Below are 122,391 nucleotides of genomic sequence, written 5' to 3'. Positions count from 1 at the left end.
CATACAGATCAGAGTTATCATCCAGTCATCTGCAGACATGAGCTTCCTGGTTAATGGTACAGTTTAGGTACCTGGTAGTGCAGCAGTTCTAATGGTTCCTCCACAGGTTGACAGGAACATCCTTGTTAGTCCACTAGTTTCTCAGATCAAGCACCCTGTGGACACTTGAGATTCACTATTTTTTGTGTTTGTACTGTTCATAATACACACAAATCTGCAATGTATGTTGTGTTTAACTGAAAATGCACCTTATGAGGTGCACTGAGCATGCGTGTTGTGTAAGGCGTCACACATTTTTTTGCAGCCAGACCCATGGTGGTGGCAGTGGGAGGGAGACAAAGACAGATGGACTGTGTGTGTGTGTGTGTGTGTGTGTGTGTGTGTGTGTGTGTGTGTGTGTGTGCATCCATGCATGTGTGAGCGTGTCCGTATGTGTGAAGACGTGTGTTTTCGAATCATAGTGTGCTTTTGTCAACATGTGTGTGTATGTGCGCCACAACACAGATGTTGCAGGAATACTGCTCTTGCTCTCGCTGCTTACCCCCTTCATTAAGGAGGCAGTAGTGCAGCCTGGCAGATGTTATACTGAGGAGGTGGGGAAGGGGGGCTTGAGTTTATTCCAGGTGAAAAATTTCCTGGGAAAAACAGAGAGTAGGAGAATTACTACATTTGTCGGAAGCTTAGTTGTCCAACAGAAAAAAACAAAACAAAAGAAAAGCCAGCAGAATCCAGCAGAATACAACAGAATACGATGCCCCATAATCTGCTACAATAGAAAATTATCATTCGCTCTGCTCTTTGTCTCCCCTTTCCATACAGTTCCATAGGCGTAACATGTTATGGATGTAATCTCTAAGAGGATTCTCTCTGCTTGGTATCATGGTACATGTTAATTTCAGCTCTTTATGTTCCTTATTGAAACAGACCCATCTCCCAGGCCTGCCAGCGAGCCAGCCAACCAGCCAGGCAACCGTCATCAATTCACCCCTAATCTCTCCCCCAGTCCTTTTACAGCTAATCCATTGTGTTGGTCATTGTCATCTGATCATGTGTGACCCTGGCTGCTTTATAGCTGATGCAGGGCAGCGTAGCACTGACTTTTGACGTCCATCTACAGCCAGATATGGGTGGTTGGATTCAAACTTGCCTCCATATGAATTGATTTAGGTTTGTAACTTTGCTTGATTATGAGATTTCCTGATTTCAAGACATGTCTAAAAACACTCTAATTTTGAGGGTGACAGGCCAGGGTTTGGGTAGGATATAGGTTGCACACAGAGACAAAGCATAATTACATACTTGTCATGCCAGCAGTCACCACTACTCTTTCACAGAATAAAATCCAGGAAGACATAATCTCCTAAAAAAAAGGTTGACCTCATAGTGAATTACATATTTAGTGAGTCCAGAATTTGATGTAATTTAAAAGGTATATGAATATTGGCACTGGATGAAAAAAGCAGATCCTTATATATTCCTTGGTATGGCATCCTCAAATTTTACTGTATAATGAACAAAAAACAAGTAAATGCAACTACTTGTGTACATCTATCGAATACACGTTAAGGTTCAATTTTGATCACTGCACACTGAGATGAACTAAGCACAAGAAATCCATCAGAGCTTTATGTGAACCTCAAGGCAGCTTAGCAAATGTGACGTGACACCCAGTGATGCTGCAATCATTCCTGGATCACTCATGAAACTTACAGCCATAGCAATCCCACCCACACCCCATCATCTGCCTGTTTGCCTCCCTCTGAGCTCACCCCATGACTTTTTTCGCTTGTGAGGACACTCCTCGCCCTAGCTAGGGAAAAAAAAAAAAAAGAGAGAGAGAGAGCAATCACGAATGGTGCACATCATGTCTTCATTATCCTTCAAAACTTCCACTGCGGCCTCCGCCATCAGAGGACCCCCTCGTTTTCCCGCCCTTCTCCTCATCCACGCCGCACTCTTCCCTCACCCCCTGCCAGGCCCCTGGTCGATCTGTCTATCTGCCCCTGCACTGACTCCTCATTAACACATGAATGTAGACAGGGAAGGGCCTGCTAAGGCTTGGACGCCAACAGAAGGCAGCAGATTTGCAATTCAAACCTCTGACCGACCCTCTCCCACCCCCACCCCAGCCTCCCAGCCCTGTATACTGGGACTGGAGCTGTCACCAGTATGATTGAGGATGTATGTGAGGAGGGAGAGAGGGGATAGAGAGAGACAGATGTGCATTCACACACTCCTGTCATGCCTCCGCACACTTTAATATTGACATACACAATGCAAATGCATGCACTTGCACAAGGCATGTGTGGGAGAGGGCTGTATATACTAATGACTTTTCAATATAATGATTTTCTCAAATAAAGTTAAGGTCCAAGGGAATACCAGTTCGTAAATGGGGGCACCAGCACAAAGCTTATAGTTGCACTCCATCAAAACAAGTTCAAGTCTGTCTTAAAAATTATAATTACAGTCCTTATACTGCAGCAGTTAGACAGAATCACACAACAATACAATTCAAAAACTGTTCATTTAGCGCTCTGCTGCTCGAATCCTTACAAAGACCAAGAAAGCTGCACGTCTCTTCACTGGCCTTCGGTTTGTCAGAGAATAGAGTTTAAAGTCCTGCTGCTTGTCTATAAATCTGTATACGACCCTATACCAAAAAACACCTTCTCTGCCTCTCAGGTAATCCGCTAAAGGGCTGCTAACTGTTCCCAGAGTGCAAATTAGCCATGCAGAAGCAGCGTCTAGTTCCTGTACACAACAGAGCTAAAACAAACAACCAGAGGATATCAGCACCAACTCTGACCACCTTTAAATCCAGGTTGAAAATGTGTCTGAGCTGCCTTTGATCAAACCTTAAATACTCATCACAATCCAGCTTATTCTTCTATTGTGTATTTATATCTAAAAGGTTTATTTCTTTTAATTTGCATTTAAATGTTTTTATGGTGTTTTTCTTTCCATTTTATGTTTTTGATGCATATGTAAATTGCTTTGAAGTGCTTTTGTATATGCAATGTGCAATACAAATATACTTGCCTTGCCTTGGGATAAAGGAGCTGGTGTTGCAGTGTTCACAGAAGCACAACTAAACAAGTGTGCAGAACAGACCAATGTACAGAATGCTTACATGTTCAAGTTAAAGAACATGAGTGTACAAATGAAAGTGAAAAAACAGGAAGCATTATCAATACAAATTCAAATTAAATATCTGAAGAAAAGGTGACTCTTTTAGGTGAATGTGCTCTGAAACTCCTGAGCTCCTCATATTGAGGGCAAATATTTCAGGATGGGATTTAACACATAAAATCAAATCAAAGCAATGGAAAACCAAAAAGCCAAGTTTAAAAAAAATGTTGTCTTTTTTCATTATAAATCATTACACATAAATTGAAAACCTTGTACAATATGCCCTTGCAATACTGTACTTGACTTCATTATGGCCACGTCAAAAAATGATATTTTAATCTGAATACAAGAAGGGAGAAATAAAGAGAGAGAGAGAGAGAGAGAGAGAGAGAGAGAGAGAGAGAGAGAGAGAGAAGAAAGAAGAAGAGAGAAGTAAGAAAGAAAGAAAGAAAGAAAGAACGAAAGAAAGATTGGGTATTTAAATCAAATACAATTTGATTTGCATCTACAAAATACATCTCATTCAAAAATAATTCAGAGTTCGCATCCAGTTTGCCGACCACATCGACTCTCCCCTCACCCAGTCGAGCAACGAATCCAAGTACGTCACTTCCGCCTTCCACTCTACTACTTCCTGCATGTGCCGACAATATGGCAGCGCCCTTAGCGATTCACCTGGAGTTTGGGTAGGCGAAATTAAGACCCTTTGTGATAGTTTAGTCAGCCCGCTTTAATGTTCTGTCAGCAGTTATGCGGAAACAAAATGCTGGGCGACCCTTGTTTTATGTTATTGTTGTATCGTTTTTCTTCTTTTACTTAAAAAAGACCTCAAGTCAGTGTGACAGCTAGCTACCTGCTAGTTTTGAGTTTGTTTATGAAGTGTCCATCACCGTGTGGTCGCTTCTTTTTAGTAATTTGATAGGGAGAGAGAGGGATTGTGTGTTAAAACGAAAAAACGAGCAGAGATAGGGAAACCGAACTGAACATGACAGAAATGAGCACTATTGACAGCTGGCTGACTTTTAACATCTTCTACATTCTGACCAGGCTGCACTGTGCAACCTTTAATCATTTAAAACTGTAGGATTAGTTTCACACTCCTCCATGACACGCACAGAGACCGTCCCTCTCTGGACCTGCTCGTCCTCGGACTGATAACCTTCCCGTGTTCCTCCTGCAGCTCAGCCCGATGTGCAAAGTCTGCCGGGCAAAACACTCATGGACTGTTACGGAACATGATCAATGAGTTGCAAAACAAAAAGAAAACAACTTCCCATCGATACGACAGACCTTAGACCTGGGTTTAAGACAGACTAGCGTCACAGACATGAGGGCGTGAGACCTGACATGGCTGCTATGAGAACTGACGTGAGACTTCTCTCCTAAAAGAGTTTGAGACTTGACAGCAAACAAGTTTCAGCATAAAGTTTTTATTTGGTAAAATCCCTTAACAGTAAAACAATAAGTATGACAGTAATAGACAGCAGTGCATGGGTGGGGGTAATTATACAGTCCTTTCCATTGTATGTATTTTATATTAAGAAAAAAAGATTTTATGGGTCCCATAAACCCTATAGTTTCATAGAAATTAGCTGTTTTGTTAGAGTAATTCATAAAAAAAAACATACATTTCTCTAAAAGCAAGCATGCAATCTGGGAGATGAACTTTGAAGTAATGAATTCATATTTCCTCTTTGTCAGGTTTTCCAGTCATTCAGAAACTGCTCAACAGCTGATCATAGATCAGATCATAAACTGTGACTGTAAAAAAAACGAAAAATTGCCGACCTCTTATACTCTCTTTATTTGCAATGTTTTCAGACATTCACTGAGCACAGCTTATACAAACAAAGCGCAGCAGTACCAGTAACTATAATTACTACCAATTTACCTTTGATGCTTTCCAGTAAACTCCCCCCACAAAACCTTGGGGAATTACAGACCTTTAAATTAAAGCGTTACCTAACTTTCTGCAGCATCAGTTAATAAATTAATGCATAAGATAACCAGACAGGAATGTCAGTTTTTGGCCAATCAAGTGAATTAAATACCCAACAAAGGTACTCAATCCCAGTGATGCAAAAATACAGTATTGTCAAACTGCTGCCCTGCTCAAGGATTTGCCCCTGCTTTCCTCTCATGTGACACAGCAGTTAGGTCGTAATATTTGGGGAGCAGCAGCTTGTACATCTGAACCTTTTCAGCTGACACTGAGACACACATAATATAGAAAACCTTTCCTCTCTGTGCGCTCAGACTGTCTCAGGCTCACAGTCATGGAAATCAGGGGTCAGTGGGTTTTATATATTTAATCGTTCAACCTGTTTAGGCCCCTTAAATGTATGTGTGTTGTTTAAATGCTATATCTGTAAAGTTGTTTTCATCTTGATGGCGGGACCACAAGAGTTTATGGTCCAATTCTGACTTCTCTTTCTGTTGTCTTGATGCTCCTAATGAGAGTTAGTTAACACCAGTATTAAACTGCCACCATGTTTTCATTTTCCAGTATTCTCGGCCCAGCTAGACTTCATGTCTAGCTCCATGTCAGGTTAACAGACAATTTTGTGTGAGAAAACACCACATTGTGCTCTTGTTTTTATAAACTTGAAACATGCTTTTATTGGAAGTAGTTAATTACATTGTGGATTGGCATAGCAGAAGAGCCAGTTTTGACAGAACCCTCACAAGTATCTAAAGGCCACAACACACACACTTTATTGATCTATCTGACACTTGTTTTGTCTAGTGGCGGAGCAGAGCTGCTTTTTAATGGTGTGAAGGAACATCATGTGACTCTTCCAAGCCAATCTCAGCCCTGTGAGTATCACCTGTCTGTGCATGTCATATTTAGAGCCTCATTGTTTAACAGTGATGTCCTCAAGGACCTGTCCAGTGTTTCTGCAAGCTTCAGTATGTTTACTGCAACTCACACAGACTGGATTTGTACACTGTGTGTATCATGGATCTCTGCTGCCAGATGACAGCTTTTTACCGCACAAGACTTTATATTTAACTTTAAAATCATGTTCCCAACATTCATAATTGCCTACTTGTTTTTAGCTGCATTACCATATGATGGAAATGTTAATTTAACTAAATTAAAACTAGATATGAGCTTCAGTGTGATGGATTACATATATTAGGTTTGCAGCCTCGCTATTTGACTGCACTGAAATAAATGGAAACCAATGGTAGGAAGGAAAAATGTTCATAGAAATATAACAGAGGGTGGGTTGTGGAGAAGGGGAAGAGTTCTTCACTCTGTGGATCATGTGTATTCACTGTGTTAATGATGCTTTGCTTTACCTGATCAACAGTGATGGATACTGTGCGCAATTCTTTGGTTTCTTCACGGTTGAGAGTTTGTGATCACGTACACCTCTGAAGCTTTTTGTTGCACGTTGTCAGAATTCTTAATTACAGAATGGTTTGCAAATGATTGGCAGTCATCTCAAGATAAATTGTATAAAAATGCAAAACCATTGGTATTGTCCGGATTTCACATAATTCCTGCTGTTATCTCAAAGCAACAGACATTTTTTTAGATCATACTGGCCATACTTTTCATTTATTAAACCTTTATTTAGCCAGGAAGTCTTTTCAGGCACACTTTCTCCTTTACAAGAAAGACCTGACATCATACTTGTCCATAGAACTTGACAAAAAATGTAGTATTTTAAAAACACACTTGCATTATGTTAAAATGTTTACTGCTAGATATATCTGTACTGATATTCACTCTGGGACATTTGAGTGGTGAGTTTTGAGGTTTTTGTTGACACTATGATACTACAGGATACATCATACTACAGGAAAATCTGGCATCTAGGATAGTCAATTTTCAATATGGGTGCAAGCTTTATTATTAACCCTTCAGCTGCATTTAAAACAAATGTAAATCAGCACATGACTAAGTTTGCTTTTGCTCTTCTCTATCATGACATGCTCCTGTAAGCCTTTGTCCTCCCATCTTTATAACATCTGTGTGGCTGCCTGTTCTGCTTCTAAACTGCCTCTTTTACTTGTAAAAGCTGCCCACTGGTAAAGCCGATGTACGTGTGTACATGAATGGGGGTAGTAAAGGGGGTAAAAGGGAAGTGAATGGGTTTTTTTCTGTGGGTTGCTGCAGTGCAGTAGGGCAACAGAGACTGAAGTCTGTTTTGTGTGTGTGTGTGTGTCTTAGCTGATTTCGACTGACTTGTCGGGCGTGTTCTCATTTCTGAATGCATAAAAACTTTTCCACCTCAGGATTTAAATCGATTAGATCTTATTTTGGTTAGAGATTCAGTTTTCCTCCAATGTGGGTCACTAACTCAGCATGGGGGAGGAGGAGTCGAGGGAAAACCTTCCTGCAGCCACATTTAACTTCCCAAACCCACCTCAGGACCCGGGTCATTGAGAAAATAAGGAGAGGAAAAGTGAAGGCTGTGAATGACCATTGCCCAGAGGTTAAAATGCCTGGTGCTTTTATATACGTGTGTGTGTGTGTGTGTGTGTGTGTGTGTGTGTGTGTGTGTGTGTGTGTGTGTGTGTGTGTGTGTGTGTGTCTGTGTGTGAGTGTTAGTGTGTCTTTGGTATGTGACTAAACAAAGCATGTTCATCCATGGCGCTGACGTTACCACGACAACAAAAAGACAAAAGTTGACCAGAACAGGGAATGTCAGCCAGATATGACCTTGCTGCACCAGTCGACCTGTGTGTGTGTGTGTGTGTGTGTGTGTGTGTCTGTGTCTGTGTGTGTGTGTGTGTCTGTGTCTGTGTGTCTGTGTGTGTGTCTGTGTGAACTAGCCTGAGGTTTTGCCATGCGGTGCACGAAGTTGATCATTGTAACGTGGCGGCAGCACAGACGTTCTGACATAACATTTCCTGGATGTATTCGCTCATTGTGGTCTTGAGTTTGTGTGTGTGGCAGGTTTGCTGATCCTGAAAACGTTGCTCCGAACTAATTTCGCGTCACGCATCAGTGCGCGCGTGTGTGTTTGCATGAGTGTGTGTTCGTACAGAAGGGGAGCACTGAAGGCAGATATAATTGGTTCTGAATCCTTCGTATTTCTCTTTGACCCCAGCCGGTGATTGATGACCCTCGACTGAGAGACCCCACCCCCCCTCAACTCTGTCTCTCTCTCTCTCTCTCTCTCTCTCTCTATGCACACACACAACAAAACCCCCGTGGTCGAAGGATCACACAGTTTTTGCCCCTCGCATCAGCAGAAAGATGGATAGCTCATCCCCCCTCACATGACCGTCATAATTGCACAAAGACAGAAAAGCGAAGGGCGAAGAAAAAGGGGGGAAAAACTGCACGCACAAAAGAAAAGCGGGCACGGTTTTGAATCGCCGTCAAAATGGCGCCTTTTCCCTCCCCTTCCTGCATGTCTCCTTTCCACCCACGCAACGCAGCTATCCCAAGATGCTTTAGGAGCCTGTGACGCATTTTCCCTCTCTCTTGTCTGTTTGTTCCCTCATTTTCTTTTCCCCCTCTACCTGGACCGCAAAGCGTTATCAAAAACCCTCAGCCGTTTTGTCGTCCTTTCACCTAACTGCTAACTGCTAGTGCTTTATATTGTGTCTCTTTTTCATACAGTTCATTTATATAAGCCTGTCGTTTTTTACTCACACTGGATCATTTAAATTTGTGTAACCTTTTACAAGAAAGCCATTAAAAGGGCGCAGCCTGATGACTGTTTCTGTTATAAAAATCTTAACTGATGAACTTGAATTATTATCGACCTGTATATCGAGCTAGGGTATCCTATTTATTTTCTGTGTGCAACTTTAACATGTTTGCTTGTGTGTGTGTGTGTTAGGGGGAGGGAAATAAAAAAGAGAAGGCAGAAGATGTAAAGAGATGAAGGAGAGAAAGAGGGGAGGGGAGCAGTTTTTACGAGAGAATTGGAGAGAGTGTGAGAGTGCGTGAGCCGGAGAAAGAGAGTGAGCAAATGAAAAAGTAAATGGGGGGCGAGAGGATGAAAGAGCGAATAAGGGGTAATGGTGGAGAAAAATTACCAACAGTCAAAGGCAGAGAGAGAGGGCAAAGAAAGGAGTCACCACAAAGAAGGAGTTATGACTGCTGTAGTGATTAGTTCTGTTTTTAGCCCCGAAGAGGTGCAGGTCAATATTCACTGCCTAGTACTCTCTCTATGTGTGTGTGTGTGTGTGTGTGTGTGTGTGTGTGTGTGTGTGTGTGTGTGTGTGTGTGTGTGTGTGTGTGTGTGTGTGTGTATTGCAAAGGGAGGTATTTGTCTTTTTTTATACGGAGGGCCTGGAACCGTAGAAAACCAGCACTATCATTATACTACTGAGCTGGGCGACAGCACCACAATTAACCTGAACACCATTGACACAGGCTTGGGACTCTATGTGCAGTAACGCACACACACACACACACACACACACCTTTATACATCACATATCATCCACACATAACCACAGTGATTGGGCAGGTGCTTCTACAAATTCATGAATCTTTTATTGTCATAAGCTAAATGCGGCATGTAAGCCTTCTGATATTTCTTTTATACGTTTGTGTCATTTGTTTTTATGTTTTTCTTAGCTTCCATTGAATTTTTCCCTTTTTGGATGTGTATTATCTGTTGTTTTGTGGTTGATCGAGATGTGAGCGCTGTCATTTCTGCGATTTTATGGATGAACAAATTAAACCTTCAACTTTGTGAGACGGCTCTGCCACAGAAAATTAAAAAAGCATTTTTTTGTCAGACGTGTGGAGGCCAGTTGTTTTGAAATTAAAAACCCCTTGAGCCCCGGTCAGAGCCCCGGTCAGAGCCCCGGTCAGTTTGGTGAATTTTTGGAAGATTTTAGACCACAAAATGTCAAAATGTAATTAAAAATGTGATACCGCCTTCTATATCTAATAGAATAATTATTAAAAAGTACAGCAAAACCCACATTTTACTCCACTGTGAGCATGCAGCATTTTTTCTGAATGTACTTGATGTTTTAATGTGACATTAGCTCTGCGTTTGGTCCAGCTGAACCCCGCGTGGGTCGATGCCTACCTGCTTACGGCTTCGCCGCTCTCCTTACACCTGTCTCGGGATGACGCGCTGCCGTTTCCCTCATATCTGCTCCATCTGCTGCTGCTCTCTCTCTTTCTCTCACTCTCTTGTAGCGTATTTGTTCTCTCTCTCATCTGTTTATTTACTCTCTCCTTGCACATTTCTATCCCTCATCCCCTCTGTTCTTTTGCTCCTTTGTAATCTGTTCAGGGAGGCCAATACTGTTAATTTAATACTGATACTGTTTGATGTTGTTGGCGTGTGTGTGTGTGTGTGTGTGTGTGTGTGTGTGTGTGTGTGTGTGTGTGTGTGTGTTATATGGCTACCAGCAATTGCAGTGCAGCTCTCAAGTGTTATCGCGAGTCGTCATGCTCCCGTACATTAACCAGACAGCTGTGATCATACACGCTCTCCAACACACAACCAGGAAACAGTCACCAGCAAATATTAGATTTCTGTATGTTTCTGCATGTGAGTCCATGTTATACCACTATTTTCCTATTTTTAAAAGAAAACACACAGTTTAGTAAGGAAGCACACCAAGTGCTAATACGCAGACACTCGACAGCTCTTAGACCACCTTGAATTTTAATGTTAACGACCACCATAACTATAATATATTCATTATTAGTTGTTTAGCGAGGATTTATCCTAAAACCTCTTATTGTCGTCGCCTTTGTGGCTTTCTGTCAGTCGGTCTGAGTGAGGCTCAACCTTTTGTTGAGACAAGGTCAATCTGATTGTTCCAGGGGTCAGACTCGTGGAAAATTCAAGCATCGCGGATATTCAAGCTGAGGCGATTCAACATTTGACTCTCACAAAGACAACGAGAATTCCGAACTTGGATTTTCCTTCTCATTTCATTAGTCTTGAAAATAATCACTACCAGTGTAAAGCTGGAGAGAAATATAATTACATTTATAATTCAGAATTAGGAGATGCTTTTGGAAAATGTCTGTCTTAATATTTTCTTTTTTTTTTTTCCCTTTAAATTTTGAAGCTGTAGATGGTCTTTGTTTTCTAATCCGATCAGTGGCTTCAGGATTTATACAGACAAATCATACATTTTGTTTCTCTCGAACCAAGGTGAACAATGTCGCTCTTGGCCATTGACATTAGTCAACCCTCCCCCCATTTCCAGTGTCCTCTCCTCTCCCCCCCGCCAAACATACACATACACTCATAAATATACATGCACACAGACACACACACACACACATATACACAGCCTCGTCCCGCCTGGTGCTTCCGTCGCGTCACATCGACCAGGGGGCTGGAACCATGCACCTTGACCCTTAACCCCTGACCCGTGGCCTCTGTTGTCTGCCTCTGTATGGGCTTTGTGTGTGTGTGTGTGTGTGTCTATATGGGTCTTATATGTGTGTGTGTGTGTGTGTGTGTGTTTTCCAGGGGGCATGAAGCAGCTGCTGGTCTGGATCCAACGGAACCTGCTGAAGGAACGGCCCGAGCTCTTTGTCCAGGGAGACTCTGTGTGAGTGAGTGTGTGTGTGTGTGTGCACTTGACACACACTTGATCTGTGTACAACAATGCAACCTTAAAGGACGTGTTATACATCTCACCGCCACTGAAACAAAATTCTAACTGCCAAATATGACTGCCAATATGTTGAAAATGTGAAACGAAAGCAAGTTGAGGAGCTTTCTCAAGCATTTTGTCCTGCTGTTAAAACTGCTGAAATGCTGAAAAAAACAGCAGTCAAGCCTTCAGGTTATGGGTTTCAGTAAGATGATTACCTGTGTGCAAGTGTGCGTGTGCACATGTGAGCTTGTGTGTTTGTACACACATGCGTGTGTGTTTGTGTGTGTGGGTCCAGGGCTCACAGCAGTCTTATAGGACTGGCTGACTTTTACAGCTGCCTTTGTGCGGGACTATTTATAGCTCCACCTAACCAATGAATGGAGGAAAAGCTGGCCTACCTATAAACCTTATAGATTAGATGTGTGTGTTTGTGCGTACTTTATGTTGGCAGCACACACTGTTTTTGAGCAAACCATTGTCAAGGTGTTTTCTTCATTATCTTATTTAAAAAAAAAAAGCTATAAGGGCGCTGTGTGTGATTAGTTTACCATCTTTAGCTTTTTTTTTTTGTTCTTTCTCAACGAAGCTATGTTTGTGTGCGTGCAAGTGCGTTGCCACATGTTTGTGCTCACAGGTTCCACTCACATTGCCCTTTCTCATTGACGTCATAGAGCATCCACAAGGTGGAGAGAGGCTCACTTGAACACTATGAGAGGCTTTAGTGTCAGTTTCAGGCATTATCTCACCATCCACTTTACCTAAACTGTGGCTTTCAGAAAAAAAATACAGCAACATATGTGGAGAAGACTGCTGCACCCATAGGTGCCTGTTGTTACCCTCCCCCATTATCCCCATTATCCTCCTTTGTAGGGTGATGATTTTTTTTTTAGCCTTTATCTGTATGTTATTTTAGGGCCTCCATTAATTTCCGGTGACAGTTTGTCTCCCCCCACAGTCTTCCTACTCTTTTATCTGGATCTCTTTTATATATATATATACTTATATAAATGTGTGTGTATGTGTGCGTGTGTAAAACATAACAAACATCACCATTACTTTCAGTCCTTCAGAGCCAGAAAATAATTTCAGAATTTGTGATTTGAAATACAAGTCGTCTCTGTATATTTGCAGCTTCTCAGTGTACATGGCATTAGCAGCAATGAGAATAACCCCATACATAACATAACACACATAAACACACACACGCAGTCATTTATCCTTTATCCGTAAATACACCAGTGTTTGTTCCCAGACATAATACTGGCTTTATATTAATTTCAGACTGTGTCGTGTTGAGAATTTAAACACCAGACTTGATTTCCTACAGCTGCCTTTTGCTATAAAATATTTTAAAAATCTGAATTTTTTGACTGAAAAGATTTCACAAAAAAAAAAAAAAACAGCATATTTTTAAAAATTTTGCCTCGTAACTTTCAGGTGTATTTCTCAATTAAATTTTCTGTGTTTTTTAAAGCAAATTATGTTATGTTAATAAACTGTTAGACAGGCTGTGTTAGCTAACAAATGACCTCTGTGTCCCGATCCACCACCCCGTAGCGTTAGAGACTAAAGTGTAATTGATAACAATTAGCAAGAATTTAATTAGTAATAATATTTTTTTTTTTTCAAAATATGGTTTAATTGGACAGGCTTATATTCATAGAGGAAATAAAAAAAATCTCATGTCTGAGAAAGCAATACTTTATTTTCTCTTTTGTTGAGCATCATTTAAATCTTTTTTTAGCGCCTCTTTGATCGGGTTTAATTTTCATATTTCATACCCGCTTGAAAATCTGGATTTTGTCTTGACCTTTTTTTTTTATTTACATGTTTTTTTTCTGTACATCTGTGTAGGCTTTCCTGCTCTACCTGTTTACACACGTGCATGTGTGTTTGCGCCTGTGTTACCTTTGGGAAATGTGTCTGACTCAAAGCGGTGTGTTTTCCCACAGGAGACCTGGGATTCTGGTGCTTATCAATGACGCAGACTGGGAGCTAATGGTGAGCACTGGGAGCCACGTTCACTGTCAGAGAGTGTAGTCTGTGTGTGTGTGTGTGTGTCATGCTTCCAGCAGCTTTGTAAAAACATGCATTATTTCTATTCTAAGCTCTTTTAACCTATGTTGTCTGTTTTGAGGTTGCACCGTTAAATGACTTGAGATCATGTGCAGCTTTACGTCCTCGTGCATACATCCCTATTTATAAAAATGCTTGTGTGCACGTTTAAATCAGGGAGAGGAAGTCCGTTTGTGTGAGTGTGAAGCCTATATGTTCCCTCACACTGTTCATTTTCTCTGTGTCAGTTCGCGTTTCATATCATGTGGAAGCGGCTGCAAGACAAGTTTGTCCTTGGGGTCTCATATCTGAGCACATATTTACATGCACACACAGTCTGAACGCTTCAATTTGAATCCATTGATTCAATTACGGGACGCAACTCAGGATGTAAATGAAATGAAAACTTTGTCATTGATTGGACTCCGGCGGGAACATAGAGTAATACACATATTCGTATTAGCAAAGACGGACATTTCTGTTTGAATATTGAACATTTTGTGTGTTTTCTAAACCTCAGGGAGAGCTGGACTACCAACTGCAAGACCAAGACAACGTTGTGTTCATCTCTACTCTTCATGGAGGATAGAAAATGAGTTGAAGAACACAAACATATCCCTGACATCTCTGTAACAGCCTTTTTCTGCACATCCTCCCCACTCCTCACTCTTTCTCCCCCCAACATCTCAACAACACATCGCCCCATTGGACGCTGCAGACATGTCAGCCTGCACCATCACATACGAGGTGATTGATGTTGGCCCGTAGGAATGAGTAGAATTTCAGAGATGGTTACCAAGAAAAAATGTGGACAGAAATTGTTTCGACGTTTGCATGAACACCTATGGATATATATATACTTTTTTTTTATAAATCAAGCTGGACAGGTTTAAAGGGCAGTCACATGAAGCCGTGGTTGTACTGGTCAACTCACAGAAGAGTCCTACAGTCGGCGTGCAGACCTTCACCTCCCTGCAGCCTCCCCTCCAGCATGACTGAAAGACGAAATGACCTTCTCTCGGGGTCTACAATGACCTTTAGTACATGAGAGTATGAAAGAAAAGGCAACACTTTGCTTAAACCCTCCTGATTAACATTTCTAAGCAAATATATCAACATTTAATAATTTGTTCATAACACACTATGGTGTAGTTGTGAGCAGATATACAACATGTGAAGTGTTTAATCATGTATTAGTCAAAAATTAGAACTTCTCCTGTAAAGGCGTATTTTTTGTGATTACAGCGAAGTTCTTCTACTCTTATTTATTATCTGTTTGTATACCAGCTGATGAATAATTCAAAATGTCCTTACACCTGCCTAGAACCACATTGTATTGTGTTATAAGCCATTTATTAAGTGTTAGTAATGTGCTTAGAAATGCCAGGGGCTCAGAATAAGGTGTTGCCTAAGAAATGTTTTTTTCTAATGTGTTTTTATTCTTTTTAGTGCTTCTGACATTTTTCCTCACTACATGAAAAAAATAAAACTTTTTTTTACAAAATAAGTACCTGAATCTTTGTTAAATCATAATTTTCATAATTTTATATTTAAAAAATCTATGTATTATAGCAATGCATATTTTGGGCTTTTTTTCTGTGGGAATATTCTCAGTTATAAACAGGTGAAATAACAAATTAAATATATATATATTGATTTAAACTGCAATTTTTATACACTAATTTACGAAGGCTATTTTAGTTGCAATAAATAATAAATCTTAGTGTAGTAAATTCTACTGCTCCATATTAAATGTCTTCTTTGTTCTGATTTTTGTTCTCCAATATAAAAATAATTCTTTTACGAACCCCTGAACCTCATTGTGTGTTTCTGCACTTGATAATTTCCCCCTAAAGTCCAGTTTGGGATGCAGGGATCCGGACCAGCCTGAACCGCACGCAGAGGCCTTCTCAATTAGGATTTTCCATCACGCTCCGATAATTCCCAGTGATAGCTTATATCTGATCGATTTAAGAGCAGCTCTGTGATCACGCTGCAGTTTTAGGCTGATTAGGCGAGACTTGAGGGAGATTTTGCCGTCCTGCAGCCCCGCTCAGCTGGAATATTCATAAGAGGTGGGAGGGGGAGGGAGGGTGTGTGTGTGTGTGTGTGTGTGTGTGTGTGTGTGTGTGTGTGTGTGTGTGTGTGTGTGTGTGTGTGTGTGTGTGTGTGTGTGTGGTGATGGAGTGGTGGGTGGGGTGTGAGCTACAGGACCACTGCGGGAGGTCGAGGTCTAGCCTCCGGGCTGCCCTCCCCTGAGCGCCCGGGGCGACCTAAAACCTTTTCTCGGTTGCGGAGTCCGATTTGCAACGGGAAACCGAGCGATAATGGCCGCTAGAAAGGAAATGCTAATGAGGCTGCGAGGGGGTGAGAGAGGAGCTCTGTGCCAGCCAGGCCTGTGACAGGGGGGACACTTCCACACAGGGAGGAGGTGATCAAAAACACTTTCCTGCATGTGTGTCTCCAATTTCCAATTATTTTGCCCAAATATGAGGTTTCAAACTTTCTGATTTTTAAAGCGCATAATCTTGAATTAAATCTGTTGTACATTCCACATGAAACTCATCATTTGCATGCATGTCATGATTTGTACCCACACTTGATGCCCTCTCAGTTTCCTCTGCCACAGAGCTGCAATGAACAGCACAAGCGCTCGGTTCTAAATGCTGGAGGCGCTCCATCACTCCTGCAGGGCTCCGACTATTACCTGGGCCTGCAACAGGAGAGATGCTGGTTGTGATGCTGGCGGTGAAAGGGGCGACCTGGCCTCAGCGCCAGCATCTCTCTCTCACACACACACATGTATCATAACGACTCTGAGCAGTCCAGGGGACAACAGTGGGTCCATAAAAAGCGCCTGTGATCTCCAGTCTGTGCTGAATATAGTAATAAAGTAAACACTAGGCAATAAAAACAAACTACCACACTATGATTTTACATAATAGCATTGATTCTGCATTTCTTTCTAGGCTGAAAGGATTGTTTTATTTGCAGTTCGTTTTTCTAGTACGAAAAAGCAAAACTAACTTGCATCCCTGCGTTGAAAAGTAAAAACACTATCATTTTTCGATTGTGCTGACAGAAGCTCCTTCTAATCAGACGGTTTTGTGCACGCTCCCGTGTCATCTGAGACTGTTTGCTAATTAAAGCGACTCCTGCCTGCTTCCCTCTTATGCTGAATGCAACTGTTGCCAGATCTGCTCTCCATCGTGTTTTCCTGTGGCAGCCACAGGCTCCCACGGTTTCCTGCAGAGAGTCCAGTGCTGGGACTCAGTGCATGGTTAGCTGCATGGGAACAAAACACTGTAGTTAGAAATGTACAGTTCAATTTGCACAAACTAATGAAAGCTAAGCTCGCAGCCTGCATTCCCAAATGACTTAATTTGAGGCATTTTTTTTAGCATTTGTCGCCACACTCAAAATGTTGCAGGACTTAGCGCTAGAGCCAAACCACAACCTGCTGATTATTATTATTAAAAATGCAGCTCTTTATGGAACCACTTTCCTGTTAAGCAGTTGTTGACTTGTTTGCACGCAGAAAACACGTGCACACATCAATCATTTGTGTAGGGCGGACTTCAGATTTTCCACTATCTTAATGTGCGGTTGTGATTTCGAGGCTACCAATATTCTGTAAAATAAATAAAGAGGAAACAGTAGCCTAAGAGAGTCCAGCAGATCACATAGAAGCACCTCTGCAAACACGATGCACTGATCCCCCAGAATTAAGAAAGGCTGGCCTTCAGTGGTCAACAACAACACACACGTTAGCTGTGTGTGTGTGTGTGTGTGTGTGTGTGTTGAGTTGTTTTGAATTAAATAGCGAGTCTGCAACTTAGAACAAAATAAGGGCATTTAAAATATGTATATATTAAAATAAGAAAATATCTTTCATAGGTCACGTGTTTTACATATTTTTGCATTAACAATTACAAACTTCAATCTTTTTTTTTTAGTAATTTGACATAAATGAAAAGAAGTTTTTTAAAGCTATTTTAAGCAGTAAAAATCATTCATTAAAATAACAAGAATGAAGAAAGTACCAGGCTAAAAACACGTAATGGGCCATAAAGTGTCCCACGTGATTAGTCAGTGACGCTGCTGAGCTCCAGGGATTTGGCAGCATCAGTCCAATCAGACCTGCTCTGCTCTGTGCTTTTCTGTGTTCACACCTTCACATTTAGCACGCTGCCTCTGATTTTGCCTTAAAAGCATCAAATGCGCTTCAAAGCCGCGTTTTAAACAAAGCTACACGCGTGCAGAAGTGTCTTCCTGCAGGATGCACTTCAGCTTTGCCTCAATAGGCTCTAAATATGCTCTTAATGTATAAATAAATTATCAGGAATTATTTAAGAAACTGTTTTACAGCCAAATGCAGCTTTTAACGATTTTTTTATATATTTGTTCTGTCTCGTTCATTTGTATTTTTTCTCCTCGTGTCTGCGATGGTCTAGTTATTTCACTGTCTCATGCACAGCGTGCCTCTGTGCTGCATGCAGGCCTCACTCTGCGAGCACTCAACTTACTGCTTTCTACTATTTGCCAAACACAGTCAATACATCGATGCCTCCAGTCGATATTTGCCATTTAAAACAAACAGCCTTGATTAGATCTTCGACAAAGTGTAAATACCAATCGGGCCAGCCACAACGCGCAGCCCGAAAAACACATTACACGAGGCGGTAGACGGTTTCCTCCACTTTATTGGCCCGGACCCGCGTCCTGTCCTCCAGCACGCGCTAAACGTGGCTTGTGTCTTACCTGGAATGAGACAGTTACAAAACAAAACGAGGCTAAAGGCCTTTCTGTGGCCGCCTTTGTGGTTTTGGGGGGGCCTGCGTTCTTGGTGTGGCGCTTGGCCAGAGGCAGCAGTGATGAATGTGAGCCTGCAGCAACAGATGTCCATACACAATTCTTGGGGTTGAATTTGAGTTTACTCAAGAATTGCGTTTGGACAATCAGTCGCTAAAGGCTCCGCGTGTCCTCTGCCAAGACGAAGAGAGAGAAATGAAGCATTTGATTATTTAAATCACAAGCGTGCGCGGACAGTTATTGTATGGGCCCACGGCTGCACCTGCTACGGCTGCCTAAATGCCCTTTGACAGTATGAGCTGCGTCTGACACTGAAAACTGTTTGCTTTCCCCCCTTTCTCCCCCCCACAAATAGGGAGTTGCAGCACTGTGCATTATTTTTGACATTCTCACTGCTCAGCATTGCCTTTTCCTTTGAAAAAAAAGAAGAAATCAGCTTTCTCACTGAGCATCTCCAACACTGAGCTGTTGCAGCAGAAAACTAGACCTCAAGATTTTTTTTATTTTTCTTTTTAGGGCGATGAAAAATACTCAAATGCAGCCTGTAGTGCAACTTTGCCTCTAAACTATCCGAAAATGCTTGAGCACATTCCCTTTTTGATGCCAGCAAGAGGCTGATCCCCTTCTGTTGGACTGATCGCCACATGAGAAGAAATTCCATCCTTTTAAGCGATTGTTTGGTAACGCAAAGGAGCCATTGTTGCAGCCACAATCACTTTGTGACTTTTGCTGCAGTTCGAAAGCATCCTCTTTCCCACTTCCTCTCCTGGCTAAACCGCGGTCTCTCCGTGCCTTTGCACCGGTTGCTAGTTGTAAAGTTAACCCCAAGTCTGTCCGGATCTTTGGGCCCTTAAGATGGCTGAATGGCCGTTGCATCTTTAAGTAAAATGTCATCTCCTTTGGTTCACCGGAGAGTCTCACTTTCAAAGTGTCTTAAAAAAAAGAAAAGAGGGGGATGAAAAAAGACGGATATCAAAATAGCTCAAATGGACTTTCTTTCATTTTTAAAGTCCGAGGTGTGAACGCCACGAAAACGGTTCGCCATTTCTGCACCTGTGTACTGTCATCGATTTCGGGAAAGAGTGTTCGGTTCTGGTGCCTCAGGATGCATATGGCTCTCCACGGATGTTAGATCTAATAATAATTATTTTTTTTAAAAATCCCCTCCTATTTGCAGAAAGACACTTGGAGCGTGTGTGGTCTTTCCTCTGGTGTTTTATAGCTGGTGATGAAACCGATTTTTTTTTTTAAAGGAAACCCCTTAGTTCCCGTTGGTGCGTCCTTGGTTCAGTTCCCACGACGTGGATCTCTCGGATCTCTCCGCTCCGTCCAAATGCCCCCCAGCGAGCAGCGTTGGATGGTTGGCGAACAAGAGGCGGTGGAGCAGGGGAGAAGCGGGCTCCGTGCACGCCGGACAGACGCTCCTGCCTTCCCCTTCGTGCGTCCTCCCTCCCCGGGTCTCTCGGACTGACTGGCTGGCTCACTGGATGGATGCCTCTCTGCCCTCCTGGCTTTTTCTTGCGCTGCTCCGACAATAAACGCTGCGGCCGCGACGCAAGGCGAAGAGAGGAGTGGAGAAAGTCCTCGCTTGGTACTGAATTTGAATAACACCACGGGGTGATAAATGTCCATTGTACTGCTTAAGTAATGAATCTCCGCTGTCCTCTATGTCACACACACACACACACACACACACTAACACACACACACGCACACACGCCAGCAGCTGCGATGAGGGACCAGCAGCCCCTCTTAAAGACACAACAGCCCCATTTTCTACCCAGAAAGAGATTACAATCCCGACACTGTTTACTCTCTGACCGCACTGCATGACGTTTAGTGTTTGTCTTGTGCCCCCTCTCTTGTGTGAGCAAACTAGTGCAACGCTGTAACCAGGCACTTGGGCATAAAGCGGTGCCTTCAGCGCCATGTGCAGCCGTCCTGCAGCAGAAAAGGCCGGCCTACTGTAGGCCTGTGTGGCAAGTGTTGTCCGGAGTGGCAGAAAATGAGTGGCTCCTATGATGCTCATGTGACACACGACAACACAGGCCGCCTTGTCCCATATTTGAAATAGCGTCAGATCTTTATTTGTGTGGCACATTTGAGGGGAAAAAGACGCAATGAAATACCAACAAATCGTGCAAACTGTGATGATAATTTTGCACAGGCTTGGCAATGCACTGCAAATGCCCTGCCACACTTGCATTGCTGCTAATATGTTGCTCCTGTGTGACTGTTTCTATATTTATATATCTACATTTTATATGCCAAGGTTAAATAGTTTAGCCGCGAGCGCACCTTCTTAAACCATGAACACTGTGACTAATGAGATCAATTTATTTATTTTTACAAGCAGTAACACAAAAGGACCAAATGAAAGCGCTTTTCGGAGCGTTTGCTCTTTCTCATGCCCGTGTAACTGCATTTCAGGCATGCTGAAAATATCCCATCAGGAGAGTTGGCTGCTGTGTTAATGCGTAAAACGGTTTTTGTACAAAATGCCCACAAAATGTGAGCGTGGTTGAGGAGGTGAGGAGTCGAAGCGTGTCTCTCACTGGAAACTGGAATCTGGATCAAGCCCATTCTCATGTCGTGCATATCAGCACTTTCCAATGCTGCGTTTGCGCTGCAGCTTTTTGATGCTTACAAACGCCTCCTCCTCCTCTCTCTCTCTCTCTGCCTCTCTCGCCCTCTCTCTCTCTCTCTCTCTCTCTCTCTCTCTCTCTCTCCAATAAATCATCCTGTCTGATCCCGCCCTGGGCGCAGGGGGTCCTCCTCTTTAAAGCTCAATCCGTTTTTTCCCTTTTCATCCTCCTGAAGAAGCCGAGTTAACCTCTGCTGATCCACAGGGCCAGAGCCCCTCTCAGCCTCAGCCCGCCTCTCATTCATTCATCCAGTCACTCCTTCATTGCTCTTTTTTTTGAGTGGAAAGTGAAAAGCAAGCCCCTCCATCTCCACTCCTCTCTCTCTCTTTGCCTTTTCATGCCCTGACTCCTCCAGAGGCGGGAAACCCAGTGAGAAGTCAAGAGGGCCCACTTTCACTCTCACCTTGACATCGCTCACTTATGGTGGTCTGGGTTCTGGATCTGAAGAGTTTTGAAGCTCTCAGTTTATAGTGTGAGCCACAATGCAAAGAACAGTTTTTTTTACCCCGTAACCACACCGAACACATACTGTTAAGATCAGAGACACATCCCCCACAGAAGTTTGTCTTTTTCTCAAAATGTCAACAATTGATACATATGATATGTGGGGTCAATTACAGTACAAACCGTTTTTCTTTTTGTTTGTTTGTTTGTGGATGAGAAACATCTTTAAATCTGCCAATTTGTTTCGACACATGCAGCAAAATGTTAAAATAGTAGCTTTTTTTGGTGATCTGGGCCACTTGAAGTCGCATTAAAACAAGTTTGTCCCTTCAGAATGTTCCTTTAGTTCTGCATGATGCTGAATGTGAACATTGCCTGACTTTGCAGTTTAAAAAAACAATTAAAGGCTAAACAGGAACATAAGAACATTTTTAAACACTATCAACTATCTTCATTTGTTGAATTAAGGCCTTTTAGCTCAGTAGCTTTCATGTTGGCTATTAGTCTTGGTGGTGTATAGTAGGGGTGTGTGTGTGTACACACAGAAACAGTAGGGGACCGCTGCACTCTACGCAGGGGCCACTGTGCTTCCCTCCATTCACAAATCAATGTTTAACCCGCTGGCTAAAAGGCCTGGCAGGGGAGAGGGAGGCCCAGTCGGCGGGGTGGGCTATGAAACCATCCCGTTGAGAGATGGAGAGGAGAGAGAGGACAAAGGGAACAGGGGAATCCTTAAAATAAACCTCCTCTGGTGAAGGCATCTCCTCCCCGCTGCTAGGGCACGGCTATAGGGGATGGAGAGCAGAGCAGAGAGGTGAGAGAGAGGGAGGCAGCGCTGTGGCAGGGAATGTCGTTGAAATTTATAGTGAGAGGCATGTTTAGGCAAGACAGGACAAAGAGTCAAACGCACAAAGAGGTAAATTCGAAGAGGAGAGCTTCTGAACGGACTCACTGGACAAACGCAGGCCCTCCGTCCATACATCTGCCTGCTGGAGCGCTGCTAAAAAGATCATTACCAGAGCAGCGCTGATTTCATCAAGCAGTCATGATAAAGGCGTGTTCGTCTGTGTGGCAGCTTTGAATGTTTAGATAGGCAGGAAGTGTGATGCACAACCAGGGGCGTTAAAGGGGACGGACGGCAAATGCAGGAAGCCAATTGCAAAAAGGCGCTGAAGTCTTCAGTCCAGGCACACAAGAGAGACAGTTGCAGCTTTCATTATAATGTCCCACAGTGTTGCACATCCATTGACTTCTTGCATGTCATGTTCTGAGCTGTAGAGTTGCTTATGGGTGACGATGTTCTGTAGAGGCCAAACCTCACATCACCAGGTATTTTAGGATCCATTGATGGGAGACTGCTCCACGTGTTGTTGGGGGTCAGGAATTTGACCTTGTGAACCAATGAAAGCACACTTTGCCTAAGTGCACAGAGCAAGTGTCCGTTGGTGTGAGGAAAGTTGACTCATCACAGATCAGGGCTGTACTCTGTGACACTGATGAAAAGGCTGGTTTGTAAAATAGATCCTGAAGAGTCACCAGGTGGCGTAATGGCCGAGATTAAAACATTAAAAGAAGATTCTCATATAAATGCACAACTGAGTGTGTACTGCTAGTCTCTGCTCAGACCAACACACAGTCCTGCTTCTCCTCCGCCACCACCACAACCACACACACACACACACCGTCCCTCCAAGCATGCCCCTGCCTAAACATCCCCCAGAATTCTTTGACAGTGGCTGCGCTGTTGCTTGGCAACGAGGCGACGGACAGCGTCATCCAGGGAGTAGCAGAGAGGATGAGAAGCAGAGAAGTCTACACTAATCTCACCATTACTTTGTAGAGATCACGGGGGCTCAAGGGTGTTCACAAATATCCTGTAATTTGTTATTGCGTGTCAGCGTTTGCAAGACCGCAAGATGCAAAAGTAAACCCAGCTCTGAGTTGGTGTGCAAGGTTGGAAATTTCAGTTTTTAAAAGTTAAAAAAAGCTGAAACTGTAAAATCTTGCATCTGCAACCAAGATCTATGAATTGACTTAAACTGTAGCAGCATAAATGTAGATGATGAGCTGAAGAGGATGTCTGATTACTCGGAGTACAAGCGACGAAGCTGCTGGAAACCTTTTGTATCTGTTAGGAATATTCTTCTTGTGCCCTAAAAGTCTCTGGGTCTCAGAAACCATAACAGCTACAGCTCTCAGACTCTTCAGATAGTTTGGACATCTGATGCACTGACTCAAAAAAAAGTATACCAATTGCCCAGATGGTGGTTACCTTACAAGGCAGCTGGATTCACCAGATCACAAGGTCGCACGTGATCACACAAGCTGAGAATCCATCTTGCCACGACCACAGTCGTTTCAGACCAGACCAGCATCCTGTGAGGTGTCTGTGAGGATTCTGAATCATCCAGGTCGTGGTTTTCCACGGAGGGTTGAATCAAGGACAACTGGACTTGGTCCATTATTCAAACCTCCTCACGTGGCTACCTATGAAGAAGTACTTCACTGAAAGCAGCAAAGAACAGAACAGAAAAGACATTTTGGCATTTCAGCTACATCATATGGTTAGTTGATCTGATTGGTTGAAGTTAGCCAATGATAGGCAGAGGGTTCTAGACGGACTGATAAGTCGATGCAGACTGAAATGTTCTCTTATTAGAAAAACAAGTCTAAATAAAAAGCAAAAAACAAATAATTCATCCTGTATTATGACTTTTTTCAGTTCTATTTCAAAACCAAATGCAGCATGAATGAACCAAACCCAGCAGCTCAACATAGTGTAAATTTTGTCACTGAGGCACAGGCTTCATAGCCGAATCGGCAGAGTCACAGTTCTGACTCAAATAAACAGTTAACCCTGCGTTATAACCTCATGCGTCCATTTGCTGTATCGGACTCACTTTGCCCATTTCTCCTTGGGGCTGCTGTTTGAGAGCGGCTCCTCACAGATGGGGCAGAAGCACTCTTCATCATGTGATGAGTCAATGTGAGCGTTTTCTCTTTTCAGCTACCTGCTTCCTCTTTGCAGATGCTGGAAAATGCCCTTTCTTCTCTTGCTTCTCTGAGATCCCTTTGCTATGTTTTTTTTTTGTCCTCCTCTAAGGCCTCTGTCTCTAGATTTATTTCCCAGCGTTACATGCCTCACTGCCCTCAGCATTACGTCTGATGGTGTGCTGCCATTGTTGGTCTTCGTTTATAATTTCAAAGCATTTTAACAGGCATCTCTTGTCTTTCCCTATTTATTTTCTTCCTTCTGTTTGCATATTCTTCTTCTTCTAAAACAGGTTCTATCATTGTAATTTTGTTTGAATTAAAGGCTTATTATGCACCCTCCTGCGTATTTTGTGCCAGTACTGTGTAAAGCAGTATGAGCAGTATATCAACTCACACATTGCACAGCTTTAGCAGCTGGCCGAGTTGGCTTCTGCAGGGCTGCAGCTGGATAATGTTCCTCTACACTGCCCTGAGACATCTTGCCCAGTAGTGACTCTCTCTACCTCTACCCTAATATCTATCTATACAACATCTATTATAATTCAACATACCTTCTTATCATTTTTGTCATCTGGACAAATCTGGAAAAAAAAAAAGTTTTTAGGATTTTAGAGTTTGTAGTGTTTTTACATAAACGGCCATACAAAAATCTGCTCATGTGATTGTAACCAAACTTGATGCACGGGTTCAGACGCTAGGTCCAAGCTTCGCTGTACAGCCACACGGATTTGGTTGAAAAACGTTTCCATGTGTTCTACGGTGATCTTCAGTATTTAAAGTTGTGATGATTAGTGTAAAGGTGAGTGGTTTATAAGCTTAAACTCACTTTTTCATGCAGTCAAAATTTCCAAAATATCATTTAAATTTCACTGTAGGTCCTTGAGAGCTGAAAATGTTTCACTAATGTGCAACAGAAGTTTGCTCCACTGCAGCCTATGGTCAATTCAGAAGTCCTTCACTCTATTTTTTTCAAAATATGCAAAATCAACCAATTCTATATTTAAATGCTCCAAAAAGTGATACAGAAGGTAAATATCAGGTTTTTGCTTTAATTTCTACTGTATGCATATAATTTTCTTTTTTGCTCAGCGTTGGATCAAACGTTACCAAAATATTTGACAATACACTCAAAGCCAGCAGAGTGATGTGTTTTCAAGATTCTCTCACCAGCATCTTGACTGTTGTAAGTCAAACAGACAAAAACACCCCGGCCTGGCACATGTGATGTCATGTCCTGGAGTTGTGAGAAGGTGCCATGTCTCTGCAGTGGAGCAGTCAGAAAGTCTCCTTCTCTGGAGATACAAAGGTCCTGGGTTCAAATCCCCAGGTGGTGAAGACCTATATGTGTGCACGTGGTGAGTTTCTTGTCAGTTAAATAAGAAGCAAGCATTTAAATCAGGCATGTCCAAACTATTCCATAAAGGGCCGTGTGGCTGCAGGTTTTCGTTCCAACCAAGGAGGAGCACACCAGCTTAATTAGCTGAGCTCAGTCTTCAGCTGATAACTCAGTGATCCCTTGATGTTGATTGGCTGGCCTGGTGTGCTCCTCCTTGGTTGGAACGAAAACCTGCAGCCACACGGCCCTTTATGGAATAGTTTGGACATGCCTGATTTAAATGCTCACAATCTGCATGAATTCTGATGATTGTGGCTATGTTACAGGCTTTTTTCCCTGTTCAAAACCATTAGGCTACTTCACTTTACACCAGACTAAAAGGCATCATAACTGCCATCATCTTCTGTAAAATCAAGTCCCTGGTCAGGTATTTTAATATTAAAACTGAATACATTTAAAAGAATGAACTCAAAAATTAGAAATGTTTTGTTGATGATCTGTTTCATATTCATGAGAGCAGATAATGCAATCATACCTGTATCACTGACCTCATAATCTCATTATTTCAGGCACTGCCCGAGCATTTAGCCTGAGCACCAACTTCTTTGTGCTGACTAAGTGGTGTTGTGTAAAGGCTGGACTTGATGTGCACTGGTCATTTTTTTTTTTTTTTTTTTTTTTTTTTTTTACTGAGGCAATTCTGTTTAAGTGCTTGAGTCAAACAGCAGTATTGGCCACCTGGGGAAAAAATGCCCAGCCCACTGGACTGGCAGTCAATTTATCTATACTGTTCCTCGTCCTCCCCTCTTCACAATGTCCGATGTGACCAGAGACATGACGTCTGTAAGCTTTAAACATATTTACTGCTAATGCACACAAAAACGCTGTCAGCGATGTTGGATTAGTTATAAATGAGCTTAAAGAGGAAATTCTCACCAAAAATGTGTGAGTTTAAACTTAGACTTTTTACATTTTTATCAGCGTAGCTACATAGTGATTGAATGTTAATTATGTGCAGCCCAAAAACCCAAAATTGAGATGATGATGCTACTTCAGCCACCTGTGCAGTAGCCTGTTGCCACTATACTTTCAGGAAAATATCTTTTGCTGGTCTTGGAATTTTCTGAACCTGTAAATATGCAATCATTCAGTCTACAATAAAGCAAATTACCACAACTGTAGTTATTGATGAACCGATAGATTGACAGAAGAATAATTAATAACAATGCTGATCATTGACTAATTGTCATTTATCAAGAAAGAAGAAGCAAATCATTCTCTGGTTCCAGCTTCTCAAATGTGAAGATCTGTTGTTTTTCTGTTTTCTATCACTCTAAACTAAATAAAAGACCACTGGGGTTTTGGATAAATCCATTAATCAAAAACGGTCCTAATAGAGTGTCGATACACTTTGTGCAAAAAAAACCCTCGACTCCTTAAATTGTGAAAACATGACACTCCTGAGATACATGGGATGACATGGGAGGAGGCGAACAGACAGAGTGGGGCTGCTGTAGCTGCTGAGTAAGAGGGTATGTGCCACAGCTCAGACCCTGAGTGACAGGTATTGACCCGCCCAGCCAAAAGACGTCTCTGTGGGAACGCTATTGATTATTGCCACAGCAATAAAGGTCCCGGAAGCTTGTGAGAATGTCACGACTCTCTGCTGCCTGTACCAGCCCCGGTCCCAACACACAAACACAAAGACAGGGCGCACTTTGGCTCTGACGCATCCAAACCTCAGCCACTCACGCTCTCACGTTAACTCCAGCTGTCTGACTGGACGCAGACAAGATGAAGGAGTTGGTTGAGATGTGTCCACTTATCTCCGGTGGTGTCATGCAGATAGTTCGAGTGTATTTTGCTTAAAGCTTGAGATATTTGTCATTTTGATTTCTGCTGCTGCTCCAGTATGATGGAAGCGAATGGAAATTCATTTGTGTTGCTCCCACCAATGAAAGCTTACAGTTTTCTTGAATCAGTGTCTACTCAGAATAATCCACATCCATGTTGTGAGTATTTCTCTGTTGACTGTCACAGCAAGGACTGTGGATTATCCAGGATAAGTGGAGAACTGTCTCCAAAAAGACAGAGTGAATTTTCTAAATGTCATTTTTTCAGCACTTTGACGGCCACAAACAATCTCCATTGTACTGTGTAGGAGGCAGAAATCTCTCAGGTATTTCAGGGTTTGATATTTTAAAACATGCACAAATCTATTTGCAGAAAATATGTTTTTATCTGGGTGAACCAACCATTTAAGACCCACCACAAGCACACAGTCCTGAATCACTGCGGTTTTTCCACGCTTTATTTTTCTTTCCTGCAATCTGGTCAAAACAATGAACATTTTCCTTTTGTCTCTCTTTCTCTCTCTTTCCTTCACACACCCCCGCACACACAAACGCCATCTCCACCCTTGACCTCGCAGTGAAAAGTTAGCACGCCCGAGGTTGAACTCTCCCAGATCTGCCTCGGCCGCAAACGCTGGGAAAGTGGCCCCGACGTACGTGTGTGCGCGCCGACGAGTGTGTGTTTGTGTGTGTGAGTGTGGCAACACTTCGGGTGTCATGAATAGGAGAGATTTGACCCTCGACCCCCTGACCTGTCCTCACAAACGGCCCCTTTAACCCAGCTCTGCTATTGTCAGCCATGACTGCCTTCGTTTATTCACGGACCCCACCGAGAGAGTCAAAATTCATTATATACCACTTTGCTTATTATTTTCCACCCACATTTACGCCTCTACGCCTCTCCTCATTTCTTCCTTCCATCGTCCTCATTCTCCATCTCCCGCTCCCATCACTCCTCCTCTGGCTTTTTCACCGCCTCCGTCCGTCGACCTCGACTTCTGATCTTGAATTTTCACTTGAGTGCTGAGCAGATTGAGCAATAGCACTAAGCTATTTGCATCCTTAAACTCGCTGTGGCTATAGCCTTCCTCAGTTCTCAGATAAAAATGCCACAGATGAGTCAATGCCTCATCGAAACTGCCACCACATCTTTTGGAAAAAACAATCAAATTTTGTCATTTTCCACTTGAAATTAGCATTTTTTCCAAAGCTGCTCCAATATTTATTATTCAATCTTAAAAAAGTGATCTTCCTCTCAGATTTCCTTGATGGCTTAACAGTGTGCATGTGCATAAGCGCGGTCTGATTGAACATTATCGATTTACAACAATTTAGACTGTTAGTTTAGTGATATTGTGTCGAACTACTGGTGCAGGTTATGTTAACACAGATGTGACATAGAGGCATGTGACACATTCTAAAATCATCCTGACAACAGCTGTCAAAGGACTTTGTCAAACTGGGCCCCAGGGACCCCTAAAGGATCATTGAGGAGGTTCAAGGTGGTCCTGGGCTGAACACTTGTGCTGTTCTAGCATGCTGAGGAACACGGTGGGAAGTGGGGACTGGAGATGCAAGTGTATACACCACCAGTTGTGACCTCATTAGAGGGAGAGTATTAAAAAAGAGGAACGTAGGATTGACAAAATACCAGTGGCTGTTCATGTGAGTGAGTAATGGAAGCTATCTCTATAGTCCCGCTCCATCCATCCTGGGTTGGCACAGTCTTTTGCTTTGTGACTGCTGGCCTTGTTCCATCAGTAAGTGACCCAACACACATTTAATCCTCTGGCCTCATCTGTTCACAGCTTTAAAACTCACCCAACTCCTACACTCTAACCCCGGAGCACCTGTCTGCTCCTGCATCCTCTGCTCAGGTATGGATTGTCTGATGGCCACACACTGGCACTCAGCACATTAAAGAAGCATCTTTGAGCCTTTTAGATACTGAGGAAATAACCCCTTTTTTTATTTTTAGTTCTTCCTCCACAATGGACTCTGTGAGAGCACCAAAACCTACAGCTCCTCATCTCAACGGGCCACTTAAAGCTATAGAGCTGTAATAAATAAATAAAGCTGGAGTGCAAATGGAAAATGACAAATTACAAGCTGTACTTAAAATTTAAAAAGTGCTCTTGGCTGAGTACCAGAAACTTTCCGACGCTGCTGTTGAGAACTGCCATGACTCCACTCATTCAGTGATCACTCCCATTGATCATGGCTTGCCTGATCAAGCCTCCCCTGTTTACTACTTTAAACTCATTACTTAACCCTTGTATGGGAGACCACTGCAGCCCTGATGCCCTCGCTGTAGCGCCGCATTCCACCAACGCAGCCACCCAACCCCACCTTCACAAACACAGTTTTAGATCCCATTTCAAACCGTCTTTTCTTTTTTCCATTTATCTTCTTCATTGAACATAACATTGAACATAATCTCCTTTTTTTTTTTTTTGAGAAATTTCAAATTGCGTCATGAGTGTGTGAGCCCCACAGAGTGTATGAGGTAACCAATGAGCTGCAGCAGATGCAAAGAAACAGCCTCTTAGTTGTTCCTCTGGGAGCTCTGTATGGCTTTCAGCACATTAGGCCACATACAGTAATTGTAATTCACCAGGTCCTGGAAAAAAAACTTATACTTGAATGAAAAAAGCGACAACACAGAGGAAAAATACTAAAAGTACAGACGTGTTATCAGCAAAATGCGCACTTTCAGTGTGTTATGTCACGACAACAGTGTAGCTGCTTTATACTGCATGTATTTTATGTAACGCATCATATTTTTTAAGATGATCATTGGTTCTTTGCATGGTTAAGTTGCAAAGACACTGCTGACTATTGTTGCCAAATATACCTAGAGGAGTCAGCAAAAAATACATCAGAGGGGCGTAAGTTTAAAGCAGCATGAAAACACTCACGTAAATCACAAGTAACCCCAGAATAGCACTTGAGGGCTGTGCTTGTAATTAGTTAACCAGAGAAGACCATGAGGTCTTCTTCTAACAGGCGTTCGGCTTGTGTAATGGGCCTTCTCTTGGATCAAAACCGCCCTCTGCTGGTGAATCTGTGACATTGCTGCCAGAGCAAACAGAAGCTGCCTGCTGCAGCTTTTAGCCTTCATATTTCTGCATCTGACAGCTTCAGACAATGTTCCAAATTTTATTTCACAACGTTAAATAAACAGGAAATTTAATTTTAAGATGAAATGCGATTCATGTGTTGACTTGAAAGTGGTGCTAAAATGGAGAAAGGAGCTGAAGGAACAACGTCTGAACACTTGAAACTGCTTCTATAAACGCATTTCTTCATATTTCACGCACTCAGTCCGCAACATCCTGCGATAAACTGATGCTTTTCTGACTGCATGTTCAATCACAAACGTCATAGCTTCCTCTCGCACTATGTCACCGTTGTCTCCAGAGATGCGGAGAAAGAGCTACAATCTGGCCAAATCACGCCTTCATTTTTTATTTATTTTTTTTTTTTGGATAACGCTATCAGACCTCCTCTCGTGCCACAGGCCCGTGGCGGAAGTTGTAATTTAGGCCTCTCGTGACTGGATTTGGACTTGTTCTTGGAAAAAAAGCAGCCAGCTTGTACAATATGTAGGAGGGGGAGGTAGAAGATTTGGGAATGCCCTTTTTTCCCTCTTCTTAGACTGCTGACGCGTCCAGCGGCGACGTGCTGCGCCGACGCACCGTGGACTCGGATCCTCGCAGCTCCCACCATGTTATTCCACTTTCTACTTTTTGGGGCCTTGGTTTTCCAGGCTGAGGGCTACTTTTCGGAGGAGAGGTACCCGGAGGAGTCGAAAATGCAGCCTCCTACGGTGGTTGTAGCGATCATAGCCAGAAACACTGATCACTCTCTGCCGTACTACCTCGGAGCCCTGGAGAGACTCAACTACCCCAAAGATCGCATCTCTGTGTGGTGGGTTTTCCTGCATGCACTGCCGGCCTGTTTGTCGAGGGCTCTGCTTCTTTCTTTATCCGGCCACAGCAGCCGTTCAAAAGGTCAATGGCATTTAAATGAGTTTGTGCGAGCAGCGGCGTCCCACCCCTCCCCAATCCCCTCTGCTCCTTTCACCGCGCAGGCTGCCCTGCACTCCGCCACACTCATTTCCTACTGTGGCTTGCATGACATTTAATCCACTGTTTCCTCTAACTGACATGCTTTCTTACCAGTTATTTTTAAAAAAGGGTCTAAACAAATGATGGAAATCCACGAATTGAACTGCAGGGTTTTCAGCAGCGCCTCTGTGGGGAACTTCAGTAACTCTGATCTCATCTAGAAGTGATTCTGCTTGTAAATGTAAAGTTTGATTTGATGGATCTGGGCCTAAGAGGAAAGATTAGCTGTTGCTGGGTTGCCAATAATACAAAACCAGAGCTGTGATATGCATCTGACATGAGCCGTGGTAAACAATGATGTGGCAGCGTTAAAAAAAAGGGATGTTATGTACTTTGCATGAAGGTTTTCTCAGCAGTGTGTGTGTGCAGGATATGTCACAGTGTATGACATCCTATACTGTTATAGCAAAGTATTTTTTTGTCTGAAAATCCATTGGGAAATTGTTAATGGATGGAAGAACTAAACAAGTGCAAATGGAAAAACCTGAAAAATCGAAATAATTCTTCTCATTTATGCAAAAAACAATAAATCCTATAAATATCCAACATTGCAATAGAGAAGTTCTGCTAATTGATAGTTATCATCAAGATTAAATATTATTGCTAAATCTCTGACAGTTGTAAAATGTATCTTGATTGAGGGACTATACCAAGTTGCTTCCTACCAAGTAAAAGTTCACCGGAGGCGATATTCCAGCTCTGAAGTGGAAGCAAGGTTACTGTCACTGTAGAAATGACACTTTTGATTTTGCATGGTTAGTAAGTTACTAACAGGTGCCAGGAATGAGTCAGTGTGACACCCCAGTAAACAGCGCCTCTTCAAATTCAGTGATGCTCTTCAAAATGTCGATCGTCTTCTTAATTTTTAAGATTATTTGTACGTCTGTAATATTTTGTTGAAATTCATTTTCCCTCCATTGAACCAGCGTTTCAAACACGTCCGTGTCGTAAGTCTGATCTTCTCCCAGCATTTATCTTACACTCTGCTTTCTCTGTGCTCCTCAGGGCAGCCACGGATCACAACTCAGACAACACCACGGCCATTCTGAAAGAGTGGCTCACTGTCATGCAGAAGTTTTACCATTACGTTGAATGGAGGCCGATGGAGCAGCCCTCGTAAGTCCAAATATATTTAATGTGTTTTGTGCTTCTGACCTTCTCAAATCTGACCCAGGAAACATTCATATGAAGGAAAAGAAAGAAGCAAGCCTACTTTATCTCTTTTATTTTCATCAGGATCACAGTCAGACATCTCTTGTGTCATTCAGTTGGCGGAAAGCTGAATTAATCAACCGGGGGTGACCAAATACATGAACAAATGGTCCAAAACTGCACTTTTAGCACCGATCCCGCCCACTCGCTCTCACTCTTTTGGTCCGATGCACCGTGTAAGTTTATTAGCAGACCTCTCTGGCACACCTGTTAGTCATGGTGGAGCCACTGTACAGCCTACAGATAGCGCTCACTTTCACTTTGCATAATGAGGAATGATGCAGCGTGCCTCTGCTTGCCCCGAGTAACTCTGTGCGGACATCTATGTGAACTGAAGAGGCCATTAGTGGAAATGATTTGTGCATGTCAATTAGACAGTCTGACTGATCTCTGCTAATTTTACAGAATGTATTTGGGTAAAACAGTGCAGTAATAATCTGATATGTGTCTATTGCATCTCTCTGTCACAGGTCCTATGCAGGAGAGTTGGGTCCCAAGCATTGGCCCAACAGCAGATATGAGTACGTGATGAAGCTGAAGCAGGCAGCGCTCAACTTTGCCAGGAAACGCTGGGCCGATTACATCCTGGTACATAATAAAACAATCTTTCATGTGACAGCAGCGTCTGATTCAGACCAGGCCCCCGTCTCTTGATTTATCCGATGAGATTTGTTCCGTCTTTGCTGCTGTCGTTTCGTCCAAGAGAGAAAAAAAAAAAAAGTTCTGGCACCGGCTGTTGCCGGGACATGACGCCGCAGTCACTCTCCTGTTTCTCTCTCTCCTTTGTCCCCGTGTGTCTCGCTGCTTCAGTACGCTGACACAGACAACATCCTCACCAACCCAGACACGCTCAACCTGCTCATAGCGGAGAACAAGTCGGTCATCGCTCCCATGCTCGATTCTCAGGGGGCGTACTCCAACTACTGGTGCGGCATCACTCCGCAGGTGAGCATGAACTCTGAAAGCTGCGTGGAGGAGAAGTCAGTCGTTACTGTTGAGTTGTATACAAAGATGGCTAGAAAATAACCTCCTTACATCAAGTTTACTCCAGTGTATCTGATGCGTGCATGGATTCCAACTTAGAAATATATGTTTTAAAATAAATATCATTCCATTATTTCTGTGTCTACTATTTTGTCCCGACACACTCAGGGGTACTATCGGCGAACAGCAGAGTATTTCCCCACTCGCCACCGCCACAGGCTGGGCTGCTTCCCAGTGCCCATGGTCCACTCCACCATGCTGCTGGATTTGAGGAAGGAAGGCATGAAGAAGCTGGCCTTCTTCCCTCCTCACGAGGACTACTCGTGGCCCTACGACGACATCATCGTGTTCGCCTTCTCCTGCCGGGCCGCGGGTTCGTTGGCGCCCTTTTTGCGGTTGCCTTTTTGTAATCATGTCCACTTAAAACGGGGAGAAAAAGACAAGTAATTGGGCTCACTCTAATATCTCATCCATGTGAACTGATCTGTTCATTTTTGATGCTGCTCAGAGATACAGATGTACCTGTGTAACAAGGAGCGCTACGGCTACCTGAACGTCCCGGCCAAACCTCACCACACCTTGGAAGATGATGCCCTCAACTTTGTCCATGTCCACCTTGAGTCCATGAGTAAGAACACACAGAGAGATAACGGAAATGTATAAAAAGCAACAAACAGCATTTATCATGTTGTGTTGGCTCTAACTTGTGTCCCCTTGTGTCAAACAGTCGACGGTCCTCCAATGCACCCCTCACGCTACGTCCACATGTTCCCCAAACAGAGAGACCTCATGGGCTTCGATGAGGTAAGAGACGACCTGTTGATTTGCTGTTAGCTCTGTTTTAGACACACGGCCATGTCTGTGTTGATTTTTTGCTGTACCCTAACGTCTCAACTTATTGTTTATAACACAGTCTTTTGTTATATATTTACCCTGATTCTTGAATGGTATTAATCAAACATCTGGTGTTCTGCCTGTTTGTGCCTCGGCTGTCCAGGCATCTGCTTTTAATTACATTTTGAACACAAAGGGCTGTGAAATAAGGAAATGAAGGAAATCAACTTTTTTAAAGGCTTTTTTCATCAGTTTCATCAGAATATCATTACGTGGAAGGACTTTAAATGGGAGTTAATGGGACTTTAAATGGACTTTAAATGGGAGTTAATGGGATTGTCGTGCACTTAAATAACATTTGTCCTCCTCTCCACAGATATACCTGATTAATCTGCGACGGCGCCCTGATCGTAGAGAGCGGATGCTGTTCTCTCTGAATGAGCTGGAGGTTGACGTCAAGGTGGTGGACGCCGTGGATGGAAAGTGAGTACGCTCTCAGGGAATGAGTCGACGTGGTGCCAGCGCTCAGCTGGTGTGATTTCTGTGTTTCTGGTTTTCTCTGAGAAAGAGAAAAATCAGTACTGAAAAGCAGATAGTGACAGAAAAGGCAGATCTGAGAATGGTTGGTGAGTGCAGAAATGTACTGATGTTTAATTCATTCTACTGGGTTCTCAGATAGCACCCTAATGTTTGAAGCACAATCTGAATGATGGTAATTGGAAAATATCTGAACTCATGATGGAAAACAACAGAAAATGAACCCAAACACCAAAGCTGAGTTCAAGCTCCCACACATTTTTTTTTCATTTTTTTTCCTCTTATCACCAGTTACTTGTGCAACATAAAAACATTTAAACCCTTATTGTTTCTCCTGAATCATCCTCCTGATTTTTCTTTTTGCTCTTCCTCCCTCTTGCCTCCTCCCCTCCTCTTGTCTTTGCCTCTTTATTATTAGAAATGTAAGGATTTTTTTTTATCCAGCTCATGATTCGTGGCTCATTTCTTATCACGTTTTGAGTAAAGTCTTGACAGTGTGCTTTGAGGTTGTCTGTGTAGCTATGGAAATATGATATGATACGTGTGTGTGTGCTTGTGTGTGTAGTGCACTGAACAGTAGTGACATCAAGATCCTGGGTGTCGACCTCCTGCCAGGCTACTACGACCCGTTCTCTGGACGTACCCTGACCAAAGGAGAGGTGGGCTGCTTCCTCAGCCACTTCTTCATCTGGAAGGAGGTGAAAAGACACACACACACACACACACACATACATGAAAGTCTTTATTGGCATGGCTGACTAACAAACTCCGAACAGCCAAAGTGTAAAAATGACCTCCCTGAGCCAGACTAACTGTTTCCCCTGTTTCCATGTTTGATGTTTGATAAGTTTCGAGTTGAGGTTTTGCCAACTTGGAAACTGACAAAAAAAGGGTCTCTTCCATTTTTTAAATTCCTTCTCTGTATTCCTTCACCACCTCTTGGTCATTCTGAAACAAGCGTTTGTCCCTCTTCTGCTCAGATGGTGGACATGCAGATGGACAAGGTGCTGGTCTTTGAGGACGACGTTCGCTTCCAGGCCAACTTCAAACGACGTGTCCTCAGACTGATGGAGGAGGTGGAGCAGGTGGAGCTGGACTGGGACATCATGTAAGAAGGACATGTTTTATTTGGATGGTTTGTGCTTTAATAGGGGTTACGGTGAGGTTTAGTATCCTGAAAAATTCTGGTGTGTGTGTGTGTTGAGGAAGGGGGGGCAGAAGGAATGCACTGCACATCACTCACTTGTGTGTCAGCGTTTGTGCGATGGAGGTATCCAGAGGAGATTTTTCACTGAAACCCTGCTGACATGCTTACACAAAACTTAAGACCCACGTTGAAAGCATTTCTGTGTGTCAGTGAACAGAACTCAAACAATGGTTGGACACACGTGCAGAACAAATGCTGCAAAAAAAGACAGTGCCTTAAAAATGGTTTCCGACCCATTTGGCAACAAAGTAGAGCGACTCTGCAACAGATTTCAGGACCCAGATGTTTTAAATATTTCTTTGTTTCTTCTCCCTCGCCCTCTTTCCTTTCTCATTGTGGCTTTACGTTTGCTGCAGATACTTCGGCAGGAAGCAGGTGAACCCTGGAAAGGAGGAGCCGGTGGAGAACGTTCGCAATTTGGTGGTGGCCGACTACTCGTATTGGACCCTGTCCTATGCCATGTCCCTGCAGGGAGCCCAAAAGCTGCTCAACGCTGAGCCGCTGTCCAAGATGCTGCCTGTCGACGAGTTCCTGCCCATCATGTATGACAAACATCCCAAGTATGTATAACAACGCTGCAGATATGACCCTGCATTCTTTGACTTTGATGAACATTTTGATGAAATTATGTATTTTCTCAGTCATTTTCACATTCTGACACTCCTGTGATAAAACTCCTTCAGCTCTGCACAGCCTCCCTCTGCTGCCAGACCTATAAAGCTAAAACTGACCTTGTAACTGCTAAAAACATTCTTCCTTATAGTGGCCTACACTTGAATCCACGCTATATATTTTGCCTTGTTTTTTGTGGCGTGAGTAGATTGAAGAACTATAGTGAAGTCTGTGCTTTACTTCTACGAGTTTCTTTGAAAATAAGGTCAGTTTTGGCCATGATCTCTATTCTTGTCAGTTTAATGTCTTGCGCTTGTCGAGCTGAAGCTAAAAACACCACATTTCAAAGAAGGTCCTTAATCCTTCTGAACATTTTTCCTTTGATGATGTCCAGGTTTCAACATTTCTCTCTTGGATCGATCGTCTGGATTTTTGGAAATGTGGATGGCCACTTTATTTCGATGCAGTGTGGTTGTGCTGAACTTTGTAGAATTGTACCCAGAGGATGAATCCCCTATGATGACCCCCAGATTTTCCCTCTAGTATCAGCACGAGGTTCACATTTTTGTCTGTGAGTGAAATCTCTTGACAGCTACATTCAGACATTCATGTTCCCCTCAAGTTGAATTTAACCAGCTTTGGTGAACCCTTAACATTCCATTTAGCGCCACCGTCAGGTCAAAATTTTTATTTTGCCAATACTTTCCGAATTACATCCCATCAGCCTCGGCTGTATGTCATGATTAGTTCTAGTTTGCAAATGCTATAACTCTAAACTTAGACACTGAACATGGTAAAACCTGCTAAATGTTAGCATGCCATTGTTAGCATTGTTCTGTAAGCACAGCTGCGCTCGAGCACAGCCTCACAGAGCTGCTAGCATGGCTTGTTTACTGTCTTTAATTCATGCTGGCTCCACATGTGCTCCAGCCAAGGATGCCTCAAAACAGCAACAACACTTAGATCCTCCCACCAGTCCAAAAGTGCTCATCTTTGTCCTCCCACAATCCCATAACTCACTCAAGATGTTTGGTGATGTCATTCTGATTGTTCGTTTCATATAAAGGCAGTCTGACGTACACTTATTGTGTCATCTTCAAACACTTCAGTTTTGTAAAACACAAACTTCACCTAAAGTCTGTTCTTTTTTTTCATTTATTGGCAGCATCTATGCAACACCGACCCTAACATCTCTTAAATTAGCCCCAATCAAAAGACTTTCTCGTCATCCCACAGTCATGATCTAACAGAGTAACTGAGACACATAGGAGGCGCTGACTGTAAGAGATGAAACGCAGCTTGGGCTGAAGGGCCTGCAAACCAGAAGGCCTGGCAGTGTCTGTGTGCTCCATCATGTGTGGAAAACTGGCTTATAGCCAACCTACTCTCTCTATTCTCTCTCTTTCTCCCTCACCTCTGTGATTCTAATTCGATATGCTTGACTAGTCCGCTAAGAGTACACAACGACAGCACACCACACACTGGTCCTCCTGTCGCCCTTCATGCTAAGAGTAACTGAACTGTTTTGAAAATCAGCCTCTGTTTCCATCTGTTGTCACAATGTGTGCTAATGTTTGATTTCTTATGCAGTTTTTCACACTGTTAAATATTTTTTATTGTGACACGCTCAATATGTGTTAAAGTCTCAAATGAACCATATCTACATAAACTCTCTCACTCTGGTCTCTCTGCAGCGAGGACTACAAGTCCCATTTCCTCAACAGGAACTTACAAGCCTTCAGTACACGCCCCCTCCTGGTGCAGCCGTGCCACTACGCCGGTGATCCCCAGTGGGTGAGCGACACAGAGACGTCCACCCTGTGGGACGATGACTCCGTGCGCACTGACTGGAGGGGTTCCCACAAGACCCTGAAAGGGTCCGCGCCGTCGCCCGACATGCTGTCGGGTGCCTACAGAGATGAGCTTTAGTGCGGAGCGGACGTCGCCGTCCGGAGGACCTGCAGGTCAAAAGGCCACGAGGTCAGAGGGACAGACGCTGAGGAGAGGAAGCGTTCTCACACTTCACACCACTGACGTGCTCAGTGTCTTTTAAACTTTGTGGCTTTGGATTTTTCGAAGCATTTAACGTGTATATATAAGTGAACAGAAGGGACAGTGCTGATTACGGCTGTTTCTAAAGACATGTCAAACAGTGGGTGTTTTGATACGTGTACAGGTGTCTTAGCGATTCAAATGCTTGAACTTGCACATTATTCTTGAGAACAATCCATACTTTAGGTTGTTGTTTTTTTTTTTTTACTTTATTCAGACATTTTTAATATTATGAGATAAAGTTTGAATGGTTGATGTCAAGAGCATTTTTGCTTGAATGTATGCTCCTGATGGTGTGTGTGCTTGTGTTGATTCCATGTTTCTAATGCTAATTACTCAGCTTTTAGGGAGAGCGGTTGAGCACTGACTGGTGCGACAGTAGCTGCACTGGTCACAAATCCTGGAAAGTCTGGACAAAGGCCTTATATATCTATCATTTCTTGTTTTCAGTGTTGGTATACTGTTCTTTTCTCCATTTGTGCATGTCATCCATCAGGTATTTAACACAAAGCTAGACTGACCCTGACTAATATGTCCCGTGGCTTTAAAACTGATGTACCTCATGGTTGCTAGGGACAGTATGAGACTGTTTCATTGGTACCAGATTGTATTCAGGAAGTATTTTGTTTGTGAAACGAACACATTGAATGTTTGCATTTGAATAATTTAAGCTTCTTTAAAATGTTTTTTTCTCAGAATAATAGTCATGAATAAATTAACTGTAATACCATTGACTCATTAGAATACCATTTACCGCACAGCTGTCATCTAATAGTCTTATATTTATCCACAGAAATTGGATTTCAAATTCAGATTATATTTATGTTCTACTGCCACCAGGTCAGTGTTAGTGTTTTCAGAATTATCAAACTGTGTACGGAACATATATTTTTGTTCAGATAAAACCCACAAAATATATGGGCTCCAGCTAAGACATAGCTTACATTCCTCTTAAGTATTTTAAAAGGCAGTAAATCTCAAATATGTTTCATGTCATTTAAGTTTAAGGAACAGTAATCTGTTTGTATTGACAGTGCATATTCTTGGCACTATAATACTGCACAGTTATTCGAATCAGTGGACACATTTTTTATCATGTTTTATCATAAATGGTGACCAGTTTAGACATGCAGCACATCATTATGGGAGTGCTTTATCTAAAAGGGGGTCTTTGGCCCTCGTGGTGTCAAGCATTCGTCCAGCTTTGGCAGAGTGCTGCTACTTTCCTGTGCTACATCATGTGTTAAAAATTCCCCCCACACCTGTGGCATGAGTCTGTAAAAGCCATATTAAAGAACAGCCTTTAATAAACTTTTTGTGGCGTCACTGGGATCCGTAAGTCTTAGAATATGTTGACTGTTCTTCTGCACAGGTTTGCAATGCAAGTAACTGATAATTCTGATCTGAGTTCATATATTTACATTGTACCTGTTAGTGTGAGTGTTGCTTTTCCTTCACGTCTTAATTTATTCATTGAGTCTTAATGTGATTGATGGATGAGTCACATAACATGGTGTAAATAGTATTCAGATTCTATAAAACAGGATGAGAGGACAACTGTTTCCCAATCTTGCAAATATTAATACAGAATGTTTTTGCTCTTTTCCATTAATTGGATGTCATTATGCGTTTTATATTAGTTAATATAACAATAAACTTTCTAAAGGACATTATCTAAGTGTACAGCAATTTGAAAAAAATACTACCAGATGTTGCACTGAAAAAAATCCACCACAAGAGAGTGTAATAGTTTTTTTTATGCAGTAACCAGGTGAGTTAGGTGTGATACTAGTCTATGAATTCATGAAAGTTGTGGCAGTGTCCACCTCTCAGTCTTCAACCATGTCCACTTTTCAGCATTATTCTTGACCCGTCCACCAGATGTCTCCAGACCTTCTGTTTCCGTTCCTGATCCTGCCACTCGCATCCACCCTGCGGTCACCTCATTCCCCTCACCTGAACTTTCCTGCCCAACTCCACACCACATCTCATGCCAGTCATTCACATACCAGCCCAGATCCTATTTCAGTCAGTCAGTCTGTTGATTCAACTGGTTTCTTGCTTTGTGCTTTTGTTTTTGATTGCCTGTTATCTGTATGTGTACATGGCCCTGTATCACCCTGCCTGCCTACCTGCACCTGCCAGTAAGCTGTTGCTTCAGTAATCACTGAAATCACCTGCCTTCATCCATATGTATTAGGGTTCCATTCTGCATTTCCTGAGTAGCCTGAGCATGAAACACAGTTGCAGATTTCCATATTCCATTTTTCTATTTATTTTATTTTATTTTGCTGACTCCAAAAATGGACCAAATGGAAAAAACGAAGATATTTGTTACATTTATTTTTTCATTTTCATCATAATGACAGTCAGTTTTTTTTTCACTTTAATGGACCATCAAAGATTGTGTCAATCTCACTTTTCAGAAATATTTTAGTCAAAAGAGATATTGTAAAAATTTAGGGGGTCTAAAAAATTTGAATCCATTTGTGGCACTCTCTAAAGCAAAAATTGCATGCCCACCTGTTTTTACCATTGCCCAGTCAAGCCAGAAAGTAATTATTCAAGACAACAGTCTTCTTATGCACCAACAATACTCGTGTCAGGACTGAGCTTTCAAGTTCAGCTGCACTCCTATTTCCACACAAGCACTTGGCACAGACACAAGGCTGCATGCACACATTTACCCCTAGCAAACCACAGCTGTCTGCACATGCAGCGATCTATCCGGTTTATGCGACCTTATATCTCTGTGGTACATCATGTCACAGTTCAGGATGAATAAGATAATTCACAGTGTACACCTGTATGCATACAGGCTTGCTGTCAGAGGTGGAATGTAGCTACGCACTCAAGTACTGTGCTTCAGTACAATTGGGGACTTTCCATGTTATGCTGCTTCATGGTTTTACTTCCTACTTCCACTACATTTATTTGAAGTAACTTACTGGTTACTGTGTACTTTCAGATAAATAATACGACACATACATCAACTAATGACTTATTGTGTACATTTATATAGGTTTAGATATCCAGCAGTATATAAAGTAATTAAAATAAACCCAGCCTTATTGCATCAAGATTTAATTAAATAATCCAACAATATTCTGAAAAGGGCCATTCTGCATAATGTGTATTTTTACTTTTGGTACTTCAAGTATATGTTGATGGTAATAATTTTTTACTGCAAGTTTTACTAAATTAAAGGATGTGAGTACTTCCGTGGTCACTGCTTGTTCGTGCTGTCATGGCCCGATTTTATTTATCTATCTATCTATCTATCTATCTATCTATCTATCTATCTATCTATCTATCTATTTATTTTTAACATATACAAACATACACAGTACAAACAATAAACATACAATGAACACAAAACAAAAAATATATACATATATACATTGAAAGGGGTAATTATTATTAAATCATATAGTTGTTTATAATAATTTAGAATATTCTAATTTTTTATTGCTTTTTTGTCTTTCATATTTTGTAATAATTGCATATAATATCTTATTTCTATTTTAAATTCATAGAAATTTGTTTTTTTGGATGACCATTTACATTTGTGAATATAGTATTTTCCTTGTAGAATAAAAAGTTTCAACAAAAACAATTCCTTTCCCTTAATTTTTATTCATCATAAGTGAGAATTATATCTTTTTTCTTAAGTTTAATCTTGATGCCTGTCTAACATTTGAACATGACTTCAAGTTCGATCCAAAACACATGAGTATAACGACATTCAAAAAAAAGGTGACAAATCGTTTCCTCCTCCTGTTCGCAAAAGGTGCAGTGGGTATTGACAAAATAATTTAGAGATGGCCTGATTAACAGGGTAGATTGAATGCATGATATTAAAAGAAACTTCTTTAATTTTGTTCGTGACACAGTATCTGTTGCTTGACGTCCATACTGAGTTCCAGTTTATATCCATGTCCGCAAATCTCGAGTTCCACAATGGCCTAGCTACTGGGGTAATAATTTCTTGGGAAAGTTTCCTCAAATATCCATTGTTGCATCTTTTATCTGTTAAGTGTACACCCTCCAGCATTAAATTTGCCTTAAAATGTACATCCAGCTGTGGACAAACATTTCCTCTTAACAACATCAATACTCCGGCAGGGAGAGCATCAAATATTATAGCAAATTCCTTAGGTGTAACTGGAAATGCATACTCTCTTAAAAACCCAGCATAATTATACAAATAGCCATCTTCATTCAACAGCTGTGTCACAAACATAGTATTTTGATCAAACCATGTCTTAAAGAACAAAGATTTATTCTTATATTGAATATTTTGATTATTCCAAATCAGACACTTGTGTGGTGAAAAGTTATGTTTATAGACTAACATCCAAGAAAGTAAAGCTTGTTTGTGAAAATTTGCCAGATTGACCGGAAGTTTATCAACACTATAGTTACAGTTTAAAAGAAATTCAATTCCCCCGACCTTCTTGAAAATAAGCTGTGGTATAATGTACCATAATTTACTTACTCCTTGCAGATATCTCTTTAGCCAATTTATTTTGAAGATTGTGTTAGAAGTGTTGAAATCGAATTTGTTTTCCTAGGATAACGAAGGAATGACCCGCTTACAATGCCTCTGACTAGCTAGTATACGTGGCCTTCGTTGGTTAGGGTTTCAGCATGAGGAGTGATGATTGGTTATGACCAGTAGGCTAAGCCAATCGCAGGCAGAGTAGGGCGGGTCACTCCTTCGCCATCCTAGTGAAAAAAGATATTTGACACCCGTTTTTTTTTCTACGCACATGCAACAATGCGGCACTTGTAAGTCATTGCTTACCAAACGGCAAGGTTAGAACCCTACCTAAACCCGGGGTTAGGACCCCGTAAGCACATGCGCAGTACCGATCGGGCAGGGTAACATGCGCAAGCGCAGCACACGCACTTTAGCATGTGCGCGCACCACATGGATGAGGTCTGAGGAAGGCAGCAAAGTTCAAAGGTTGGTGCAGGCCTTTTTTCAGTTTCAGACGTACAGCAGAACACACACACACACACATACACACACACAACCACCATGAGTCAGAGGGAGATTGGCAGCAGCTCATTGACTCTGCTTAAGGCTGTATGAACTGGAAACGACCACCTATCACAGGAGGGACCCTAAACTCAGAGCCTTATTGGTTGTTGGCCTGGAGGTGGGGTTTCCTGAGGCCAGCTCGACGGAAGAGTAGCAGGAGGTTTTATAACGTAGAATAAATTCGTTGTTATAAAGCGTCTTCTCACCTCGCATTTCCCCCACAGAAAGATCCCATGACCATGTGTCCAAAGCCTCACACACATATACAGTCTCCGATCGTTTACTTCTGCCTGGTCGAGGTCTCTCAACAACAGCTGCTACCCTGACACCCCCCATTGCACACACACACACACACACACACACACACACACACAGAGCACAGTTTCTACAATTGAATTTAAAGAGAACACATCAGCTGCATCTCAGCTTCTCCCTGGCATTTATCCCAAATGTAAAAGAAGAAGACGAAGAAGAGAGTCAAGACACCACATATTTTATATATTTAAAATCCTGTGCAGACTTAATAGCACCATTTGGCCATTAAATCCATGCATGCAATTCAAAACAATTCCCCCTTTAAACTATTATGTATTTTTAAGGTCGTGTTAACCACTTAAAGGACCATTGCAAATTTGAGCTCTCACATTTGACCCGTTTCTGAATTCGTATGAAACGTCGGGGTATCCTTTCCCCCATCATCTAGCCATTCCTGTCTATTCGTTTCTGCTGTTATGTTGTTTCTGCTCGTCATCAGCATTCATTTGACTGAACTCGTTTCAGAGTGGGAACCAGATAGTCCTCTAGCACCGCAGCGTGCTTGCGGGCCGGGTGCGGAGGAGGGGAGGGGTCATGACAGGATTCCAGCAGCAGTTCAAGCTGGATCTCACAACACCTGACAGCCTCTGAGCCGCGGCTCCTGCACGCTTTCAAGCTCGGTCTCTCCTTGCTTTCTGTAAGTATTCGGCACTTTTTCGCCACTGGAGCTCTGCAGACTGTGCCCCCCTTCGCCTTTTTTAGATCTTGCATCGAGCTCGGTTTCCGGGACAGTCTGTAACTAAAGGGGTCTCGGTGTGCGCGTGCGTGTGGAAAGCAAACTGCTGTCAGTTACTGTGTGATGAGACTTGCAGGTTTCGGTGAAGTTGGGTTGTAGTCGGCGCTTGATGGAGCGCGTGATCACATGCAACGCTTATGCCACGTTTACTGCCTGTAGGAATTCGGGCGGTTTTTGTTTTTGGACGTGGCGTTTACGTGTTGGTGCACGCGATCTGTCCAGTGAGCATGTTCTGTTCGGCGCGTTGTTGTTCATTCTCAAATGCATAAATGCTGGAACAACTTTCGGGTACACACGAGGCGCCGGACCAGGCGGTGCCAGCTGTTGCTGCACTTATCAGCCAGTTTCTGCACACAAGTCCTCTGCTCGCCATCAAGGTATTGGAGGGTTGCTTAAGTGTGACCCACAGCGAGGATAATGTCCCCAGTCAGCTGAAGTTGTTTTTCTTGACTCTCCAAATATTTAGAGACAGGTTTGTGCAGCCTGCTGGTGTCATCCTACTGGTTTCCTCTCGTTTAATTGGGGTACAGTTCACATGCCAGCTGAATAATTATTGGTTTAATCAGCCATTTGACAGCAGTGATTTTTACCTCAAGAAACAACACTGTCATTCATTGACCATGTTAAAGTTGCAGCTTAATGTTTTTCTTTTTTTTTGTTAGTGATAATGTGACACTGTAAACCTTGATCTCAGTAGTGGAGTCTTGTTTTCTGTTTTGTTCCCTTTGGTGGGAGAAATCTAGGACGCTAATAAAAACAGCTCTTTGCTGGCTGGAACTGGTGTTATCCAGCAACATTATCTCAAACTTCCTCTTTGGCCAGACTTTGGCCAGCCTGTTTATACAATAGTGCACGGTTCCATTTGGCGTAATGGCATCCAAACTGTAGATTTGACTCTTTAATTACTATAAATAAGTGTGACATATCCTCTGCAACCAGAACAGCAGATGACATGTATAGAAGAACTGTGTGTGACCTTACTCTGAGACCTTTACTATTTTGCACAGTACAATCTACATATGCTTCTGCAGCATCACTCTGTCCCTCTGTGTCATCTGGCCGTCCACAGGGGCCATGGCCTCCCTATGGAGAGCAGTTCAGCGGGTGGCGTCAGCGGTGCGGCCTCCTCTCTCTTCCTTGTGTCGCAATACCGCTCGGACCTACAGCTCGGAGCCCACCAAGGAAAAAAGTGTTCCCTACGAGAAGACTCTCAAACAGGAAGATGGAGCCTCCTCTGGACCCACTAAAAAGTTACCCAGGTTCGTTTAACGGTGATGAATGGAGTTTTGTACTGTATTCTGTGCTGTACCTGTTGACTTCAGCTTATAAGATGATTTAGGATGAGCAACAGTGTGCACCAAGCTGGGCATGCTGAAGGTTTGTGCAATTTTCCTTTCAGTCTCAGATAGAAGAAAAGCTTCAAAGCAATAGGTCGACCTTTGAGACATTTGGGAAATGAGTTTATTTATTTCTTTACTGAGAATGTGATTAGAAGATGGACGCCACTCTCATATCTGACCGTTAGACGTGAAGCTGGAGGCATTAGCCAGTTAGCTTAACTTATAGAGCAGGCGTTTCCTGTTTAAGACCATTTCAGTTTTTATAACATCCTTCGAGGCCTATACCAAATGACTGTCCACATATCACACTGACCTTAAAGGTGATGACTGGAACTGCTTCTCTTTGGTGAGGCGAGGTGTCTGATGTCAGATTGCAGTGATGATGATGATGATGATGGTGATGCTTGCAGCTTGTTTTCCATGTTTGGGTCAGTCAGTCTTGAGCAGAACTGAATTTTGTAGGGGTTAGCGTCGAACAGAGCTGCTCTCAGTTGTAGGTTCCAAACAGAGATGCAAACTTCAGTGGATGTGTCCTCAGAATGGGAAAATCAGCAGATTATAGAACTGGAGCAGAGGGAGGTTGTTGTACCTGCTGTAGCTACAAGCTCATCGTAGCTTTGCAGCTCAGTGACTTCATGTTGTTGGTCGTCAGGCACATCAGCTGGTTCCACATTAAACGACGTAGCAAATATGTTCAGTTCCTTTTGTTTATGTTGCATATTTTGAAACCTCTCTCTGCTGCTGGAGCTTGAGGTTCAGCTCTCAGAGGTCCTTGGTAATGGTTTTCCTCCATGAATTATTCCAGACAGACTGACACTTTAAAACAGTTTTACTCTGTTGTCTGGTTTTAGCAGCTCAGCCGCAGCAACAAGGCTCACCTTCACAAGTTCTCCCTCTGAATGAGGTTTTAGCTTCTTAGCTATTAGCTCGCTCACCACAGAACTTGCCTGAATAACGGCATCTCTGTCAGGATGTGGTCTTGTGAAAGCTGCTTGTTGGGCCTCCAAACTCCACCGAAGAGCGTTCACTTTATCCAAGCACAGTTGTCCCTGCATCTCATCCAGTTAGCATGTTTGTAGCCGTGATGACGCTCAAGATGAGCCTTTTTTCAGCACTGGCAGTGCGTCCACACAAACTAATATAGGCACGCTGGCTTTCCTTCACTAAGAAAATCACATCCTTTTGAGAAATGGACATAATCATTGCCATGATGCACGTCAGGTGACATAATCGCTATGTGGATGTTGTGTTCTCACTAACTGGAAGGAAGCATTCTGGATGGATGTGTTAGAGAGTTTTTTGTTTTTCTGAGTAGCTTTGTTTTTGTATTTGCCTTCCAGGTTGGATCAAATAGGAGGGAAACAGCTTGCATGGAGTAATCCCACATAAAACCAGAAATGTCATTTTTTTACTCTCATTTTCTTTGTATGGATTAAACAAATGTGCTATTGAGCTTTATTGATGCTTTTAGATTTCGTTGCCTTGAGTCAGGCAAGGTCTTTTCCACTGTTTTCATTCTTAATGCTAAGATAAACAAATCGACTGTGGGCTGTATCTTCATAGAGAGTAGTACAGATTTATTAAATTCTTGATAAAGAAAGTAAACAATGTTAATGTTAACGATAAGGCATTGTCCCTATTCCGCTTTGAAAGTCATGTTCTCAGCTCACCTGTAGTCACCTGCCACCTGCCTCAGGTCCGCGGATGCCGTGGTGATCGGAGGAGGCAGTCTAGGCTGTCAGACCGTTTACCACCTGGCTAAAATGGGGATGTCCAACGTAGTTCTTCTGGAGAGAGACAGACTGACTGCTGGCACCACGTGGCACACTGCAGGTAACAAACCGTAAGCATGTGGGCAGGTGAGCCTCTAAAGATTCACTTCCTGACTTTGAATTAATGTTTAATTTAATTCAATGAGTAAAGAACTCCGGGTGGGTTGGTTCAGCAATAGAGCATAATCCATATTGGCACATGTACAGTACTTCTACCAAATGTTCTGTTACTTATACTGTCTAAACTAGCCACAATATTATTTTGTCTGTACATGTCTGCCTACTGTATCTTCTGTCTAACACGTTCTTCAAGTATTAATAATGCTGCGGCCCATAACATGTTAAAAGCTGTGTTGTATATTCCTGCACGTGTGCTCACACACGCATGCATTTCCGAATGTTTGCCTGTTCATTAGGCCTGCTGTGGCAGCTCCGCCCCAGTGATGTCGAGGTTGAGCTCCTAGCCCACACGAGGAATGTGATCAGCAAAGACCTGGAGGAGGAGACCGGTCTCCACACCGGCTGGATCCAAAATGGAGGACTCTTCATTGCCTCTAACAAGCAGAGGCTAGATGAGTACAAGCGCCTCATGTCGGTAAGAACCGAGATTGCTTGGTTTTTGGGCAATTGTGAGGAAAAATGTCATGTCAAAAAGTGACATCGTTATAAATGTTATCGATAATTTCATTTATCATTTTTAATAATCAATAGGATTAGTTCATCTTGCAGCATTAACTAATGTAAGAAGTCAAAATTGTTGACATGTTTGATGAAATCATGGGCGTAGGTTTAGATCATAGAAAGACTGTGGGGTGGGATAAAAGGAAAGATCATTGCACACTGACATTTATCCTTGTATTTGAAATAATTATTTTCTTGAAGTTTCCTTTCTGCCGTAAGAAACTTATATTTCAGGTTTTTGGGTTTGTATTTTGGTGTTGTTTGCACGACACATGGTGGCCTATAACCAGGGAAAAGGCTTTGTTTACCATCATTATTTGTCTTGGTGGTGCGAAGTTCACTTGTAACGTGACCTTACCAAAGCATGGTGTAAAACTGGTCCAGCCCTTAGTAAGCAGTTAACCTGTTAAGATCAAAAACCCTCAGTTAAACCCTAATTAATGATATGCTACAAGTGACTTTGACTGCACTCCTCCTGCAGCTGCTTCACAGTAAGAAAGATCATCAGGTGTGTTTTCCAGGAGGCTTTTACTGTGAAGCACATGCAGGAACTGTTGTGCAAAGTTTTGGTGTAGAATACGGATGATACGACCGATCATGTTTAAATGACAGACATGCCATCTCCCCTTTTTCTAGCTGGGTAAAGTCTATGGTATCGAGTCCCATGTCCTCTCACCTGCGGAGACCAAGGACCTGTATCCTCTGATGAACGTTGACGATCTGTATGGAACTCTGTATGTACCAAAGGATGGCACCATGGACCCAGCGGGCACCTGCACCACCCTGACCAGAGCTGCCACTGCCAGGGGAGCCATGGTAATGTGAGCCACTCCGCTGACTGGTGGTTCTCATGTTTGGGCTAGCAGTATATGCAATGTTTTATTCTACTCATATTACAGTAGATGTAATTCTGTGATTTTGTGAGTGTAATCACTCAAACAAAAATCAGTTATTCTTTGCTAGATTTGTACTTACAGTACAGCAGATAAGTTAAGCGTGCCAAAAGCTGCACTACAGCACTGCAGTTAGAAGCTCATACCATTAGCTGCATGTGATTCAAGTTTCAGTCTAGTTTTGCATGCTTTTCTGTGTGCTTTACATCGTGTTAACTGTACAGATATAGTAAATCCCGCCCATTTGAACGCTGCAAAAAGCTTCCAAAGAAATGCAAGAAATAAGTAAATAAGGTTTAGCTTTTATGTCTGGATCATTTTGGTAATTCAAAACACCTTCACTTACCTTTGGCATGTTGTTTTTAAAGAATTCTGCCTTGTTGTTTTCTACCTGCCACTCAGACTAGTTAGTTAGATTAGTGAGCTGCAGCTTCAGGGTGTCACAGCACTGTGCTGTGTAAAAATAGCACCCTTGTCTGGACAAGAAAATCCAGTGCAGATAGCATGTCATAACCATGTGTGCAGCTAAGCCTTGAATGGCAGTGAGTAAATGTACCACGCAATACCACACTTTTTAAACTCACCTAAAGCCCAAGACCTGCATTTGCACTGTATTTTGATCAGTGCGGTCATTGTGCAATTAAAAAAAGTAGGCTTAAAACATAGGTTTTAAAATGTAGGCTTACTGTACGTGTGTATGTATGTACACATTTAGAGGCCAGCCTTCTTAGTTATGAACTGCTAACTTTAGCTGCTGGACAGCAGGCTAAGCTCTGTTAAGTGGAATTCAAGTTTGGGAGACAAAAGCAAAACTTGCTTGCAACGGTTCAATATTATTTAATTTTATTGGAAAGGTGTAGGGGGGGATTTGGAGAGCTGATACACAGAGAAGCACGCACAGACAATCTCACACAGACACAGAGAGAACAAAGAAAGAAGACAAGACAAGACAAGGAATGAGGGAAAGGAACAGCAATTATTTGACTAAAACCAACGTCACAATTCCTACATTACCATTGTTTGCCGAGCAACTTGAAACCATATGCTCATTGTGTAGCAGATTGTATGCATTGTACTGTCTGTTTTGCTTTAGGGAAACACGCAAGTGAATAGAAAATCTCACAGGCTCAGCGTGCAGATATTAAATGGGTGCTAATATATTATCCATTTGATCCTCTGTACATTACATACAGAAGCAGAGGACACACAATACATACATGATCTCCATGCTGCTCGTAAATAACCCCACACTATCCTCTTTAAATCAGGTGATCGAGAACTGCCCTGTGACTGGTATCCAAGTGCGGACAGATGACTTTGGTATCAAGAAGGTGAAGGCAGTGGAGACCGCTCATGGGACAATTGAGACGCCTTGTGTGGTGAACTGCGCAGGTGAGATTCGGCTAAGCAGTCACTCCAAAGATGACAAAACTGCAGTATGTTGGTTGTATCTGACATGTAAAATAAACATTGTGCTGTGCACATTTTGTGGCACAGTGTGAAGCATTTTCGATCTAAGTTGAGATATAAGAAGGGATTACAAAGACTTAAGCCCCATAGATCACCTGGCAGCCAGGGACTGAATGGAACTGGGCCGGTACACTGCTACTTAGGAAATGGGGACAGGTGTGCAGGGCCATTTGATACATAATGCAAAATTTAGTCCAGTTTTGCAGGTGTTTTACCCAAATTGCATTTATCTGGAATTTTCTGACATCTTCTCTCTGTGTGTTGCATGCAGGTGTGTGGGCCAGCAAGCTGGGGGCGATGGCCGGAGTCAAGGTGCCTCTCATCGCGATGCATCACGCCTATGTGGTGACGGAGAGAATCGAAGGCATACAGGTGGGACCTCCATCTGTCTTATCTGAACAGCTTGACTGTGGTTCATGATGTGTTATTCTGAAAATAAAATCAACCATTGGCACGTGGTTCTGTAGGTCCAGATAGCACGCTGGCAAACGGCAGGTGTGATTTTCATATCTTATGTAATTGCTTTTAGAGTCTCATATCCTGAAAGAAAATGCTGACCTGTGCAACAAAGCTGTGTGTGAAAAGTCTTTTCTTGTTAATGCCAGATGAAGGAAGATGCTCCTGATTTATAATAGAGCTGTTTCTATTATGCGTTTCTTTCTGTGGCTCGTACAGAGCAAAGGTAGGTGAACAGAACATAATATAACCTTTGTAATACAGACCTGTATCCATGTGGTTAAATTCATTTTTGCCCAAACACAGTCGTTTCAATATGGGCTTATTTTGATTTTATAATTTGTGAGGTGCATTTTCACTAACTCTACAAAATTACTCATTGACTGTGCTCTTCACCTGCTACCATTCTCAGAACAAGGGTGATTGTTGTTTTACTATAAAGCAGCATGATCGTTCAAACAATTTGCAATCTTTCAAACAAGAGGGCAGAGCAATACTAAATAACTACAATACGTAATGATACAATGCCAATATTACCCTGTGATAATAATCGTAAGATGTCACAGTTCATTTGGAAAGCTTAAAGCCTACATTACAGTGTGCGTGATTTATAATACTACTGTAACTTAGATTTTCATTTCATTCAATTCCCCAAGGAGACCGAAATTCCTTCATCTGTCTGTATTAAGTCAGCATGACCAACAGGGGGCACTGTGGCATTGATTTCCACCACTAGACTGTGAGTGTTGGACTGCTGTGTGTGTGTGTGTGTGTGTGTGTGTGTGTGTGTGTGTGTGTGTGTGTGTGTGTGTGTAGTAGACGATGGGAGATTGATTTGTTTGTATCCTTTAACGCTCATAATCTGTGTGTTTGGTGGGAGCCCTCCGTATGCAGATGTGACACATTTCTGACATGGCTGTGTACATGATCCACTGTAGCGCTGTGATTATGGATTGTGTGTGTGTGTGTGTGTGTGTGTGTGTGTGTGTGTGTGTGTGTGTGTGTGTGTGTGCGTGCGTGCGTGCGTGCGTGCGTGCGTGCGTGCGTGCGTGCGTGCGTGCGTGCGTGCGTGTGTGTGTTAGGTATAGTTAACGTACATATGCATAACTGCGCTCATCCTCCAGAGGCCGGCGGTTTTAGGCGGGCTGTCAGAGCTTCCCTGTGCTGTGGAGTTTAAGAGCAGCTTAACCAGCATTACTGCTTCATCATGTGCACAGGCATCAGCCCACACACAAAATGACACACTGGGATGCCATCAGGAAATCTGTTCCCACCAGGGTGTGCAACTTGTCAGTTCAAACATCTCATGCTGACCACATGTCTGCGTGTGAATAGATGTGTTTTTGTCCTTGGAGGCTGCGTTTGGGTTTAAATTCAAACAGTGCCGATCGTAACTGGTGTATGTTGGTACAGCGTGTAGTGAAGTCCAGCACTCAGTATTGATTACATGGAGTGTATACTGTACTCAGCAGAGAGGAGAGAGGGACAGAGCAGTTTGGCTTTTATTATATGTAGTGCGCTGTTTTCCAAATGTCAGCTTGTTCACTGGTATTTTAGTTTTGTACCCAGAGAGCCAATTGACTTTCCAATGAAAAGCGCTCATGACAGAATGAATATAAATGACACAACATACTTAAAGTGTAACTATTTGTCCGACACTTCTACAGGAGTGTTTGCTGTGAGTTAAGGGGTTGAATGCTTCACTCTGCTGTATTTTGAAAGAAGATTTCATGGTGTGTCAGCAGCTGCTGCACTGTACATAAAGAGACGCTATGGTTCGTTAAGGTGCGTCATGGTATGTGCCACTGGTGCTGTAAAGATTTTTATGGTTGTTATGTCCCCTATTGTATATCCTGTTCTGTACATAGACCACTGTGTAAAGCACCAAAAAGCACTCAATCCCATGTAGATCTGGGCTGAGTGAAAGCTTAGCCTTTTTTAATACAAGGTAAACAGCATGGTGACTTTCTTTGAGCACATGTCCCCCGTCTTTATGATAGTCTTACTGTGGGAGTCCTTGTGATGAGACAAGTTATTCTGAAAGGAATCACCATCAGTTCGTAGATTGTCATAAAAGCAACCGACGTCTGCTTTTAGGACATATTAAGATTAAAGATTATAGATTAAAGATTATACTAAAACAGATTAAAATATGCTGCCATCAACTTGCCTTTCTTCATGTTCGTTAATGTGCAGCTGCTTGACGCTTTAAAAGCTGAACAGTTAATTGATAAATGAGAAATGTTTATGAAGACGAATCTGCCCGTCGTTTTGCAGCTACAGCACAATGTGTTTGGCCTGACTGATGTTTTAAATGTCCCCACTTTCATCTTCCCTCTGCGCAGAACATGCCAAATGTCAGGGACCACGATGCATCAGTGTACCTGCGCCTCCAGGGTGACGCCCTGTCTGTCGGCGGATATGAACACAACCCCATCTTCTGGGATGAGGTAAGCTTGAGTATGATCTCAGTCATTACCTGTCATTCTCTGTCGATGGCTTTGAGACTCTGAAACCTTAAGCCCTGACTGTCCGTGTGCCAGAGTGAGAGACATGACGCAGCGTCTGTCTTGCTTGACATAAAATCAAATTCCTCAATTAGGAAGCTGAATAAAGTTTAATCCTCTTTATGTACTTGTCATTGTCTGTCAGTTTGACCTTTATCTCTTATTCAGTGTGTTTTTCTTTCCGTTGTCATTCATTACTTGCTGCTGTGTTAGCTTGGAGGTCAAACCTTAACTCATAACAGGACTGAGAAAACTGTGTGCGCATTCACTAATCTTTCCCACAGTCGTGGAAGTATTTGCATCCTTTATTCCAGTAAAAGTAGCAAGATCATAGTATAGAATTTCTCTATTATTATAAGTAAAAGCTAAACTGATATCAGCAACATGTTCCATAAAGCGAAGATTTGGATGCGAAGATCTGCACAGACGCCCTGTGAGGCAAGTGAGGAACAAAATTCTGGCGATGAAATTCAAATTCTAACATATAAACTTTTTTTCACCTGATCTTAAGTTATTTATTTCACAGTTAATTTAAGTTAATAAGTTAATTTTCTGTTTAGTTTGGAGTTGCATTTCATGAGTAGGCATTCTGTGAAATTACCCACTGCAGGGGTTGGGATTATAATGATCATGTCCAGTCAATAATCATAGTCAATGATCAGTAAGTTGATGGTTAATCAGCTAGTTAACTCTGGACATTGTAGCCTAAATCAAGAGACCAAACCTAACCAGCGTACATGGGGATCTTCCCAATCACATTCATGATTTTGCAGAGGAACACTGACTTCATGTTGACTGACAGTTGCGATAAAGTTTCAGAGCAACAGAGAGCGTCCCGTAACCATAGTAACTCTCTGTCACTTGTGCCTGTACGGTGCAGAGGAGAGAGAGAAGAGCTGCTGACTCTCGTCTGTCCCTGCGCTTTCTGTTTCCTCTGTTCCGGCCTTTACCGGTTGTACATTTGTGTTTCGCTGCATGAGAAAATGGATGCGTGGCGTGGGAAGCTTTCGCAGGCCGAATGTGCCCCGCGAGCCGCCAGTTGACAATCATTCAGGTTGTGGTTTTAGGGAAAGTCATGCACTTGACAATAGATGAGAGCGTATCAATCCTCTCGCCCAGCTCTCGGCAAGATAGCGAATAAGAATTTTAAAGTATTAAACATTGCAAACCGTGCATATTTGTAGCTGGTGGTGCAGGTACTATAGGTTGAGCTTATAATTCACATCTGAATGGATGGCATCCACTTGCACTAAAACAGTATTTATTAGTATTGAAAACTGATATTGAACTCAGATACTGAAAATTCTTTCATGACTTCTTCCAAGGACAAGATGAAACATTGGCGCATATGAATAAGCTCTAAAGAGGTTTTTATACAACACTTGCCTTGCACGTTACCTAAAAAAGTGTTGTGTTGTCATCTATGGTGAAACTCAAGTGTCTTATTGCCTGCACACTAGATATTTCATTTCTAATAGTCAGATTGATGAGCACAATACATGCCCCAAGGGAGATAAAGCCGTGGATTTTAATGGACACATAGCTTTTCTTTTAGCACCACCCACAAAGCTCATATTTTTAGTGCCACTACTGGGGAAGTCGCTTTTATTGGAACGTTAAAACCCCAAAGCATTTGTGTAAAAGACTGACATCCTAAACGGCTGTGAAGACAAATTATTCAAACAACAGTTTGGCAACTATAAAAAGTAATCATACAGGCAGTTCTTTCATGCACAGGCTGACTCTTCAGAGGAGCTGTTGACTTTGGAGATTGATCGTTATTAAAGCCTTTGAATCGACAGGTGGTCTTGGTATTAATGGATGTGCACTTTCTTTCAATGGCTGGTTTTTAAAGCAGTTTGGTGGCAGATGTCAGTTCTTTTTCCCGTTCTGGTTCCACATTTAAATTCCTCTATTCATTTATTCCTTTAAATCTGTGCTCTTAACGATGAAATATAAATTGGACCCATCAGGCTGTTCATGCTTGCGAATGAGCCATATCAAAATTACATTTAAGTGGTAAAAACTTAAGCAAACCAAGCAGAAGCTGTATCTAGCCCCATGTAGTCTCTTATTAAAAGGCATCAGATGGGTTTTTGCAGGACACTGATAATATCTTCTTGCCTATCACACTGACTTCACAACTTTCCGTCTTTCCGCCCGCCTGCCTCTGTGCACACTCCTCAGTGGTTTTACATTTTAGAGGATTTCTTTGTGCAGAACCAGATCCTTTTGTTCTTGTTCTGCAGCTGAGCGTTGCTTTGATGTCTTGAGGCGGATGGAGGAAGAAAGAGGAGATACAGAAAGGAGAATTAGCAGGGAGACAGAGAGAATAGTGGATGCCTACTGAGTGGAGATGAGCAGGATCGATGGCTTGGGAGGAATTGAGAGAACTGTGGCGTCTAGGACAAAGAACGCTGCTCCTCAGATACTCCAGTGGAGTGTCAGTGCTCGGTAATAATGCAGAAACTCTTTGTTCACATGAAAGCAGCTACCGTCAGCTGGCACATCTCTGTAACATTCGAGTCCTAATCTAGACTGAAAGTGTCACCACTGAGGCCAATTGTAAAGCCATAGGCAGTCCTTTATCTCTCAGCACTTCTAACATCAGACTTCTAACTTTAAGAATCAATTATATTTAACATATTTGACATTTTATCGGGTCAGTCGATGCCGCCATTCAAGCCTGATATATCTGCTATGACTCAGAAAGGCAGTCACCCTTGGAGAGTAAGAGATGACTGCTTTTCTGGGGAGTCGGAATTGCGTTTTGCCATTCTACATACAGTGGCATGCAACATTTCTATTAATGTGAAAAACTAGTTCCAAAAGTTAGTGGAAGATGACCCAATTTCCAAACAGCATAAAGTTAAAGATGACACATTTCTTTAATATTTCAAGAACGATTACTTTTTCATTTCTGCCTTTTACTGTTTCAAAGTACTAAAAAAAAAGAAAGCAAAACAAAGGTTTGGGCACCCTGCACGGCCAGTACTTAGTAACACCCTCTTTGGCAACAATCACAGCTTGTAAATGTTTTTTGTACCAGCTGAGAGTATTCCAGTTCTCTCGGTTCTAGTTCTGTGAGATTCTAGTTCTGTGAGATTCTCCGTCTGTCTTTCATGCACTGCTGTTTTGAGGTCTACCCACAGATTTCTGATGATGTATAGGTGTGGGGACTGTGAGAGCCATGGCAAAACCTTCAGCTTGGTCCTCTTGAGATACTCCACTCTGGATTTGAGATGTGTTAAGGATCATTATCCTGTTGTAGAAGACATCCTCTTTTCATCTTCCGCTTTTTTGCAAACCATGTTATGTTTGTTGACCATATTCTGCTAATAATTAATTGAATCCATTTTTCCCTCCACCAGGGAAATGTTCCCAATGCCATTGGCTGCAACGCAACCATGATCAGGTGTTGCTGCACAGTAGAGTAGCACACCAACTCCTGGAGGTCTTTTGCAGTCAAACAGAGGGCGTTTGATTTACCTTTCTAGCAAACCTATGAGCATTTCTCTCTGAAAGTTTTCTTTGTCTTTCAGACATCAGCTTCCAGATCTCCACCATTCCTGTTTACTGCCATTTCTTAATTACATGAACTGAGGCAATAGCTACCTGAAAATGCTTTGCCAGCTTCTCAAAGCCTTCTCCTGCTTTGTAGACAATACCTTATTTTTGACTGACTGCCTGGCAGCTGCTGAGAGGAGCCCATAACTGCTGGTTGTTGGGACAAGATCTGAGGAGTCAGAGTTTTTATAAAGCTTTGAAATATGCATCACTTGACTTTTCCTAAGGATGCCTGTGATCAAGCCATAGCCAAAACAAGCTAATTAAGGTCAGAGACCTTGGTAAAAGTTACCCGAGAGCTCCTCTTTTCCCACCAGTCTTGCTTAAAATGTTAAAAGAATGTTTAATCTTTAACTTTACGCCTTTTGGAGACCAGTTCATCCTCTACTCACTTTACTATTCACAGTAACAGAAATTTAGAGCTGGAGTGCCCAAACTTTTTCATGCAACTGTACACGACAGATGAAATAGCTGCACAGAATGTAAGCTGGTGTGCTGGACTTTTCAATTTGAGCACCCTGAGTCAGTCAGATTAGTGTAGGACAGGAGGATTTTAAGGCAAGGCGGTCTGCACTGCTTGGCATGAGCTGTAGGAGCTAAAGGCTCCATTTTGGCCCCGCTGACAAGGAGGGAGTTACAGAAGTCCAGATGGGAGCAAATTACAGCTTGGACAGGGAACTGAGAGGGAAGGGTCTGATTTGACAGATGTTGATTCCCTGGTGAGAAAGAGTCGATTCAACAGATGCTCCAGGATTGTGTTGTGGCTGTGGCTGTGTCCTCTTTGGATACTGAATTGGTGACACTAATCTTGGGTGCCCACCTTGAAACTGTGGTGATTGTATAGATCTTGTATAGAACTTTGGTCAATAATCAATCACTAATTAGCATTTCCTCTTCTCTTCTCTTCTCTTCTCTTCTCTTCTCTTCTCTTCTCTTCTCTTCTCTTCTCTTCTCTTCTCTTCTCTCTTCTTTCTTTCAGTGGAAGATTGAGAATACCCTTGTAAGAGCATTTATGTTAAGTTTATGAAGATCGATGTGCTCTTGAAGCAGAAAAATCTGTATCAAAATTAGTTTAAAAATCTGGGATTTGTAATTTTTGTTTTTGTAAAAATGTGTAAAAACTGAAAACAATGACTCTAGAAAACATCCCAACGTGGTTAGGTCATTTTTGTGTTTTGCCAGTATAAGAAAACCGAGTCCTCACACACATTTTTCTTTACAGGAAATAAGTGAGGCATGTATTTGTGTTCATTTTCGCAGGTGTCTGATAAGTTTGCCTTCAGCCTGTTTGACCTGGACTGGGACGTATTCATGCAACATATTGAGGGTGCTATCAACAGAGTTCCCGTTCTGGAGCAGACTGGCATCAAGTCCACAGTCTGTGGACCAGGTACAAACACACACACACACACGCACACACACACACGCACACAGAGTAAAAAACAAGTTCCACTGAAGCATCAATTTTTATGAAAACCCTGCAAGCCCTTCTTGCAAATGTCTTGTAACATTATGCATTACAGCAGGGAACAAGCAACTTTCATGACACTTCTTAAATTGGACACATTCTAATTTAAAAGTGAAATGTATCCGTCTGTGAAATATCTTATGCACTGCTCCCATACTGCATTCGCTCATGAATACCTAAACTAGCAGGCTATGTGTCATGTTTGTAGAGGAGATAGTTTGATAAGCTCAAGCCTGACTTCCTGCCCAGGCAATATCATGTTGCCAAAGTGGTTGAGTGAGCTGGTGTGTGGCTGTGCTGCCTAAAAAGTTACAGTATCAGACTGGATTTTTCATCATTGCAGTGTTATGCAGCTGTTTGCAGAGTCAGAATGGATTTGTGAAGTGAGACACATGACAGCTGAAACATACATTTACACCAGTGCACATGCATACGGGTGAATGACCAAAGGAAAAGAAAAAACAGAGAAATCGAAGGAAATCCTAGAAGGAAACAGCAAAGCATGAACAGAGGAAAGTGGAATTGGAGATGTCAATAGAGATATAAAGAAGACAAAAGAAGGAGAGTGGAAATAAATGACAGAGACAAATGAAATGGAAGAAAAGGAAAACATCTTTCCAGGATGGGCAGAAAAAAAAATAGATGAAGACCAGAAGGCAAGAAAGACGGAGCTCAGGGAGAGAGGAAGCTCCGATAAAATGACAGAGATAACAAGGATTGTATCAGAGTCATGTTGTTGTTGCAGAAGCATCTCCTCGCCCATGACCCCATGTGTTGTGTTTACACGAGAATAACACCACGTTGAGGGCTTTTCACAGTGAGCTAGCTTACTGAGTCCTCACCCGTTTCCTTTGGAGAGAGCAGGACGAATCGAGCAGAAATCACCACCGTGATCCAAGTGTTCTGAGCATGTCCTCAAGAGGATAGAAAACATCCAATAGAGCACAGACAGTAGAGAGGTGCTTTGTTAATGCACGTCTTCAAAGCACTGGTTTAGAATTGAGGGCAGAATAACAATTAAACAGATCAGAAGTTGAAGATCAAGATCATATGTTATTATTATTTTTATTTTTTTTTTGTACATATTCAGCAGGTAATTGAATTTGGCCAAACATCTTCATGTGTATCATTGTGTGTGTGTGTGTGTGTGTGTGTGTGTGTGTGTGTGTCTGTGTGTGTGTCTGTGTCTGTGTGTGTATTTTTAGCCCGACTGAGTGAAGTGCATGACCTTGGGTCTCCCCTCTTTCTGTTCAGTTCCACTGGATGACTATAATACTTACATATTTATGTGCTTTCTCTCTGTTACTTTGCATCTTCAATTTACCAAGTGTTGAAACCTGGACTGACATTCATTTAAAAACCTATTTGCTGCACAGGACTTCATTAGCGTTACAGGCGACGTAAATTAGATCCATTAGAATATTCCCAGAAAGATCACATGACACAAAAGAAAAGGTTAACTGTATACCCACCTCACACAGTATTGTACAGTATCACAAAGTGATGTGAGGTTTGTATTTTCTATATAAAAAATGTGTTATTGTTAAGATGAGTGATGGGCAAAGTACTTGAAAAATACAGTTAGTTATTAGATATTACTCATTGAAAAAGTAATTACATTACTACTTTTTTAACAGCAAAAATAATCACTACATTACTTGTTGCATGCCTTTTAAACAAGTCTCCACACCCACATGCGACCACAGCTAGCCTAATGTTACTGACAGCTAGCTTAGCCCCTTGTGACCACTTGTAGTACAGAAGCTCTTGTCCTGACCCTCCCACGTCCAAAAAAACAGCTTATTCCTGAATGTTAGCTAACTAGCTAACTTTAACAAGCTGAGAGCAGACAGCATGTAAATAAGAAATAACTCCTCTCTCCACTATCAGTAAAGGCTTACCAGCTAGCCACACATTTAGCTCCTGCGCTAAGCTAGCATGTCCCAGAGCAGTTTGTCTAGTGAATGAGCTGAGACGAAATTGACATCAACCGTCCGTCAAACTGCCAGTTTAAGGCACTGAACAATCCTTTTGATGAATTTATTGTATTTATTAGCATTTATTTAACCAGGAACTCTGAAATGCATTCTTTCTTTTAAAAGGGATCGGAAGAGAGACCTAGCCAAAATGTTAGCCGAAAGTAGCTATCAACAAATAAACTAACAATCACTTATAGCACAGTAAAATAAGACACGTGATAAACATCCCTAAAGGAAATATGTCACCTCTTCAGTAAGTCTCTGTGTCTTACATTTGCTGCCACTTTTCTCTGCTGAGTTTCTCTCACTGTCTTTCAGAATCATTCACAGCAGACCATAAGCCACTGATGGGAGAAGCCCCAGAGGTCAGAGGTTTTTTCCTGGGCTGCGGCTTCAACAGTGCTGGTAAGTGCTGCGGGGACGAAAAAATCGAAAAAAAAAAAAACAGTTTGAAAAAGACTTTAAAAGAAAGAAAAGAAGTGAGGAGTACACACGCATGACAGAGTGGAAAGACATCACTAGTCAGATTGTCAGCATCATAATCTTTGCCTATAACCCATGAAACATATCTCTCACAATTGTATGCTTTCAGATATTTCATGATGTAGAGCTTTCCCTAGAGGGAACCATGAAGTGATAGAGCTGGAAAGGTCAAAGGAATCTTCAAAGAAAGCATATGGCGCAATAAACAGGAAGAAAACAAGCACGGCGAAATGGCCGAAGAGTGTTTTTCCTAGATTCTGACCTTGCCATCGCCGATCTCTGTGGACACTCTCAAGGCACAAATGAATAATGGAGTGCTTTTCATTTCAAGTCCACGGAGAACACGTGCATGCACACGAGCACACTTGCCCAACAACAACAAGCCGAGTCGCTCCATTACTTACTGACTCTGTTCGCTTACCTCTGACATTAGACAGAAGAATGCGAGTATCTCAGCAATCTGAATAACAGAGAGGAGGCGTAAAGGGTAAAGTAATCAGCATCAGCGTTGACACAGAGTCCCGAGAAAGCTTTTCTTCTGCATAAGGGCAAAAGACAACGGGGCTGAGCTGTTAAAGTTGTTACGACAAGAGCTTAGGAGGTGCAGATGGAGATGCAGGCGCTGTAATGAGTTTGCACACAGTGTTGCTAACACACATATAACAACACACTTTTTACTTCTGTTTTTTTTTTTTTGCTTCAGAAGTGTAGTTTTTCAAAGATGAATCTCTAGTTTCTTTCTTTCCTTTTTTGCTGATCCGCCAGACACTCGTTCTGTCCATCAGTCTGATCCTAGGTCAGTTAGTATCTTGTCATGGTAACGGGGCACATACGCTCCTTTCCCTCAGTTGTGGATTCCTTTTGCTGTATGTCTTATACATATTCCCTTATACAAGCCTATTCACCAGACCTGTATTGCTTATGGTTATAGAATGTGCTGAAAATATGATGTGCTTAAGCGATTAGTCTATTAACAGAAAATGAATGTGGAAAGAAAAGCAGAAAATCCAAACAAATACTGGTTCCAGTGTCTCAGATGTGAAGGTTTGCTTGCTTTCTCTGATAGAGATCATTGGAAATGTATATCCCTGACTTTGGGACTGTTGCTCAGACAAAACACGAGATGGAAAACATCACCTTGAGCTTTTGGAAATTGTGATGGGAATTTTTCACTGTTTTCAGTCAGGTGTTGATTAAATGATTAATCAAAAAATAATGGACGGATAAATAATAGAATCCTTGATGGTGTTTTCAAACAACATTGTACATTTTCGTCTACTACCAATTCCTTAAGAGTTGGCGCGCTGTGCAAAACATTAATAAAAACAGAATGCAATCATTTGCAAACAAACTGTTTACTGACAACAGTTTTCTGGAGTCTTCCTGAGCCCACGTAGTAATCTCCTTTATTCAATCACGTGTCACATAGTGGTGAAGCTCGCTCCATCCTCGCTTGTGAACGACTGAGCTTTTCCAGGATGCTCCTTTCATACCCAATCATGATACTATCACCTGTTACCAATCAACCTGTTACAAAAGTCAGTGAAGCTGATGAGGTAAAACATTAATTGTGTTTGTACACTTTTTAATTAAGTATGTGTCAAAACGAATTAGCAAATTCTCACAATCTTTTTCGTTAGTTTTACACAGTGTGGTATCAGAGTTGTCCTTCATGCAATTAAAAGTAACATTCCTATCTGAATGGAGGTGGATGAAATATTGGAGTCCACTCGTCATCTAGTCTGTGTTTCAAAGTGTCATTCTGGGTCCAAGCTCATTCAAATGACCCCAGAATCACAGATACATCACACCTGGCTTTTCCACCAGCCTTTTGGATTTTCCACCAGCCATGCACAGCAAGAATGGTCCAGGTGCTTTCCACTAGCACACACACACACACACAAGCTTAGTAATATCTACTTTCCTCATCCTTTTGTTGTCCTCCATCTGTGTCAGTTTCACTTCATCACAAAACACAGCTTTTTTGGCCCACAGCAGGGCAAGAAAAGGGGGGCAATTCAGAAACCACAGGGTCAAAGTCAACAGATTCGCATTAAGACACCCGTCAGTTCGTACTTGCAAACTTTTAAAGCCTCAAGTTTTGTTTTAGTTTTTTGAGTTCGCTTTGGTTTCCAAGCACTCAGTAAATCTGCATGCTCTTACTGTTTTATTTGTTACCCAGCAACTTTAAGTTACTTATGCCTTCTTATTCTAGTGTCAAAACCATTCATGCTGAACTCTTAACTTTGAATCCATTTATTTATTGTGTTTATGCTTCTTTAATTGCTTTAAATCGATGCACCTCTTACGCAGCTGCATCAGCATCTTGCTCGTAATCACAGTAATGGGCACCTTCCTAGGTATTATGGCCAGCTGAGGCTTTTTATCACTTAAGGTACAGAAAATTGCCTGTGTTTAAGGCGGTACACTGAGAAAACCACTGGGTTCAGTGGCATAATGCTTTTTGCGAGGATAGTCTGTGACGCAAAAAGCGATGAGAATTGACAGTTGTGCTTTGGTTGAGGATAAAGAGATAAATAGGAGAGTTGATGGAAATGGAAGCCCTGAAGAGGAGCTAGTTTGAATCTTTATAGAAAAAAGAAGAAAAGGCAACAGGCCTGAAACAAAATCGCCTCTTACTAAAGTGTTAATGTGCAGTTTAAAGATGGCGTGACCTCTAAGTCAAATATGAATGTTGCTGCAACAGTTTTTCCATTGACTGTATTTCCACAGGGAGCTTAGACTTTTAATAAATGTTGTTAAAAGAGTTCATGAATAGTCTGACAGTTTGGGAAACAGTTCTTTCTTTCTAGGGGTTAAATGAGCAGGATCGATTACAAAATCTCATGTATGCATTGATGGAGGAGTTTGATATTCTGGGAATGTGTGCTTATTTGCTGTCTTGGTAAGATTTAGATGAGAAGGGCTCTAGCACTCTCATGTCTGGATAGTAACTATGAAGCTACACCTCGAGGCCATTAACCTTAGCTTAGCATAAAGACTGTCAACGAGGGAAAAAGCTAGTGTTAAAGAGTGAGCTGTAGAGATTCTAGTAAGCTAGTAAGGATTTTGCTACTGTTGGTTGGAGATAGGCTGGCTGTTTCAAGTCTTTATGCAAAGCTGAACTAAGCTAACGATCTTCTGGCTGTAGCTTCATATTTGTAATTTTAAGTGGAGTTGTGTGCTCAAGCTGCTTCTTGGCGAACAGCAGCCTGCTCTTAGTGTCGTGCCACAGTGAGGTTGCCAGGTTCGCTACCATTTTGGAACACAGAGCAAAACCTGTGTTCACCAACCATATCTGGCAACATGGCATGGCTTGAGATGCTGCACATAAGTGCTATGCAAACAAATAGGCTGTTAGAATTAACTCAGTTAAAAGAAGAGATGCATTGTGTAAATTAACCAACTTTGAAGATCCTGAATGAAGTTTTGAACTTTGAACAGAGCCAGGCTATAGCTGGTTCTCCGGCTGCCGATCTTTATGCTAAGCTACGCTAAACAAATCCTGACTCTGGCTCCACACTTACTGTGCAGACGTTCAAATTATTCTTATTATTTTAAACCACATTAGCACTGTTTTGACCTAAATGTATTTTCACCTGCAAATCAATATGCTGGCTTCTATGGTAGAGAAGGATAAACACAAGTAAATATGCCCCCCCCCCCCTTAGAAGCATTATTTGGCATTGCTAGCACCATCACTGTAAATGTCACAGAAGTAGCAGAAGGCAAATATCTTAAAGTAATCTGAGAGCAGTGCAGAAGAGAGGAGAGGGAGTGGTAGATAACACCGCAGAAAGGAACAACTGTTCACAAAGCATAAACGAACAATAGCAGGGCGAGATAGCGATAGCGGGGAAGGAAAGGGGAAGCACAAAGGCAGAGAAGGGGTGATGATAAGATGAGTGGAAGCACGAGCATGAGGGTTCACACGCAGATACACGCTCACACATCAGTGTGTTTATCTCGGGTGACATTTATCAGCGCCACCTCGCCTTGCTGGTTGTCTCCACATTGTCTTGGAAGAAAACCATCATCCCCCTCCTCCCTCTAACTCTCTACCCCTGCCCCACTTCATCCGTGCATCCCGCCATTCAAACGTCCACCCAGGCTTGGCCCGGAGTGACGGTGCCTGCAGATGAGTGAAGTGATGAGAGATGGAGGGAGAGGGGACGCCATGAGAGGTGGAGATGGAGGGACGCAAGGACACGCTGGTCGTGCCGCTGCATAGTGATGTTGTGCTCACAATGCATGCGAGAGCGTGCATGCATGCACACAACGCACACACAATGCATGCAAATTACCAGCAACACAAGATAGGGGGTTGCTTAAAGGGAGCAGCTCATTAACCCAGCAGTTTTGGGACTGGATGGGTGAAAGGCATTGCCGGTGTTTGTTGGCGGAGTTGAAATAAACACAATGCTGCAGCCGCGGGGTGCGGCTGATGAGATCAGATTGCTCAGGGGCAGCTGTGAGCAAGGGTCAAATGATGGAACAAAGGTCAAAACAATCCTCTGTAGGTCGTATGACATATAGAGGCTGCAGCAGAGGACAAAAAACGCTCTCTCCTCCAAGTTAATGAGACATGCTCACAGTCCTCCAGACAGGCTACCAGTGAGAGAGAGGTCCTATTTTTTGTTCACCCACTTTTATTTCCCAACTGGTGCTTGTGCAACTGTAGACCCAGCAATCTCTTAGAACTGGATAAAAACTGTGTATTTATTCAGCAACTGACAGTAATCTTCAGGTATTTTTGATTCATCACTGAATCATGTACTTTAATATAAAGTGAAACATTCCCATCACAATTCCAAGGTGACGTTTTTGTTTTGTTTGACCATCAGTCTTAATACGATGGGCATTTTTCTCTTTTGGCTGATGTTTCATTGACTAAATGATTAACCAAAGACAGAAGAATGGATAGGACCCACAAATTTGGCATTGTTGCTTAATGAATGACTTCAGCAGTCGTGTTTTCCGCAATTAACTGAATGTGATTCTGTTCGTAACATTTCTTTTATCAGGCATGATGCTGGGAGGTGGTTGTGGTAGAGAGCTGGCTCACTGGATCATACATGGCCGCCCTGAGAAGGATATGTATGGCTACGACATCAGGTACATCAATGCACACAAAGTATTTGAGCGGTGGCACTTATCACAGGATGTGTCTCAGGTGTGGTGCCGCTCCACAGAGCTGAACGCTGCTTTAAGCCTCTGACTGGCATTTTGTGAAAAGGGCAGCATGAACCAGAATAATGAAGTTTTAATAAAGTTTGAATGATTGTGACTTTAAATGAGCCTTAAATCTCTTTGAATCCCTCTCCCTCCTGCCTCAGACGCTTCCATAACTCGCTGACAGACAACCAGCGCTGGATCAGAGAGAGGAGCCACGAGTCGTATGCTAAAAACTACTCGGTGGTGTTCCCCTTTGATGAGCCGCTGGCCAGCCGAAACATGAGGAAGGACCCCTTCCATCAGGTAGATGAGCGAGTTGATCTCCTGTGCAGTTGCTTAGGCAGGGTCTCGGGTAGTTCAAGGAAGTAACCCTAATGTGTGGCTTCCCGTTGCGAGTCAGTCAGACTCCTTTCAACTGTGATGAGTCATTTAATTCAAGGCACATCAGGTTTAAGTAACCTTTTTTTTTCTTCTTTTTCTTGCTCCTGTAATGTAACACTTTATAAATGATAGAAAACAAGAAGGAAAGGCGCTATGAACAGATTATTCATTCATTTTATTACATTTTATACTAAGAGACACATTTTCATATACAAATATACACTAGGATGAACAAAATGACAAGGAGACAGCCTCTATGGAGTTCCTGTTATTTTTATTTCATCTTGAATATACACCATAACACAATACACAGTGTTTGTGTGCTATTGAACAAGTATGTATGTCTGTCAAATAAAAACAGCAACATTCTCCTGTTCTGTGGCCTCTCCCTGAGATGTTACAGGGCCATATTCTTATGTTTTTTTATACATCAGATAAACATTAGGTTCAGTATAACCTTGGCTTTATTTAAACACCGTCGGTTAGGTAAGCAGGGCTTTTATTTTTCCTGCGAAAGTGTAGGCAGTGTTGTGTCTCTCTCAGGATTTAGACAGACACTCACCTTTTGGCTTGTGCATAGCTTAAGGGGAACTTTCTGGACCCATATCGACAGGGTTTCCTAACAGAGGTGAAAACAGTTCTCCTCTCATGGTCATGGGAACGTCTCCGCTGCCTTTATCTGACCAGTCATGTCTGATAGAGTCCTATATTTTTAGAGGTTGTGTGACTCACTCCTTCTACGTCTCTGATTTTTCTCCCGCTGCCATTCATTCCACGCCTTTCTCTAGCCACAGCCTTGGCACATCTGTCTCTCATGTGGTATTCTCTCTTTTTGATATCCTCCCCAACACAATTTCCTCTTCTATTCATCCTGCTATTCATATTAGCGTCTCCCTTTCTCTCTTCCTGTGCTTGCCACCGTCTTTGTTCTTCTTACAAACTGTTCTGTGCGAGAGAAAAAGCGGTGCCGCTGTTCCTTTCCCTCTATTAACCTCTGTAACCTCAGCGTCCGATTGGACAATTGACACAGTTAGAGCAAACTATGCTGCTCAAACCCCAGGTTGTTAAACAGCAGATACAGTGCACCTCAGTTGCTGATGCCGAAAATCTAATTTAAGATGCAAATAGGAATGCAGAACCTACTGGGTTATGTGCTTTCATGTGCTGTTGAAGTACTGTCGGTAGAAGTGTTTGCAAAGATATCATTTGTCAAACTCTGACCCCATCTCCTCTCAGTATGCGTGTCTCTCTGTCAGCCCTGTCTGTCTCCCCCTCTCTCCCACCTCCTGTCTTCTCTGCTCAAATTTAGAAGCAAATAGCTGATTCAAGCTCAGGCAGATAGCAGTTAGCAGTGTAACTAATCCCTAGCAGCTACATTTATTAATGCGCTCTGTGCCAACATGACTATAAATGATACACTTAGCTTCGGTCTCCGACGTCTTTCAGCTTCCTTTCTCTCCTTAGCCCGGCACAAACTCTTAATGGGCCTCGACACCATATTTTATGCATTAACGACCCACTTAGCCTCGCTTTCCTGTTCCAGACATTTACCTTTTAACTGTTGCAATTTCTGCCCCCGCTCACGCGTGCAGGCATTCTTTCAGAACAGATTACTGTCACACAAATTGCATTAGCAATGTTGTCAATGTATTTTGTAGATCATGAGCACTGCTTTCGTAGAGCTTGTTTTGTTTAGCTTCCCTGACACCTTTCATGCATAATTAACTATTCTTTTTCCAAAGGACTTTTTGAAAAGATTTTGTACTTAGAATCAGAAAAGGCATGAAGGGATGTTGATTTTAATGTTTTTCTGTGAGAGTCCTTTGTGTCCTCACAATGGATTTTTACATAATGAAGAAAAATGTGCTTGTATATTTGATTTATTACCATAAGATTTAGTCCTTTGATTTGAATAAAAGTGCAAAATGAAATTGAAAAAAACTCAACACAACAATCATGTAAAAATCAGATTTGAGAAATAATGCAAACAATGTCATTTTTCTTTTTATTGTTCTTTTTTAACACTTACACAAGGACTTAACATGCATAATCAGCTGCTAATTTGCATTTCTCCTAATTTTTCTCCTCACTTTCTATTATTGGGATTCTTTCTGAGCTATGCACATTGCAGGAAAAGCTTGGTTACTGTGATCTGTGGTGATAAGCTTCTTGCTGTAGCAACTTTCAGATGTGTTTTGGATGGGATGAAAAATCATTGTTAAATAACTTAACTAATCTGCTCCTTTATAAAAAATCCAGGTGTTTTTTGGTGGAAATCACTAAAAAGAAAGAAACAAAACAAATAAACCCCCACGAGTCTTACCTGTAGAATGCCAATAAAGCTGTCAAGCTCTATTTATTTCTCCTAGATTTTATAAGAAGACCTCTGTCTGTCTTAAGAGCATCACATCAGTGATGTATGATGATGCATGTCAAAACACCCACATGTTTTTTTTTTTTTTGGTCTTCTGACACTACATTATGACTGCATGCAGTATTATTTTCAGGCAGCTGTTTTTGATTTAGTGTCTTGTAGTGCTCTACCACACTCTCCCATGAAAACTTAATTCTTGGCCATTACAGCTTTCTCCAGCCAGAACCAAAGATTTTGCATGATAACAAGCGCAGGGTCAGGTGTTATCATGCTATGCTCAGTATAATTCCAATATAATTCATATTTCGTGCCTGCATTGAAAAGACACAAAGAGCTGCTCTCAGGTAGACAGCTTGAAGGAGAGCACAGTCCCTGTGAGACCGGGTTGGTCCAACCCTCAGCTGCAAGCCCATTAGACCCCTGCTAACCACTCGTCGAGGGCCATCACCTAGCAACTAGCTTTCCTACTGTTGCAGAGCCTGAGATGAATGTAGGGGTGGCAGAGTGGAGAAGAAAAACACTGGAAAAATCTAATTTTTCTCTTTTAAATGAGCTTCTGTTCACAATATTGGCTCTTGCTCACAATCACGACTGCACGTGTCGTGGCTAAGAGGTACTTAAGGAGCTTGATCAGCCATGGAAGCTGCCCCTGTGCAAATAATGAGACCGTCTACTTTTAGGAGGCAACACGAGATTTCAGAGCACAAACAGGCCATCTCTGACACTGCTGCTCACACGTTTTCTCCACCCCGGTAGCACGGATGGTAAATATAGCTCGGTGTGGGAAGTTTTGGCAAGAGACAGCTAACTGCCTGCTAGGAGGAGAGCATAGCAGAACATACCTACCTACTGTGGGCGACTGTCAATTTTAACAAGGAGGATGGTGAGTGTTGAAATATCTTATTTCAACGCTGGTCACGAAATCAAGAATTAACAAGTGGACTATATTTACAGAAGTTGGGTTTTAACCATTACCGCTCATCAGTTCCTCCCATGATGGATTAATTTGTACCATTTAATGTTTGCTAGTATGTTCCCTATAACAACTTTATAATGTGATAATATGTCAATATTGTAGTGAGAGCTGATTCTACTGCCCCCAAGTGGCCACAAAAGAATCATTGATGTGTTCAGTGTTGTGGATATGTAGAGCAAAGCTGCTTAATATGAGCAGAAATGAATGGCTCTACAAGTATATGAATATATGCTTTTAATTCAAACCAAAAAAATCCCAATGTCTTAATTTTGCCGTATGTTTCGGTGCAGTGACTCCACAGTAAACCACCTCAGCTGCACGTTCTCTCTCTGCACTGATTTTATGTCTTTGTTTGTGTGTGTGATTGTTTGTTTGTTTGTTTGATTGTTAGGTGCTGACGGAGCAGGGCTGTGTGTTCCAGGAGAGACATGGCTGGGAAAGACCTGGCTGGTTCAACAAAGACGGGGCCGCTCCTGTGAGACACTACACACACATATATGCTGTACACAAGCACATGCACGCTAGTGATTTATTTATATCCACATATCGACAAAAGGCGCTTGTAAAGATGCAAACAATTAAGATGCCAATTTTTTTACAAGGCTTGCTGGATGGGGACTATTGGAACAGACTGACTGCCAATAACGGACAGCACTGACAGTATCTGGACCAATGCTTTGTCCTTCTCTGTACTTGGAAATGCTCATGTATGATTAGCATCCAACTATTTGTCTGTCTTTATCATTGCAAAGGTTAAAGACTATGATTACTATGGAGCTTATGACACGAAGAAGAATGTGGACTACAAATACAACGAATTGCTGGGGAAAGAGTACACCTTTGACTTCCCTCCACATCATGATGTGGTAAGATACCAAGCGTAAAAGTGTGTTTTTCATTTGAACAATGCTGGTAAACTCCCTGTTTTTGTTTAACACCTATGGGTCACCACATGAGTGAACACTCTCTGAAGGCCCCCATGAGGAAAGGAGCATGTGTCCTCATGGGGAATAACAATCATTGACAACTGACAATGATGGGAGTACAGTCAGTGAGGTTTATGGTGCTTAAAGTGCATACCAAACTAACTCAGCAGCTCAGAGGACACACCATGTAGGGGAGAATCACCAACCTTGACGTCAAAACATCTCTATTAGCTCTCTCTTTAATTTCATAGTCGTGATGAATGCTTTCCTTCAAGGGTCTGGCTCAGAACTTGTACAGTCATCTTATCATGTTTGGCAAAGAGAGGAAGACACTTTGATTTAATGTCAGGGTGTGCATTAATTGGACGTGTTTTTTTTTTTTTTAATGCAGATTAAGAGCGAGTGCCTCTCATGTAGACACGGTGTGGCCGTGTTTGACATGTCCTACTTTGGAAAGTTCTATCTCACTGGACCAGATGCCAAGAAGGCGGCTGATTGGCTGTTCACTGCTGATGTCAACAAGAAGCCGGGTTGGTCTGCCGCAGCAAGAATACACGCACACACACACACACATGCACAGACAGATGGGAGAAAAGATTGACAGAATGAAGAGGGCAGATACATGCAAAGAGGGACTAAACAAGATGCAGCACATGAGCAAAACAGTCCACTCTTTCACAGAATCTCATAATATCACCAACACTAAATGCCAGTATGCCAGTATATACTGTGGTTTCTCAGAGGTTCTGTTGAAAGTGATGACGAGAGTCTGCAGTGCCAGATTTTTTTTTTTATTTGTAACAACAGCAAACCGACAGCTATGCCTGCTGTCTGCAGTGACAGGTGTGTGCAGATGTGAAATTGGCCAGAGCTCCAAATGCTCTGATGTTCTTTTCTCCACTTTCTTCACATGTGCTTCATCCACTGTCAGTTTTCAGTGCTGAACAGGTTATTTCGCCTCTGTGTTGACAGCGATATCCTTTCAGAAGCTGAAATCTGTCATCTGACATTTTCTGTCTGTGTGTGTGATTTGAAAATGTCCCATTTTTGGCAACTCTCAGTGGTCCCACCTCTCAGATCTGACCCTGAATGAATGAGCTGAAAGAAACACATTCACCAAATTAATGTTTGAACAAATATAAACTTATACACTCAAAATAATTGCAAATGGATAAGGCTACACATGTGAGCTTTGAACAGCAACCCCAAATGATTGCATTATATAAAAATAGGGTTATTAAGGGTTAGGATTCGGTTGCTAAGATTGTAATTCATACACAACAACTTCCTTTTTACTGTCATTAAGCAGTATTGAGGAAGTTATCAAGGGTAAACTCTTTAGCTCACAACCTTGTAGTTGCAGAATATAGTTGTGCAGCATAAGGCATTTATATCAAAGTCAAAGTCAGCTTTATTGTCAATTCTGCCGTATGTACAAGACAAACAGAGAATCGAAATTGCGTTACTCTCAACCTCTGTGACAAAACATATATTAAAAAGAAATAAATAGAAACTGTACAATCTAAACAATGACACATTAAGAGAATGTAGTAGTGCAAATGTAAATGGTAGTGCAAAAAGAAAGGTTTTTCGACTGGTGGTGATTAAAGTGTCTGTGTGTTGTTTTCCTGAGGGGAGGAGTTCACATCATGCTTTATAATGACCAATAAATAGCCAATATGCAACTAATAAGCATGCTAATAAGCAACGGTGTGTTCATATGCTGTATTATACAAAAAAATATCTATCTAATCTGTCTAATATATCTAATCTATCATTAAGAAATAATGATATGATATATGTCTATCCCTAACTATCATACAAGGGACTGCTAGGAAAGTCAGGCTATCCCAGTTTTGACCCTTCTTTTGTAGTCTGTCTGCTGTTAGACAGATTAGAAACTTGTTGTATTTGAAGTTACTACAAAACTAAATTGCTTTTTTCCAGCCTTGTAGATGCACTCTCTCTTTCTTGCTCCCACTTCTCAATATACAGCAATTACAGTGGTCACACTTGCTGTGAAAATGTTTGATGTCTCAGCAGGCTGACTTATGCTAACACATTTACACGCCCGTTTTCTTCATTAGCCGTGACAGAAACGGTAACGTCAACGGCTCATTCAAATGACAGATGACTGAGGGACAGCCACGTATTAGCATGTCACTGCAGCCATCAGCTCCTTTGACCAGTGGATGACAGAAATGTTGTCTTGTTGTCTCATGTGATTAGATACAGACTTCATTCGTTAGGGAATTATTTTGATCTTGTTCTCATTATGAATATCTTTCAGTGATGTTCACAGCAGTCAGCTTCAGTGGGGTTCATATTTCAGGCGTTTCCGTGGTGACTCTTTTCTGAAACGACAAGGTCCACATGTCGTCAGGGCGAGTGCGTTCCCTGGAGGCAGAGGTTGATAATGATTGCCCCTTAAAACAACAAAGTTGCGAAAAAAGTACACCTGAATTTATTAAAAATGCATTCTCATCCACACACACTCACACAAAAGCTAACTGGATTACTCACAAAGACTCAGTTATGAACAGAAGACTGACCTCAGATTCAGGTTCATTTTTTATTCTCAGATTTCCATCGGCTCTGTTCCAAGACGCTGCACACTTTAAATTGACCTACAAAGCCTGCCACGAGAATTAATTCTTAATGCGTGTGTTTGTGTGCGTTTCAGGCTCCACTGTGTACACCTGCATGCTGAATAAGAGAGGAGGGGCGGAGGCTGACCTGACAGTGAGCAGGCTGGAGCCTGGTGCTGCCAACCTGCCCCTGGCACCACAGTCCAATGGTGAGAAGCAGAGAGAGTGTGTTGTTTCTCATAATTATCTGCTGTACTCTTATATCCGGCTTTCTCGGTTATTCTTCTGTCTGTCATTCTATCACTGTTTTATTTATTTCTATCTGTGTTTTATCAGTTGCCGGATATAGCTGTCATTCTGTTCGGTATCTTATTTTGGATTTATTGTTGTTTTGCTCTGTTCCATTTATTGCTCTGTCTCCAAGTCTGTCTACCAGTACTGTATATCTATTGTATTGTTATTCTTCTGTTCATTCTGTTGCCGTCCTTTATCGTTGTCAATTCAGTATATCATTGTCGTTTTGTCCCTTTAAGATCTATCTTTCAGCTTATGTCACTCCATCCTGCTGCTCTACTGTATCCATCTATTGTTGTGTTTGCTATTAAGTCATTTTAGCCACTTCTCTTTGTATGTCTTCACCGCCAGTGTTTTTTAATCATTTTCAGTATGCCATAGAACCCAAAACCTGAGGGGAACCACAGGAAGTTTGCTCTAAAACAGCTGAAGTTTTCCAGAAATGTAAATCAAAAAGAGATGCCATCCAGAAAGCCACAGAAATAAAAAATAAAAGCAGTGGCGTTGTCAGGGATACATGTAACAGCAGCGTCTCCGGTTTGAGTCAAGATGGGGCGGGGGACCTCACTGCGTCACCCCCAGGGTACACCCACAGAAGAGACTAGTTTATTTATTTAAAAAGTACCATCTTAGATGGGAAGCAGCAATTAAATGCCATGATGTGTAAAAATTACTGGTGCTTGAGTAACTTTGCATTCTTGACACGCCAACTCATTTTGCCAAAATGTCATCCATTTAAAACGTATGAGTACAAATAACCTGTGTCCTTCTGTCTTTTGTTGTGTCAATTTATGTCCCTTTGTCCCTTCTTGTCTTTCTGCTTAAAAGATTTCTGTTAGTTGTATTTGATGTTCCCTCTGTGATTGTTTCTGCCATGCTCCCCTTAATCACTCCTTATTCCTTTCCTTTGCTCCAGGTGACGCTTACTACCTGGCCATCGGAGGCGGTGTAGCAGAACACAACTGGAACCACATTAGAACAGTTCTTCATGACCAAGGCTTCCACTGCCAGCTGACAGACCACTCTGAGGACATGGGGATGATCAGCATCCAGGGACCCAAGAGGTGGGGATAGAAAGGAAGGGGGGGAGGGGGGGGGGGGGGACTGTTGTGATTTATATATCCAGGTGAGAAAAGAACAAAAGGAGTGAGTAAGGGCAAAGAACGGTGGAGAGGAAAAAAGAAGAAGGTAATAATTGGTCTGAAGACGGGTTATGATTCACGTGGTGGACACAGGAGGTGGGGAAACTGAAAAGACGAGCCGTTGGATCGATAAGGGCAGAGCTGTAATAGAGCCTATTCTCAAGACTTGGCCGTAGGCATCAGGTGAGTGAGCGCAGGGACGGAGGTGGATTGAAAGCAGGAAACAGGAGCAAAGAGGTTCAAGGGCAATTCTGCAGTTTAATGTAGCCATCGGCTGTGTCACGATGCCAGGAAGTAAATTCTAATCTATTTTTCATCTGAGTGAGTGTTAGCAGTTCTGATGTCTATCTCAACAACAGTTTGCTTGTTGAGTTAGAGGTCCATGGGTTTAAAAGCCTCATTCATAGGAGGATAAGTCCAGCAAGAGCAACTGGATTCACATCTTAATGGACGTGGATATGATTCTAAATGAATGTATGGTCGAATGTATTCAACCACTGAATGGATGAAAGGTCTTTTTTGTTTTTATCCCTCATTAGCGATCTTTGGCCGAATGCAGACGCCGGCTACACAGAGACACTTCAACCAACAGACAGTTTAATTTGATGCTGTTGCCCTCATTCAATGTTTATTTAGCATCGATCCTCCTACTTTTCCTTTCACACAACGATTGGATCAATGGAAATTTGGTTCAGACGTTCACGTTCTCCTCAGAATGAATTGTAGCAAATTTCATGACCCAAATTTCTATGCTTTGGTTAATGAACAAATATCTGCAAAACTAGGGAGATTCCCATCAGGTTCAGCTTTAGTTTGGTATTTTTGTGTCATAACGTTAAATTTCTTGTAATTACTGTATAATTCTCATTGGATTAATACAGATGTGTGAAGTCATGGGTGTTTAATTTGAGGTCTCTCAACCACAAACTCTGCTCTTCTTATTCTCAAAGCTCAAACATGATATTAGAGACTAGATTGTCACATTAAATCACTGTAATAAATAATACATTTCCTTTAGAATCACACAACGACTCCCCAGTGTGAACTTTGACTGATGTCAAAAAGTCTGTTCAGCATATATACGGGCTTTATATTAGAACTCATTGGGTCTAATGAAAAAAATTCTATGCTTTTGCAGGAATCTAAAGTTGCAAGGTTTATGTGTGAAAGTCGTATATGTATAGCTTTTAGCTGATTTGTGTCTGTTGCTGGAACTGGTTCAGGTCAAGCAGGTTTGATCCTACAAGTTTAGGTTCTGGAGAGGGCGAGATGTGTGCTCTTTAAAAATGCATAACTACTGTTGGTAAACCCATGTAATCAATCATCTGGTGGTTTTGTGATTGGTGGGTTGTGAAAATGTCACAGTATTTCTTATGTACCCTCATCCATCAGATCACCAATTGATTTCTTCATATGTTGCAGAGAACAGGGGATGTAGTCTTCTTGCTTCCTACAGCTTTCGTTTGTTCTTCACTCACAGAGCAAGCCGGGCCACCTTTACCTCTTCCACATCTCATTCCCTGAACTCGTCATCTATGTTTTCTTCCCCTCTGACCTCCCCTCCTCCCCACCTCACCGTCCTCCGTCTTTGTTCTTCCTTCTCACCAGCAGCAGGGTTAGGCCACCCTGTGTGGGCTGTGTCGATTTCTTCTCCTTGAGGCTTCTCTCATCTTCTGTTCTTCCAAGTTTCTTGTCTTTCTCTGTCTCTGTTAGATCGTATCCAGCTCTTTCTCACTCCCCGGTCCTCCCTTTTTGCTCAGTCTCTTATTGTCAGTGTTCTCTCCCCCCCTTTTCACGTTTTCTATCCCTCTTGCTTTTTTTGCTTACGTCAAACTGAACATCAGTGCGTCACTAGCGGCAAAAGCCCCATATATGTGTTTGATTATATATACATGCAACCACACAATAGGCTGTTGATTATGCAGCTCATTGACTTTTCTTAAGCATCCAATGCATTCAGCTTGAGAGTGTGTTTGCATCAGTGGATGCTTCTGTGTGTGTCAATAATATTAGCATCTGCATTGCCTCTGCCTGCACTGTTATGATCCTCAGCTCCTCTTCATTGTTTCTGCCACATATGAAGAACTGCAGCAAATCGACCCTCTGATGTTTGGGTTTTGTTTTCTTACGCCGCAAATTGATCTTTTTAAAGCTTGAGGAGAGGGAAAATTACAGCGTTTATGGAAATGCGTTTGTCTCCGTTTTCTCTCCCCAGAAATGTCTCATTGCAATTCTCCGGAGAGGGGGAGTCTGTAAACTTGCAGCTTTTCTCTCGCACAGCTTGGCAGCGTGCTGTTAAGTTTGAAACTGGTGCTCTGTCGTTTGCTTTGTAATTATGAACCTCATTTATAATATATGAAATGATGTGATATCCTGTAACTGTGTGTGTGTGTGTGTGTGCATTCTCTGATCCGCAGCTGAGAGCCATGGCTAAGTGGCAAGTCAGAGAAACAAATTGGTGGTTGCAAGACTCCCTCATCACACACACACACACACACAAACTGATTATATATAGCTAATTGGCCTTGCTCTTGGGCTCTTGAGCCCGGTAAACAAATGCTTAAGGCAGGACAGAAACTGGGGAACAGAACTGAAGGAAATATCGTCATCATTTGCGTGCAAGCCTACACATATGCATATGCACGAAATGTTTTATTCACTTAAGACTACATCCGTATGCATACGTTTCTTCATCCAACACTGACAGCATGGATTGCGTTTTAGAGAAAAGCACACCCACACAGATGCACAAACATGTAGCGTACACACAAACGCAACCTGAACCCTTCCCCAAATATCTTCATATCTGGCTTCCTGCCATGCTGCTGCAAAAATATCCTCCAGAAAAGGCCTCTACCTGCCCACTCACAAACATACAAGCAGCAAAGTGAGCTAAACTTAGTCCTTTTTTTTCTGTTGACTCATCTTTATGTAATATTGATTTTAGCGTGTGTGAGTGTGTGTTTGTGGGTAAAGGAGCAATTTCTACAGCAAACATGACAAATCCTGCTGTAGTTTAAGAGATTGCAATTAAAGAATGATAATTTGAGTGTTTAAAAGCAGACAGCTTCAGTGTCTTTCACCACCATGAACTGCACAGGTGCAGTGCAAAGTATGCTCACCGACTCCCTGTATTTATGGTGTTTGTGTTTCCACTATGTGCAGTCGAGAGGTACTTCAGGAGGTGCTGGACACAGACCTGAGCAACGAAGCTTTCCCCTTCTCTACCCACAAAGTTGTCAATGCGGCAGGGCATCAGGTAAGACCGCACGCATGCAGTCCACTCACACTCGGGGCTTCAGCTCATTTCTACAGTAATTGGATGTGGTTCATTTGTCAGCTTGAAAATCACCCCGTCAGTGATACTTGAATAAAAAAAAAAATGCAGGTAATTAAAAAAAATCTATGCAAATCACAAGCAGAAGAGTGAAACCAGTTTATTATTTTAAAGGTTCAGTCAACAGAGATTGTAGATTGAAGACTGTCCATATGTTTTGTTTTTCTCTACATTCTTACTAGTTCTTCCCCTGAGGTCGAACAGCTCAAAGTTTATGTCGCTGTTGTTTACAAGCACTGAGGAAATCATACGATTATACTTCTTGTTGCTCAAAGTATTGCTGTGGGGTAATGTAGCTCCAGTCTCTCGGGTTGACCTCTACACTGTTACTGGCCTCGGATCAAAAAGAGCATGTTGTACCGGCACACGCAGCGACACATATGTCCACCCACACACACACGCACACACACACACACTCCTCCTCTGTCTTAGTTGCTCTTGCATGAATTATGCAACGCTCCGGTGATTGCAGTCAGCATCTTCTCACAGCTCTGCAGTAGTGTTTGTGCGTGCGTGTGTGTGTTGCTTGTGCTGCGTTCCAGCTGGTTGCCGGCCTCGTCTGGGTGACATTTTAATGGCTGCACTGCTGCGAGAACAGAGCTCTCTCTATCTCTCTCTCTCTGCCCTCTGCTGCCCTCGTAGCTCATTAGACTCCCTCCCTCTCTCTCCTCCGAACTCGCCAGTTGAAGCGAGTATGCTGGCATGCGCGTTAGGTCATATGAATTCATGTTTATATGCATTTTTGTTCTCGTGTTTGCACTGTGTGTGGTTGTGTGTTTGATGCTTGCCTGGTAAATGTATGAGTGACGGCGTGCATGAGGCATGCATGTGTTTCTGTGTTTGAGTTTGTCGCCTGTGTATCTGGTGGAGTGTGTGTTGTGCATAAGCGCAGTCCTACATGTTCTGTCCTCCCTCGAGTCTCGTGGTGTACATATGGGGCCCAGGGTGATCCCTGGCTGGCCAGATGGCCTGGCTGCCACAGCACCCACTGGGGAAACTGTTGGAGAGAGTTTTCTCTCCTCATTTTTCACTCCCTTCAATATTTTCTCTCTTGCTTACTTTCCTTTTCCCTTTAGCTTTTCTCCTTTTGATATTAAATATAAATATTGTATATTTTTCGCATCCTCAGCATTCTGTTATTTGTCAACCTGGGTATTATTCTCACATTGTTTTGTTGTTCTCACATTGTGACTATAATAGCCTAACAGATACAGGGGAAAATCTAAATTCAATTGGAATCATCTTAAACCCTTTAAGTTTGATTTAAATTAAAAAAAAGAAAGTAGTTACATGGAAATCTCTGTAGTTGTTGTTGCAAGCTGCATTGCAGATCTGCTTCTTTTCTGCCATTTTAATGTGCACACACCGGTTTCTTTACATCACAGTGAGGCTGCAGCATGCTTGCATGCACCCTAGAGATGTAGGAGAAAACACAGGATGACAATTTGTGTCCTCAAGTTTATGAATTGCAAAAATAAAATGATAAGATACACGTGGTGCAGTTTTCTTGGATCGCCACTATAAGACAAACAGGTTCTAGCTTTGAGTAGTTGTTCCACAGCTAGTGAGCAGTTCACTACAGCAGCTACAGGGACTCCCTGGGGACTACTTTCTGTGTTTATTCGCAGTTGAATACACACATTTTGGGGATTATATTTGTTGCATTGAGTTTTGTTTTTGGAAGGCTGCAAAGGGCTTACACTCTTTGCCCCATTCAGCACTGTTCTTTCAGCATTTTGTCATGTTTTCATAACCAATATTCACAATGGATGAAATTATGAGAATAAGTGCAAATATAGTAATAATAATTACACGACACAGCGTTTTGTTAATGCCTGAAATACACAATCAAACAGTGGCTAGCATAACCATGAGAGCTCACATAAAACCAATAAACCAACGAAACACCATTGAAATTATTACATTATACACGCATACAGACGAGGCTAGCGCGGCTAATCCAAAGCTAGCATGCTAGTCAAATAACTTGGTTAGAAATCGCATTTAACAAGTCACTAAACCAACAGAGTAAACTGAAATGTTCAGAGGCACATCACGTCTCAGCATACATCACCGTGTGTTGTTTATTCATTTAATATCACGAATATTTAGAATGAGGGAGATTTAACTGCAACACAAGCCCAGCAGAGCAGCGTGAAATGACGCCCCCAGGTAAACAAACTCTATATGCCATAGCAACACATATAGGAACTATTAACAAGTGGGAAGTTCATCAATATATAAAAAAAAATACAAATTTTAGATGAAAAAAAAGAAAAATAGAAATAAAATTATCTTTGTTCCATGTGCACCTTATCTTATCCCTGCATCTATTCTATTCCAAGTCCTTTCTGTTTTCTGTGCCTGTGTGTGAGAGAGCACAAACAGAATCATGGCAGCTTGGTCCTCTACACGCCTCTCTCCATCTCTTATCCCCTCTCTGGTCCAGGTGCGAGCTATGCGTCTGTCATTTGTCGGAGAGCTCGGCTGGGAGCTGCACATTCCCAAAGACTCCTGCCTTCCGGTCTACCATGCTGTCATGGCTGCTGGCGCAAAGCACGACATCATCAACTCAGGCTACAGGGCTATCGACTCACTCAGCATAGAGAAAGGTAACTTTCAATAAGAGGTCATAAATAACTAACCCTAAACATATAAATCCAGCTCATGTAAAGATTTACTGGAATTTATGCCAGGTCCACACATACACGGGTATCTCTTACAACAAGATCTTACCTCCTACCGTCCATGCCAGAAGTATTTAAAATAAATCTTTGTCCTGATGAGGATGCAAAAACTTAAAAAACACCAACAGGCGGCAATATCACACTAAGCATAAAGTCATGTTGGCCAATCAGAAGCCTGAAAAAAGCTATTCCCAGTAGGCTACCTGCACCTGGAGGTCTGATCCTACTTTGGCAAAGGCCTGACCCGCCTTTGCAAAGAAGATAACGGTGCCCATTCTGTCGTCACAAGCCAAAAAATGTGTTTTCCCTCTCTGCGCGTTAACACTGCAAACTGAGCATCATGATATGTTCACCTTTGGGGTGAAAGCTCTGTTTTTAGTGACCTAAAACTGCATTTGTATGTGGACAAAAGGACAAAACCCATAGAAAAAGCTACATTTTGAAATATATGTATGTGTGGACGAGGCATCAGCCTGGAAATATAACAATTGTCTCTGATCTTGTGGGTTTGTTATGTGGTTGCTTCCTTCCATTGTTAATACTAAAATATTGATTAGTGCAGCCTTAACTTTGCAGCAAGCTGTAACTTTAGCACTGCATAGACTACCTTGAAGCCTGAACTACATGTTGATCAAAATAAACGTCTCACAGTTGTTTTGCTCACATGTCCATCTTTCTTTCGGTGCTTCTCATAGCCAATGACTTTTTTTTTCTCCCTCTCTTTATCAGGGTACAGACATTGGCACGCTGACCTTCGCCCAGATGACACGCCCTTGGAGGCGGGCCTGGCCTTCACCTGCAAAATGAAGAGTTCGATCCCGTTCCAGGGCCGCGATAGGCTGGAGAAACAGAAGGAGGAGGGGCTGAGGAGGCGCATCATCTGTCTCACCATTGACGAGTCAGTGAAAAAGGCTGTGATTATGTTCTAGTCAGAAAGAAATGAATGAACAATCAACAAATTGTCTTCAGGACAAAAGACTACTGTTGTGAAGCCACTTTGATTTCTTCCACAAATAGATTCAAACCTATAACCTAAAATAATTTAGAGAATGGACTTACTCAGACAACAGAAGCCTTAATAATTATGTGTTTACCAAATGTGCAGTGAGTAAATGTACTGATTTAAAAAGAGCAAATACAGGCCCTAACTGAAACATTTTCTTTCTTTCTGTTATAATCTGAAGTCAAATACTTTGAATGTTTTATATGCTGTCAGACAAAAATCAAAGATGTAATTACACCAACTTGTGGTTTGGTTATGATTAATGTTTCATCTTCAGCTGGAGAGTTACATCCTCAGATGAGTTTTACAAACCATACAGTGCGTGTATCAAACCAGTTTGTCAGACTCAAAAATGCATGACGTGACCCTGTTTAATTGTCGGACATGCAAACACACAACAACAGCACTTCGACATCATTAAAGCATTGCTTTAGACATGTTATTGAAGTGCACATATTGCGTTTGAGCCTGGCAGCCATGATTCGTGTGAAGGTGTGCAATTGTGCACGTGTTTGCATATACAGGTGAATCTTGAGTGCACAGGAGGAGGTCGGCTAAAGTCTAATGAGTTTACACTCAGCAGACCTCTGTACTGTACATGTTACTGCGCACATGAACAGACTTCATTAATTCTGTTCTGGGTTCACCACCAACTTGGATTGAAAAAAATGATTTTGCAAGTGTGTGAAATAAACAGGGCGTGTGTGGTGGGGTGACTCCCTCCTCTCTCCCTCTCTCTACCTACCAGGAAAGTGCCGATGTTCGGTCTGGAGGCCATTTTCCGTAACGGCGTTCCCATTGGTCACCTGCGGCGTTCTGACTACGGCTTCTTTATCGACAAAACCATCGGCTATGGATACATCCGCAACCCTGATGGAGGAGTGGTAAAGGCCACACAACACCTACACATATACCTACACACTGTATCGCTATCATGACCCTCTTTTATTGCTTTGTGCGTAATACGTTCAGTTATTTTTTCTGGACTGGTTGTAATTTTGTTCCATATTCAAGGTAATTTTTCTTCAAATCAAGGCAACGTTTTGCCCGCATGGTGATGTTAATCCCAAGATTAAGACAGATTCCTGCACCAAGCATTAAGAAAACATCTTGATTCTGCAAAATTCTTGAAACAGATTGCAAGCAGATGAAAGTGTTTTTATGATCTTTTCATTTGAAGACTAAATAACAGAGGAGTTTGATATTATCTTGCATATGGCACACCCTATCTCAATTTTCCTAATGTTTGGAATGATTGCACAGACCAGAAAAACAAAGTGCTTTGTGTTTGAGCTGGTGGGTGCGTCAGTCTCCTTTTCGTACGTACTTTAGGTATCATCTCTCTGTCAGGCCCCACCACTCACTTCACACTGAATAATACGTTTTATTGGCCAGCATAGAGTTTTTTGTGTTTCTCTCTCCTGATAATAATACAGACACACACTGAAGAACAGATGGAACATCAAACAGGAGGATGGAAGCAGCAAGAGAGGCACACAGAGTTATTGGTTGAAATGGCGTATTCAAAGGCAAAGAGAGTTTTTCAGATTCTGAAAAACAGAACAATCCTTCTGTGATTTGTTGAGTATTTAGATGTGTATCTGTGAATGTGTGCCCAATAGACACACATGCTGTGTGGGTTTGTGTGTGACATGTCTGCCTTTGTGTTTGTGTGCTCATTGGGTTAATATCCTTCCCCGAGTCGTGACCGGCAAAACAAAGCGGATTGACCCTTTGCTTTGTCGAGCACTCCGGTTTGGAAATGCACTCAAATGTGGACACGCACACACACACACACGGGCTCTAGTCCCCTGTCACTCAGTATTACAGAGCACATCCCCTACAATCACATCACTGGCTTCAGTGTGTGTGAGTGAGAAGTGTCTCCTCTCCTTTCTTTTCCTTCCTTCCCTCCCTTTTTCTATATTTCTCTAGTTTTTCCACAGCATGCGCTGATTGCATATTCACATAACACCTTCCACTCTGTCCCTCATGTTGCCCTTTACATATTTCACCCATTTCACTGCCTCGAGGTTTAGTGGAAACTTAAAATGCATCCTCCAGTTTCATTCGCTGTCAGACACAGCGCTGTGTATGCATCAGTGGTTTTTGTACTCAGTGATTTCTGGAAGAATAAGTGGTTATACAGTTAAGCTTGTGTGTACTGCGCCACCAAGTAATGATGGGCAAAATTGTAAATACAGCAGTTATAACTTCTTTAACTCCAGGTGAAGTAGAATGTGTGGGCATGAGGGAATTTCAATCAGGTTCATCATATATGATTGGATCACTCAAAAGTGGGCGTGGCTTACCATTGGCCTGCACCTCCCTCACTCGTGTTGTTCAGTCAGGAGGTGGAGTAAATTGAATACGTCAGACCTCAGCCACTAATTTCTGCTAACTCACCTCCAAACGCAGACCTCCTGTTATGACATTGCTCTGCTAGCTATAACCGCCAATGAGCGAACAATCAAGTGCCATTTCAAATAATGACCGGGTTCGCTAGTGAAGATGAGTCGTCAAAGATCTTGGCATGTTTTGAAGGAAGAGAAAAGAGACATTTTGATGTGGGGAAAAAAAATATTCAGCATTTCTTGAACATTTAACACAGACAGGATTAGAACTTGCCTTTTTTATGTCCCCGGGTCTTTAAGCTTGGACGGCTTAATCTGAAATTGTGAAATAAAAGTGAACTGTTTACTCCATTAAAAGTGTTTATGTGTTTAGGTTTGTAAGAAAGCCAGTGCTAAGTGTGAATAATATTATTCTTCACAAAGTGTGCTTTGCAAGTCTTGCGACACCTCCGAGCAGGAAGGCGCATCAGACATAAATGTCTGCAGTGGGTGCTGTTAATGAAATGTAACTGATTTCTTTGAAAAAAAGAAAAAGCACACTGATATTTCATCACGCTGTACCTGACTGAAGCTGGGGATCCATCTTTAGTCAGGTACAGCGTGAAGAATGAACTTCATTTCACTCCAGAGAAATCTGGTATCATTTTGCTTTATCTTAATAGAATACAGTGATAGAGGCAGCATGCTGCAGGGCTGCTTTTAAAAAATCAGGCACAAGAGGCTTGTGAGGGAACAGTGAACACAGACAAATTCAGCTCAATTATGGACCATTTTGTTGGTTGATGTCAGTGTGTGTAATGCTCATCCATTCACACTGAGAGGAGGGCATCGGCGCCGTTCCTGGTGTACCTTTTGCTGTAATGTCACACGGCTGCAGATGTTTCGTGCCGGAGTAAAGGCAGCTCTGTCCCTGGATGAGGTTGCTGGTTAGAGCCTTTGGCCACAGTACTGTTCCCTCTCAAGCCTTCAGCGTGGAAGTAGTAGAAACTAAGTGGTGATGAGAGTGAGCTCTGTCTGTGTGAAAGAGGAGGATGGAAGAGGGAGTCAGTGAGAGAAAGTTAGCTCTGTGGGTTACAAGGGAGCTGACATTGACTCATGAGTGAATGAATTGCTTTCGGTGTTTTATCCTCCTGCGCCGTTCTCTCCTGTCAGGTAAAAGTGCCCTGAAAATGTCCGTTCCGGAGAGCTGCGCCGGTTGGGAACACAGTTTTTGCAAATAGTGTGGATTTAATTGGTCATCTCATTTTCACTCTGTTTTAATCGCCGTCATCTCCTCGTCTGGCGAACATTTAAATTCCCTCCCCTCTCTCCTTCCCCTGTTTATCCGCCTCTGTCACTTTCTTATGTTCACACCATCTCTCTCTTCCTGTCTCCATCAGGTGAGTGCCGATTTCATAAAGAGCGGCGAGTTTACCCTGGAGAGGATGGGAGTGACGTACAAGGCCAAGGCCCACCTCAAATCTCCATTTGACCCTGAGAACAAACGCGTCAAGGGCATCTATGCTTGAGATGGACTACACATGTGAAGGCACTGTGGTTGAGGAATGAGGCGGAGGAGTTTTTTTTAAGTGCAGGTGCAGCTGTTTCTTAACCTCTCTGTGAAATACCTCTCTCAAATGTTGATAGTTTCATCCCAAGTGTATTTGTGATTTGATTGAAATGGAGGGGATGTGATGGAACTCGTACTCCATTCATAATGTAGTCTTTTATCGATGATCAAAAATCTGTTTCAGCATGTGAAAGAAGTGTAGATTAAAATCTGACATGAATCTTCTTTACACCCACTCTAGGTTTGAGAATAAACGTGTTCTCTTGTGAATGCTATGAGCAGAAGTACTACTGTTAAGACAAATTCAATCTTTGTATCTCAAGTAATAAAATCTTTTTTTTTTTTTCTGGTACAGCTGAGTAAAGTGAAAAAGAGCCTTTCATGATCCAACTAACTTTGGCTACATTTCCCGGACTGATCTCAAGGACTCATACAGCACATGATCGATTTTTAGCCAGTTTTAGAAAGAGAAACTAAACTGGACCATCAACAGTCAAATTGAGCTGATCCAGAACGGAGCCTTCATCCGTCCATGCCATTGGAGTTTGCGAGCGGAGGTTGCATCTCTGATTTTTAGGCCTCCTCTGAAAACTGTGATAAGCCTTAACACCCGGTAACTCCAAAAGTCTTAATCTAACTTGCTGAAGAACTAGCAGCTAGCTAGGACAGTATTACAGGTGTGATGGTAGTGTTTTATGTGAAGCACATACAGCTGCTGCCCTTGTACTGATAACTGGACTAAAAGAAGAGTTACAGATGCATGCGAGTGGAGAGTAAATACCATGAATTCTCAATTAGTGACCAGAGCTTATGTGTGCTTAGACTGAAGAGAAAACTGCTGCTACCTTTATTAGACAAACGCTAATGTTAGAGTCAAGCCATTGATTCTAATTTTGTCCTTAAGTGCACAGTATTGTGGTGCTACAATGTTTCATTTCTGATTTATCCTCCATAGATTCCTGTATTAGGCAGTAAAAGTATTGTCAAACTAAACACTAACCCTTCAGACAGTTTGAGTCAGATTACAGCGACTGATGTTTGTGCTGATAACAATGAGTCAAAAACAGTTTTGCTTGCTTGCGCGGTGTCTAAATCTTAGGCAGACAGCCCGAGTGTTTATCAGAGTTGGATGGAAAGGGAGGAAAAAAAACACCCGGAGGCCCATCGTACCAGCCGGGAGGAGAAAACACTGCTGGAGAAAAATGACAGAGAAAGACGTGAGTTATCAGAAAGCGGCTGTTACAGATAGAACCCCCTTGTTTTCTGATCGCCCCCCCCCCCCCCCCCCCCCCCGCTGCTGTGCTCCACGGTGACGAACTGCTGTCGCTGCTCAAACTCAGTTCTCTTAGTTTAGTTTTGAAAAAGATGCATTGTTTTTTAATAAGGCCATCTAGCAATCCAGGCATTCTTAAGAGCTCTCGCTCTGTCTTGCTCTGCTGTTAAATCAGGCTCAACATTTTGTGCATGTGTTTATTGGTGAAGCCCCCCGAGCAGTTCAGGGGGCATAATCACATCTCCTTTTACTCTGACGCATCTGCAGGAGGCGTTGAGCAACAGCACACTGAAAAACGCTGCAGCCTCATTAATACTTTCATTCAAAATGTGACCTGGTACAGCAGAGTATATCAGGACTGTATTGTAGGACTAATTAAAATGTAAATCATGGTGAATCAGCTACCCAAGTCCTTACAGGCTATTTGAGACAGGTTGTACTTCGACAATTAATTAGAGAACTTGGTGCCTTCATGTATACACTGTGTGTGCATACACGCAGAAAATCTAAAACTGCTAATAGGTTTTCTAGCTAGTAAGCGCCCAGTTTCTTAATAGACAGTTTACGGTGGTTAGAATGAAAATTTCTTACGATACTTTCCATTTAAAAACCACTCGTTTAGCACCTTGATAACTGAGTCATGTCTTTGATGCAGGTGCAGGTATGTGCTGTAATCAAAGACGTTTCATCAAGTCTTTGTGTTTCCGTCTGCGTCTACATGCTGTTAGTACAAGTTTTAGTTTTGACACTTCACGCAGAATTTGGTTATTAATTCTATTTTCCGCCTGTGTTTACATCCACTGACACTGACACAGTTGAGGCCAGACGATAATCACAGTTCGTCGCACACACTACGCGAACAGCAGCCAGAGAAGTACGTGGAAGTCGAGGAAGGCATTTGTATGTAAAGCTATTACTCGCCTCTCGGATGTGTTCTGCTGCACATTCAGCACAAAATGTTTACTAATGTGGAATGATTCATTGATTCTGCCCAGAAGGCCATTAATCATTGAAGTGGTTGTTCTCAGTAGTGGCTTAGGTTAATAATAAGATTTATATGGGAAATGTGAAACAGACTGATAAAACACGATCAGTGCTGGTGCTCTGATTCAGTTCCTTTTTTCTAATCCAGTTCATAGAATTTCTCTTCCATGGTGCAATGTGAATATTGCAAAAGTCTTGATGATTGAAAGCAGGTGAAGTTGATTCTTACTGTAAATGCAAACAGTATATATTCTTCTAAATGTGGTTTGTAAAGTTGTTATTCGTGTTGTTGTTGTCTGGTGAGAATTCTTCGACCAGTTTAAAGAGCAAAAGAACCAGTGGAAGGATCTGTATCACTGATGCTGTTCAAAGCCATCTGTGTATTAAAAAATGACTTTCTAACTGCCAGCATATTTTGTGAGATTTATTATTTAACACAGAAAAATGATGCTAAGACACACAGGGGTAAACTATAAAAGTGATGAATGAAAATTAATTTCCTTTTTTTTTTCTTTTTGATTGATTACCACTCAAGTAATTCATTATAGAACTGTTTATTACAGAGTGAAATTATTCACCAGATAACATTAATGTTTCACGTCTTAATGATGCTTGTTAGTCATTATCAGAATCACAGGGAACAAAATGGAACAAATTAAACATAAGGGAGTATTAAAATCATATTAATTTCCTGTTAAAGTAACGTAGCAGAAGTTAATTGCCAACAGCTCTGCTTCACAACACACAGTCCCAAGCACCAATTTGTCTGTCACTTATTTGTCTTTGGGATATGCCAGTTCCAATCCATAGATATATATGACATGTAAATAGGATTGTGATTGACAGTGGATGTTTATAGAAGCATGTAATTACAGCAGGTGTCAGAAAACCCAGCAGAGGACGTCATCTGTCCCTCAAACACAAGATAAAAACTGATAAAACCACAGAAAATTCTGCAAAGTCACAGGAGCTTCTTAACTTTCCTCAGGTAAGGTGTCCTCCCCTGGCCTGAAGCAATGCCGCCCCCCTCCTCCCCCCTCCAAGCTCATACTGGGGGTGTAAGTCGCTGGCTGGTGGGAAGTGCTCCTCCCTCGCAGGGGTAGCGAGGTTTTTCAAGGATGGAGGTAACCACCGGTACAGGCTGTTTGTCCCACTCTCCCTGAACAGAAACAGATATATGACGTTGGTGATGGGTTGTTTGGCAGAAACACTGGCAGTGCCCTTGATGTTTAGACAGGCTTTATTAGATAACTGCACAGTTGTCACAGAATGATGTATGAAAGACGGTGCATCTCCAAAAAATACACTCTGCCATCTTTTTGTGGTCTTGGGTGTATTTTAGCAGGACAGCGTTAAGGCTGTGGAAAGGCTGTTGCTTTCGTTTTTTGACAAGGTCAAACATTGCAGTGTTTTTGTGCGAAATGATTATTTTGTGGTCCATGTTTTGCCAGTTAATCTGTCAGGTGTTTTTTCAGCTTTTGATGTTCTTGCTGATCATCTCATTTGCTGAAAGTGAGAACTGCTGGAGCTGGTGTACTTGTGTGTGCGTAGGGCTCAATTTAAATGCCAGCAGTAACTTAGAAATCTAAAATCATTGCTTTGTGCGTTTTATTGCACGTTTGTTGAATGCTTCGGACGTGCGGAGCTCGCCCCGTGTTTGCCTGAGCAGCTGGTGGGTGGCAGTTAAGTGAGGGGGTAAAAAGCCAGTCACTTCTCTGCAGCAGGAGAGTGTGAGGCTGTGGCTTCGAATTACTGATTTCAGCTTTAAATTGTCTTTGTTGAACTTCACAGGTTTTTGCTTTTCCTACCAGTTCTGTTAATAAAAGTCCCGCCTGTGGTGGGAGCGTTGTTCATCATTCCTTGCAAAGTTTTTTAGTGCCAATCTGCTGCCCTTTATATGGAGTATCGACACTACAAAGAGTAACAGTGTGAGAGCCTGACTATGAGCCTGACTGCTGAATTACTTTGAGATTATTTCACGCTTGATGGCTTCACCCAAAATATATTGAAAGCAGTTGTACCCAAAGACTTTCAACTGCCTTCCAGCAGTGGCGCCATAATGGACTGCATGACAGTTGATGAAAAAGACCGCCCACTGTGCTCGATGTTAACGAAATGAATGAATGAAAATGAGTACACTCGACAGCTTCTTTATGCATGTACGAGGAGATCAAGCTGTGTGCTGCTTATGCTTCCTTTCATGAACCTCATTCTGTCCTGGTCTGGGTTTTTGTGCTGGTTTCCAAACCCTGATCAGATCTGTTAATGTGGGTGTATTTGTGTTCGTGTGTTTGGTTTGCTCTTGCACGACTGATGTTGCACATCAAGGTGCATCTGACAGAAACCTGATCAAGGCCTCCACAAAGTTTTGTACTATAATTGATTTGTCCGTTCTGATCCAAACGTCTCCTGTAAGTTAACAAGCCATTTGTTCACCTGGTCTGACTATGCCCGCCACCTGATGTCTGCTTTTGAGCTGCTTTAATTGGTGTCTTGGCTTGTAGCGTGCATGAGTGATGGGGCACTTACAGGAAAGAGGCGTGCAGTTGACTGGTTGCAGTGCATGGAGATGGGGGCTGTATTATAAAGGGAGTCCAGCACTTCTCCGGTGAACGCGTCCCACTGTAGTTGAGAATACTGCTCCGTCACACTAACCTCGCCGCACACACACTGGTCATTTCCGTGGAAACTGGAGGGAGGAGAGAGAGGGAGAGGTTGAAGGAAAGTCGATAAAAGAGGGAGGCAGAGGGAGATTGAGAAAGGAGGACGAGATTGAAAAAAAGGAACAGTTAGAATTGGCGTAAGGAGAACACAGTTTCACTTTAAAGGACAAAGCATCTGGTTTTCAAGATTAAAAGAAGTAATCAGTCTGGTTCCCGGGAGCGAAGGGTGGAGGGGGAAGGGATGAATGCTGAGACCAAAAATTGCTTAGTCACGCGGGAGATGGAGAGGAAGATGCAAAATGAAAAAGAGAGAATGAAGGACAAGGGTAACAAGCAAATGATTTGAGGGAGAGAGAGATGGTTTGTGTGTGTGCTACCTGTTAATGATGTTGAAGTATTTCTGGAGGTATCCTGTGTCTACGTGGGTCTTGCAGAGCTCCAGCTTCGTCCGAGGGTAGTAGTGAATGTAGTTAACGCACATTTCCTCCATGATGCCAAAACCTCCCTGAGGAGACAGAGATTTGGATGGAGATGGAGATGGAGAGGAAGGCATAGACATGTAGCACAAAAAGCAGAAGGATGGCGAGAATGGAGGAAGATGGAGGGAGATGAAAGAGGGCTATAGTCAGGGTTCTGCTGCTGTTGACAGTGCTCAGGGTGAACTTTAGCAGTATAGAAATAGTCCTGTATATAGATAGTGTGCTGCTCACCACTGTAGGCTTGCTCCTATCTTCTGTGTTGTAAGTACACTTTGTTATGAGGACGTCGCCCTGCAGGATCAAGAAGATAGTTCAAGGTTATCGACAGAAAATTAGTTATTTGAGAGAGCCAGTTGTTTGCCGGACAGAATCCCACTTTGGGGAGCTCAGCTGCTGCAGGTTCGTCTTGTCTGTCTCCTGAGAACCTCCTATCGCAGAGCTGATTTCACAGCCTGTCCCTATTAGCACTCCATTTAAGCACCTTACAGCAGCGGTGTATTCTAATTCAATACTTTAAATGCAAAGAAGGAGAGAAATACATCTGCGGCACTGCCATTCAGAAGTAGCCGGCTGAGCTTTGCAGAATAGTAAAATGCCACTGCCTTTGGTCATTTCAAATGCAGGCAAAGTGATCAACTTTACACTCACGGGTAAAACGGTCACCATTTTCCTCAGAACTCGGATCGTCTGTAAGCAAGAAGAGACAAACACAGTACATTCAAAGTTCACATCTGGGATTTCTGTGTTGTTCCATCTGTATGTTTGGACATGAAAACACTAAACCTGGAAATAAGGCTTTCATCTTTAATGCGATTAAAATGAATGGTTTCTCCCCTCCAAAACACTGACAATGATCTAATTGGATTGAACAGAGCCACACTTTGTTTAAGCTTTTCAAAAGTCAAAATAGATTTCCTCGTTACCGATGGATCTATTTCTACAATGCACTTCCCTCTCCGGCATCTTAGTTGTGGGCATAATTAAACACTTTGTGTGCAGTAGATTCGTCTCAAACACAGCAAGATAAAACACCAGTTGCTCTTGAAGCTTTCCTCGGAGGCAGCTTTCACGCTTATTAGCTGTGTGTGTGAAAAGGTCTAATAGCTTTGCTGAGGCTGGTTTGATAAAGTCTTCATGCGCCTAATGAGGCTGCAGGGTTTGAAACAACACCGCCACACAGGTACACTCAGATTAGTCTGACATCAACAGCAGCAGGAGATTGTATCAGGCAGTTGAGCAGATGTCCTTCTCTGCTCTGTGTGTGTGTGTCTGTGTGTGTGTGTGTGTGTGTGTGTATATACCTGCCTCAGGATATTGTGAACAAAAAAACACAACAGATGTTGTCTGCTGTCTCTCACTCATGTTAATGTTGTTGTTTGTCAGATTTGATGGTCAGGGTTTCACCTTATGAGGCCTAAATTCATGTCGTGACTGATGTAACTGTGGCTGCTTATCACAGAAATGTTCTCCCTCAGATAGAAGCACAGGTACTTGGTGATTGGCCAGTTACTGTATGTAAGTAGTGCATGTAGGTATCTGCTGTGTTTTTATTATCAATACTTCTCAAAGGTCAGATACAAGTGTTATTTGTTTTATCTTCTATCTATTCTAAGCATAAATTGATGTGACTCTGTAGCCAGAGCTGGACACACTCGCTCCTGTGAGCCCTTCGCCATTGTTACACTAAACATGGCCGAAATCATTTGTTTTTAGATACTCAATTAAGCTCCAATTGTGTATTAATCCACCTTTGAAAGTAGTTCCCCACAAATGCACTCTTTACCCCTGTTTGAGTAACATTTGCTAAACACTACAGTGCCCAGCGGAATTATTTAGTTTTTTTAATGAATGAAGTTCTACATTTATAAGCTGCATTTAAAGATTTACGTCCTCAGTATCAATCAGGGGGGGACTGACACAGTATTGGTGTTGGTCTTTTTATGGGATTTGTTGACGATAAGAGAAATACAGAATGCTTTAATATTTTTCGTGACTTGTGTAGCATCACTCCTGTGGCCAGCAACTACTGAATCTAAGAATACGTCCACAGGATCTTTTTGGTAATGGACCAAATTGTTGACAATACCACTCCATTTGCCCAGTTCTTTAAATATCACATGGCCATTAGTTTCTCTTAAACACAAATAATTTAAACCCCCTCGTCTGCAACAAGTACACAACGACAATGAAACATTAGTTTGTTATAAAACCTGTATCTAACACTAATGAAACGGCTGTTTTTTATATTAAAAGGTGCAATAGAAGAAGTCAGTAGAAACAACTAGCTTCAAACCTTATTTCTCAGTTATTTTCTGAGGATGATCTTCGTCCCAGTGGCGCACAGCTCGGTGTGATGTGAAGCAAAACTCACTTTCTTCCAGTTAAATGCAGCATAACATAGACTGCACAGAGGTGGACCTCTGCACCGGGTTCCTCTGAGGAAACTAAGGCCTGCTGTTGCTCACCTGGTAGTGTGTACTAAAGTGCTGGTCCTCCTGTACCACCTCAAGCTCTTTGCCTCCCCTCACCAAAACCGTCCTCACCCCACGGCCCGCCAAGTGGGTGTGCAGCTGGGACGCGAATATATAGATTCCTCCTGGAGGCAAAGCCTAGAAAGACAATCGGGCAGAGAGAAAGAAAAACACACTGTCTAAGGTCAAACCAAGACGTTTGTGTTTTAAGGACCAAAACTTCTAAATGTTCGGCACGCCAGCTGAAACATTCACCCAGCATTCTTAACATCTGAACCATGAATAATGCAGTAAATAGTGGAGTTTTTTGTATACACACGGTCTGGGTACACTTGGAGGTGCAATATCCACTGAGGAAGAAGGTGTGTTGTTTGGGTGGGATAGCCATGACAGGAGTATAAACAAGGCCCAGCTCCATGATCCCTGCATCGTAGCGCCTCAGACTGGGGGTGTAATGCAACCGTATCCCTGATGAGTCACGACGGCCTGTGTGAGGAACATCATGGAATATTAAAATGTGTCACATACAGTCGGTTTACTGGTAGATGGCATTAAAATTCCAGAGTTATTTTGCACTAAAGCAGGCTATGAAGTATGTATGAATGAATAAAAAAAATCGAATTACCGCAGGCGCCGTTCATCTACAGAGCAACAAATGGAAGATCTCACAGATGAATATGACACAATACAATAGAAAGTGAGATTCTGTCCAAAAGCTGTGCTTTATATGTGCTCCAGGTAAATAAATGGCTGCAGCCTGACAACATTCTTCATGTTCCTGAGACCTAAATCTAATTAAGGAGGTTCTCTTATCTCCAGTTCAACTCCAGTGAGCGACTTTAGTTTGCTTCACCCATCTCTTCCCTCATTTCTTATTATCTCTCTACTGTCAACCGTCTAATAAAGGCATGAAGCGCTCCATACATACTTTACAAACAAACCAAATCAAGATCTCTGAGCACACCAGTGTTTCTATTATTCTGGCTTGATTGTTTTTGTCAGGGACTTTAAGTTGATGCAAACCGTTTTCCTTTATCTCCGGTGAACTGCAGGGACGTTTGAAAAAAGAGATGAGATGATGCAGAAATCGCAATAACAAAAAACAACGCCAAAACAAAAAAAAAGAAGAAGGAGAGAATTAGATGTCTGCATACCGTGAGGTCAGATAAGGATAAGGAAGGCAAAGTCTGCTGCGGCTCGTACAGGCAAGATCAAAAGGTGTGTGTGGAAAATTTTAAATGTATCGCTCTGTTGAAGATAAGCCCGGCACTGATAGGGGTGGGGGGGTATGGGGAATCCTGCTGCTTGCATGTGTGAAAGAAAAAGATGTGTGTCAGTATATGCTCAGGTTCAAGTGTGTGTGTGTTTCTGTATGTACCAGATATATGGAGAGGGTTGTGGTAATGGACCTCCAGACGGAGGAACCTCGAGGAGCCTGGTCCACCCATAGGCAGCCCTGCATCAGGAGGATAGTAAAAAGCCTGCAAACACACACGCACACACATATTATTCATTATTCCTCTCAATTATGCACAGTTGCTTTGAAGTCGTTGCAAAGACTAACATAGTGTACAGATGATTTAGAGCCGTTGAGTAGAAATGTTTTTATTGTGTGGGATTGTACCAAAGACAGAAATAGTAGGAGTGAGGAAGACTAGCCTAAACAAAGTGTTTTAGCGACTATAGTCGCTGCGACCTTTCTGGTAAATAGCTTTTTTTTTAGCATGTCTTCCTGCTCATTCTGTTCAAGGCAGACAATGTCAGAGGGTGACAAAAGGAAGTCACCCACATGTGTAGTCGCGTGCAAGCGTGCACCAATTACGTGTTGAAAGACGTCTATCTGGCCTTGACAGGTGTTTCTCAAGCTTCCAGATGAGAAAGTTTCAGTTCACCCACAGCAGGATGTCTTAAAATTCAATTCCCCTGATCCACCAGAAGGCAGCACCCCCTCCTCTTTACGATGTGATCCCCTGTCAAAGTGGCATATCTAAGGAATCTCAATTATATCATTCTCTGGCCCAAAACACAGAGGTAATAAAGAGCCTCTCTGGCCCTGCTGGTCTGATCCTCTACCATTTTTGATGATGGCCTCTAAAAATAACAGCATGCCTACTCCCAAACCGCCCACATGATTTAAAACTGTAACGGCAACAGTTTGAAAGACTGAAAAAGACATTTTGAACTGATAATGATGCAGAAAACTGAATAGATTTGAATAATTTCAATCTTTGCATCAGCTGTGTTCCTTGTTGAGGCCTTTGGGGGGGGAAATGTTTATTGATTATTTCTACACTTGAGAAATAATTCCTAGATGAATGCGGCCTGAGGGATGCTGGTTGAACTTGTGTGGTATAATTTCTTTTTCTCCCTCTTTGACGGCGAGGAACCTGAACTGCTCGGCGCAACGTAGTGAAAATTAATTTCTCTGCTGGCCCCACGGGCGTCAAACCTCCACGCTATTATCAAGGAGTCTTGATTTAATCTTGATTCATCATCAGTGTCTTCTTCATTTCAAAGGGAGGGCCACCGTAAGCCACTTCTGCTGCTACATACAGTTTGTAACAGAAGGAAGAATTGTTTAATTCAATCATGTCGTAGCAGTAAAATCCTTAGAGACTTGCTTTCTTCCCAACACGCACCTCTTTTTCTCTGGTGCCGTCCTCCCTCTTCCCATTCTGACAGAGTTGTAGATTATTGTGTCTCTCCTCTCTCAAACTTCCCCCACTCCATTTCCCTCTTTCTCTCCATTTTGTGTTTTGTGTTTTTTTTTTTTTTTTTGTTGTTTTTTTTTGCAAGGCCACGTTTCCCCTCTGATGCGGTGCCGGGGAGAATGAAACAACACTATTAAGAGGTGATGAAAGAGGCCTGAATATTTCCCACCTAATCTTGTCTTCACAGCTCACAGCTCACAGAAGGCATCCTGCTTGTTTTTGTTTGGCTGGCAGATAATCCAATCAGAGAGGGGCCGGGCTGGCTGTGATACAGTGGCGAGCAGAGCAGAGAAATATGGTGACAGGCTCACCGTTGCCTGTCCTCTTTGCTTTATGTGACTTGCAGGCTTGCTTGGTTGCTTGGTCAGCCGGCTGGTTGTTAGCCATAGCACATAAGTGGGGTGATTTAATGCCTGATACATGACTGGCTGACGAGCTGGCTGTGGAAACAGGTACGTTTCTCATGCAGTTAATATTACATCTGGGAGCTCTGCCTGAAAGAAGACCTGCGTTTCCAAGAAATCTGGAAAAAAAAGTTGAATGCGCAAATTAAGTTCTACGAATGCACTGATCAGTTGCTTCCAGCTTTTTTTTTTTTTTTTGCCACATTTTAGCTGGCTAGCTTGCTGTAAGGGCCAGAGCCAGGACTGAATGCATCAGTTGAGCGGGATTATCAGCCGTGATGAAAGTTATGGATTTGCCTCTTTTCTAAGCTACCAATGCACAAAAATATGTGGTTTATGTTGAGTAGGTTTGTGAATATTTGCACGAGTGTACTTCCCACATACAGACTGTCTCCGAGCCCGTAATAGATTTGTGCTGCGTGTGGGATCATCTTTACAAGGTTCTCTGCTCGCGGCTTTAGGCTTGGATATTACTCGCGTAGGAGTTTTTGTTTATCTCTTATAATAGGTACGAGGACTGGACCAAAACCCAGCTCTAGCCCAACTCTTTTTCAATTAGACGCCTGTTATGTGCATTAAAAACTTGTTGTTGTTGATGTTTATTCAGCTTTATATTCAGTTTTTATTCAGCTGTTCATACGGGTGCTCCTATGGGCAGTTTGAGCCTTAAATCTTTAGCAAAATGACGACATTCTGGCTGATGGTTCCATCATCAAGGGCCAGCTTCAGCGTCAGGACTTATTTGTTTCATAAAAGTTATATTCAGTCAAGAGCTGAGGATGTGTTTGCAGGGCTGCTTTTTGTGTTTTACTGTCACTGGAAGTAAGAGAATGTGCGTGTCTGTTTCCCATCACACCTCAGCACCCATAGCCCATGCAGCTAGCACGTGGCGGCAGAAGTTGAGCTTGCCCGGCTTCATCTTGTCATCACAGGAACCGCTGTACTCTGGAACATCGCGGACATCCGGAGAGCATTCAAACACTTCCATGTGATGCACGATGGCCTCGTTACCTGCAGTTACCACTGACTCATACTGACAGACACAGAGAGAGGCGGAAAAAGAAACAAGTGAAAGAGAGAGAGTCGTGTTGTTTTCTGTGTTTCTGCTGGCTGAAAGTTACCTCAGAATCAATAGAAACATCTCTGAAATGAAGCGAGCGCAATATACAGTGCAGCAGCTTCCCTATCTTATTCTGCTGTTCACATTTCATCACATTACATACACCAGATCTATTTCTGCAAAGACAAAAATAAAGATGAGGTGATGTGTTGTTGGATTGATGCATTTTCTTAGATTAATGCTTTTCTCTCCAACCATGACAATGCGCCTCTTGTTTTGTTTGGCCCAGCTGATAAACAGAGAGCAATAATAGCTGCCTGTGCACCATCTCCATCTGAAACACCCACTCTACTGCGTGTAAATAAACTCTGTTAATTGTTTCTATTTTTTGGCATTTATACCATAACAATGTGGTTCTTGGGCATGTTTTCAGGCAGCGTTTGTATGAAGCACCAGTAGGTGGTCTCTTGATTTGGTATGATGACATTTGGCGCCAAGACATCCAGAGTCTGCACATCCGGAGGCAGCGTGGGTGAGGGCGTGTCGGGGCGCAGCATCAGCACTCTCTGCACTCCTGTGTGGATCCGGGACAGGTTCAGCTGCTCCAGCGAGGTGAGCGGTTGATCCAAGATTCCATAAATGATGTGCACCGTTCCCTCCTGACCATTCACAGAGAGAGAAAAAAGCAGAAAAGAAAGCCACAAAGCAGATCATGAACATCAGGGATGCATATTCAGATTAAGTCTCTCATGATTATTATTGTTTGACTGTATTGCCTGCTAAGGCAAATACAGACAGCTTTTCATTATGTTGTCATAGTGACAAGCACTGGCTTTGTGTCTGCAACTTTAGAGGTCTGATGTGGTGCCATGGAAACCATAATCGTTATAATGAACACTTTAGTGGGTGGTCATTCCAACTTTCTGAGTTTTTTATGTCCACACCTGAAACCCTGAACGCTCCATAATCATCAGTCTCATTGCTTTTTTCATATGCACTAAACACACCAATGAAAATATCACAAAAACGCACGCCCTCCCACACACACACACACACACACACACAGGCATAGTGAAAATCCACAGTTTTTTATCTTACACACCTGGATTAGACCATTTTACCCACCGTCATCCCATGTTGTGTTCTTCTCACCACTGCTTAACTGTCAAGTTCAGTCAATTCAGGAGCGACAGACATCATTTTTGCTTGAGGTCGTGTGCGACATATAAAACAACGTGTGTGTTGGCCTTTGGATGCGCTCTGGTAGAATGGAGGGCTAACATAAATGTCGAGCTTAACAGGTGACAAATGAAGAAGACAGCAGAAAGATAAACGGTAGAACAATGGGAGACTACTGACAGCAGAGCACTGAGGCAGACGAGAATGATGCCTTAGCCAATGAGGTTAAACAAAGACGAGCTAAATCCATATAGGATTCTTCAGCAAAGGGTAAACAGATGCACTGCTGAGTCTGCACAGCTCATAAGATACGGACAAGCTTAATGTAAGGATAGCAAAGAAAGGCACAGCTCGGTCAACTGTGTGAACCCTCTTTCAGGAGTTAGAGAGCTTGTTGCCGTTCATTCTTGGGCAAAGTTTTAAACGTTTCTTTCAAGTGAAGATACTACAAAAAGTGGATTTTTAAGATAAAAAAAGAGACAGAGACCTTTTTTCTTAGACCCACACTCTGCTCCCCTGACACACACACACACACACTGTGAAGGAAAGACGTCACACACCTCTATGAGGTAGTCTCTGGGATCACAGGTGCTGAACGCTCTTTTGAAGAGCAGGTAGCATCCGTCAGGTCGCTGTTTGGCGTAGATCAGCTCGTAGTCCTGCTGTCTGTCCAATGAGACGTGGCCCTCGCTGTCGCTCCACGCGTCCTAAAGCAGGAGACACACACATAAACTTTGTCTGTAAGTCTGTAATTGTTGTCATTCATCACATACAGTCATGGTTTCAAGTGGGCGGAGGTTAGGCAATAGATAACCTTTTCTTAACTGCATGTTTGAGGAACAGTTTATGGAAACAGCTCATTTCCATTTTTAAGGGCGTATGGAGGCTGCGCACAGCAGAGCCATCCTTGCCAAATCAAACTCATTATTCAGCCATTACTGAATACGTTTCAAACCAGGAGAGTTATAGTAAATAGAAAGTGCAGATACACAGTTTTCAAAAACATATATTGTTAAAAAAGTAAGCAGAGAAAGCTTCAAAACAAACCTGCACAGTTTCAGTGGATTGTTTACCAGTGGATTATATGATACTGAATAATGAAACATATGATATGTTTATTGTGATGCAGTTGATTCAGTGATACTGTGGCGGTTGGTGTTAGGAAACCTTCCCAACCCGGTGCACAAGATTCCACTTCTCCACCAGGAGGCTTTGCAACAGCTCTGTCTATCTGCTCCTGTTATGTTTCTCACATTCATATCTGTCCAGAATAGCACCAAAGATCTCTGTCTTTATTTCTGTCTGCCTCCATGTCCCTCTTACATAACCGTTCCACACAAGCGGCAAAGATTCAGAAACGATTGTGAAAACACATACAGTATATATATAAATCTGAAAATAAAATGTGGGCAGCACACAGTATGTGTTAGGTGTGTTACATGTCTGCGTACAGAATAGCTACAAACTCTGCAGATGAGTGACAGACTGAGTCTTTATTATTTAATTTTAGAAAAGTTAAGTTCTAGGTCTTGAAATCGTTATGGTTGTATGTAAAGTTTGGGTTTTAGTTATGTTTAGGTTAGAGAGGACTTCAGTTAGACTATCTACTGATGTAGTCAGGGATCTGGACTGGTTTTTCAAGTCTGAATAAGCTGGGGACCCTTAAGAAACAAGAATTACCGCCTCGCAGCTGTACGTCTCTGCCAACCACTCAAGTTGCAGTTTACGTCCATGTCTGTCCAGACTCATGTAATATATGTAATGAAGACTTTGACGGAATAAAAAGTGAAAAGTGTTTTGCAGAACATTATGATGTCACAGTGAAGTTGACCTTTGACCGTCTAGATATACAACTTTGGCGTGATTAGTGTATGAAGTCTTATGGCCAAAAACAAGTTTAGGAAGGTCACAGTGACTTTGACATTTGGCCACTAAGAGATATTGCATTTATGAGAATGGGAGGGGCGGATGGATGGGCAGGCCAAAAGGCCGGCATGTGATCTTGATGCATTCAGTCCACAGGACTTTGCATTTACACCTGGTATTCAGAAGCAAGGAAGACTTGCCAGCTACTGCTGCTACATGTAGCTTTTGGCGAGCGAGCAGGAAGAGGAGGAGTTAGGACTTGATGTACAGATTACATTTACACCTGGATTGGATCTGATCGCAGCGCGAGCCAGACCATTTGGTCCATTTACACCTTGCGTGTGCTCTTCCTTATCCAGACACTGACTGCATGTTAAATCTGCTACAAAGATATTTCCCCGGACACTGTGTCCTTGCTGAGCTTTCGTGAAGAGATAGTATCACGAAGAGGGAATTTCATACTAAAATGAGTGTAACTTCGGATACTCACTTGATTTCAGGCTGCTGAAGCCTCTAACTTCAGCTGAACTTCACAGAACAAGGACTGTGGATTTTGTCCTCCATCGCTTCCATTAGAATGCCTTTATGAAGAGATTTCTTCATGGCCAGTATGGAGAGTAGGGACATTTACTTTACCTTAAAACAGGGTTGTGATTATTGTTTTGAGACAGACTATAAAAACATTTAACCTATCCTTATCCTTATTTAGGTCCCGATGGGGAGTTGTGCTTTTCAAAGGGAGGTACGAGTACCCCCACCTGTCTGTTAGAGAATTTCTGAAATATATCACTTCCTAGAAATTATCAGTATCTCTGTTGTTTTACTGTCTACCTCAATAGTATCTTAGTCGCCTAACTGAAGAAAATAAAGAAAAAAGATCCTCTGTATTGTATCTCTGGTTTGTTATACTGGGACAAAGTCTTGGCCTGATTTGAATACATTGATTTAAAAAAGGATTTTAGGAGTCCATGAACTAGAGCATATCTAAAATGTGCCTGGCTTTGTGAGAAGCCAGGTTTGTGTGTGTGTGTGTGTGTGTGTGTGTGTGTGTGTGTGTGTGTGTGTGTGTGTGTGTGTGTCAGAGAGAGAGAGAGAGAGAGAGAGAGAGAGAGAGAGAGAGAGAGAGAGAGAGAGAGAGAGAGAGAGAGAGAGAGAGAGAGAGAGAGAGAGAGAGAGAGAGGACTGTAGCTGTGACCTTTCTTCTGCTGGTAGTTTTACCCTCCTGAGGGAAGAGAGACAGACGGGACAAAGCGAGGGACACAGTCGGCGAGGGGGAAGGATCGATTCAACAAGAAAATACTTTACAGTGATGCAAGTGTTACATTCTGATGGTTTGATGTGAACCTGCAGGAATGGGACACACTGGGATTTGGGCAGCTTGAAGGGAAACAGGCTGCCTTTAGAAATTAGGTAGAAGTAATTGCATGGCTCAAAGCTACTGTAAATATGTCGTGTTTCCAATTCTTCCAAAAGGGTTTAATGAGAATAAAAACACTTTGTTAACTACATTTATTTAATCACATTTAATAATATCAAAGTTAATTATAAATCACCGAAACATATCCCTCGATTATCATAAGTTAAGGTGATAACTCTGCCTCAAAAGTAGTTCACTAGTTAATTCAACTGGCTGTCTAAATTGTGGATTATTATTCTGGTAACAACGACATATGTATGCAGAATAAATGTGCTGGTATAATAGGACAGACTACTCAGGGACTTATGAGACCTGAGCGACTGTGTGCTACTTCCATCCTTCCTGAAACTCTGAAATAAACCATCCAATAGCCTTTGTGTCTGTGCCTAGAGAGTGGCCTCTGGAGTCCCGCAGGCTCCCTCCGGCCTCAGATTAAATCATAGCAGAGATTCCCGGCAGAGATTTCTTTTTCTGTCTTCTATCTCTGCTCAATAAGTCAATAAACCTTTACAAATGCACTATTCATCCTCTGTTTTTTTTTTTTTTTTTATAAGTGCCTGTTTTTATTTCATGGATATCAATCAGCTATGAAAAGAAGACTAATGCAGTTTACACTTGTGTATGATCCATTAGCCATTAACATAGTGACAAAAGCATCATTTGCAAAAATAAGCAAAAACAAATTTTAGCTATGGATGATGATTGTGGTCAAAATACAGTGAGACTTCTCAGCCAAAGAAATCTGCAACAGTAGACCCCCACACTGGGACACCTTAACGCCTTTTATTGATATTAACTGTAATCAAGGAAACAACTGAAGGAATTTTAATTTTATATATCGAATGTTTGAATGTCTTATTTATAGGCATTGATGAGAAGAGCTATCAACGCTGTGCACAGTGCCTGTAGCTGTGAGTTATTGTTCTGCATGGTGGAGTGATACACATACTATAGTCCCCGTACAAATTACTTAAGACCTGACATTCACCCTGTCTTTCTCATAGGAAGACTGAGAGCTGTTCCTTATTTGCTGATGTCTTTCACCTTTTGAAAATTGTAAATACTGCTTCCTGCAGAAACAGATTCCTTAAGGACCCAACACATGTCATCCATTCACCGACCGGTCAGATGTTGGCAGTCTCAGTTCTTATGTTGATAATGTGACACAGACAGAAAAGGTCTTGCCAAGGAAGACGAATCTGAATTGGTAAGGGATCATTTTTAACTAACTCCACCCAATCCTTAAGGACAAAATGCACATGAAAAGAAATGTAAATGGGATTTTTAAGCTAAATTGTTTATCAGAAAATTTCAGGAAAAGAAATCTTTGTTAAAAAGACTTGAGTGCGGCAAAACAACGCATTTTACACATTTAATTTTGATATGCTAATATCTGCTAATGATTCCCAGATGAGCTTCAGCTATTAGTGCAGTTTGAGTGATTTCTAATTAGCAGGGCCCGATAACATCCTTTGTGACTATGTGATCATGAAGCACGCCGTCCGCCAGCTCCCTGTGCAAAAACACCACTCTCACACCCCAGGGACCGCAGACAGATGAGGAACACTAAGAACGAGGGAAACCTCCACTCCTTCAGGACCATCATGTGGTCTCTGTGCTTTTATGAATCTGACAGGTGAACATAGAGAGAGTGAGAAAGTGATTTTACGCCTTTTGTTTAGAGACCTTCTCGATATCCTGTCTCTCTATCTAGAGACAAGCTTTGTGCCAGTCTGGCTTTCTATAAATTCAACCCCGAAATTCTTATAAATCCAATCATTTGAAAGGTTATACGGATAGTTCCGGGACTGCTTACCCCAAAGTAGCTTTCATTTCCTGTGTTCCACAGCACCACCAGGTCAGCGTTGGTCAGCTCCCCGCGGTCAGACATCCCCAGGACCACGCCGTGTTTGAGCTCTGCTACCCGTAGCTCCATGTAAATCTCCTGGTTGGCGTAGCTGATGTTCCAGGCCAACCGGAGATCCCCCCGTGGGTCAAGGGGCACACGGAACGGCATGGGGAGAGGTGGGAGATGGCTGGAGAGGTTTGAGTTAAGGCCGGACACTTCGACAACAGTAGGCGCCTGATATGACGCCACCAAGATGACCATTAGAGCGGCCAGGGCAGTGAAGTACATGATGGTGACGTCCTGAAGGCGAAGGTTCTTATTGAAGATCCTCATAGCCCCAGCGATGGATCTCAGTCAGCTTCAGTGCGGTGGATCGATTTATGGTTTGGTCTTTCAGGCTTCTTCTTCGCTCTCTTCAGAGTTGAGTTGGAGTTCCGTCCATTAAGCTGTGAGGAGTTTCCTCTCCAGCTCTGTTGTACCAGCGTTGTGGTTCTGTAAGAGCTCTAACTCTCCAAACTCGAACACTTGCCGGTTTCTTTCGCCCTGTCAGCTCTGCTCTGCTTTCTGGCCACAGTAGACTGAGTATCTCCCTGGCAGTGGTCAGGTGAGCTTGTTTATTCTTTTCCTCCCATGTTTTCTATCCTCTCAGGCGCTCATTTTCTGAAAAGTTAGACTTTCTTCCGAGTGAACTTTCCAATCTTTAGGTTTCTGTGTTTCCAAGACCTCGTGGGTATTGTCTCTTTCCTCTGAGCAGCGGCTCTGTCTCTCTCTGTCTTATCCCCCTCCCCGCTTTTTAAGAGACTCCTCCCTTGTGAGTTGTCTGTTTTTATCCAGCCTAATGGTATTACATTTGTTGGGGAAAATTGGATTGTATCCTTTAAGCCCTGGGGTCAGCCATGATTCTGCACATCTGCTAGCCCTTAATTGATCCAAATTCAACCATGGACATTATCAATGACAATCTGCTTAGACGAACTAAACTTTATTGCTCGCTGCATCTCTGTTTTTTTGGCTTTGATGAGCATGCATCATACAGTTTCCTGACAAAAAGTATTCCAAACACTATACGTCTCACCTGGATTGTTGGCTATTTGATTGAAAGCAGATTTAGATAGCAGCAAGCGCTTGTGGTGGCGTAAACAAGCCATTAATGCATTAGGCCCTTTCCTTAAGCCACCTCCTCAGGCTGCAGAAGACCTAATCAAACTGTCAATTCCGGGTTTCTAAAGCAAGAGGGACGCGTTCAGATTGGTTGAAAAGGTTAGTATAGCCCCTTGTAGAAAAGCATGTGTGCTTTTCTCTGTGTTTGTGTTTGGTGAGAAACAGGTGAGTTACAGGATTTTAGTGAGGTTAAAGTGAAAGGCCTGCCCCGGCCGTCTCTGCACATTTGAGAATTAAAACAGTGTAAAAAGATTACAAACAGGGAGCCTGACCATATAGCCAAAAAAAGAAACACTGAAGAAAGAACTGTAGAAATTCAATAAGAAGTAGCACATTCATATAAAAACACATAAATGCATTTTAAAAGGGCTGAGAGAATGAAAACAAATATTTGTCTACATGAGTTAATTTTATGTATAGCACCTCCACCTGGGTTGCAAACACCATGAGGTGTGACACAGAGAGTCCAAACAGCCTTCCACTCACTGAGGGAATGAACATTTTAAAAGAAGAAGAAGAACCAGAAGACTGGGGGAAATTGTCTCGCTGCCCTGTAGGTGAACTGGCACCTCTCCAGCTCTGATCACCAAGCGGACTCCTTATGAACTGAGCTACCGCCGGCCCATCAGCTTTTCTGACCACATGCAATATTTAAGAATCCTCCATATACACACAGTGCATGTGATAAGAATGAAGTTTATCTGTATACTGTTGCACTTCTCAAAACCAATGGCACAGAGTGCTTCACATAAAGCAAATGATAATTTAAAAATAAAACAGCATGCAGTAATGACATCAACAAAGCACAATAAAACCATCACAACATAATAAATCTACAGGCCTGTGTGTAATGTATAACTCAGGGGTAGCCAACAATGAGGTATGGATCCAGCACCCTGCAGGGTTCAATAGGCCTTTTTCACAGAAAATAAGAAAAAGCAGCGTGTAAAAATGAATTTATGAATGCCGGCTGAATTTCATTTAGCTGCTTCAGTTTCAGGGTGTTGGCACTGTGCATGCTGGCACACTGTCAAACTGTCATGACTTACTGGGACAGCTGAATGGAACAGAGCCATCGCTAACGTCACAAGTAGCACCTCTGCTTTTCCTACTATATGATGATTTTCCAAGCAATTTCACTGATAGCTTCTTCCTCTCCTTTAATGAGCGCTCGTCAGTTAGTGGAGCAAACACCTGCAGGAAGAAAGACATCAAGCATAAACACGTAAAGAGATATCAATACAGTGATTTTTAAGAAGGGATTTAAAGGGTTATAGTGATATAGTGAGTTATGAAAGAATCAATAGGTTCCTGTCTGAGGGCCTCAGTCTGCACACAGGTTGATGTGAGAGAGCATTAAAGGTTAACAGCTTCAAAGGTGGTTTTTGTGTTGAATTGATCTTTAAAGAGTCACTTAATGCTCCTGAAATCCTTGTTTTTGCTGACTTCCAGTGGTTCACCTTCTCACCTTGCTGCAGTGACGTCCAGGTGCGCCCTAAGACGCCGTGACATCGCTGCTGGGTGTGGTTACAGGTGCAACAAAGCATATTTCTGACCACACCCAAGTGAAGGAGGCTTCAACTTTCAGAGGTGGTAGAGAAACACAGCCTGGTGTTATTACTCTTTGCAGCAATATGCACAGGCATAAATGGGTGGATGGATGATTTAATGATGATTTATTTCATCACAACTCTTTTCACATCCTGTTCTATATGAATGATTTAATCATTTTCTGTTCTATAAGGATGATTCAATCATTTTGGAGTTCCTGTGAATTCCTGGGAAAGCTCATCATCAAATGTGCTGTAGGGTGAATGCAAATTCTGCGTGCTTTGTACATGACGTCAAACCACTGAATCCTCTATCTGGAAGAGGCTCATAAATGGAAAGGTTTGGCTCTGAGAGGAGAGCAGAGAGAGCAGGACGGAAAGGCACAGGCTGGTGTCGTGTTGGTTAATGTAATAAAGACTGTTAGTCCCTGAGGCACAAGCAGAGACGTGTGTGTCCTAATGTCTCTGGCCTTAACGTGAGGCTCGATCGTCTTCTACTTCCTCTAAATTTTTTTTGTTTCTTTTCATCTTTTACACCATCACACTTCTACCTCTTTAAAAGTCAGTCTCCCCTCTGTCACACTGTTCTCTATGACTGTTGATCGCTCTCTCTCACTCTCCTCCTGCCTTCTCATTTCTCTTACATGCACGCTTATCTTTCTGCTGCCGCTGCTGATGTGTCAGCAAACATGAACGAGACAAGATGCCGTAAAGTCGGCTGTGATCCGGAGGGAGCGACAGAGAAAGAGGGGGATAAAATGGGGGATGGGTGGAGGAGAGCAGATTTGGGGAGAGAATGATGGTCCTTTGTGTAATCGTGTCTGTGTGTGTTTTTGCAAAAAAGCCTGGGGGTCTATGTGACATTATCCTGCCTAGAACAATCCAGATATTGCCCCCAAATCTTTCCCATCGTGCTTTGCTTTCAGTTTGAGAGAAGCTCATGCATGGACACACAGAAACACATACACATACACAGCCAAAATGATAAGGAATCTATGTGATATATGTTTTATGAACATTGTTTGTCACACATCTTGTGACAAGTATTACTGTTTTCTATTATTTTCTATTATTTCTATTATAGTTTGCATTGTATTTAGGGTCTGATTGCATTATATGATATGTAAAATATGAAGCAATACCATGTAATAGTCCTGCAACTGCAGAGATCTGCATTCTCCTCTCCTTTCCCCTTTGTGTCCCTATGTTTTCCCCTCCTCCTGTCTCTTGTGTGTCTCTCCCCTGTCTGTGAAGATGAGTAGCATCTCTGCAGGGCGTGGCCGACAGGTGGGGCCGGCCTCCTCTCTGAGCACAGGTGTCCTCAATGTAACAATCAATACTCACCTGACTACACAGCATACAAGCCCCAGGGTATCATCCAGTATTCATTGAATCGTCTGCCTGCCAGTGTGGTAATGAAATAGACCTCTTTGTGTACCCAGTCTCCCTGTCAGTTTGCTACCCGTTTGTCTGCCTGACGTCAAGTTTGTGTTTTGTGCCCAGAATACAGGACTTGTAGTGGAGTATTTTCATCATGGTATTACTGCTTTTACTTACAGTAATTAACACATCTGAATACTTCTTTCACCACTGCCAGAGATGAAGAGACCAACCAACCTGACTTTTATTGGGAAAGATCTTATATAGTGCAGTGCAGTATAGGTGACAGACAGGATCTGTCTTGGTTGATATTGTTTGCTGAAAAGCATCCATTGTGGGCTAATGGGATAATGCTAAATGCTAAAATATAATGTAACAGAACCTATTGTGTTATAAAGTCAACACTGACAAGACACAGTGATGTCAGATGTGAAGAAATATCATCTAGCTAAAGTTTGCTAACATTAACTAGCTTTAGACACCAGGAGGTAGAGAAGGCTGCAACAATAAAACCCCAGACTGTGCTGAGCGAAGCAAGGATTTGTTTCACTGTTTATATGAGAAAGATTGTGTTTTTTCTTTTTGAAGTTGCAAAGTCTGACTTTTAAGTAGTGCAAAGTCCTCACAAGTTTCACACACTCAAACCACCCAAGTACATCCTGACATATCCTGAAGCTAGATATTCCTGGCCCCCAGGGGTCTGGTGCCCCAAGGCAGTTAGCCGACTTTGCCCGTTTGGTAATCCCTCTTCGACAAGATTTGTACTCAGCTGCAGGTGTTGATGCTGTTGTATAAAGAAAACTTAATTGAAATTCTATGCCATTGTTATCGAATCTTATCTTATTTTCAGCAAAAAAAAAGGAAAGTTGTGAATATGAGTGGAGCTGCCTCTTATCCACTATGACACACCCATGTGCACACACACACACACACACACACAGAGAAAGAGAGAGAGGAACGGATAAAAGCAGAATTCACCTCAACATGACCAATCCAACCATCTCATTCTCTGCTAATATAAATATTTTAACGCTGCACACTCTCAAAGTGCACTAATCTCCACTTCTGTGAGCTTGAATAATGAATGCAATAAAAACTCACACTGCTACTCTTAACATTGCCTCAAACTGCATGAATGAGAGAGGCGAGCCGCTGTAGGGGTGGACTGGATGATTAGAGGAGACAACGAGTGAAGAGTTTGGAGAGGAGAAGAGAGAGAGGATGGATGGAGGGAAAGAAGTGGTGGAACAGGTCAGATTCAGGGGCTGAGAGATGGGGAATACTGTGACACAAAGACACATGGCTGAGAGTAACAAGTATGGACATTCTCCTGATGCGTCCTGTAGTCAGAGGTAGAGCGAGAGAGACAGACTGAGGCACACACAGAGAAAAATTATCCTCCTGGGGACATTTGTGTCCATTGTCCTAATGGAATTTAATGAACGTTTTGTTCCAGACAGTGGGCCAGTTTGTTTTTCCACCTTGGCTGAACCTTGGGCAGAGGACAGGTGTAATTTCTTAATTATCTTTATAGAGTTGGCTGTCACCTATGCTTATAACTTGGGTGATGAACTGCTGTGTCTGTAAGCGGGAAGCTTAATGGCTCTCGTTTAAATGCTCCAGCAGCATCTGGTTTCCAGTGTAACAGGAGGAACATTGTGAAGGTGTGACTTTCAAGTTTGGGCTACGCTTCGCCGTGTGATGGTTGCAGAGTTGGTCACTTCCTCCTCATCCCTCTGCTCGTGCACTTCATCTTGTTATTTCTCCACACCGGTGATGGTGACTTTTTGACACACCTCATTTCATATGCATGTGTGGACGTGTTTGTGCACGGCTCGGAGCTCCTCATAAATTAATTTTCTTTCATGTAATGAAAATGTCTAGCCGCATCCGCCTAACGAAAGCTCGGCATCCTCGCATCACAGACTCCCGCTAGGAATTCAGAAGCGGACCCCATCCAGCATCTCCAACCCCCCCCCCCCATTCCCCCCTCTCTCTTGTCTCTCCTCTCTAGCACTCATATCCAATCTGAGCCTGTGACTAAAGCGCCATCTCTCAGGCTGCACACTCCAGGCTGCACTCGCTGGGTCTGCAGGCGCAAAGAGCCACCTCTGAATTTGAAGCGCGTTTGCGCTGGTCCCCGCGCAGCGCTGGACGTCGCTCTGCAGGATTCAGCAAACACGCGGAAATCCAACAAGGGTGCATCAAATAAGACAGCGGCATATACTCAAGGCAGCTGCAGACACTTTGTAGCCAGAGAGCAACCGGCCAGCTCGCTTTTCGCCAAGCATGAGATGCAAAGAGAGATGCACACTGGAGGGAGGGAGGAGATAAATAGAATAGAATAGAAAAGGGAAGGGGGAAAAAAAAAAAAAAAGCTTCGCGTCGATTGGCCGCGGAAGCCGGAGCAGCGCCTTAACAAACATCTGACCTCGACCTCCTCGGACGGTGGGAAACTGGTTGTTGAAATGGAGATGTCGAGATTCTCCATCATCCCGTCTCCGCCTCCAACGCGCACGCCGCCGAGGCTGCTGATGATGATGTTTGCGTAGGAGTGTTTTATTTTGCGGAGCGCCGCTGGTGAACCAGCCTCTCCTGTTCAAACAACTCCAGACAAGCGGTGGATGGAACTACGTGTGTGCGTGTGCGCGCCCGGCCGCCTGCTCCAAACACGTCTTTCCAGAGATATTACTACTCTTATTCTGCATTTTTTTTGTCCCCTCCTCGTGTTTGGAGTGTTTTTCTGTCGCCTTTCTGCGAGTCTGGAATTGGGCAGCATGCGAATGATGAGAACGTGTCGGGAAAAGTAGTCCAGAAGCAAAGAATAATAATATAACACATTTTTTTGCAAAGGACGCATGTGTTTTGTTTTGTTTTTCTAAGATTAACAACTAAAGGGGATCGGGTCCGGCTGGTCGAGCTCCTGTTTCGCTGGTTACTTTTTTATTGTATTTTTTTGCTTACTGGTTTCGTTATTCAGTGACTGACGTCGACACAAACTACAACCAGCAGAGGTCGGGACCTGAGCTCCGAGGAGCCACCGCTACCCTAGATGTGACCCGGTGAATTCCTCTTATCTCTGAAGGTAAGATCTCACCCTTTAAGAGAGCAAGTTCGTCTCCTTGTGTTGTGTGATTATATCTTGGTTTTGATTGTTGCAAAACTGAGACATCTGCTTGTTGAGTCATGCATGCAGCTGAGAAGTTCTGCTTTGGATGGATGGATGGATGGATGCTTGGGCTGACAAGCAAAGCACTTCTTGGTGCTTTGCTGAAATGAGTTTCTCATTTCAGCACCATGGACAGAACCACACTTGTCTACCAGCAGTATGGGAGGAATCTGCTTTTCCTCTCCTTATTTCACCCAGCACATTTATAATTCATTACAGTCCATATACTCAACATTCAATCAGTGTGCATGTAGCAGAGTGTGTTTCCAGCAGCTTGAATTAAACCATGGCCAAGATGCAGTAGTGGATGCACAGGATAGAATGTGGATGCAGAAACAGACAGCGAGATAGATGAGAAAGCGAGGGTGAAGGCGAGGGAGAGGTTCAGAGAGGTGCTTTGTATGACAGACTTGCTGGCTGTCCGGCTTGCCACATGCTGACAAAACAGCGTGGCTTGTGAGCCACAGCGACTGTCACCAACTGTTAGCCATGGTCACATCCAAAGCGTTCGCCCCGGATATTTTTAGGCAGGGTGGAAATGCATCTCAAGCAGCATTAAGGCCGTGCAACACGAAAAACATTCCACTGAATGCAGTTAAAATGACACAACGTTTTAGGCAGAGTGAACACACAGGACACGCCACCCACTGGGTGTTTTGGAAACACTGTGGTGGCTGAAGTAATAACCAGCCAGCTAAAATGGGAACCCACAAGTGGGGCTGGGAAGATTGAATTGCTTCTGCAACAGTATTTAGATAACGCTTGCTGTCTCTAAAAACAGCACAGGGGAGCAGGAAATTGGGCTCGGAAAGAGGAATTTGCACAAGCCACATTAGAATGATATAACTAGAGTGATGCTGTAGTTTATGTGTGATAAGAGTGATCAGGAATAGTTATGACATAAACCTTCTTAAAAGGTTAAACCTCATAAATCTCAAAGGCAGTTTGGTGTTACAGTGTACAGTGTTACTGTAGTGTATTGCTATAATATACTTAAGAGTCGTTTACTAAAGCTAAAGCGTTCATACTGCCCAAATTAGAAAATAACTTTTTTTAAATAACAGTTCAGGCTCTATTGCTGCTTAATCTACCAAAGCAGGAATAATCATTATTTTCTTCTGTGCTTATGTATCAGCCAGCATGACTTGGAGCTACTGGTTGAGTTTTCCTGAGCTAATCTCCATGAATACCCGGCCTAATCAGCAGAATAAACGGATACGGATACGTTTGTATGTATCACATCAACGTTTCTAACTCAAAATGACGTAGTTCAGGTTTCCAGTATGTGTATTTTGAGCTGAGTTTCTCATCAGGAGGTGGAGGGGTCGGTGCTGGCGTGGCAGCTAGCGAGATGTTGAGATATTTTCCAGCCACGTTTGTGGTGACTAAATTGGGTATTTTAGGACAAAACATTATCTTTTCCCAACCCTAACCAAGACTTGAACCACAGCGATGCCACAACATAAAATTGAGAAGTCGAGAAACATAAAGTTTCAGCATGTCCGGTTTGCCAAAATGTACAATGTTAACATTCATTCTGGCCTCGCTTCTTCCTCATGCACTGAAAAGTTTGAAATCAGATCTTGCCACATGTGAACAGATGGCAAATTTAAGGAGAAAAAAACTGAGTAAACGAGTGCAGAACGTGTACAGAGGGTTAAATAAAGGGTCAGCAAAGGTATGAACATGATAGTGAACCATACGATGTGGCCATATCTCTACACTCTCCACCATCATCATCACTCCAACACTTCGCTAAGATGCTTAACGGGGGTTTTTTCCTATAATTTCCCTCGGGGGGCAAAGAGGGCTGAAGGCTGCACACTTACGCAGATTGATACCTGAGCGTCCTCTGGTGTACGCTTCTCCATTGAGCTGGAATGAATGATCATGCCAGCACTGCCTTAGTTTTAGCCTCACAGTGACTGGTTTGAAACGCTCTAACCAACACACTAAGACAGTGTGAGCTAAAGCTAGCACAGGGAATGACAACTGGGACTAAATTCATGTTGTGGACCGATAATAAAAACACACACACACACACTGTGCTTTTAGAGGGCCTACAACAATGAGAAAGACAAGGCGGGGCTTGTGTTCCCATGGCGACTTCCTCAGTGACCCTCGGAACAACCTTGGCCCCCTGGGAGATCAGTCATACTCCTGCATGCACACACACACACACACACACACTCAAACCCCCCTCGGAGCATGACTATGAGTGACTGTGTGCTTCTTGTCTGCTGCTGCTGCTGCTGCTGCTGCTCGACCAGCCTCTCAGTCATTACAGCAGGAGAGAGACGAGGAGGAGGAGGAGGAGAAGGAGAGGGAGTTGAAGGACAAGCAGATGAGTGGGATGGAAAAGCAAATTTCAAAGACAGATGGGTGATGAAAAAAGATGAAGAAAGGTGTAGGGAGAAGAACGCATATAAAATAGGGTGAGAGGGAAGGAGAAGAGGAGGAGGAGGGAAGGTTTAAACACTGGCAGAATAGTCAAGAGTGAATGCAATTACAGAGGCAGCTTATCCACACTTCTTTTTTTTCAGGGCATTTAAAGTGTGCTCACATATCAGCTTAATTACCTTAAAATGTGCTTTTGGGAGGGGGGGGGGATCAGGGTTTATCCACTGTGGTCAAGAAAACGAGAAGTGGATGGATTGAGACTGGGGGGAAGGGAATATGGCTGCTCAATGATCATGTTAAACAGTCACCTCCCGTTCCTCCCTTCCTCCACCCGCCTCTCCTCCCCTCCCCCTCGGCTCCACTCTCTGCTCTCCCCTCGCAGCTACACCCTGACATGCTCACAGATCACGCTCGCGCACAGATGGGTTCCCACGCAGACACCGATGTCAGCGATACACAGCGTCCAATTGCACACACACACACACACACACACACACACAAGCCATTGGTCAGCTGCCCTCATCCCAATGAGTGATTGTAAAAAATAAACTGAAGCTCTTTCCAAAGAGTAGAAGGGAGGTGAAGGAGGTGGGGCGAACAGGAAGTGGTTTCTAGCCTTTGCTATGCCTCATCACAAGGCCACTTTATTAGCATGAGCATGTGAATTTCCATGCACATGTGCCCATAATGGTATTTGCTCATATGGTAAACAGAAGCCTTCATTTTGAGTGTGATTAAAGCAATATAAGGGCTTCATTTCCAAAGTTTGCTGTTACATATCACTCAGCAAATTAGGTGCTGAGACCTGGAGACAGGATGGCATCACTACACACATTCATGAATTAGGTCAAGCAAAACGAGTCGTCACAGCATCAGACACGTTGTAAACAAACCCCAGCTTGCTGCCTTTACCTAATATGAATTAGTCTGAAGTTCATTACTGTCAATCATCGCACTGAAAAACTGCACAGTCACAATCAAGCTGAGTATGCAAGGACAAAGTTGATCCTGTGCAAAGAGTAATTGGTGTTTACACTGGGCAGGAATTTTAGGATGTACTTCTGTTTGAACTTGGCATAATAAGTAAGACAATATGGTGAAAATGAGGATTTCAGATTATCTGACAATGCGTCGTATTTACCCTACTGGATTAACGCTGTAGCTGTGTTCAGATCTCAGTATTGGATTTGGAGAAAAGAGCAAAATGTTAAAATCAATGAAACGAATGATGGCTGCAGCTACAAAAATAAAACATATGTTGTGAAAACATCGAATTTTCCTTTAAGGCCTGTGCAGCCGGCATGTCTGTGCATATGGCCTACAGCATGCTGCATATATTACACGGTACATATAAAGGCAGACGGCGCACTGCTCAGAGTGAGTTTACAATTTGCATGATGTCAGTAAGTATAACCTAAATATACAGTACATTTCAGAAAAGCCTCTGGGCTTGGTCATTACAAACTTTATGGTCCAAAGCCTTTTTTACAATGCCTTCACGCTCATCACTGGAACACACAAGTTTAGCTGCATAATGTTAAATCGGAGACTAAAAAGCTGCAAACGTCAACATGGCCCTTTTGGAAAGTGATGAAGCGAAAAGAATCGAAGAACAAGCAAGCTCAGCAAGGTCGTGACTCACTCCCCGCCATAAGAGCCGGTCACAACAAAAATGCACATTAGAGGAGAGAGTCTCATTCATAAAGTCGCCTCTTTCCGATGTGCTCTGTGACTTTTTCTGCATCTGTGCAAGTCCGCGCTCTGCATTCTCTTTCATCAGCTCAGACATTAGCATACAGTGTGTGTGAGCCGGGAAAAGTTGCTCCAACTACAATAAGGCTGGAACTTTTAAGCGTAAACCACCCACTCAAAAACCAGAAAAGGCGATGGTAAAATGTCACTCCGTAATAGCCCCGTCGCCATAGTAACTGTTCGTACTTTTACACACAGTGCCTCTTGAGCACTGACCATTAGCACTTACAACCAAGCAATCATCAGCCTTGAGCTTTTAACACATTTCCTTTAACCATCTATACGTTTCATCGAGGACACGACCATCCATCCTCTCCAAGGTGCCCTCTGTTGTCTTTTCTTCTTCTTCTGTTCTCAACAAATTTCTACATCGTCCTCTCCTCCTCTTTCTTTCTGCAGCTGCTCTTGCCCTCTACCAGTTTTTTCCTGTCTGCACCCACTAATCACTCGCCTCTTCTCTACCTTTTTCTTGCTTTCCAAGGTTTAACCATAAATGTCCACTGTTGCTCCTGCATGGACCTTCAGACCTTTAAAGACACACACACGCACACACACTCATGCAGCAGAAACATGCAAAGAGATAACGAATCAGACACAATACTAGAAATATCATGCATTTGATGTTTACTCATACACACACATGATTTCGCCTTTCAGGACGTCTTTCTTAATGGTTAGCAGTGAGGAGATTCGTGCCACACACACACAGGGATGTGAGCAGAACATCGTTTGTGTACATTGCATTTGTACATCATACGTGTGTGTGTCAGATAAGAATACTGAAGGAGATTAAAGCTGTACATAACTCAGTCTGATTTTCCTGGATAAATCCTTTTCCAGCATGTAGATTTCTATCAAAATCAGGTTTTTCTACCCAAAGTCAAGCAGATAAAAATATCAGGACGAAAATAAAAGAATACACAATCTTCACTGTGCAAGAAAATGAATTCTCTTTCTGTAAACTGATTTTAACACTGCACTAAGCAGTTGCTGCGTGGAAAGCGGAAAAGAACATTGCTGTTGAATCCTGGCTATAATCTGCAACAAGTCCACCAAACTAAACTGCAAAAAAATCTGCTTTTTTGCTTTGATGCCCCTATCAGCAAGACGACATCGTGAGTGCCTTCCAACACCATTAAAATTGCCTCTCACAAAGCTAATTCATATGTCATTTCTGATCAGACCGTGCTTTGGTTTAGTTTGAGCACAACCAGGGAAAGGACTGGGGAAATATCATCGTCATGGTGAAAAGAAACCAACATTACCTACTGCTGGGAAAGGGGATACAGACAGTGTGTTCCCATGCTAGAGTCCCATGCATTAGCGGTGCTATAACAACATCACAATGCTACTGCCTTTATTCCTGACAGACAAGAGTTGTAATCTGCATTTCCACTAGAGGCCTTTGTCATGTACAAGTAGATGTAGGTTAAGTCTCACATTAAGGGCTTTATGAATGTGCAGGTGCACTGCACAAAGATCAGCTCTGCACCGGTGAAGCAGCAATTTCCTGAAGCAATGTGTTTTGTCCTCTACCTGTGCCCAGGGGTGTAGACGTAGACGGTACCCTCTAACTACACAGAGCAGGCCTTTGGGAGTGATTCAGATTGCCGCCTCTGAAATATGCCCATGTTCCGTGAATTAAAAACGGTCTAATTTGCTCCATATGCCCTCGAAAGAAGGCAACCCATCCAGCATTTTTTCTTTTCTTTCTTTTGTAGTAAGATAGTAGCGATGCTTGTGCTTATTCTACAATAACTATAAAAGCTATATAACGAGTAACTAGCGTGAACTAGGGCTCGTCATAGTAGCGCGCACTGTGGCCTGCAGTAACTACCTTACACCTGCCTGTGCCAGTTCACTACTGATGTGACTGACAAGAGGAACGAGAGTAAGTCAGGGGTAGAGGCTAACAGAGAGAGAGAATGTCCCAAAATTTGGTTCTAGTAGAAGAAAAAGAACTTTCTAAGAAATGAAAGAGTTCAGGGTGTGTGTGTGTGTGTGTGTGTGTGTGTGTGTGTGTGTGTGTGTGTGTGTGTGTGTGTGTGTGTGCACATTTTCTTGTGTGTCATTCCCCACAGTGCATTTTGCTGAATGTCACAGCTGTGTGATGATTTCATCAGTGCCTCAGATATGAAGTCATGTCTGACTGTGACTAGAGCTGCATCGATAAGTCGATCAAAAGAAAATTAAACTCCAATTATTTTGATAATTGTTTCAGTAATTTGCTGGCTCAGGGAAATGTTTATGCGATTACGCGATTAATCGTGATAGTCATTAGTTGCAGCCCTACCTGTGACTCTCCTGAGTGGTGTCACTTCATGTAAATACCATGTTTGCTCGACAGTCCGTGCTTTGAATATGCAAAGAGACACACAGCGAGCTCTGTCAATCTCCATGTCAGGGGCGCTGCTGTTTAAAACACAGGCCTGCTCCCCAAGGCAGTGTACATCAGCTGAACAGACACAGAGCAAGAGTGGTGGAGAGCAGACGGGGAGACAAAGACAGCAAAACTAATGGAAGGAGAGGCTAAACAGAGAGAGAGAGAGAGAGAGAGCAGGTGGAGATAGAGAGCAGTGGAGAGCAAAAGCAAAGGAAAGCTGACAAGAAGTGAATGACATAACTGGCAGTGTGCAAAGAATATGGATGGGGATATAAAAAGATGAAGCTGAGCTGCGCAGGTGCCCAGCTGCGCACAGGAAGCCAAATACACACACTCAGGCAAATGCACTGCAATTTAGCCTATATAACAAACGCCCCCTTATTCATAAAAATATGCAGATAACTTTCTAGTGAGGAGTTGTTACACTAACAATCATAGAACTGCTGCCAAGGGACTCCTGGGTTTTCTTACAGCACTCCTCTTCTCTTCTCTCCTCTCCTCTCCTCTCCTCTCTTCTCCTCTCCTGCCTACAAACCGCTTCGTCAGATGTGTGCATCAACAGCAGCAGCCGGGGTTGTGTGGCGGTGAGCGCTGAGATAACCAGGTTATGATGTTTTAATGCGACTTGACCTTCACTACACCACCGTTTGTTTCACTACATTTACTGTGGCATCTGGCCAGGTGTGTGTGTGTGTCTTTGCAAAGTGTTACAGCTTAGATCTCAGTTGCATTTTAATGCACACATTTAGATTAAGTATCAGATGAAATATCAAGTATCCAGTATGAGGACATTATGAGTGATCAGGTTACGTGTCCTTGACTTACCAGGAGCTCAGGGCTTTATATTCACATAGTCTGCAATAACAGCCTGCCTCTCTTTCACCCTCCTCTCCTCTAATGCGACCATTTCTCTTCTGATTTAAAAAGATTACAGAGAAAAAGACATTTGGTTGTAGCTGGAAAACATGGAAAGGTCTTCTGTATGAGCTGTAGCTATACTGCTGCAATATCCAGGATACAGAGGTTGCCCTCAACTTCAGTTCAACTTAGAGAAGCTCAATGATGCCACAACAGATTGTATTTCCACTTATAAATGTTGTTTTTATGCATCCACATTTTCAAGACACAGACCTTGTGCTGGTAAATTAGGGTGTTTTCTTTCCGTTCACCACAAAACTTTGTTTGATAAGTTGACAGCCAGTCACATTTGCACAAACTGCAAGTGTACTCGTTTTATTTATTAAAGGAACTTTTATACAGATTTTAATTCAGAGCTGCTTTTTATAACCCACTTTGCTGTGTGTACTGCACAGATTCATGTGGGTGATCTGTCTCCAAACATGTTCTTACATACACAGGTTTAATCTCGCACATTAAGTCATACATGTCAACTGGAATCTTATCTGAGACACACAGAGATGCTCCAAGACACATTTCAACAGTCAACCTGAAACGACAGTAACCAGCGCCCAACCCAGAGCTGAAATCATATGCACCGCTCTGTTGCTTGGGGAGAGAAAGCAAAGTAAGGAAAAAGTCTAAAATTGGAATGATCTCATTGTCAAGTGTCAAGGAGCAAATGTAATTTAATGGTGTCTTATCTAATTCAGGAATAGGAAAAGGAATTAAATTTATTTGAGGGCAGTGTATTACCCTGAACAGACCATGTAGCCAGAGGGAAGGTTTTGTGTGTGTGTGTGTGTGTGTGTGTTTGGCCTTATATATTATTACACCTTCTATTGTTTTGCTATAACGTATTAACCTGCCATAGGGTCAGGCTCAACACAGTATTATCTGCGCTGCGTTTTCATGGCGAAAGTTTTTCACACCGGGAGTTCCTAACGGAGCTCCAAGTGTCACAACAAACTGTCTCCTCTGTCACTGCGATTTCTCAGGAGCTGACGTGACTGACACTGAACTTATAAACCAGGAATGAACCAGCGGCAGACAGCAGCTACTGTTATGATCTGGCTCGGAGCTAGAAGAGAACAGAACAGTCTCACTCATGTGCACGCACAATCACGCAGATTGTGCCTTGCCAGGGGTGAGAGAAATGTGCAGGGCTTTGTTGTTGTTTGTTGCATAATTGTTATGTTATTATTTAGTACGGAGGAACAAACAGCGCAGAGAGTTTGCATAAATATCTCTCGACAGACTAATATTCTGTCGTAAACAGCAGTTTATTTCTGAGGGGCCACTGGAGATGCTGTCGAGTTGTAGCTCTGCTCTTGTCTGTTGTATTTATGCAGCGCTAAGCTGAAACGGTAACTACTGTTCTTGCTATTAGAGTCAAGTAGCTTGAGGTGTGTGTGTGTGTGTGAGGGAGAGAGAGTGAGTGAATGTGTGTGAGCAGGGGATGCTGGAATGTAAAGTTTACTCTATGTGTATTTATACACATGTTCAACTATGACCCATATGTTAAACAGTAAGCGCACAAGCACAACTTTCTATCTTTATTCTCCAGTAAGCCTGTTTTGCTTGATCACCACGTGCATCTGATGGCCTTGACACACCAAGCTGACATTCATCCATCCGGTGGCGCCGGGCCATCATGGAGCCTCTGTAGCAGACCGCTGGCTGTAGATTTGCAGTGTGTCGAGTACTGCTGGCACCAGTCAGGGCTCATCGTTGGCTGATCGTGACAATGCTGGCAGCAGAGACAACCAGAGATACTGTTTACGTTAGACAGACTTATTCTGGGAAAAATACCTCCATCACCTGTTGCAGCCTTTTTTGTTGTTGTTGTGGGCTACTTTTTTTCTCCACTCGTGGGTTAGAGTTTGTCAATGCATCCAGATGCTCATAAACTAATTTGGGTCCTTTAAGTGTCTAGAACCAATGCGTTCGCTCTGTAATGTAGGATTATTGTTAAAAGTGATGGCATTTGCTTAACGTTTATGGCCAAAGGGAAGATTAAGGCCCGCGCTGTAACTTTCACAGCCTTTTAAAAACCCTGAACTTGTCCAAGCCTTTCTATGATGAGAGCTGAAGCGCACCGAGGACACCTTTTTACTGCTTGCATCACTCAGTTTCAGGGCTAAGAACTGCTCCTCAATCCATCAGCGGTGAAGTTCAAAGAACTGTAATATCTCTGAGCCAACTTCAGCTCCTGCTGGTGCCAAGATTATAGCCTGTCACACAGAGACTCGCAGTATTATTTGCACAGCAGAGGGTAGAGCATGACATGGCAGAGGGGAGGAGCAGGAAGTGCAGTGGCAGACTGACAAAATGTGATTACACGCAATTATTTTCGAGACGAGATTCGAGAGTGAAAGCTCATTTTCTTAAATCATTCAGGGGAAAAACCAATTCTGGAAAAAAGAATAGTATACTCATACATGACAT

The 122,391-nt window shown here is 42.5% G+C and overlaps 4 protein-coding genes across 4 annotated transcripts; 3 read left to right on the top strand and 1 right to left on the bottom strand.

Annotated features, from left to right (window-relative positions):
* The first annotated feature begins 3,777 nt into the window (after positions 1–3,777).
* On the top strand, positions 3,778–15,429 carry urm1 (ubiquitin related modifier 1). The gene is made up of 5 exons (XM_041960441.1): positions 3,778–3,818; positions 5,879–5,949; positions 11,559–11,640; positions 13,641–13,689; positions 14,264–15,429. The coding sequence occupies exons 1-5, from the start codon at positions 3,784–3,786 to the stop codon at positions 14,330–14,332; spliced, it is 306 nt and encodes a 101-aa protein (XP_041816375.1). The 5' UTR covers positions 3,778–3,783; the 3' UTR covers positions 14,333–15,429.
* Positions 15,430–31,359: 15,930 nt separating this feature from the next.
* Positions 31,360–41,055, top strand: cercam (cerebral endothelial cell adhesion molecule). The gene is made up of 12 exons (XM_041959831.1): positions 31,360–31,757; positions 32,963–33,073; positions 33,640–33,757; positions 33,980–34,114; positions 34,322–34,526; positions 34,662–34,781; positions 34,881–34,957; positions 35,364–35,470; positions 36,090–36,222; positions 36,505–36,632; positions 37,088–37,291; positions 39,038–41,055. The coding sequence occupies exons 1-12, from the start codon at positions 31,555–31,557 to the stop codon at positions 39,270–39,272; spliced, it is 1,776 nt and encodes a 591-aa protein (XP_041815765.1). The 5' UTR covers positions 31,360–31,554; the 3' UTR covers positions 39,273–41,055.
* Positions 41,056–45,265: 4,210 nt separating this feature from the next.
* On the top strand, positions 45,266–89,553 carry sardh (sarcosine dehydrogenase). Its single transcript, XM_041959830.1, has 22 exons — positions 45,266–45,394; positions 46,563–46,752; positions 48,530–48,666; positions 49,022–49,200; positions 49,923–50,102; positions 51,448–51,571; positions 51,921–52,021; positions 54,451–54,555; positions 59,440–59,569; positions 61,945–62,031; positions 67,134–67,224; positions 67,446–67,587; positions 71,407–71,490; positions 71,768–71,881; positions 72,333–72,471; positions 74,625–74,738; positions 75,740–75,887; positions 79,131–79,224; positions 81,752–81,914; positions 82,719–82,887; positions 83,741–83,876; positions 86,726–89,553. The coding sequence occupies exons 2-22, from the start codon at positions 46,568–46,570 to the stop codon at positions 86,852–86,854; spliced, it is 2,751 nt and encodes a 916-aa protein (XP_041815764.1). The 5' UTR covers positions 45,266–45,394; positions 46,563–46,567; the 3' UTR covers positions 86,855–89,553.
* A 644-nt stretch (positions 89,554–90,197) lies between these two features.
* On the bottom strand, positions 90,198–105,584 carry dbh (dopamine beta-hydroxylase (dopamine beta-monooxygenase)). The gene is made up of 12 exons (XM_041960681.1): positions 105,219–105,584; positions 100,680–100,826; positions 99,342–99,599; positions 98,737–98,913; positions 96,144–96,246; positions 95,085–95,251; positions 94,760–94,903; positions 92,943–92,981; positions 92,526–92,585; positions 92,193–92,320; positions 91,682–91,841; positions 90,198–90,311 (listed from the first exon to the last, which is right to left on the bottom strand). The coding sequence occupies exons 1-12, from the start codon at positions 105,582–105,584 to the stop codon at positions 90,198–90,200; spliced, it is 1,863 nt and encodes a 620-aa protein (XP_041816615.1).
* Between the last annotated feature and the right edge of the window lie 16,807 nt (positions 105,585–122,391).

Source organism: Chelmon rostratus, chromosome 19 (assembly GCF_017976325.1).
Source record: "Chelmon rostratus isolate fCheRos1 chromosome 19, fCheRos1.pri, whole genome shotgun sequence".
Taxonomy (NCBI): Eukaryota; Metazoa; Chordata; class Actinopteri; order Chaetodontiformes; family Chaetodontidae; genus Chelmon; species Chelmon rostratus.
The sequence above is the reverse complement of the archived record's forward strand: the minus strand, read 5'-3'. Positions and strand labels throughout refer to the sequence as shown.

Coding starts and splice junctions, on each gene's coding strand:
- urm1 (XM_041960441.1), top strand. CDS start 3,784: ATGGCAGCGCCCTTAGCGATTCACCTGGAGTTTGG. Junction 3,819..5,878: donor GCGATTCACCTGGAGTTTGG/GTAGGCGAAATT, acceptor TGTTTTGTCTAG/TGGCGGAGCAGAGCTGCTTT. Junction 5,950..11,558: donor TCCAAGCCAATCTCAGCCCT/GTGAGTATCACC, acceptor TGTGTTTTCCAG/GGGGCATGAAGCAGCTGCTG.
- cercam (XM_041959831.1), top strand. CDS start 31,555: ATGTTATTCCACTTTCTACTTTTTGGGGCCTTGGTTTTCCAGGCTGAG. Junction 33,074..33,639: donor AGGCCGATGGAGCAGCCCTC/GTAAGTCCAAAT, acceptor TCTCTGTCACAG/GTCCTATGCAGGAGAGTTGG. Junction 36,633..37,087: donor GAGCTGGACTGGGACATCAT/GTAAGAAGGACA, acceptor CGTTTGCTGCAG/ATACTTCGGCAGGAAGCAGG.
- sardh (XM_041959830.1), top strand. CDS start 46,568: ATGGCCTCCCTATGGAGAGCAGTTCAGCGGGTGGCGTCAGCGGTGCGG. Junction 48,667..49,021: donor CACCACGTGGCACACTGCAG/GTAACAAACCGT, acceptor CCTGTTCATTAG/GCCTGCTGTGGCAGCTCCGC. Junction 67,225..67,445: donor ATGTATGGCTACGACATCAG/GTACATCAATGC, acceptor CTCCTGCCTCAG/ACGCTTCCATAACTCGCTGA.
- dbh (XM_041960681.1), bottom strand. CDS start 105,584: ATGAGGATCTTCAATAAGAACCTTCGCCTTCAGGACGTCACCATCATG. Junction 100,827..105,218: donor GAAATGAAAGCTACTTTGGG/GTAAGCAGTCCC, acceptor CTCCTGCTTTAG/GACGCGTGGAGCGACAGCGA. Junction 91,842..92,192: donor TACTTCAACATCATTAACAG/GTAGCACACACA, acceptor TCCTCCCTCCAG/TTTCCACGGAAATGACCAGT.